The sequence below is a fragment of the Balaenoptera musculus genome, chromosome 12 (assembly GCF_009873245.2).
Source record: "Balaenoptera musculus isolate JJ_BM4_2016_0621 chromosome 12, mBalMus1.pri.v3, whole genome shotgun sequence".
Lineage (NCBI taxonomy): Eukaryota > Metazoa > Chordata > Mammalia > Artiodactyla > Balaenopteridae > Balaenoptera > Balaenoptera musculus.
In genome coordinates this window covers 23,268,730-23,412,908 of record NC_045796.1, presented here as the reverse complement: position 1 = coordinate 23,412,908, position 144,179 = coordinate 23,268,730, and the positions used below count along the sequence as shown (strand labels likewise).

The following is a 144,179-nucleotide window of genomic DNA, read 5'->3' as shown; positions in this document are numbered from 1 at the left end:
TCAAAAATTGATTGGCACAAATGTGTGTCAATTATTTTAACAGTATTTGAAACCAGCTAATTTACATCATACAACTCTAGCCTTTTTTAAATAATAGATTTCAATAATAGATTTTAAGACATTTTCGTTGTTACATGTATTTTAGAATCAGCTTATCAATTTCTACAAAGAAAAAATCTGCTGAGATATTGATTTGGATTGTGTTGAATCTACAGATCAACTTGGATCAAATTTCCCTTTTAAAAATATTGAGTCATCCAACACAGGAACCTGGTAAAAATATCCATGTATTTAAGTCTTCTTTAATTACCCTCAATAGTGTTTTATAGTTTCTGTTGTAAAATTATTAAACATTTTATTTAACATATCTAAAAATTCTTCATTTTTGAGGCTTTTGATGATTTTATTGTTCATTTTTTTAAATTATGTCTATTGCTGATATATACATGCAAATGATTTTTTTCAATCAACTCTGTTCTATGGTCTTATAAAAGTCAGTTGTTAGTTCTAGCAGCTTTTATTAGATTCCTTAGAATTTCTAAATATACAATTATGTCTTCAGCAAATAAAGGCAGTTTAATTCTCTTTTCAAGCTGTAGGCCTAGATTTCTTTTTCTTGATTTATTTCATTAGCAAAATGTTCAGTTCAATATTGAATGGCAATAATAATAATGAAAATCTTTGCCTTTTCCTAATAATAGAAAAGAGAATCCAGTTAGTTCTTTCTCAAATATCCCATTTCTCTCTTTTTTATGTTCGCTTTCATTTAAATATTTGTACAAAAGTATAACAGCTCGTCTAAAATTCTTGCTAATTCCATCACCTTTGACATTTTTGGGTCTATTTCTATTGATTTTTTTTAAAAATGCCTTGTTTTGAGTCACATTTTCCTGCTTCTTGGTGTGTTTAGGATTTTTTATTGGGTGCTGAACTTAGTGAAAACTGCATTATTGAGTGCACTTTTTAAAATGTCTTTCTATAAAGAACATTAAGTGCTGTTTTGGCAGGCAGTTATTGGCAGTTTAGTTTGCTTCTTTTCAGGTATATATATATTTTTTTTTTCTTTTTCTTTTTTTCTCCCAGTGTTATTGTTACAGAATTGACATGCAGCACTGTATTATAAGCATAATGTTTGACTTGCATACGTCATGAAATGATTATCACAATAAATTTAGTGAACATTCATCATCTCATATAGATACAAAATTAAATAAATAGAAAAAATGGTTTTTCTTATGATGAGAATTCTTAGGATTTACTCTCTTAACAACTTCCATATATAATGTACAGCTATGTTAATTATATTTATCATGCTGTAAATTCCATCCTTAGTACTTATTTATCTTGTAACTGTAAGTTTGTACCTTTTGACTGCTTTCATCCAATTCCCCCTCCCCACCATCTGCCGCTGGTAACCACAAACCTGATCTCTTTTTATATGAGTTCGTTTGTTTTTAAAGTATAATTGACCTACAACACTATATTAGTTCCTGTTACACAACATAGTGATTCAATATTTCTATACATTTCAAAATGATCACCAAGATAAGTCTAAAGTTATAGTTGTCCCCATACAAAGATATTACATAGCATACACACTGTACATAGCTACATATATACATATATATATGATTATTTTAAGTTGCTAACCTCTTATGTTCAAACGCATTCAGGTCTAATTTTTAAGGCATTTCTAGGGAGGGTCTGGAGTAGCCTCCACTACAGAGGTATTTTACTCTGCTAAGGTGTGTCCTACTTGGAGTCCCTTCTAAATTCCAGGTCAGCAGTGAGGATTCTCAACTCTGGCTGATTCGAACTCAAACAGCTCCTCAACATTGTGATCTCTGAGAATATTGAACTTGCAACTCCCTGGTGGATTTCTGCTGGCTTTCTACACTATGACTTTCCATATGTAAGAACTCGTATTCAAGAAGGACTCAAGGAGATGACTACTCTGTTTCCTGGAGCTCACTTTCTGCATAACTTTCTTCATTCTGCCCTACAAATGCTGCTGCCTCAACTCCCCCAAACTTCAATCATCACCTCCTCATTTCAGTGAGGACATAGGATTCTGTTTGGTTTCCTTCCTCATGTACCTAAGGTCCAGAAATTGCCTCCAGCAGAAAAGTGGGGGACTCATAGGCTTACCTCATCTGTTTTCCTTCTCTCAGAGATTACAGTCCTATACTGCCTATTTTTGAATGTCTAAAAAAGGTTTTTCATATATGTTTTCCTAATTTTTTTCACTGTTACAATTGATATTTTTTCCTAATTTTTTTCACTGTTGTGATTGAGGTTATGCCTAGTCTTTATTACTCTATCATAGCTGGGAGCAAAATTCAACAGTTTGCCTTTTCAACAAACTTTTTAAAAATATATTTTAGAATAATTTTAGATTCGTAAAAGAGTTTCAAGAATATTACAGAGAACTTGCACATATCCCACATTTAGATTCCCCTACTGTTATCACTATTATAGTACATTTGTCACAACTAATGAACAGATCTTACTACATAATTAAAGGCCATACTTTATTAATATTTCATTAGTTTTTCCTAATGTCCTTTTTCTACCCCAGGACCCTATCTATGATACCACATTACATTTATTCGTCATGTCTCGTTAGGTTCCTAGATTGTAACAGTTTCTCAGCCTTTCCCTGTTTCTGATGACCTCAACAATTTGCTTTTCATTTGTTTCCTGCTTTCCTTAAACTTTGTTAAAAACTTTTGTATATTAATCAAATAAAGAGTGTAATATGTCATTTCACCTACCAAATTAATGAAGTAGTTAAAAATTATAAAATATAATTTTGATAATTCCCATATAATTGCTCTCCTCTTTAGAGTAGCTTATATCTGTATTTATATGCTCCAAACATACCTGAATATCTTTATTGCATTATTTTCATTTTTATATCTTATTTCATTAGTATTTTCTGAGGAAAAACTACAGGTTTTTACTCAGATCTCAAAAAGAGGTGGCAGTCATCATGGATGGAGAAAACAGGCAAAGTGGTGGAATGTGCTGCACTCAGTTAATCACAAGAATGAAGATAATCAAGCTTCAAAGGAATCTGATCAGGTAGAGTTAAAGGTCCTATTGCTGTCACATTGCACAACATCCAGTCCAAACAGCCCAGCAGTAAACTTCATGCCTGACAGCAATGGCACTTTAATAACAAAAATCCCAACTGTGATGGTTAATTTTATCTGTCTACTTGGCTAGGCTATGATGCCCAGTTGTTTGGTCAAATACTAGTCTAGATGTTGCCCTGAAGGTATTTCTTAAGATGTGATTAACATTTAGAATCGGTGGGTGAGACTCATCCAATCAGGTGAAGGCCGTACAAGCGAAGAGTGATGTCTTCCAAGAAAGAAATTCCTTTTTCCAGACTGCCTTCAGACTCAAAACTGCAGCGTTAACTCTTGCTGGAATTCTCAACCAGCTGGTCTGCCCTGAAGATTTTGGATTTTCAAAGCCCCAGAATCATGTGGGCCAATTCCTTAAAATAAATCTCTCTTGTCTCTCTCTCTCTCTCTCTCTTACTCTCTCTCTCTTTCTCTCCATATATATATATATATATATATATATATATATATATATATACAAACCGTTCTCTATATGACCCTTGAACAACACTGGTTTGAACTGCACAGATCCAGTTACAGGTAGATATTTTTCAATAGTAAATACTACAGTACTACACAATCTCTGGTTAGTTGAATCCAAGATATGGAGAAACCATGGATATGGAGGACAAACTATAAATTATATACAAATTTTTGACTGCATGGAAGGTCAGTGCCTCCAACCCTCACATTATTTAAGGATCAATTATATATAAAAAATCTCCAATTGTTTCTGTTCTCTGAAGAACCCTGACTAATACACTAATGAATTAGTGGTGGGGCTACAAATGGGAATGGTGAATGGGGAAGAGTTGGGTCAAGATAGAGAAGAAAAGTCCCAAAGAGGAAGCATATCGCTTACGCAGAAAAGTGTGAGCCTGTGCTGTCCAGGGACTGTCTAGCTTCTGCTGCCCTGTGGCTCCTCTCAGTTATTCCATTCAAGTTAAGTGTATACAATAACATATAAACACACATCCTTGTTTCTTTAGTTCTACTCATCATGAAATCCTGCTGGAATTCTAACAGCAGCCCTGGACCTGGCCTGTGCCCAGGTTCCTGTTGCTTTGGGCCAACCCTAAAGGAGGAGTAAGGAATTACATTGTGTCAACAAAAAACAACACAGAAAGAGAGAGATAAATATTGGAAAAATGCAATCTAAGGTTAAAAAAATAAATCAGTAAATAGGGCAAAGATAATCACTGTCATTGATAAAGCGTACAATCTGCATTAAAGCTAAAACTGTCTTGATTTTTCTCTTAATATTCTTTGAACTTGCACATTGTGGCAGTAGCATTTTAAGCTCTTCACATGTATTAATTAAGTTACTTCCAAGCTAACCCTAAAAGCTAGATGGTATTATAAAATTCATTTTCAAGTTGAAAAAAGGAAGGCAGAAGGAGATTACAAAATTTCTTCAACGTTCCAGAGTTGGTAAGTACCAAAGCTGGGTTTGAATCCAGAGAGTCTATATCCAGAAGCCATATTTTAAAATATGATATAGTACTGCTTCTTCACTTTTCCTTTACCATACCTTCAAATGTATGCAAAAAAAAAAAAAAAAACTATAAAGACAATTTGAGGAAAATGTTACACTTACTTGATACTGTTATAAACTTCTCTCCTTTTTAGAAGAAATAAGAACTGCAAACAACCAAATATACTAGCTGAAGTACACAATCAACAAAACTACATTTTCTAGCTATTCTAATCAACTAAAATTAGAGTATAAATAAATAACTTTAGGAATGAGAACAAGCACATAAAGTACAGAAAAAAATTATCAAACACATTATATAGTCTTATACCAATACATCAAAATCTAGATAAAATAGCTGATTTTTTAAGATAGTATATAACAGCATAATTACATAAAATTTAGTTAATATAAACTGAACAATAATTGTGAAAGAAACTGTTGAAATTTTCAAAAAAAAAATACTTCCAAAAGCTCTCAGGCTCACACTGTCGCAGGTTGTTTCAACTTTGAAGGTATTCATAATTCTTTTGTGAATTAAACTTTTACAGAGCATAGGAAAAGAACAATTTTCATTTTGTAAAAACTAGGATAATAAGATAACCTTGATTAAAGAACCCACAAACTAGAGTATATTGAGAGAAAATAAACCCTAAACATGAAATAGTAAAATTAATACTGAGGTACATTTATAGACTAATACACCATGATTAGTACATAACTACCCCACACATATTAGGCTGTCTCAATGAAATAAATCTATTAATAATCTTTTCAAACTAACAGGACAAAAACAAATAATACATAGAGTGGAAAAACTTGCAAAATTATATGACAGGTGTAAAAAGTAATCAAATCTGAAATTCACACCTGATTTTTAAAAATAAGACCTCTTATTAAGAAAAACACAGAAAAAAATGTTTTAAATGGAAAAATATATCAACTTCAAACAAACATCTCATGTTTTGAAGTAAAAAGCCGAAGTGTTATGATATCTCTACTATTTTGTATCAATGTCCTAAACTTTTTAGCCCAGTTCCCTGTGATAAGAGAAACTAAATAAGAACTATAAGTACTTGTAAGTAGGAAACAAGCTTATAACTACTTATAGATATGATAATAGCTCCTATAAAAGGGCCGCCCATCCCTTCTTCTTTGCACAAGACACCAATGTCCTTTGAAGAACCGGTTTTCCTCCCAGACATAAGGAATGGATTTCGATTTGCCTAAGCCTGTGCCAGTGATGCCATCCCCCTTGCTGGTGATGGATTTAGGCTTGGGCAGGTGATACGGCTTGGGCAGTATTCAGAGCGCCTGCACATTCTCAGAGTGCTGCTAGTCCCTGGAATTCACAGATGAGTTCATTTTAGCTTAAATGCAGACGGCTTCAGCTTTCTTCGGTAGATTCACAGGACCAGAATCCTTGACATGTTTTGAACTGAACGTTACCAGTCATAGGAATCTCACTGAATCACCTCTATAAATATCTCAAAAAGCAAATATTTGAAGGATACATTATCTTCCTCCACATAAAAGAGTTATCCTTCTTTACATCTGATTCTCTCTCTATTTTCTCTCTCTTTCCAATCCAAAGAGTTTCTGTTCTCAGTGCCACTCTGTAATCTTCTGGGACACACAGCAAGTTAGTTGTGATCTTTCTCTCTCCTTTCCTGCCTTCCTTAGAGGCAAAAGGAATTGTGATATAACTTCCTACGCACTCCTTACTTCCCCCACATACAACCTTAAAACCATCAGAAAATAGCGACATTAATTAACACTCATTTTTAAAACTCTGATTGCCCTTCTCCATTACATATTTTTATAAACCATTTAATTACATTATAAGCACTTCTTTCTACATTACTATTACTTACATAAAATGGATAATACAGAAAAGCTATAGTTCCTCGCCCATCCTCTAGAGGCAACTACACTCAGCTAATTTTTTTTTTGTGGGGGAGGGGAATCTTGTATTTGTATCCATATTTCTGAAGAATATACTTATAAAGTTTTTTCTTGATTTTTAAAATTTAAACATTTACTATTTATATCCAACAGTGGAAAGTTAGATTTTAACATTCTCTGAATTGGATCCTCTCCTGTACATTCCCCACCTCCAACCCAAAACATATACATGTTCCACTTGTTTCATTATGATCCATTATATCCCTATTTTGTCATTGTTTCTGTATCCTCTGTGCCCTTCTTGTTCTCTGTTGGTTTAGTCTTCATATTCCATTTTAGATTATTTCTTCAGTTTTTAATGATTCTTCCCTCTCTGTACACAGACACTAAATTGCTGACAGGAACTTGGGTGAACCTTGTTTCTTGGTGGACCTCCATAAAGAATGCTTCCATGGGGAGTTGGCTACTTAATGAGAAAATTTGTAAAACTTTTCTTTTTAGCCAGTTTCTCCACAGAATCCTTCATATTCTCCAACTTATTGCCTAAGACACAAAGCCTGGACTCAGCTGAGCAATGAAGCTGATGCTGTCACCGTTCAGCATCCAGAATTTCACTTAAACCCCATATTTTCAATGAGGAGTCCTACAACATGATGGGGGGTGAAGGTGGGGGTGTGTACAGTGCAAGTTTTCCTTTATATAGAGGATAATCAGAGATGGCCTCTCCATTGTCAATCATTTCACTATTTTTTAACAGAAAAAAATACTTAACATAAGATACAGAAGTTATAAAAGGACTTATTGTAATGATAAAATAATTACAGCAAATGAGAAATATATTTAATGATTAAGTCACTTTATCAATTATCCTTTAGGAAGAATAGTTAAGTAGCCTCCTTGTTAAGTACCAAAGTATATAATTAAGATTCTTAGAACAAACTTCTCTTAAAACAGCTCCCTAAATGATTTATCCACCTTAAATAAGTTTAAAAACTGAGGAAATGCCCACAATCACTGTTAATTTCACAAACTACTAAATTCAGGCAAATACACAGCCTTGCTAAGATTAGAGATTCTGTTACACTGACTAAATGTTAACCTGAAACCTTCATTTCTTGAAGAGCTTAAAGCTTAAATCCTATGTGTATTTACGAAATAATGATTCCTTACAGTGAAATGCATTGTATGTTTTGAAGATTTTTAAAGTTATTTGAGCAGTAGTAACTAAATAAAAATTTAAATTTTTTCAATTCTTGCTTTTTTTTTGATAGGAATAACAAGTTCATTATTTGCCAGTAAATGGAATCATCTGCAAATTAGCAGCACTTGTTATGTGATGAATATTCAATTACCAGAATAGAAAAGAGAAAAGATGCATCATACCTTAGTAAATTAATTCCTTTTTGTAGAGTGAATTTGCATCCACCTGGCAGAAAACATAAACAGTCTCTTAGTGAAAGCCTTGGGAGGTTTGCCAAAATGGAGAAATTAAGGGGTTGTTTAACCCTTTCACTCTTTGTCAGAATAGGATTGTCCCTCACAGATGTCATCTTTATAATTCTATTGAAATTAATCACATCTGTCTAAAACTAATATATTTTGCTAAGAACATAAATTAAGTATATTCCCTGTCATATTCAAAGATTCCTATATCTCATGCAAAGGAAACTGTAAAGAAATTGTAAAAGCTATGTAATTGAACACATGCAAGACTAGGTGATATTTAACATGCAATCATAATGATTTTTTAAAATATTATGAAGCCTATTACTAACCAAGGCATTTAAAATCAGTTGTAAGTTTTCTTTTTTCTTCCAACTACAACTTCTGCTTTCCCTTCTCTTGGTATTTAGTTTTTCCCCACACTGAATGATCTCTCACTCAAGTTTTGGAGTCTGAAAACCGAGATGTCTGTCTCCTGATGATTTACCAAGATATGTGTGGAAAGTATTGATATATTGTTTCAGGGAGTTCCAAACCTTACAGTTGTTAGTAGGAGAAAAGATTAGTGGCACAAATAGAATGAAGACCATATCGAGGTTTTGTAGACATTACCACCTTTCACTGCATTCTTTAGAAAGTGAAGCAATTATGCCTCTACATCAGCCCTTGCTAAAGCCCAACGTCAAAGGAGGGGTGTGCTTGGCTGTGTGGAAAACAGAATGGGTAACTTCTAAGCCAGTTAAATGCATTAATGTGAAAAGTGTTGAATGTGATGCACTGCTAAAAGCACAAGTTGGGAGTCAGGAAATACGATTTTTGCCTCAGCTCAACAGCTAAGTCTTTTATCTACAGTATTTAGGGGCCTACTATTCACTTGCAAAATGTGGTCATTCCATTTAGTGATTCTAAGGATATTTGCAGATCCTATGTTCTAGAATTATGTGTTTCGTGAATAAGGAATACAAGTCTCAATTTACAACCATCACAGATCATAAAATAAACTGGTACCATTTAGATTTATCCTGATTTTCCTGGGTTGTCTGATCTGTGATCATAAAATAATACTGCAGCTACTGAACTGCAGAGACAACAGCTTATAAAACCTTTCCTTTTACAATGAGCTCTCTCCATTGTAGTGAAATTTGAAAACAGGAATCTAACTATATCCAATCCTCACACTGAATTTCATCAGGAAATTTGATCTCATGATACAAGTGAAAATCAGGAGTATTTAATTAGTGCTTATTTTCATTAACTAATGATCCAATTTAGGATTAAGGTAGAGTGCCACTATTAGATAAATTTAATACAACAACATTATTTAGAAATGATTGCTGATTCTTGTTCCACTAAAATGTAATTGATTATGGGTGGCTTTCCAATATGTTTAAATTTATGAATGTGTTTTTATTGCCTATCACTTATTTCCCTAATTACTGGTGTTTTAATGATGGACTTATTGGAGAGGAATCATGGGAGTGCATGTGAGGAAAGATATAGATAGAACGGATTTTAAATTTATGAATGGTGTGTGTGTGTGTGAGTGTGTGTGTATGTGTGAGTGTGAGGGTGTGTGTGTGTGTGTCTGTGTGTGTGTGTGCAAGCATCAAAGAAAGGCCATATGAGGACTTAATGAGAAAACAAGAAGAGGGTGTTCACCAGACACTGAATCTGCCACCACATTGATCTTGGACTTCCTAGCCTCCATAAGTGTGAGAAATTAAAGTCTCTTTTTAAGCTGCCAAGTCTATAGCATTTGATTATAGCAGTCCAAGCTAAGACAGGGGCCCTGCAGATGAAGCTTCTTTACATTCAAGTTTCTCTACCTCTAACAGTAGATATCAGATGATCAGGGCCATGGAGCTGAGAGTAAAACTTGGAAGCAATGATGGGAAATATGGCATTTGGAGTGTTGTATTATGGGAAACAGGGTAGCCTGTTTGTCTCTTGAAAAAGTAATGAATAAAATGGTGGCATGTAAATATTCAAGCTCTGTCTACTGAACCATTTTTCCAAGGGCCAATGTCCCTTGCACCTTTCTATTACTGCATGTTCTACATTGTTTTATATTACCCAATTCTGCATATGTCTTCCCAACTAGACTGCATAATCCTTGGAATCATGGGTACATTTTTATTCATCTTTTTTATGTCCAGGACAATTTACAGCACATAATAAATACTCCATACATATTTGATTAATGCATAATTGAATTAAGGAAACATAAAGGCCCTGGATCACTTGCCTATATCTCTCATGGGAATCTATAGGTTAAAATATCACTTTGATTCATCACTTTTTATAAGTAATCATGCCTTTTGGAATAATTACTGGCTTTGGAAATTAAAGTTCTATAGTTCAGATTGACCATAGAAAAACTTATCTAGAAAACCCAGGTTCTCTTTTTATTCAATAGAATGTACCATATCTTCAATTGCATACATGGCACATGTGGCATTTACAAGGAAATTATATCAGTCAGAGAAATAATGAACTTGTATGCCAATCACTTTATCATATTTTATAAAACAATATATTGTTTAAGTTTGTCTTACTATTGAAAGCCCAGAATCTTCCTCTAGATAGAAGTAGAATGAGCATGTAAATGTTAGTACATAAACTCAAAATTGATTAAAGACTTAAATGTAAGACCGGACACTATAAAACTCTCAGACGAAAACATAGGAAAAACACTCTTTGACATAAATCACAGCAAAGATCTTTTATGACCCACCTCCTAGAGTAATGAAAATAAAAAAAACAAATGGGACCTAATTAAACTTAAAAGCTTTTGCACAGCAAAGGAAACCATAAACAAGACGAAAAGACAACTCACAGAATGGGAGAAAATATTTGCAAATGAAGCAATGGACAAAGGATTAATCTCCAAAATATACAAACAGCTCATGGAGCTCAATATCAAAAAAACAAACAACCCAATCAAAAAATGGGCGGAAGACCTAAATAGACATTTCACAAAAGAAGACACACAGATGGCCAAGAGGCACATGGAAAGATGCTCAACATCACTAATTATTAGAGAAATGCAAATCAAACCTACAGTGAGGTATCCCCTCACACCAGTCAGAATGGCCATCAGCAAAAATACTAACAATAAATGCTGGAGAGGGTGTGGAGAAAAGGGAACCCTCTTGCACTGTTGGTGGGAATATAAATTGATACAGCCACTGTGGAGAACAGTATGGAAGTTCCTTAAAAAACTAAAAATAAAACAAAAAACAAAACAAAACAAAACAAAACAAAAAAAACTAAAAATAGAGCTACCATATGACCCAGCAATCCCACTACTGGGCATATACCCTGAGAAAACCATAATTCAAAAAGACACATGTACCCCAATGTTCATTGCAGCACTATTTACAATAGCCAGGACATGGAAACAACCTAAATGTCCATCGACGGATGAATGGATAAAGAAGATGTGGTACATATATATAATGGAATATTGCTCAGCCATAAAAAGAAATGAAATTAGGTCATTTGTAGACATGTGGATGGACCTAGAGTCATACAGAGTGAAGTAAGTCAGAAAGAGAAAAACAAATATCATATATTAACGCATATATGTGGAATCTCGAAAAATGGTACAGATGAACCTATTTGCAGGGCAGGAATAGAAACACAGACGTAGAGAACGGATGTGTGGACACAGGTGGGGAAAGGTAGGGTGGGATGAATTGGGAGATTAGGTTTGACATAAATACACTACCGTGTGTAAAATAGATAGCTAGTGGGAACCTGCTGTAGAGCACAGGGAGCTCAGCTCGGTGCTCTGTGATGACCTAGATGAGGGGAAGGGAGGTCCAAGGGGGGGGGGGGCAATATATGTATACATATAGCTGATTCACTTCACTGTACAGCGAAAACTGATACAACATTGTTAAACAATTATACTCCAATAAAAAGAAAAAAAGAACTGTGAGATTCTCAGAGAAAGATACTAAGTCAAAATTCTATTCTCAGTTAAACATGCAAAACATTTGAAATACACCATTTTTCAACTTGAGGAAAATAGATAATCTTTAACCCTATAATGACTTTTATCTAATTACTTCCTAATGCTACAGTATCCCAAATAATTAATATTCATCATTTAATTCTCAAAAACCTTTTTCACTTTTTTAATCCTCACATCACACAGCAGAGAATGAAGTGGGATCATCCCCCTCCCAGCTTCATTAGCATTGTAATTTCTTGCCAAGAGAAAGAATCAACCTGGTGCACTTGAATTCAACTTCAAGTTAAAGTGTACAGTAATCCAGTTAAAGCGACTCTACAAATTTTACATAAATTAATGAAGTTTCCAAATGTTTTGTCAAACATATATCAAATGATATAAGAGATCTAGACACATCCCTTTTCTCACAGCACCACTGAGTGTCTTGTCACTAGCCTGGAAGACGGTTTTATAAAATTAAATATAAATACACTACTTCAAATGGTGAATAATTTATAGGCTGTGTTTTATAAAATTACTCTCTGATTACCAGATTGTTAATATTCACTTGATTTTCAATTACCAAGGAATATGACCCTTTTTGTAGCATTAAAAAAGAAACAAAAGGTCAGTGAAGCTTTTATTTGTTTAAATAATATTGAGGAATAAAAAGCATTTATTAAACTGGGAAAAATAATTTTCTAAGAGCCCTATATAAATAAAAGGAATATCAAGAACTGAATACTGTACACATATCATAGCAATTACATGCCATGATAGGTATGATACATTATTTGACAAAAATATTAAATGAACAAAGATGCTCTTACATTAAGGACCTGGCAGGCAGTTATGAATTTAGGTTTAAATTTTTGTAGGAAATGTGAGAGTAGAACAGCACATTTCCGTTCCTAATTGAGGCCTTCATAACACCCTGCATCAGAAATGATCTAGATAAAATCAGAAGTACTTCCTTATAAGCAATCACCTGCAATGAGATGACATTGGTTCATGAAAGGCATGTTAAAAATGCAAACCTATTACTGAAAGGAAAGAATAGATGTAGCTCTCTGACTTGTACACATTTACATTTTTTATCATGGAAACTATTAGGTTTCCATTTGAAGAAATACTCAGAAGGAAATACTCTCCCTCTAACTGCATTAATACCTGGATACTCCTCAAGATATTATTTTATTACTTGCCTAAAGGATATAAAAGCACAGTGAAATGAAACTAAGTTTCATTTCAGGATAAGGAATATTTGAAAAAATTGAAGCCATAGAAAAGAAACATTACATCACAGTTTCTAAAAATCAATACTATCTACTTCAAGGTACCTGGATATCAAATGAAGATCTGTAAAATCCACTTGTATTAAGAAATGGCAAATTATCATGTGGTCCTGAAGGGGAAAAAAGCTGGAAAATTATATATCTTTGCTATTTATATGCAACAACAGAGTGAAATCCTTGTGATAGAGACTATGGCCTGCAAAAACCTGTATTTGCTTCCTAACCCTTTATAGAGGCAAGAGATCTAAACACACATTTCACTATTTTCCTTTGTTGTCCCAGATATTCAAAACACACGTTTACCATTTTTGGTTCCCCTTCTTTCCCTCCTCCCCGCCCCTATCCATGGGCACTCTAAGTGGTCTTTTTCTCTGTTTCCTTGTCACTGTCTGTTATCTGTCTCTCTTTTTATCAATTATTCCTGTCATTTTCACCCTCTTGAATATTGCCCACATTTATTTTTTCTTGTATTCTAACCACCACTTCCAGAACTTCATTTTTTACAGAGTTAACCTTACATCACTGTTCTTTAGCCAAACTTCCAGGTGATTCCAGACTATTCCTGTACCCGTTTCTCTGTATATACTCCTTGCTTTAATCATTCATTCTGTCTCCTTAACCCATCAAAGACTGAATCCCTTGTAGTGGACTGCATACCATCCATAGTCTGCCACACTTAATCATCCCAGGCTTATTTCACAATATTCCAAACTAGCTCCCTCAGTCAGTCTGGTCTCCTATTCCTTCTGTATACACACATACTACATCCTATTCTAACCTTTGGGTGTGGGCTCACATGGTCTCCCTCTCCTTATTTGACTTCACTTTTTTTTCTCATTAGTTACAAACCAACCTCTGATCACTGCCTCCTTGGAATATTTTCAGGATTCTTTTCCATGAGGTCTATAATCTCTGAGCAGACTGGAGGTTTTCAGGTTTGAACGGGACTATATCTGTTTCTTACTGCTGCCATGAAAAGTTCCACAAACTAGCTGGCTTAAAACAAGAGAAATTTATTCCTTTGCTGTTCTGGAAACAAGTCCAAAATCAAGGTGTCAGCAGGACCTTACTCCCTCCAACGGTTCTAGGGAAGAATCTTCCTTGACTCTTCCTACCTTCTGGTAATTACTGGCAATCTTTGGCATTCCTTAGCTTGTAGATGCCTCACTCCAACTTCTGCCTCCGTTTCCCCATGACTGCCTGTGTATCTGTGTGTCTCTAAGTCTCTTTCTCCTCATTAGAACACCAGTCATTGGATTTAAGTCCCACACTGATCAAGTATGACGTCATCTTAAGTTGATTATATCTGCAAAGACCCTGTTTACAAATAAGGTCATATTCATATATTAGGGGAGTTAGGACTTCCACATATCTTTTGGGAGAACACAAATCAACCCACAACAGGGACACTCAAAAGCGTCTCCACTAACCCATTCATTATTACGACATAGAGAAATCCCAAGTAACGCTGCTTACATACTTCTGCTGACATTAGAAACCCACACTTTATGAAATTACCCGTTTTATCAGTGGACAGCTCAGAATTACAGTAAACAAACAAACAAACAAACAAAAAAACTAACTTCATTATAGCCTAAGTACATTAGCTCTGTTTCCCTACTTCTATTATTGAGACCATACAGAATAAACAGTATTGCCTTGTCAATATTATAGGCCATTAAATGATTAAAGACAGTTTATTTTCCCCTAAGACTTCCTCCAGGATACACATTCCTAGTTTACTTGAGTGCCTTTTTTAATATGTCATGAAGAGAGAGAAAACCATGACATGTTTTTCTCAAAAAAACTGATTTAGCCTCAATTGTCTGATTTCAAAAGAATGTATTTTACTGCCTTCTTTCATATAGAGTTCATCCTATCATAATGGCTTTGACGTAAGACAGATGTGGCTATGAATCCCAAACCTGCCACTAAGCAACTGTGTTACCATTAAAATTAAATAATTTCTCTAAGCCTCAATGTCCTTCTTCATAAATTGGAATGTAACCTGTGTCATAAAGAGTTAATTAAAGTAATAATTAGATAATAGATAATTAGCACAGTGCTTGGTAGACTTAATAACTGGTAGCTTGTAATAACATAATTTTTATTGGTCTGTCTATATACAAATCTAATTGAACACATCAGAGCCTATATTATATTGAGCATGGCCTACAGCCCTTATTGTTAATTCATGCCCTGACAGCAACATCACAGCTAATATGGATTTGTACATTGTTTTGCAGACCTAGCTATTCTTATCTTGCTGACTATCAGAGTGTAGGAACAGAATTGTTCTAATCACACCCAGATTTCCAAGAAGTAAGCTTAGAAACGTGTTTTTTCACATTGGTAAATGGGTAAATGGTAATGCAACTCTTCCCCTAACCACTGATTACCACTCTCACCTCTCAAAGAGGAATTCTCTAAAGAACCTGGGAAATTCTCTAGTTTTTCTAAATAAAATAACTTCTCTTACTTGACCCTCAGTCTGTTTGCAGGGCCTTAGTTTTCCATTCTGCAATATCTGCCATCATCCTTGACAAATGATGCAGAGACTTATAGTAGCTAAATGATATCCATTTTCCCATTTTCACTTAAAAACTAAAAATTTTATTTACAAAAGTGACATAACCAACTGAAATACTACATTTTTCAGCTACAACAATCCATTTGTTTAAATTCTGGTAATTGAGATGTAAGTAGAAGTGTTTTTAAGATTTCCAAGAAAGTTGTTTAATGAGACCTGACTATCTGGGAAACAGTCTGAGAATACAGCGATGATTTTTAGAGCTCTAGCAGATCTCTTAGAATATGAAGTGGCCTTGATAATGGATGTCCAGAAGGTTTCATACAATAGTAGGATGAAGCTGGATCCCTAATATTCGTGAAGACTCTGGTCTAAATGTGGTCTTCCTTCCCTTAGGAGAAAACTGTACTGCTAGCTTTTTGAAACCACTGCTATTTCGTGTTTTCAGCTATATGCAAATCAACCTAATTCACTTCCTGCCCTAAATCAAATTGGGAATGGACTTCAAATACACATCTGGATCACTGCAAAAGAGGAATTATTGGCCTCTGTGTCATTTGTTCAATTGTCTTGTGTTATGAGTTGAGTTATAATCCCCCAAAATTCATATTTTGAAGTCCTGGCCTTCAGAACCTCAGTAACCTTATTTGAGGATATAGTCTTTAATTAGGTAATCAATTTAAAATGAGGTATTAGCGTAGACTCTAATCCAATATGACTGGTGTCAAAAAAATGGAAAATTTGGAGCTCTCTCTCATATTCATACAGAGAATATGAAAAAACATGAGGAATGATGAAACAAATTAAAGATGATACAAACAGATGGAGAGATATACCATGTTCTTGGATTGGAAGAATCAACATTGTGAAAATGACTATGCTAACCAAAGCAAACTACAGATTCAATGCAATCCCTATCAAACTACCAATGGCATTTTTCGCAGAACTAGAAAAAAAATTTCACAATTTGTATGGAAACACAAAAGACCCTGAATAGCCAAAGCAATCTTGAGAAAGAAAAACAGAGCTGGAGGAAGCAGGCTCCCTGGCTTCAGACTATACTACAAAATTACAGTAATCAATACAGTATGGTACTGGCACAAAAACAGAAATATAGATTAATGTGACCAGAATAGAAAGCCCAGAGATAAACCCATGCACATATGGTCACCTTATCTTTGATAAAGGAGGCAAGAATATACAATGGAGAAAAGACAGCCTCTTCAATAAGTGGTGCTGGGAAAACTGGACAGGTACATGTAAATGTATGAAATTAGAACACTCCCTAACACCATACACAAAAATAAACTCAAAATGGATTAAAGACCTAAAAGTAAGGCCAGACACTATCAACCTCTTAGAGGAAAACATAGGCAGAACACTCTATGACATAAATCACAGCAAGATTCTTTTTGACCCACCTCCTAGAGAAATGGAAATAAAAACAAAAATACACAAATGGGATCTAATGAAACTTAAAAGCTTTTGCACAGCAAAGGAAACCATAAACAAGACATAAAGAGAACCCTCAGAATAGGAGAAAATATTTGCAAATGAAGCAACTGACAAAGGATTAATCACCAAAATATACAAGCAGCTCATGCAGCTCAATATCAAAAAAACAAACAACCCAATCCAAAAATGGGCAGAAGACCTTAATAGACATTTCTCCAAAGAAGATATACAGATTGCCAACAGACACGAGAGGATGCTCAACATCACTAATCATTAGAGAAATGCAAATCAAAACTACAATGTGTTATCACCTCACACCGGTCAGAAAGGCCATCATCAAAAAATCTACAAACAGTAAATGCTGGAGAGGGTGTGGAGAAAAGGGAACCCTCCTACACTGTTGCTGGGAATGTAAATTGGAGCACAGTATGGAGGTTCCTTAAAAAACTAGAAATAGAACTACCATATGATCCAGCAATCCCACTACTGGGCATATACCCTGAGAAAACCATAACTCAAAAAGAGTCATGTACCACAATGTTCTTTGCAGCACTACTTACAATAGCCAGGACATGGAAGCAACCTAAGTGTCCATAGACAGATGAATGGATAAAGAAGATGTGGCACATATATACAGGGGAATATTACTCAGCCATAAAAAGAAACGAAACTGAGTTATTTGTAGTGAGGTGGATGGACCTAGAGTCTGTCATACAGAGTGAAGTAAGTCAGAAAGAGAAAAACAAATACCGTATGTTAACACATATATATAGAAACCAAAAAAGAAAAAGAAAAAAAATGGTTCTGAAGAACCTAGGGGCAAGACAGGAATAAAGATGCAGACGTAGAGAACGGACTTAAGGACACGGGGAGTGGGAAGGGTAAGTTGGGACAAAGTGAGAGAGTGCCATGGACATATATACACTACCAAATGTAAAATAGATAGCTAGTGGGAAGCAGCTGCATAGCACAGGGAGATCAGCTCGGTGCTTTGTAACCACCTAGGGGGGTGGGATAGGGAAAGTGGGCAGGAGATGCAAGAGGGAGGGGATATGGTGGTATAAGTTTACGTATAGCTGTTGATTCACTTTGTTATACAGCAGAAACCAACACAACAATGTAAAGCAATTATACTCTAATAAAGATGTTTAAAAAAAAACACACACACAAGGAAGAGACCAGTCATCTATAAGCCAATGAAAAAGGCCTGGAACAGATCCTTCCCTCACAACCCTGAGAAGGAACTAACCCTGTTGACACCCTGCTTTCAGACTTCTAGCCTCCAGAACTGTGAAGCAATAAATCCCTATTGCTTATTTCACCCAATTTGTGATATTTTGTTAAGGCAGCCCTAGCATATTAACATCTTGCAATTCCAGAAAGGCTTGTGGTTTACACTTGATCTCATAATTGTCAGCCTCTTCTCTTACGCATTTCAGTTTATTTATTTCTTTTAATACCATTTACCTTACCACATTATGACCATGGCCCAAAACTTTCTTTTCCTAGGTTTAACCCTCTCCTCTGGGCCAAGAATAGTGCTCAGTATGTAGGCCCACTAGATTATTAGACCCAGTATACTATTACCTTGATGAGTAACTGTTTTATATAGCTAAATACTGTGAACACAGTAGCTTTCAACAGATGTTTTTTGATAGGTTGACATTTTAAAAGCATATTTCAGAAATCAATCAAATGGTTTAGAAGTCATGTTATTAGTACAAATATCATGCTTTATTATTTTTAAAGAGCAATAACATTGTTTAATATATGAGGATATCTTTAAAGTGTTGTATACGCTCATATTATAAAGTTTATGTTATTAAATACTAGTATAACTTACAGCATATTACTATACCTAATCATAGATTAGTGATTCTCCTTAAGTTACTGGTCTCAAGATGTTTACCAGCACATACTGAATGCTATAAAAACATCTCCAGAAAAAATAAACAAGAACAATAATTTCCATAAATTTGCGCACACTTTCAACGAGTTTATAGATAACTTGAAGACCATCAATGAATACACTTGCTCATATAACAACATATATTATTTGCCATTTGAATATAGAATATTTGCTTTACAAATTTTTTATCCCATTCACTTTATTCAGGACTTATATTTAACCAGTGAACGCAGATATAGCTGGCATCATTCTGATTTACTGGTACTGATTATGCCTTACTGGTAGTTAAATATTTTTATATCACCCCTTTACTGTCATGCAGATGATTACAGATCCATTTATTGCTTACCAATTATTAACGTTAGTTAAAGTAAATCCTGTGTACTAGTTTTCTAGGGCTGCCATAACAAAGTACCACAGACTGCGTGACTTAAACAATAGAAATTTACAATTCTGGAAGCTAGTAATCTGAGATTAAGCTGTTGGCAGGGTTTATTCCTTCTGAGGCCTCGCTCCTTTGTTTGTAGATGGCCATCTTCTCCCCATATCTTCATATGAGCTTCCTTCTGTGTGTGTCTGTGTCCTAATTTCCTCTTCTTATAAGGACATCAGTCATATCAGATTAAAGCCCACACTAATGACCTCATTTTAACTTAATTACCCCTTGAAAGACCCAGTCTCCAAACATAGTCACGTTCTGAATACTGGGGCTTAGGAACTCAACATATGAACTTTTGGGGGACACAATTCAGTCCAGAAAACCTTGCATTCCTGTTAAATTTATCATTTAATTGTGTTGCTTTTCTAATAGGACTCGTAGATCAATACTCAACCAGCCATGATGTTGTTAGTGGTAACAAACTACCCATTCTATTGTAGATAATTAAATTACTATCCAAAATATATTAAATAACTATTTTCAGCATAGGACTGAGAGAAGGAAAACAAACTTGGTGAGCCCTACAATCACCCTGGCTTTCTGCCTGGAGACACTTTCCAGACTGCAGTACAAGAAGCAATAACTAAAGCAGAGCACAGCAATTATTACTGAGTTGATCATGTTTCAGGAGGGCTGCAATAGCTTTAAATTTGAGGTAGAGTATAAGATACGAGGAAGCTACATAGATGAAGAGTTCCATAAATTTGCACAGTATTCCTTTGAATCTTTTTTGAATACTAAACTGCACATGGATAGAATGAGACTCTATGAAGCTGATCAAAGAGTAACTACTAGATAGAAAACAACTACAAAAGGCACTAGCCATGAACTGAACAGGGCTGGCTGCTAGATATCAAAATTCTAAACAGGCATAGTAGAGAGACATAGTTAAATATCAGGAGCATTCAGTAGAGACCCCAGAAATCCCACACTTTAGCATTAAACCACTTCTTACAGTTAATTCAGATGTGTTCTAACTAATCTCATAATTAAACTACCCTTATTAAAATTAAACTACATTTATAACTAATCTAGATGTGCTCTAACAAAGCTTGACTAACTGGTCACTAACCCAAATACTTACACACATCAAAGAAAGACAACAAAACCCAGACTTTCATCAGTATAACTCTCACGGTACCAGTTAAAAATCACCGTACTTACAGAGGCACGAAAATGTGATTCATGACCAGGAGAAACCTTAGTCAACATAAATAGAAGCAGAAATGACAGATATGATGTAATTAGTAGTCAAAAACTTTAAAAGAGCTGTTGTATGTTCAAGTGTTTAAAGAAAAGCATAAACTCAATGAGGAGAGAGATTAAAACTATGAAAAAGAATCCAGTAAAAATTGTAGAGCTGAAAAAACATTTGAAAAACATACACTAAACTAGGAGTTATCAAACTTTTCCTGTAAAGCGCCAGACTGTAAGTATTTTAGGCTTTATGGGCCATACACTCTTAGTCACAACTATTCAACTCTGCCATTGTAGCACTTAAGCAAAGTCTATAGACAATGTATAAACAAAGAAGTGTGGTTATGTTCCTGTAACACTCTATTTACAAAAGCAGGTAGCTAACTAGATTTACCCTAAGGGCCTTATTTGCCAACCGCTGCTCTAAACCATCCAATTATAATTCCCAGGACACTTTGTGGTTAAGGAATTGGAGGTGTGAAGCATGGACAGCATTCTGTGTCTGTGAGAGAATTTTTCATCGTGCGATGATAGCTGGGCTTCATGTAGTTAAACACCTGGCCCAGTTACAACACTTGAACTGTCCCAGACTTTGAGGATTCTTTAAAGAACATTTGATCTAGACCTCTTTTCCTAGCAAAAATGCAGGAGTTCATGACGTATCACTGTGTCTGCTGCCAAAACCAGAAAAAAAAAATCAGATAAATTAAAAACAAAACCTCATAAATTAATATCATGAACTATTTAGATAATCTAAAATTCCAGGGAGAGACGAACCCTTCTGAGATGAATTATGTGGAAATAAACAAAGGCAAACCAAATGAGAACAGAGGTTATTTATTCAGAGCTTGCTATAGGAAGCGAGTCACAGCTACCATCATAGCCGCTGGCAGAGACTCAAAGGCAGGCAGTGTAGTAGAAAAGGTTTATGGTGGAAAAAAGAGAAGGTTTCGGTTTGCTTTCATCGGAGGCTGTTAGCATGGGGAAGCTGGAGGTAGCTTAACTAGAAGTGGGGCATTTTACATGATTGTTTTGGGGAGCATATTTGGCTTTCTCCAGGTGGCTCTGAGTTGTAAGTGAGGGCAGAAATTAGGAAAGCCCATAGTCACTGTCCAAGTTCTGACTGTTCTGATTGCTGCAGAGACTTTGATTTGACTTTCTGGACTGTTTGCTGCAGAGTGTATGGGTCACATGTCTGCTCTCATATATGGTCTTGCCATTGTCCATTTGTGTGTTCATAACTTAGGTCAAATTATCTCCAAACATTTCACTCCTGGGGGCATTTGCAGATCCTGGATGCTAGCTGAAGACTGGGGTAAGAGTGCTTGGGAAAGAGAAACCAACTATTTTTTAGCAGCTGTGCACAGATGGAGTAACACGTTATAACCTGAAGGTCTGCAACCACCTGACTATGCTTCCCCATGAGATAATTGTTTGATGGGTTATTGGCTATTCTGCTATCTGGCTATTCTGTGGACAGTGTGAGAGCCTGAAGAGTTAATTTGAAAATTTCTAAAAGACAGAAGAAAATCTCCTGTAGAATTGACTGGTTTAGGAAACAAAGATCTGGTGGAGAAAGAGGTAGCCTTAAGCATAGTAGTACTGTCTCTGCCTTAGGCATCTTAGGCCTGTTTATGACGCTGTAAGGGACAGGTTGCTGAAGAGCTGGGCAAGAAATCTCTAAACTCTTGCAAATGTTCAAAGCTGAAGAGACAGAACACTATGAGGCTCACAATCCAATAATTTAGAAAATTTAGAAAGCACACCTGCGAATAAAAGTGAAACAAAAGACGACTAAGTCTTCCCAAAGCTGCAGTCCAGCCCTGACCAAGATAAATTTCTGAATGGATTGAGAGGATAAATAATTCCCTTACCTTAGTTGTCTGACAGTATAAAAAAGAGAAAAATATGTACAGTGAGAGAAAATATGTATATGTGAAATCCTATTTTTTGACAGAATGCCTAGCATACACCACAAATATTTATAAACTTTAAATTTATAAATATACAAAAAGTAATTATATATAATTAATAATCAAGAGAACAAAGAGACAATAGCAGCAAACCCAGAAATGATCCAGATATTCATTTTATATATATATAAATTACATATATTTGAGTTAAGTATCAAATATTTTAAAATGTGTTTTAAGACATTTGGACTTCTAAAGAAATTTGATACATTAAAAATTATACATAAGAATATACAAACAACTAAGTAAACCTAAAGCTGGAAAGTAAAAATACTGATTAACCTATCAAACAGTAAGGCAGAGTGCACACTCATGGAAATAAAAATCGCTGTTTTCCTATAAGAGAAAAATAGGCTATTGGAGTTAGAGATGCTACAGAGGGACTCACATATAGCAGAGATTTAATAAAGGATAAACCTGGCAGCATAAATGAATGGTGAAATGAAATACTGTCCACAGATATTGATGTTAAGTGGCTTACAATATGGGGAAACGTAAAAACTCGTTCTTTAACTAAACCTACAGACAAAGGAGTTCCAAAGAGATTAAAGGAAACATGTCAAAATAAAATTTGAAAAGTTATAGAAGTAAATGAAGAAGCCTGTATTTGTGACAAAGGGAGCAAGGGTAATAGCTAAGAAATATCACACAAAATTTCCAAAGACAAACTATAAAACAAAACAAAAATGGTTAGTGTGATACATCAAAATTAACAACTTCTCTTCAATTAAGGACACCAAAATCAAAATTAACATACATGGAAGACTGGGAAAACATTTTTCTTTGGTCCAAGTCAGAAAGGGAATATTTAGGATATAAAAGGAACTTCTGCAAATCATCAACAAAAATTCTGCAACCCAGATAGAAAAATGAGAAAGGACCTGAATCTGCAGAAAAGGAAGAAAATACTCGAGAAAAATTTTAAATATGAATAAAACAGAAACCAGAAATACAATTAGTAGGATCAACAAACTCAAAAGTTGTTCCTTGGAAAGAAAACTGATAATATTGAGAAAACTCTGAAAAATTAAGAAAATGTAACAGATGGCACAATAACAATATTAGAATTTTAAAAACAATAATTACTAATACTATAGTTATTAAAAATTATTAGAGGCTATGAACACTGTGGCCAAATTATTTAACACTGAGGTTAAATGAATTCTATGAAATAATAGAATTTCTAAAAGTCGAATCTAGAATGAAAAAACCCTGAGTAGCCCTATAACAACATACAAAAATAAGTATGTGTTTTAAAATCTTCTGATACAGATCAACAGCAATCTTAGATGGTTCTATGTGCAAACTTTATTAAACCCTAAAGGAACAAATAATTCCATTATTTTAATTTTTTTCCAGACAATGAAAGAAAGGAAATAGTCATCAGCTAATTTTGTAAGGTCAATATAACATTAGTACTAAAATCTGCTAGGTCAGTATCAGAAAAAAAAATTACTAGCCCCATCTTACTCATAAACAAGGATAAAAAATCCTAAACAAATATTTATTAACCAAACCCAGGAATATATAAAAAATATAATTTACCATCATCAAGGGGAGTTTACCCCAGGAATGCAAGATTGACTAAATATTAGAAACAGTTAAAATAATTCACCTTATTGAAGGAAAATATCATATATTCATTTCAATAGAGGCAGAAAAATCAGTATTCCAAGAAGTACAACATAAGCTCGTGGAAAAAATTCTTAGCTAACTATGAACAGAAGGACATTTTCTTAAAACATTAAAAGATATTCACCAACAAATTACATCAGATATTATACAATGATAAAATGTTATAATGATTTCCTTCAAGATCAAGAACAAAGCAAAGTAGCTCACTATCACCACTATTAAGTTATTTATGGAGCATATAAATGTCAACCTAGAAAACTCTAAAGAAACTACAGCTAACACAAAATTCAGTAAGTTTATTTAGATTGCAGACATCACACTCTATGAAAATCAATTACATTTTTACAAAGAGCAACAACATAAAATATAATTTCACAGTTATGTACCATTAATAGGATTTAAACTATAAAATGATCAGGAATAAATCCAACAAAAGTTGTTACAGAACTTTCAGTAAAATGTTTATAGCATTATACTGAAAGATTTTAAAATAACTAAATAAATGTAGAGATGGATCATAAAGATGTAAATAGGGCTATGGAATAAATGTAATTCTAATGCAAATTTCAAAAGATATTTTATGGAAATTGACAACCTGATTCTAAATTGTACGGGAAAGAGCACAACCTAAAGCAGGGGTCCCCAACCCCCAGGCTGCTGCCCATTGCTCCTCATTGCTCGTGTTACCGCCTGCCCCCGCCCCTGTCCGTGGAAAAACTGTCTTCCACGAAACTGGTCCCTGGTGCCAAACAGTTGGGGACCACTGACCTAAAGAATAGCATAGCCTTATTGACAATGAGAACATAAAGAAGCCCCCAAAATATGTATGCACACACACAAAGCACATGGGCACACATACACACACATTTGAACTGCAAGAAAACAAAGTTAATTTACTTTCTCACCATAAATAAAAAATTAGAGATAGTTTAAAAATGTAAAATGAAAAGCTGTAGAATTTTTAGGGGTCAATATAGGAGAAGGTCTCACTAGGTAGGGAGGAATTTCTTGACAAGCTGATTCTAAATTGTATGGGAAAGAGCATGAACTAAAGCAGAGGTCATCAACCCACACCCCCCCACCCCCTGCTTCGGACTGGTACCAGTCTGCGGCCTGTTAGTAACCGCATTCCTTGTAGGAAATGACTTCTTTCAAGTCATTTGTCTACAACTTTTGGGTCATGATTTCCATAATCTTCTTCCGGATTTTGGGGAGCTGTGGTCCTGAGCTTAAGACGTCTTCTGAATCTAGTTGTTATATGTTTTTTTTTAGTAAAACCGACAGAGACAAGATGAATTAAATAACCATCAGTACTCTTGATCTCAATATAAACTTCAATCATGGTCTGCCATTTTTAGATCATAGAGAACATTTTGTCACTGGTAAGATTCATGTTATAGAAGTTGGTCAGGCAGTTTTTGCCCAGAATATCCTCAGTAATTAGCCTGAATTTTCTAGGTGCAGATTCATCATTCTGAAACTCAGCAAGGTTCACTTCAAAAACACTACCCTTGAGGTCATCAGATGCAATTTTGGTTCCTTGAGTCCTTGAGACTAAAGTTTTTCCAACATTACTCACATTGAACATAGGTAATTAGTGCTTTTACATCATATCAGTATGTTTTAGAAAGTGGATCAACTACTTTCTTCTTGGCTCCTTCTTTGCTGCCTTTTTGTAAGATGCTTGTTCTTGCCAATGACAATGGTGCTGCTCTGAGAGCCAAAGGTCTATACTACTATTTTATTTTGCAATTTATACAGGCAATGAAAAGTTCCTCAAACCCAAACCATAACCTCTGAAAAAGGAAACTACTTAGATATTTTTAGAGCCCTTGTATACAATGGGTAAAGAACCATCATTCCATCATTTCCTTGTAACTTCCAAAAAAAAAAATTTTAAGTGAAAAGCAATTTAGGACAGAAAGGATACTTGTTTTGAGGAAATGATAAAGATTATGGTAACATGTTGCTGTGGCCTGAATGTTTGTGTCCCCCTTGAAATTTGTATGTTGAACTCTTAGTACACGATGTGATGGTAGTAGGAGGTAGGGCCTTTATGAATTGCTGAGGTCATAAAGGAATAGCCCTTGTGAATGGGGTTAGTACTCTTATAAAAAAGACACCACAGAGTTATCTCACCCCTTCTGACCTGGAAGAAGGTCTTCAGCCAACTGTGCTGGGGCCCTAATCTCAGACTTCCAGCCTCTAAAACTGTGAGAAATAATGTATGTGGTATTTTGTTATAGCAGCCTGAAATAAGACACACGGCTTATTGATTTTAAGATTTATCGTCATTTGAAAGGTCCTGAGATGATTTTTCATTATAGATTCATGGGTAAATATTTATTTCCACCCTCCTAATATCAAATAAAAACCAATCTGTTTCTTTAAACTTAAATCATAATTGTTATATTTTTCTAGTTTCATTAGCTTAACATGTACTTTAGAGTCGCTCTTCAATTTTGCCTTCTCCAATTATTAGCATAAGGATTTTTTAAGCATATAAGTATCCCATGAAGTGTAAGAATAATTTAAATAGTGAAATGTTACCACTTATATTAGAGTTATCATTGCCAGTCATTCTAATACAATAATTACGTCTAATAAATTGGTTACAACCTTGGAAACCATCCTGCATGAATCAATATAATCTGCCAGCTTCTTGGTTGTCATAGAAACTGATTATAGCAAGGATGTTTAATGCAACACACACTTTATGCATAAGTGATTAAACTGCTAAAGTTTAAAAGTGAGCCTAATCAAAACCATGTTTACCACAACTTTCATTATCACTCTATATTTTATCTAATTCATCATTTCTTTTTAAACTTGAACCAAAACAGTATATACAGTATTGAAATGAATAGATACAGGATATATTTTAGAGGTAATACTTGAAACAACTAAGCAGAGTTTTCTGTGTAAATATACATGATCCGGTGAAGGAAATATTTTGTCATTCAAAGGTTTCATCCATAAACCATTGGAACAAAATTATATAAGTCATTATTTTACACAGAATGCACTTTATAAATTCCTTCTTTTCATGTGTTTGAATAAATAACACTGAAACATAAAAATATTATAACTCAAAGAAAGAAGCATCCTTATCTCAATACAGAATATTACTAAGCCTACTGTAAGCCTAAGATATTTTACATGAAAGAAAATCATTTATCACTCAGGAGAAAAGCTAAAAGAAGTGTGCGTACATTAAAAATATCCAAGAAAGACATATAATTATATATATAATTGTATATATACAAATATGAATATACATACATATATATGTGTATATATATACACACATACATAGAGAGAGAGAGAGAGAATAGTAGTGTAACCCTGTACCCATCATTCAACTTCAATGAATAAAAATTTATGACCAATTTTATTTTATCTTTATCCCCACTAGTTAACCCCATTTCACATTGTTTAAGGAGCAAAACCAAGAGATTATTTCATTCTTCCTTATATATTTCATACGTACCTCTAAAAATAAGCAATCTTTCAAAAACATGATCATAATATCATCAACTATCATAAAAAGTTCCTTATTATCATCAGCTATCCAATGAGTTTTCTGATTTCTCCAGTTGTCTCGTAAAATTTCTTTTTTAATAGCCAGGGTAACAAATTACTTAAAGAGAAATGGAAAATGATTAACCCAGTTTGAGCAACAAATTTATGACTTAGGTATATAGTTAATTCAATTAGTTGCAACAAATTTTAATACTGTGTTAATTTCTGTTGTCACATTAAAGTATTTTGAAGATAATTACTGTAACTTATAAAGGAATAAGCATGCATCAGATTAGAATATAACCTCTGCTGCTTTTAATCAAGAAGGTTGACTATGTGATTTCTGGGGTCATTAAAATATGTTAACAAAAAAATTACATAGAAATAATAACATATTTGGAATTTTTAAAGATTAAAATTTATAACTTAAAGAGTATAAATAAAAATAAATTTTGAGATTTATAAACCCTTTAAGAGATTAATCTTTAGGAATGCTCTGTGCAAAATAGTGAGAATGTATTAGTTAATAAAATGACAATATAATTATTCTGCCAGGTGATATACACAGCTTACCTGCATACATGTGAATGTAACTATATCAATTTTTTCCTTCAACTGGTAAGATGTATTTCACAATGCACTGTATCTGTCAAATCATTCTCTGAGCACATTTACTAACAAGTGCAGGGAGATGACTATTGAGACATCATGAGGTAATCAACAAAGAACACATGTTTGTATTCCACATTTTATTATTATCTGCTTAAGAAAAACTTGTAGGTGTTATAAGCTATAGTCTATGCAATATACTTCCAAAATAATAAGACATGAAGTCAACTATTACATTTTTTATTCAGAATTGAAGGTTTAAATTCTTAATGTTGTCTTCATGAAGAAATTCTAAAATAAGAGAATCCATGCCTAAATTATCTAACATAAGTAGAAAAAAACCCTTAAATACTGAAAAAATTAAAAATATTTAATGCACAGTGTATCCACAGGTACCACGTTAATTGCTGATTATAAACAGAATAATGATGTATTTTATTTTCTAAAGCAGTATAGTTTGAGAGTCAAAGTGGGCACTAATAATAATTATGCTGAAATAATATGTGTAAAATAAGTCTGTCAAGGTCAACAAGGACTTCCTGGTTACATTGCAATAATCACAACAAATTGGTCCCTACCTTCATGGAACTCATTAAAATATGATAGTTATTTTATACATAAACCATAAAATATAAATTTCCAAATTATTTAAGAGTTGAATAGTCATAATCATAATGGAACTGAGTATGATAAGAACAAAATTGTATTATCAAGCTTGCTACCTATGTCAGCAGTATTACGTGGCAATCATATTTACAATTAAAACCTTTGTCTTATTGCATATCTTTTAACCTTGCTCTGCTATTACAATTTTTTCCACCAGATGGTAGCCAATAAAAGCAGGAAGCAGAGAAATTAACAGAGTTAAAAGAAATAAAAGTAAACTGAAACAAAACTCAAATAAAAAAACTGATTATAGCTAGAGATATACTTATGCATGTAAAAATTCTATATATCAAATAAGTACAAACAACCATTTTTAAACTTCTTTTTTGAAACAAATATTGTTTTGATATTGATTTTATGCAAATTCTTTAGGGTTAACTTGGATTTCTAGGCCACTGTGACCGTTAAATAATAATATACAGGAAAATGCTAAATTTGAGCACCGGGATCAATGTTCATTTTTGCATAGATCATTCACAAACATATGAAAACAGACTTATCTTAAATATTCCTCAAGTTATTGCTTATTTAAAAGAAGCATTGTGATGTTCCAAAATCTAATTTTTAGAATATGCTTTTTGTGACAGTTCTTTTAAAAAAATCCATCCATCCTTCTTATCTCACAAAAATCAGATACATGGAATTATTTCCTCTGTGTGGAGTCCTCTCCTCTAGCCTTGTTAGTCTTCATTTGTACATGAAGTATTCATTATTTGCAAAAACCAGTTATCATCCCTGTCTGGATACATTAAGATTTTTTTCTACTAGTCTTTTCCTCTCTATCACATTTTAAGCAACAGTTTATATGAATTATTCATAGTTCCCATATTGTAGGGAAGTTTTTTTTTTATTAAATTTGATCATAATAATAGTCATTACCCCAGTCATGGCAGTTTTATGAGTCTTCTTCAATGCCATTACCTGGAAAGATTTCAATCAAGAAATATAAAGGATGCAAATCAATTTCCATAATGAAATTAAACTGTACCATCTACTCCTTCATTTCAGCAATAGAGCTGAATGACAGCTTCTTCCTGATAGCTTGAGCAGATAAGATTCAGATACAGAAGGAGAGAATGGCAGATTATTTGCTCTTAAGAATTTCAGTGGCTTTTTCTTCATTGTTGCTATTTGGTGCTTGCTAATCTCACTGAAACATAATATTTAACTCAGAATCTGTATACAAATTTATTTTCAAGCATAGTATTTTTCTTGCCTAAAAGTAGTTGATTTTTCTCTAGTAGTGGTGCTTATAGTGGAATAAACACAGTAGCAAGTGCTATGATACTGTTTTCCTCCTAATGACAGTGCAACCTCATTTTGTATAACAAAAATGCTGTTATTGGGAGGAAAGAATGATGAGTTTTCTTCTGGGTGTCAATTTTTTAATAAAAATATCAGATTTTTACAGTAATAATTTTCTTCTAAGAAATATGTATCAGATTCTGCTCTCAAACAATGAAGGGAGGTGTTCAGTTAAGTCGGACTGTAAGATTGCAGTTAGACTAAGAAATTTTCACAATGAGAGGTTACGATGTCTGTGATCTCTTCAACACATATCCACAGTTAATAACATTGGCTTAATATTTAAAATGTCTTCAGCTTAACGTCTTTACTTTTTTCATAACTTGTAGTTTCACAAATACTTCTGTGTTTGGGGGTAGTATTAAAATATAATTAGAAACAAATTTTTAGTGAAGCAAGACAGAAAATGTAAAGTTCACTTGGCAGCAGTAATAGTCACCAGGTTTCATCATGCTAGCCCTACTTATCTTTCATGCGTTAACTTAAACTTTACTTCTTCTAGCCTTTAATGACTCTCAAATCTGGTATAGGAGCCTCTTCTCTCTGTTTGTCTATATCTTAGTACTTGTCACCATGAACAGCTCCTATTTAATTGTTTATGTCTATATCATACTATAAGTACTTTCTAGCCAGAAATATTGGATATATATCCCATGTCTAGAACAATGACCAGTCAGTGCTTGCTTATTGATTTGAATGAATGGATTGATGGATATACAGTTACAAGGTAAGCAGCTTTCATAACTGATATGTGTATTCCAGAAAGATCTCTTCTAATCAATAAGCAGTTGTTCCTCTCCTGCTGCATAATAGACGATAATGTTCATTTTTGTAACTTATAGTGTGTTCATTTCTATGCTGTTCATTCTCTAGTTGAATTAATATCAGTAAGAGTTAGTATCATTCATGAAGCCATAAAATTAATTTGAATTTAATTACTAAATCATGTTTATAAGATAAAAGTATATTTTAAAAACCAAAGGCTTGTATAACATATGCACAAATTTTAAATATTAAATTATTTTAATATAAAATTTCCATACACTTAGAACTAGCTAAGAGTAATCTTAACAGCAAAATTAAATAACTAAATATCCTGCAAAGTTGTTGAATGAGGGTCACAAAATTGGACTTGATATGCCTAAAGAATAAAGAAAAAAAAGAATCAAAATAATTTATGCCATTTTATTACTCATAAAGTAGAGCCATCAAACAGGTGGCTGAGTTGAGAGATGACTGTCTGAGCTATAAGCAGATTTTTCCCATGAAAAATACCTTAACTGAAAGCCGAAGGAGAGAGAGGGGAGGAGGGAGAGGAGGAGGAGGAGGAGAAAAGAAGAACAGTACATGTTACTACAAAGCTACAGTAATTATGGGAGTGTGGTACTGACATAAGAGTAGACATATAGATCAATGAAAAAGATTTTAAAGTCTATAAAAAAAACCCTTACGTTCATGGTCAATTAAATTTTTTTTTTTTTTTTTTTTTTTTTTTTTATCAGGCATCAATTTTATACACATCAGTGTATACATGTCAATCCCAATCGCCCAATTCAGCACACCACCATCCCAACCTCACCGCAGTTTTCCCCCCTTGGTCAATTAAATTTTGACAAAGGTGCCAAGATAATTCAATGGGGAAAAATAATATTTTCAACAAATGGTGCTCATACAACACAATATCCACATGCAAAGACCTCACGTCTTATACCTCATACCATACACAAAAATTAGCTTAATGAGACCTAAATGTAAGAGCTAAAACTAGAAAATTCTCAGAAGAAAACAAAAGAGTAACTCTCAATGGCCTTGGATTAGGCAATGGCTAATATTATATATGAAACCAAAACCACAAGTGACAAAAGGGAAAAAAGGAGATAAACTGGACTTCATCAAATTTTAAAACTTCTATAAACACAATAAAGTGAAGAAACACCCCAATAGTTGAAAGAAGATATTTTCCAATGATATATATAAGGGACTTGCTTCCAGCATAAAGAACTCTTACAATTCAACAATAATCAGACAAATAAACTAATTTAAAATGAGCAATAGATTTGGATAGAGATTTCTTGAAAGAAGATATACAAACAGCCAATAAGCACAAGATGCTCAGCATCATTAGACATTAGAGAAGTGTAAGTCAAAAACCACAATGAGATACCATTTCACACTCACTAGAATGGTTATAATAAAGTAAAGATGAGCAATAACAAGTGTTGGTGAAGATGTAGAGAAACTGGAGTCCTCATAAATTGCTGCTGAGTATATAAAGTGGTTCAGCTCCTTTGGAAAACAGCTTGGGAGTTCCTCAAAAAGTTAAACATAGAGTTACCATACAACCAGCAATGCTATTCCAAGAGAATAGAAAACATATGCCCGTGTAAAAATACGTAAATATTCAGAGTAGCATTCTGCATAATACCATAAATGTGGAAACAAGCCAAATATCCATCAACTGATGAATAGATAAATAAAATATACCCATAACATTGAATAATATTCAGCAATAATAAGGAATGAAGTACTTATACATGCTACAGTATGGATGAACCTGATATTAGTTGAAAGAAACCAGTCAGAAATGAACATATATTGTATGATTCTACTTATAGGAAAAGTCCAGGAAAAAAAAAAAGAATTGGAGCAAATGGAACAACAACAACAACAACAAAAACCAGCAAGCAATATGATTTTAATCCAACCATATAAATAATCACTTGAAATGTGAATGATACAAAGATATCACTTAAAAGATTAGGACTGTGAGACCAAACTATACGTTCTCTAAAAGAAACTCACTTTAAATACAAAGACATAGATAGTTTAATAGTATTTTTAATTTTAAGAATTTTTAAATTTAAACTAAAATTTTAGAAACATTTATTAAACTATGTTTTTAGAAAATGATGTAATGTCAATGTCTTAATGGAGTCAATAAAATAAAATACACAGCCTGGGTCACATTTCTTCCTTTTTTCAACTTTTTATATTTTAGTCAGACCACAGGGGATAACAGTAAACAGCACTATGGAAAGCCTGAGTTGAGATTCTACATTTTAATAACTCTTCATGTCAGTATGTTGTTATTGGATTTTTTTTCTTTATTTATCTTGCTTTCTTCTTTCCTCAATATCAGAGGAATCCAACTGCTTCAGTTTCTGCAAAGTGCATTCTAAAGCCTCCTTTCCCTTGTAGCAACAGAGTACTCAAAATACATTGTGAGAATTTTTTAAATTAATATCCTGAATGTCATTATAAGCAGTTTATTCTAAAACAAATTGAGTGGCTTCTGTATAAAAAAAATCATTGGGGGCTTCCCTGGTGGCGCAGTGGTTGAGAATCTGCCTGCTAATGCAGGGGACACGGGTTCAAGCCCTGGTCTGGGAAGATCCCACATGCCACGGAGCAACTGGGCCCGTGAGCCACAACTACTGAGCCTGCGCTCCGCAACAAGAGAGGCCGCGATAGTAAGAGGCCCGCGCACGGCGATGAAGAGTGGCCCCCGCTTGCCACAACCAGAGAAAGCCCTCGCACAGAAACGAAGACCCAACACAACCAAAAATAAATTAATTAATTAATTAATAAAATGTCTCTTAAAAAAACAAAATCATTAACAGCCAACACTATTACTACACACAGTAGATAGAAAATTTACTTACCTTGTTTATGTTTGCTATAATATTTGTCAGACAGAGAAAGACAAATATAACATGATATCACTTGTATGTGGAATCTAAAAAAATGGTACAAATGAACTTATTTACGAAACATAAATAGAGTCACAGATGTAGATAACAAACTTACAGTTACCAAGGGGGGAATGGAGGGGAGGGATAAATTGGGAGATTGGGATTGACATATATACACTATTATATATAAAATAGGTAACTAATAAGAACCTACTGTATAGCACAGGGAACACTACTCAATACTCTGTAATGACCTATATGGGAAAAGAATCTTAAAAAGAGTAGATATATGTGTATGTATAACTGATTCACTTTGCTGTACAGCAAAAACTAACACAACATTGTAAATCAACTATACTCAATAAAAATTAATTTAAAAAATAAAATAAAATCTGGCATTGAAGAAATCTGACAGCAAAGTAAAAATAAGTCCCTGAATCTTCCCTTTACCTGACTTCCATGTGAAGATGTTTCTAGATGAAAAATAAAATGGACTACAAATAAGCAGCAGCTATTTTCTCAGCCAATTCAGTTTTGAAATTCTCTGATAGGTGATGTGCCCTTTGTGTTTGTTCATCTTGAAAATTCGTCTTAGTTTATATATTTCACTTTCTCAGATATAAAAAGAACCTCTGATGGTCCATGCAATTTCTGCTACTAGATTGAATGATTAGCCAGCACTGGAGGAACATCTTGTGTCTGGCTGTTTTGCTGAAAATGCTTTTCCTTTTCATATGGAAAAAAATCAGTTAAAACAAGTCAACCTTATCCAAATATATTATTATTCAAGAGTCTTTGCAGTTGACTTTATTTTTAATATTTATAGACTAATGGATGACAATATAACTAACAAATACATTTGTAGTGCAATTTTCTAAAGACTTACTCAACTGAAACACTTGTTTTGAAAGAAAGTAAGGTTTATAAAAAATCCCTAAATCTTTTGTGAATTCTATTAGGCATGAAATAATGTTATCATTTATTCACTGAAGTCCGACTATAGACAGATGAGAATCTGCTAACAAAAGGAAAAGTAAATGTGTAAAAATTTCCCTAGGAAGCTTCTGAAAACGTAAATATTTTCCTAGCAGAATGTCTATAAAGTACTAAGCAGTTTGAGCACAGTCACAACCAAATGAAATCCCTCAGATATCTAGGTTACTTCTGACCTGGATCTATTAATAAAGAAACTATAAATATTCTTCAGATTTGCCAGAATATGTTGGCTGAACAGCTGGTTTTGACAGTTGTGTTTTTTTCCCTATTTTGTTTGCTTGTTTATTCTTCCATATATACTGACATAGCAGTGCAAGTGAAATTCATTTGTACAAAGTAGAATTTTTTTTCTTTTAAAAAACCAAAGAATGACTATGTGCTAATTAATATTAAACGAAAGTATTACTGAATTGTATGCTATTTTGAAGGCAAATGTTATAAAGGTGTGGTGTTTGTGTGTGCAAGTATGTGTATGGGTGTGTACGTGCATGTTAACACCACATCATCAGTCCTGGCAAGTAGCTTAAGCTTGTAGAAATATAAAATTTCTCTCTGTGATCACTAGGAGTACTCACATTAAAAACGGTAGAATGCGCTATTTACTCTCCCTGGTCAATCATAAACTTAATCCATTGTTATTATGAAACTACTGACAAAACCAACCCTGTTTATTATTTCATAGAGTTAAGGGATATAAATAGACAACCATTAGAAAATATAAATTTTAATCTAATTTTAATTTTAAAATGTTAAAACTTTTCTGACAAGTGCTGATATTGTTTAACTAAAATTTACTGAGCTATGTTCTTTAGCAAATACAGGAATGAGAATATATAAATTACTTTGAAAGGACGATGGAAAGTCGGTGGAATTGACAAATGATTCGTGCTGACCGTACATATTACAAAATAAATTAAAATAAATATAAACATAACTTTGTGTTGGAATGGAGAACCTGTATGGAGAAGGTAAACAGTGCCCCTCTAGACTTTCTTTTGAGAGAAAAGCAGTCCACTAATGAGAAGGGGAGTATCTTAGTATTTTGGCATTCATCAAGAAAAGTGATTTCCAATATGGGAATTCTAGAAGAAGTCTCTGACTCATCTAGTCAGGAAAATATTCAGAAATGAAATATTGGATTTTTGACCTTAATTAATATGCAATACCCCAGATGTGAATAACATGTAGTTAATTAGCAGCACTTAGCTTATATTATCATTGTATTTCCATGAATATCCCCAACAGGTATAAGGAAAGTATTTTTACATTATAGTAACACAATATTTTTGTGGAAATTACTCATTTCAATTAGCTCACATATTTATTATGAACTAAGGGTCTTAGAGCCTTAATCAGTACTTGTTCTTAAATACGATTTCAAAATAAGCCACCATAATGCAAAAAATAAATAAATAAATAAATCCCATACTTTTGCACGGTTTGAGGCTATAGGTCTAATATTATGGTTTGTGCAGTTTCTTTATACCATAATTAAACACAGAGAATGGCATTTACTAATTTTTTGGAGTCAGAGCATGGGTAGATATTGTATATTTTGGAGATAAAATTTTTAGAAATGCAATATAGGTAGGGGCTGAAATGGATGGATGTGGGCTTTGTATATGCGGATATGAAGCAATGGCAGGAAGAACTGTGATAGTCTGAGCAGACTGGGATTGTAGTTATGCATGCCCTCTCCTGATAGTAAAACAAAAATACTTTAGTGTCAATCAATGTATCTCCTCATTACATGGGATTTCAAAATGCTAACAGGACAGGTCAATATGTGATAATAACATGATGATGCGCTAAGTTTTACTCTGGCCAAAGCAGACTTAAAAAACTAGATTTAAGAAATTAAATCAAGGTAAAGGGTATAATATTAACATAATACATGAAAAGATGCCGTCTGTTGTCTCTGGTTTGAATCACATAGATAGTATTATCAAGTCTTATGTCTCGAAACAAAATCTGCAAATTCTAATATTCTAAAACAGTGTTTTCTTTCTTTAATCCCAGAAAGAGTATTATAAACAGTACAAAGCTAATTTCAAAAAATGAATTAAACATATGATATTTGTATTTAAAAAACAATATGTATAAATAAAGTAACATTTTGTTATCAATGTATTCATTTGCATATTTTACAATATTTTGTAATATTTAAAATATTTGAATATGAAAAATTATGGTTTGGCATTAAAACTTATGGTTTTATCAGATTTTGGAAATTATATTAAATGAATTTTTGATCAATGTTTCAATATTTGAGATAATTCATTTATAAAAAGTTGAAGCTACTATAGTTCCAGCTCTGTGATTAGTATTACATTTTAGAAAAAAGTTTCGATAGAATGATATCTAGGGAATTCCCTGGCAGTCCAGTAGTTAGGACTCTGTGCTTTCCCTGCTGAGGGCCCGGCTTCAATCCCTGGTTGGAGAACTAACATCCTGCAAGCTGCAAGGTGTGGCCAAAAAAAAAAAAAAAAACTAATGATACCTCATAAGTGGAGTATTAAACAAATCACCAATAAAAATGTGTTGAATATTCCTTTCCACATGAATACAAGTTCCCTGGAGTATTCTAAAATATCAAGAACAATACGTAGCATTGAAGAGATGAAAATACATATCAGGACTGAGCAAATATCTTATTATTCAAGGATAAATAAATATTTTTAAAATAATAAGAACACGGCCTTGGTGATGGTAGGAAAAATGTGGTTTCAGAAAATGTACGACAGACATATTTAGGAAGTATTTGTTCTAATTCACAACAGAATTCAAGAAAGCATGAAATCTATAAAACCAATGGTGAAAGACTAGAACACAATAATAAAGCCATTCAAACAAAGATAAAAAGAGAGCTGATGAGAAGCGGTAGGCAAAAATAGGGATGTTTCAAGACTCAAGCAATGAAAATAAAGAAAACAATGAGATTCTTCAAGTCATATTAGATTCAAAAATATATAATCATCATTTTTAAAAATACCATTATTATGTAAAAGGCCAAAATCAGGAAGGCTTTCAGATTACAAAGACAAGGTCAAAAACGTGAAGAAACTTATTCAAATGTAGGAGAGGTAATATGAATTTGAATTATGAATTATTGGTATTTCTGATGAATAAAATAAATTCATAGAGAATAATAGTAACATAAGTAATCATTTTCTGCATTAACTAAATTCCTAATCTTGCATGTCTATAAGCATCAATTCAGGGAAGATTCATGGTTACACACAAATCTGTTGACCTTAGATTTATTCATAATAATAAATGCCAGGAAAAAAAGAAAAAAAGGTACATATCTCTGAGAGGAAGTTTCAGAGGTTCAAGAATTTATGCTATTTTTTATTTATGACAAGGCAATAAAATATATGATATGCAAGAGTCAGAATCCTTGAAAAGAGATTATTAAAAACAAATGACACAAACAAAAAATTAACTCATTTTAAAAAGTCAGAATTGAGGAAGTTGTACATTGCAGATGATGTAATTTAATAAAATAATACTCTCGGGCAAAAAGTAAAATGCCTCAAAAGTCTGACTATCCTCAAACATCTATCAAGCTCAAAATAAGTATAAAACAGTATACATGAAATGAATAAAACACCTATATTATAGAGTAAACTAGGACATATTAAGCAGTTAACCATATTAATCCAAGAAATACTTTTGAAGATCTGTTAGAAAATGCCCAGACGGCACCAGATTAATAGCAAAACCCAGTATATTCATTTTTTAGGGATGACATAACAAAGTAGCACACACTGGGTGGCTTAAAACAAGAGAAATTTATTGTCTCACAGTTCTGGAGGCTAGAAGTCCAAAATCAAGGTGTTGGCAGGATCATACTCCCCCTAAAACTGTAGTGGAGAGGAACGCTTCCTTGCTTCTTCGTAGCTTCTGCTGGTCTGCCCACTGTCTTTGGCATCCCTTGGCTTGCAACTTGCACAACTCCAATCTCCACATTCATTGTCACATGGCATTCTCCCTATGTATCTCTGGGTCTTCAGATGTTCATCTTCTTATAAGGATACCAGTCATATTGGGTTAGCAGCCCACCCTATACCAGCATGACCTCATCTTAACTTAAGTAATTATATGTTCAACGACCCTATTTCTAGATAAGATTGCATTCTGATGTAGTAGGAGTTAGGGCTTCAACATATCTTTTTGGGAGGTGGACACAATTCTACCCAGAACACTTTAGGTTGGCCAAAAACACATTTCTTCACACAGAAAGAAAGGGAGAGGAGGGAATGCAGTTCGTAGACCCTGTTTTGATTTCCTACTCTTTACCACATTGGTGAGGGAAGTTTTCCCATCCTACAGTTATGGGGATGGCCAAGCACATGACACCCAACCCTAGACAGATGAGATCAACAATATTTTAGTCACATATACTCACAACCAAGGGGTGGAACACACCACACAATGTAGGGCCACATAAGGATTGCACTTGGGAACAGAGTGAACAAGAGAAATTATGGGAAGCAGGCTTTGTAGTAACAAGAGGATGAGGTGACCCCTGGTTACCACAGGAAGACATGTTGGCTTGTTTGAATAATTCCATGGACTGGCAAGGAACTGAAGCCTGCCACTCAGAGATAAGCAGGCACTATGCCCAGTCCCAATAATAAGGAAACATTTAGCTGGAAGATCTTACACATGGGAGCAAAGTACGTAGAGTGACCTGCAGTTAGACCATCTGATTTTATCAGATAACAAGACAGCACTTAATACTGAAACTTAATTTCAGGCCTCATAGCAAACTGACATGTGATGTCTTGACATCAATTTAAATCTTAGTAATAACTGAGACTTTTAGGGAGCAGAATTGCCTTCTTAGGAAGTGAATTAGGCACTTAACCAGGAGGAAGGAGGCAACATGGTGAGACGATCATCAAAAACATGAACTTTAGAGATGTAGTCCTTTATAGACAATAAAGGCAATTGAGGGAACTGTGTGATATTCGGTTAGGGAATGCAAGTCACCAGAGGGCATGAATTATATTAATAAATACCTGTGGCAATAGTGACACCAGCAGGGGGGTCAATTCGCTATTTTGTAACTTAAATAAGAGTTCTTTGAGGAGCCCATTTAATTGCTTCTCAATTAAACCAGCTGCTTGAGACTAGAGACACAAACTTTCCATCGAATGCTTTCTGCAAGATCCCAGCATCTTGTTTTCTGAGAAATGAAATGATTTCCTTGGTTACTATCAGTAACGTCTGGAAATCCTCCAAAGGGTAGGAGAAGTGTCATGGTGAGGCCTTGTATTGTGCCCTTGGTATATGTAGAAACATGTGTTATCTTGATTTATATTTTGGGTATTTTCGAGGAAAAAGATTCACAGAGTTCTTTTGCCCAAATGTGCAAATCTTAGGCAATGACCGATAGTTGGTTAAAATGTGGAGATAAATCCATTTTTTGGCAAAATGATCCACTGTTAAGATTGCTGCCTGAAGTTTGAGCAATTGTGCTGACTCTGGATCTTGTCCTTTATCAGGACATCTAGTTAAGGGATGGAAAGCAGCAACATTCTACTAAGCTCCATCATGTATGATGGCGTCAATGCCATTGGTAAAGTCCACAAACTAAACTCCTTTTGTTACTACTCAGTTCATCTCAAGAGGCTCTCCAAGTAGCCAGGGAACCTAGTGGAGAGTTGACCTCCTCCAGTACTACAATATCTGGCAAGGGACTAAGCACAGAAGAAGTCACCTCCTTCTGCAGGTGAGATATGCCAGAGGATCCAGGTTTGACTCCATCCTATAGCAAGGAAGCCTCAGTAGCTGTGCTGAGCTTGGGGGGTGTTGCTTCTGTGACCTAAAGCATAATTGGCAGCTGAATGCAGAAGGCCACAGACTGAAAACCTGTGAAAGCTTCTATTTCCAGGAGATCCCAGTACATGTTTAACAATTACAGCTCTAATGGCATACAGGGTGGGGCTGAGGAGGGCAGTTTCTTGCATCAGAAACCTAAGAACACTGTATGGCCATCATGGGTGGTCTAGAGATTTCAGAAAGCGTGAGAGGAGATTGGTAAAGCCTCTACAGTGAAGGAGTCTCAGGAGCACTAATGGGAGTGTCTTTTGTAAGGCAATTTAGGAAGATTCTAGAGTCTTGGGTGGAGGATGATCCATTCAAGATGGGCTGACTTGCAAGTAAGAACATTGATGGGCTTAAGTAAAATTTGTAAACACGGAATATGTCATCTCAGAGCCCAAAAAGGCCTAAAAGAAGTTGAGAGCAAGTCAACAGCTGTTTCTTGACAATGTCAGGGATGGAAGGAAATTTTGTTCACCAAATAATATTCAGTAATTTATCCAAGGTGGTCGATTTTGCACTGTTTGTGGAGCAATGGCCCATCCACTTTTTTATAAGGTCTTTTGTAAGTATCCGTATGCCCTTAATAAGTATGTCAAATGAAACTCTTTGGATGAAGATATCAATATAATGTCATATTTGTGCTCCTGGAGAGTGTTGAAAGCAGTTAAGATGTTGCCTGAAAAGATTGTGTATGATGAAAGAAGTGTTGAGTTACTCCAACAAGTAGCCAGGTAAAGGTGTATTGTGCCTCTAAAGGTAAAGACGAACATAGGCTGAGAGCCTGTTGAAACAGGCGTTGAACAGAGAATATTAGGCGAATCTATAATAGAAAATATTTACTGAATGTTAATTGGATGAAGTCAGTAAATTCAAATGCTTTGGATATGGGGGTCATAATGGGTGGGACCACAGCATGAAGGCTGCAGTAATTTACTGGGAAAAAATTTTCATTCTTTCCAGGCTTAAGAGCTGGACATATGGGACTGTTAAGAAAAGCAGTGAAGTAGTGGGGATATTAACCCCTTCAACTAATTAGGTTTTATATAATATCTTTCAATCCTCGAAGGCCCTATTTTAATTTATATTGGACGGTATCAACTATTTTAACAGAGGGCAGCAGGCCAGGGGTGGGGAGGCACTTCAAAGAGTCCCATTTTGTAAGACAATTGGTAAGTGCCAAAAGACTTAATTTTACTTTGTTACTTAATGTGTCAGAGCATCCATGCCCACTTTGAGAATGTCCTAAAATTAAGGCAATGGGTTCTATGACCATGGCAGGGTAATACTTCTGATGGTTAAGGTAAGGCATATATATTTGTCTTCCATTTTATATTCAGTAACCCCCCCAAGATTATTGTGGGTACCTTGTTTAAATTTAGTGAAATCAACAGATGTAACTGTAATTTGCGTTCTACTCTTGATTAAGGCCATGAAGGTTAGACAGTTACTGCATTTCAGTAGATGTTAAAGTTAATTTAGAACCTATACTGTAGCAGTCCAAAAGCCAATCAATACCTTTTTATCTTTGTGTATAAATTATTTTAGCAAATTTTGGCTTTCCAATTGGGTTAAATTGTGGAGGTATTTTCCAATTTAATTGTTTGTTTTCTCTTCTTGAATACAGTTCTCTTTCTTACTTTCATTCTTTTTTCTTCTTCTTTTTGCTCACTGAATATACTTGGGTGAGGAAGGGTTGTATCATTCTAATATTCATAAATTTGTTGCTCCAGACAGCCTCAAATATGTATCCTCAGAGTAAAGGACCTCCCCTATGGCAATGGTTGCTTTATGGTGTTTGAAGACCCCAAACTTAAGTCAGGTTTGAATTAACCCTTTGACTGTGCCATAGTGGTGCCATGATTCTTCATTTGCTTGTTTCCTATAACCCTGAGGATTGGGTTCTTTATTTCAACAGAGGCAAAGACAGGCCCAGTGGAAGAACTCGAGGTCCACAACCCTGAGATTGGCAAATTGTTGATGGAAGAGTTTTGAAGTCTCCAACTATAACAGTGGTTTTGATTCATCAGGTTTTGATTCATGTATTTTGTTAGGTATATAGACATTTAGGATTGCTGTCTCTTGTCAAAAAATCAACCCCAGCATCATTAAGTAATGTCCCTCTTTATCCCTGGTTCTAGTCCTTGTTCTAAACTCTGCTTGGTATGATATGAATATAGCCACATTGGATTTAATTGGTGAGTGTTTGCATACATTTCTTTTTCCATCCTTTTGCTTTTAACATTTCTGTATCTTTATATTTTGAGAGGCTTTTCTGTTGACTGCATACACCTAAGTATGAATTTCATATTACATTTGGCATTCTTTGTCTTTTAATTGGTGTCTTTAGACCATGTACATGTAAAATAGTCTCATATGGCTAGATTAAAATCTACTATCTTGCTAGTTGTTTTCTAATATTTTCCATAATTTTCTTCCTTTTTTCTTGTTTTATTCCTACCTTTGTACTCATTGTGTATTTTTTATTTATTTTTCCATAACTGGACTATTATTCATACCTATTTAAAAAATTGTAGTGACTCTCCTAAGATTTTCAATTTACAGTTTTCATTAATCAATTTATTGTCCAGTAATAGTATCTTACTTTGCACATAGCACAAAAATTAAAACTAAAATTTAGAATTTTCAAAATACAATCATAAAAATATATAGTTAGAAAACTCATGCTATATGATTTCAAGTCATGGATTACAGCTATAGTAATCAAGAGAGTATGACGCTGACAAGAAGGTGTACAATGAAACAGTAGAGTCTAAAGAGTAGAAACACATATGTACGTGATGTCTCCAAATATAACTGTGGATTTGTCTGTATGTCTATTAATAAAAATGGAATACAACAGGAATAATAATGAAACCATTAAACAAATTGAAAGAGAAGTTGAAAATTCATTTATACAAATTTTAGTACTGTAAATTTCATAGGCAGTTGTTGCCAAGTACTCAAAGAAGAGAAAATGAAAACAACTATTTTCAAACTATGGAAATACAGAAATACTTCATAGACATGACTGTATATGGGACAATCAAAGTACCATCCCAGTATAAGAAGTATAAGAATCTCACTTACGAAAATAAATGTAAAATAAACCAGCAACATGTAATGATATGATCATTCAGTATAGATCCCACAGGAATCTGGCCATAGTAGAAACTGAAAAGTAGCCAAAATCTGCCCTTATGTAGCATAAAACATGACTCAAAGGCATTGTACTGACCCACATACGTGTTTCAAAACAAAATTGTTGTTAAAAGACATAAAAATCCAGACATTTTTATTGCAATATCTACTATCTCCAGCATCAAATAAAAATTACTAGTCATACAACCAAGCAGTAAATTCAACCCATAATCAAAGAAAAAAACATATTCAACAGAAAAAGTTGAATAATAGAAATTATGGAACTATTAGACAAGAATGTTAAAATGGGTATTATAACTGCATATACTTATTTAAAAAGAAACATACATATATTGAAGAGAGAAGTAGAAAAAATAAAAATAACTAAATGGAATTTCATGTCAAAAATACAATATCTGAAATTATTAAATCATTGTAGAAGAAGATATCTATAAAACATAAAAGAGAATAATAAAGTCTGAAAGAAGTGGTCTAACATGAATAATTATTGTCCTAGAAAGAAAAGAGGAAGAAAGAAGACGGAAGAAATATTTTTTTAAATAGTGGGCAATTTTTTTTTCAAATTTGAAGAAAATATACATGAAAAGACTCAAGAAACTGAGTAAGTTCCAAACAAGATAAACACCCACACAGGAATAAGACCCACCCCCCTGCGACACACACACACACACACACAGGCATATCATAATTCAATTGCTGAAAACGTGATAAGAAAAATCTCAAAAAAAGCTAAATGAAGAAAAGAATATTACATACAGAGGGACACAGATCAAAATTATTTCACACTTCCCATTAGAAACAGTGCAAGCAAAAAACGCAATGGAATGGCATCTTTAAAGAAAATATCATTCAAAAATGAAGATACAGTAAAAATTTCCTTTCCAGCAAACAAAAACTGTGAAAATTCATTGGCAATATCTTTACACTAAAAGAGCTATTAAATGTTCTTCAGCAGGGACTCCCCTGGTGGCGCAGTGGTTAAGAATTTGCCTGCTAATGCATGGAACATGGGTTCGAGCTCTGGTCCAGGAAGATCCCACATGCCGCAGAGCAACTAAGCCTGTGCACCACAACTACTGAGGCTGTGCTCTAGAGCCTGCAAGTCACAACTAGTGAGCCCACGTGCCACAACTACTGAAGCCCGCGCGCCTAGAGCTTGTGCTCCGCAACAAGAGAAGCCACCACAATGAGAAGCCTGCGTACCGCAACGAAGAGTAGTCCCCACTCCCCGCAACTAGAGAAAACCTGCATGCAGCAACGAAGACCCAACGCGGCCAAAAATAAATAAATAATTTTTTTAAAAAAAAGTTATTCAGCAGAAGGAAAAGATAACAGATGGAAACTTGTATCTACACTAAAGAGTAAAGAGGGTCAAAATCGTGAATATGTGAGTAAATATACACAATTTTGTTTTCTCACTTGTAATTTCTATAGGAGATAATTTATTTTCAAGCAAAAATAACATTATATTTTGATGTTCAAAAGCATGTAGAAGATTAATGTATGACAGCAGTATCATGAAGGATAGTAGGAAGGAAATGAAACTATACTACTGTAGTGATCTCATGTTATAGGAGAAGTGCTACATAGTAATTTGAAGATAAACTTTGATACAGCACATAATATAAACCTGAGATTAACCAATGATAAGTAAAACAAAGAAGTTAATAGTGGAAATAAAAATGGAACAATAACAAACGTTCAATTAATACAAAATATAGCATAACCAATAAGAAAGAATAAGGAACACAGTGGACATCTAGAATATATAAAGCAATATGATGTATTTAAATCCAACCAATTAAAAGATAGAGACTATCAAAATAGATAGATTGTCAGACTGGCCTAAAACACCCAACTATATACTGGTTACAAGAAATGCACCTTAAATACAAACACAGCAATCAGTTAAAATTAAAGTAACTGAAAAAGATATATGAGCACTAAGATTAAGAATTCTGAAGTGTCTATATTAACAACAGACATAATAGACTTCAGAACAAGTAACATCACTAGTGATAAAGAGCAATATTTCCTATGAAAGGGGCCATTCATCAAAAAGTCTTAATGATCCTAACTGTATATGCATTTATCAGAACTTCATATGTATGAAGCAAAAACTAACAGAACAGAAAGGAAGAATGCATAAATCCCAATTACAGTAAAAGATTTTAACACTTTAATGGAAGCAACTGATAGAACAAGTGGGTAGAAAGATCAGTTAAAGAAGACTCTGAAACAACAATTGCATTATTAGACCTAACTGACATTTATAGAATACTCCAGCCAACAACAGCAACAGCTAGATTATTTTCAAGTACCTGTGAACACTAACCAATTTAGCCCATGTTCTGTCTAAAACAATAAATTGCAAAGGATGAAATAATACAAAGTATGAGTTCTGAAAATAATAGAGCTGCTTTCAGAAATCTAAAACAGAATGATATCTGGAATATTCATAAACACATCTCTAAATAACCTTTGGGGCAAGAAATAAATCAGTAGGCAAATTATAAAATATTTTGAGTTGAATAAAAATAAAAACACAACATATCAAAATTGATGAGATGCTGCCAAAGAGTTATTCAAAAGGAATTTGTAGCTTTGAGTGGTATAAATTACATTAGAGATGATCTAAAATTAATGATATAAGCTTCAACACAAAATAAGAAAATCAAAATAGAAAATTAAGACCAAAGTAAAAGGACAGAAAGGAATAATAAAAGAAAAAAAGCATAAATCAACAAAAAAGAAACTAAACAATAGAGAAATCAAAGAAAACAAAGTTTTTCTTTCAAAAAAATCTATAAAATTGATCACACACAAAAGAGAAGATAAATCAACAACATCTGGATTTTAAAAAGAGTTATAACTATAGATCATATAGACAATGAAATATTAACAAGGGAATATTTTGAAAACTTTTATGAAAATATGCTTGACAACTTTGTTGAAATGAATAAAAAATAAATTTATAATTTTATTCAGTTTAATAAAACAGTTTTATTAAATGTATAAATCTACTAAAATAAATAAATTCCCAAAAGATAATGCAGCAATAAATAAATAATCCAAAGGGCCCCATTACTATCAAATAACCTGACTTCATAATTGAAAATCCTCCCATAACAAAGTCTTCCAGGCCTGGATGACTTCATTGGAGAATTTTATCAGACATTTAAGGAAAGAAATAATACCAGTCATGTAAAAGGAATAATCATATTCCATTGTACATTAAAATTATATAACATTAAAATTTCAGTATCTGTCGTTTGACTGAAACTCAGCCACATTTTTTTGTTTATTTATGTGTTATATATATGACTCCTTTCAGAGTACAATGGGAGAGTTGAGTAGTTGCAAAGAGACCATATGTGGTGAGGTCATTGCTTACCACTGCTGCTTGGTACACACCACAAATCAAGAGTGATGCAGTTAAAAAAAAAAAAAAGCGTGATACAGTTATCACACAATGCTTTTCAGAAAAGTTATCTGAGCCCTTTTTTATAAGAAAAATTGAAAATTCACTTCTCTCTCACAAAATGCACAAAAATAAATTCTAATTGAATTGTATATCTAAATTTGAAAATACACACACAAGCACAAACATACAGAAAATATCAATAAGTTTTACTAAATAAAATTTGAGAAATTCTATTCGTCAAAACCCAGCTTGCAATATGTAGAACTTAAAAATTGCATCCAGTACACATATGAAGAACTCTTTAAAATAAATAAGAAAAGATATTTCATCCCAAAGAAATATCTATCATATATGAAATTTGAGTATGCAGTTCATAAAAGATAGTAAGCAAATGGCCAATAAATTATGAAAAAGTACTCAACTTCATTAGAAATCATTAAAGTAAAATTAAAACCGTAATAAACTACCAGTACCTTCCTATTAAAACGTCTAATATTAAATAGACTGACAATGCAAATGGTGGTTAGAATGTACTCTTGTATTTTTCTGGTCATAGTGTGTTTTGGTTAAATCACTTTCAAAAAGAAATTGACATTTTCTACTAAATTTGAGTATTTGAACTAGCATTCCACTCCTGAGTTATATCCAACAGAAATGTGTATACATGTGCATTAAAAGACATGTACATGCACATTCATAGCAACATTTTTCATCATATCTCTACACTGGAAGGAACTCAAGATGTCTAATAGAAAAAATAAATGAACTGTGGTATACTTACACTATGGAACACTATATAACAATGAAAATAAATGAACAATTGTAGTGTGCAACAGCATGGGAGAGTCTCACAAAATAATGATTAAGGAATGAATACATATGGTAGCTCTATTTTTAGTTTTTTAAGGAAACTCCATACTATTATATAGCACAGGGGACTCTACTCAGTGCTCTGCAGTGATCTAAATGGGAAGGAAATATAAAAAAGAGTGGATATATGTATATGTATAACTGATTCACTTTGCTGTACAGCAGAAACTAACACAACAATGTAAAGCAACTATATTCCCATAAAAAAAAGAGAGAGAGAAAAGAAATGAATCCAGGCACAAAAAAATACCCCTGTATGATTCTATTAATATAAAGCTTAACAACAGGCCAATAATATTTTGTTAGAAGTTAGAATAATTGGAGATTGGACATGGAAGATTAGTGATTAGGAGGCAACATGAAATGAGCTTCTCAAGTGTTTATAATATTTTGTGCCCTATGTGGAAGTTGCAAAAGTTCTTTCACATTACAACCCATTAACCCAGATGTATGCATAGTTGTGCACTTTTCTGTATGTGTGCTGTATTTCTAAAATATTTTAATTGTAAAATAGTGTAATGATTTGAAATAATAAGACTCTTAGGGGTATAGTAACTGTGGGTTGTAGTATAATGATATTAATTGAATCAGTATTTATACAATTTTCTTTTTATCTTTATATTTATAAATTAGGTCTACATATATCAAATGGTTTCCTCAAAGCATAATGCATCCAATCATTTTTGAAATACTGATAGGGAATACTCTTATTGAACCATATTGTAATGGAATAATTTACATTCAATAAGACAACTATTTGAGATCAGTAAGCTTTGCAATTTCCTTTCTCTAGAATAAGTAGTTTCCCCCTTCTATCCTCTCAAAAAATAAAATCCACATAGCTCATTCATCTGTAAATTTTTTGCTTGTTATACTGATCATGAGTAGTTCCTTCCATATCAATGTACATCTATGATCCCATGTATGGTGAGCACAGAGCCTGCATAGCTATTATAGACTAGTCATCTGGAAATCTCTTTCAGAATTCAAACACAATCCAAAAACACTGATCTACTTTGTTTCATAGTAGTATACAAACCTACAGATTATAGAAATCTAAACATACAAGAATACTTTAGCTGCACCCTTTCAAAAACCAGAAAATTTATACATGTAAATGCTATTAATACCAACTTCTACTTCTGCTATATAATTATATAATATATATTTATTCTTTCTCAAACTGTACCACATTCAACCTTTCCTCAATAAAGCTTACTTATTGTTTTAAAACAATCACTGCATTAGTTCTCCTTAGTTGAGATATGAAAAGTTTTTATTTTGTAAACAAAATATATAAAATAAATAATTAGCTAAGGTCAAGCTTTTGTTTTGCTGTTTCTACAAAGGAGAAAGAATAGTAATATATATTTGATATGTTATCCAATAAAGAAACATATGCTAAGTATACTGAAGATCATATATGAGCTTCCTTATTAGGAAATGGATCACTGATGAAAGGCAAATAAATTGCTACAAAGTTGTTATTGTAAAGTAATTCTGAAATCACACTTTTCTGATCAATATCTTTACCATTTATTGCCCCTAAATCTAAACACAGTATAATGATAAGCTCTCTAGAATAATTGAAATATTTAATTTAGTCACAGTAAATCTAAATAATATACCTATATAATCAGAGAAAAACAAAATCTCTATACTCAGAGAAAGTCTGTTTCTAGTAATGACTTGATGATGATTATTTTGTACAAATAGAAAACATACAAAAACGGAAAATATCATTAAAAAACTCTGTGATGCACCTCTCTCAGAGATTTGAATGAGATTTCCTCACAGGTAAAGCTGTACCATGAAGACCAAGGAGAACACTTGTGAAGACATGTATTTTGGGGTTTTCAACAGAGTTACTATAAATATTAAATAAACAAACAAACAAAAACTAAGGAACAGCTTCACACTTTGTATAATATGGTACTCTTTGAGATAAAACATTTCTTCTCAGCTAAAACAGTCAAACTGATTTTGAGCAAAGTGGAATTTTTTAAAATACCCTGTTTCTTTGACTTTTATACATGTTAATAGTAAAAATAAAAATGTTTCAAATTCCATTTTTCATAATTTCTCAAAGGGATTGCTCTTGGGTAGTCTTGATCTATCCTGTATTTTCAATTGTCCCTTCCTTACTCAGTCATTCACACCAGTATACTGACATGCTCTGTTTTTGAAAAAAGAAAAAAGAAAAAATTAAAACATATCAGAAAAAATTTCACCCTCTTCATTCCTATACCTCCCTCTAGGTATACTATTAAATCTCTCAAAAATGTGGTCAACGTACGCTTTTTCCACTTCCTCTTTACTTTTCTAGTCCACTTCTGGAAAAGGAATAATAATGTATGTCTTCACTTTTCTTTCTACCTCTCCACACATTTTCACTTCCAAATTTCTTTTATTTATTACTTTATACTTACTATGTGAGATTAATAGCATTTACATTTTGTGATCATTGCAGTTCTTCTGTACTCTATTGATAGATTCAATCTAAAAGTTGAAAATAAATGATATTCACATTATTATTACTACAGAAATATCCTTGATTACAGAGCTAACCCATTTCCTTTGCTAATTTTCAAATGATGCAGCATCTATTCTATTAAAGAAAATGTTCTAACTTCTTATAGTCTGCCAATTGCTCAAAATTTTAAAATTCGTTTTGTATATGCACCTTGGCTTTTTTCAAGTCCCCGCACCAAACTCCAAAGATTCCCTACTATCTTCTGTTTTAATCTTGAGAAAATATTATATACCTCCTTCCCTATATCACCAATAATTTATAGTGCTTGCTTATTTTCTTTGTGGATTGAAATCCATAGCGATCTTCTTAAATACATCTTGGAAATACACTGATTTTGTGTTCCAAGTTGTACCTCTTGTTTTCTATTTCACTTGCATAGAATCATCTTGAAATTTTTTTCCAGAAAACTTTTCTAGATTTTCCACTTTGTTCTTTTCTCATACTTGCTAAAGAAACTTCCTAAAATAGATTAATGTCCAAAATTTTGCATCTCTAGATATCTGAACTAATTGAAAGCCTGACTGCTTACAGAATTTTAGCTTAAAAAAATCACTTTCCCTCGGAATACCTAAGGATGTTTTGCAGAATCCACTGTATTATAGCATTTAATATTGCTGATGAGTAATCGGATTCCAGTTGGACTCTTGTATCTTTTTTAGGTTACCCACATTTTTCCCTGGAAACATTTCATTGTTCTTGCTTTTACTTTTTCTCTGAAAATGCTATTCTTCCTTTAGCCAAATCTGAAGTACATTTATTATTCTGTTATTTAATCTCTCAGAAGTATTTGCCAGAATTTAGCACCCCGTCCTTATTGAAACATTCTGATCTTCTGGCTTTTAAGGTAACATATTCCATTCAGAAAATGAAACTACCAAGTCCACAAACCCTTAGGCATTTATGACTCCTCATTTTAGTGGAGCCTCACGAAACAATCTTGAAAATGACATTTAGTAGTGAAATAGTATTGCTCATTGCCAGGTCTTAGGAAAAAAGCCAGAACTCATTTGCATAAAAATGCCTAAGAGCCTTTCCCAAAGGTTACCAACATCAAATCAAAGCTTGACAGGTACCTAGACTGTACTTTAAAAAAATGTTTACCACCTTGGCTTAGCCAGTGACCTCTGGCAGTAGATGGGTTGCTTGATTCTATTTATTTATTTATTTATTTGAAGTATAGTTAATTTATTGCAATATTATATTAGTTTTAGGTGTACCATGGGTTACTTGATTCTTGGAGAGTATCCTCAATGTTTCTGTTTTGTTTGTTTAAACATTTCAATTTTTAGAGCAGTTTTAGGTTCACAGCAAAATTGAGTAAAAAGTAAGTCTCTCCTCTTTGTAAATCAACTACATGTCAATAAAAACGTCAGCCTCTCCTTTTATCAACATCACCCACTAGAAAGGTAGGATTTGTTAAAATTGATGAACCTACACTGACATATCATAATCACCCAGAATCAACAGTATAAATTATGATTCACTCTTCGGGTTGTACATTGTATGGTTTTGGACAAATGTATGACATATATCCATCATTATATTATCAGACAAAGTAGTTTCACTATCCTAAAAATCCTCTGTGTTCCCCCTTTTTGTCCCTCCCCAACTCCCAACTCCTAGCAACCTCTTATGTTTTTACTGTCTCCATAGTCTTGTCTTTCTCAAAATGTCATTTAGTTGGACTCCTTCTCACAATGGCTTCTTTCACTTAGTAATGTGCATTTAAGGTTCTTCCGTGTCCTTTCATGGCTTGATAGCTCATTTTTTCTTTTTAGTTCTAATATTCCATTGTCTGGATATATCACAGTTTATTTACACATTCACCTACTAAAGATGTGACATCTTGGTTGCTTCCAAGTTTCGGCAACTATGAATAAAGCTACTATAAACATCACTGTGAAGGTTTTTGTGTAGACATAAGTTTTCAGCTCCTTTTGGTAATATCAAGGAGCCTGATTGCTGGATTATATGGTAAGAGTATGTTTAGTTTTATAAGGATGTACCAAACTGTCTTCCATAGTGGTTGTACCATTTTGTGTTCCTACCAGCAATGATGAGAATTACTGTTGCTCCACATTTGGTGTTGTGAGTGTCCTGGATTTTGGCCATTCTAATAGGTGTGTAGTGCTATTTCATTGTTTTAATTTGTATTTCACTGAAAACATGTGACATGAAGCATCTTTTCCTATGCTTATTTGCCATTGATACATCTTCCTTGGTGAGGTACACTTTAAGATCTCTGACCCATTTTTTAATCAGGTTGTTGGTTTTCCTACTATAGAGTTTTAAGAATTCTTTGCATATTTTGGGTAATATTCTTTTACCAAGACTATTTTATTTATATATATATATATATATATATATATACACAAAATCTTTTGCAAATACTCTTTCCCAGTCCGTGGTATGTCATCTTCTTGACATTGTCTTTTGCAGAGCAGATGTTAATTTTAATGAAGTTAATTTTAATTATCCATTATTTCTTACATGGATCATGCTTTGGTGTTGTATCTAAAAAGTCATTGCTATACCCAAGGTCATCTAGGTTTTGCCCTATGTTACCTTCTAGGAGACCATCTTTGCTCCATTATATTGCCCCTGATTTTTTGTCAAATATCAGTTGAGTATATTTATTGGAATCAATTTATGAGCTCTCTGCTCTGTTCCACTGATCTATCTGTTCTTTTGCTAATATAACACTGTCTTGATTACTGTAACTTTATAGTAAGTCTCGAAGTCAGATAGCATCAGACCTCCAATTTTGTTTTTCTCCTTCAGTATTATGTTGGCTATTCTGGGTCTTTTTCCCAGTTTGTCAATATCCACAAAATATATTGCTGGAATTTTGATTGGGATTGCATTGAATCTATAGAGCAAGTTGGGAAAAAGTGACAACTTCACAATGTTGAGCCCTCCTATCCATGAACATGAAATATCTCTCCATTTCTTTAGCTCTTCTTTGATCTCATTCATTAAAGTTTTGTAGTTTTCTTCCTATGGATCTTGTAGATATTTTGTTAATTTATACCTAAGTATTTCATTTTTTAAGTGTTAATGCAAATGGCATTGTGTTTTAAATTTCAAGTTCCACTTAATCATTGATGGTATATAGAACAGCAATCAACTTTTGTATATTAACTTTGTATCCTGCAATCTTGCTATAATCACTGAGTTCAAGGAGGATTTTTTTGGTTAATTCTTTCTCATTTTCTACGTAGACTACCACATCACCTCTGCACAAAGACAGTTTTATTTGTCTCTTCCCAATCTGTATATCTTTTATTTTCTTTACGTGTCTTATTACATTAGCTAGAACTTCCAGTATGATGTTGAAGAGGAATAGTGACAGGAGTCATCCTTGCTTTGTACCTGATGTTAGAAGGCAAGCTTGGATTTCCTCTTCCTTAAGTATGATATTAGCTGTAGGTTTTTTGTAGATGTTTTTTATCAAGCGGAGGAAGCTCCCTTTTACTCTTAGTTTACTGAGAGCTTTTATCATCAATGGGTGTTGAATTCTGTCAAATGCTTTTTTCCGTATCTATTGATATGATCATGTGGTTATTCTTTAACCTGTTACTGTGATTGATTACATTGACTGATTTTCAAAATCTCACTTGGTTGTGGTATATAATCTTTTTATACATTGTTAGATTTGATTTGTTAATATTTTGTTGAAGATTTTTCACCTATGTTCATGAGAGATATTGGTCTGCAATTTTCTTATAGTGTCTTTGTCTGGCTTAGTTTTTAAGGTAATTCTGGCCTCATAGAATGAGGTAAGAGCACTCCTCTGCTTCTAGCCTCTGAAAGGGATTACAGAGAGTTGGTATAATTTCTTCCATAAATGTTTGGTAGAATCCACCAGTAAACCCATCTGGGACTCATGCTTTCTGTTTAGGAAAGTCAATTATTGATTCAATTTCTTTAATAGATATAGACATATTCAAATTGTTTATTTCTTGAGTGAATTTTGGCAAATTGTGTCTTTCAAGGAAATGGTGCATTTCATCTAGGCTATCAAATTTATGGGCATAGAGTTGTTTGTAGCATTCCTTTATCATCCTTTTAATACCCGTAGAATCATTAATGATGTTATTTATCATTTCTGATATTAGTAATTCTAGTCTTATCCCTTTTTTTTCTTGGCTAGCCTGGCTAGAGGTTTATAAATTCTATTGATCTTTTCAAAGAACTAGCTTTTGGTTTCACTGATTTTCTCCTACTGATTTCCTGTTTTAAATTTTGTCAATTTCTGTTCTAATTCTTATTATTTCTTTTATTCTGCTTACTTTATATTTAATGTGCTTTTTTCCCCCTAATTTCCTAAGGTAGAAACTTAGATAACTGACTTTACATCTTTCTTCTTTTCTATAATATGCATTCAAGGCTATGAATTGCCCTCTAAGCACTACTTTCACTGCATCCCACAAATTTTGAAACGTTGTGGTTCCATATTCATTAGGTTTAAAATAGTTTTAAATTTATCTTCAGATTTCTTCTTTGACCCATGTGTTATTTAGAAGAGTGTTGTTTAATCTCTACATACTGTGTGATTTTTCTGGTTATCTTTCCATTATTGATTTCCAGTTTAGTTCCACTGTGGTCTGAGGGCAAACATTGTATGATTTCTATTGTTTCAAATTTTAGGATGTTTTATGACCCAAAATGTGGTCTATTGGTAAATGCTCCATGTGAACCTGAAAAGAATATATATTCTGCTGTTGTTGGATGAAGCTGACTATAAATGTCTATTATATCCAGCTGATTGATGGTGTTATTTACTTCAATTATGTCATTAGTGATTTTCTGCCAGTTAGATCTGTCCATTTCTGACAGAGAGGTGTTGAGGTCTCCAACTATGAGAGTGGCTTCATCTATTTCTCTTTGCAATTCTATTAGTTTTGTCTCACATAGTTTGACACTCTGTTATTAGGCATATACATGTTATGAATTGTTATGTCTTCTTGGAGAACTGACCCCTTTATCATTATGTAATGTCCTTGTTTATCCTGATAGCTTTCCTTGCATTGAATTCTGCTCTGTCTGAAATTAGTATAGCCATTTCTGCTTTTTTTGGATTAGTGTTAGCATCGTATATTTTTCTCCATTCATTTACCTTTAAACAATATGTGTCACTATATGTAAAGTGGGTTTCTATAGATTGTCTCGTTTATTTTAGTAGCCTACACAGATGGGAAACACAGAAAGTTCCATGCTCAGAATTTCTTATAACCTTTAATAGACTGATAGGTCTTAATATTTTCCAATTATAGCTATGATTTTGACTGGAAAAAATAACAGGTTTCTGTCAAAGTTCTGCATCTTACGTTGGGTTTTCCCAGAATCAGACCCTGAGAAAATGATTATTTCAGTCCTGATCCCAAGAAACACTGTCCAGAAAGTGGGAAGTGAGATAGAGAAAGAAGATAATTATTGATAAATGTACTATCAAGCAAGTTACCATTAAGAATAATTGGAACCTAATTAGAACTGGAGAACTCTGAGAGACAATGAAGAATATGGAATTCCACAGTAATTCAAATGCTGCTGTATTTACATACCAACTCCAATCAGTCCTTGGATGGGGCAGCTCTCATGAAGGATTTCTTCCTCAGCACTTTCGGCCTTTTGTGAGTTTGCATCAAGTGGTCTTTGGGTGTTCACATATGCTTTGCCCATAGGCAAAAAGATATAGATGCTAACATTTGGAAATCCAATTATTTTGCACTGAAATGTTAAGGATATGGCAGGGGAACCAGCAACATTTACTACATACTGATAAAGACAGACCCACAGGAGTCATAATAGCTAAATGAAAAGAACAGGGAAGGTCTTGACCCTTTTAACAATCCCTGCTTCTTAAATAAGTCATATTCCTTGACTCTTGTGACAGCAGTTCTGCTTGTCCTGCTTCCTTTTCCTCCACTAAGTTTTTGTGCATTCGATGATGTTTCTTGTATTTATGCTTTAAATGTTGGGGTTTTTTTTCCCTCTCTACCTTGACTCAGATTCTCTTTTATTCTCATTCTATATACTACACTTAGAAAAGATGATCAATTTCTATTGTTTTAGCACTTATTTGGTGTTGCAACAGATGTATCACAAAAAGAATTCTTTCACTCACATCCAGACCTAAATGTTCAAAATACCTACTCTGAATTCTCACTTTCATCTTATTGGCATCTTCAACAACTTTTCCCATATTAAATTCATCATATTAAACCAAATATTCACCCTTTTATACATTTCTAGTTCACAGATATAGGGTTCCCAGGTAAAATATAGAACACTCAGCTAACCTTGAATATCAGAAAAAAAGATGAATAATTTTGTGTAAGTATGCCTTAAATAGTCCATGAGGCCTACTTATACTAAAAAAAGTATTCATTGTTTTACTGAAATTCAAATTTAATTGGATATCCTAGTAATCAGTCATTCCTACCTTGATACCCCCTTTTTTGTCCTTATCTCTCCCTCTCTGGACACACTTGGTCAATCACCAAATATGTTTCATTTACCCCTAAATTATTCCTGTCTGCTCTCTAAATAGTTTAGTTGCCACCACCTTTGTCACAACCATTCTAATCTCTTAGCTTCTTAATTGTCATTTCTGTCTCCTTTCTCTGCAGTGTTGTCAAAATTAACTCAAATTTTATCACGTTACTTCCTTGAATAATATCTTCCTATGATTTCTAATTATACCTATTGCCAAGTAAATCCCTACATTTGGCTTATAAAGCCCTCAATGGTCTCTTCTCACATTTTCTATACAGCTTAATCTCATGTTAAACCCTCCATTACAAGCTGCACTGCTACAAACACATGAGTATCTTTTACTTTGCCAAGAGGGACACACACTAGATCCTGGCTCCATGCCTTCACAGACTCAGTGTCACTTTTCCAGTGAGACTGTCTCTGACTGATCACACAAGATTAAGTTTTCTACTGCAAACTTCTTAGCTGTTTCTTTCATTTTCCATCTATGCCTTATTCGTTATTACTGATATAGAGTCTTTATTTCCCTTTACAGTTTAAAGTCCACAAGTACATTTACCATATCTAGTTTTTCATTGATTGCTCAACATATCTAAATAAATGTATGTGGGATGGATTAATGAATTTTTAAAATATTATTATAGACAGTGCTACCAATAAAGGCAAACTGCCTTTCCTAACTGACATTTTTCTGTATCAAAATAACTTCAATATTTTCTAGAGCCATGTTAGCAAGCTGGTCAGCAGACATCTTGCAAACTCTACGTTGCCATCTGTCAAAAAATCTTCAGTTTTGTTCAGAGTAAGAACTAAAACTGTAAATGGCCTAATTTAGACTACCCTTAGTATAGATAAAGAGTATTCTTAAACTAGGACAAGGAGAAAATTACTATATCATAAATCTGAATTTTAATGAAGACCCAGATGTGAACTAGGAGTTAGAGTAGAGGATATCAAATAGAATATCATAATCAGATGTGAACAGAGCAATTGGGAAACCAAAGTTGGGACTGAAAAATGTAAGTATGCAAGACTGATATTTTGGGATTGTTTTTGCTTGTACTGATAACTATACACCAGGACTCTCTTTTGGCATTTTCACCTTTTTCTAAAGGTCAAGATAGTGAGAGAATATTAAAGGTGCTAGCCCTTACAGGAAGGCATGTTCTAGCCATCTAACAACACAGAAATTCCTCCTAATTTCTGTAATTAATTTTAACAAATTTTCCACTCTGGAATTTTAATATCTTATTTTAATTTTGTTGTTATTTAATGCTTTTAAATCACAACTTAACTTTCCAAATAGACTCTAAGTTCCTTTAAACAAAAATTTTTCTCCCACATAATAAATCTCCAAGTTATAAAAATATGAGAGATTCAAAAGCATATTAAGATGTCTATATTTTAAATATTATACATAATTTAATAATTGAAGAGTGCTTAGTACAAAAGACAAAAATAAGTTATTTCAAACAGAAAAAATTAATTAATCATTACCAGGTATGAGACACTTATAAAAGTATAGGAGGAGTATCAAGGGAAGTAATACCAGGTATTAGGTACTTATAAAGTTATCAGAAGGTCCTCAGGGGCTACCACTTGAACAGTGAGTTGAGGGGACCCCCTTAGAAGCTGAGATGTGGCAGTCAGGAGGGTGCTGTTGCCTCCACCTCCATTGCCCCACAACCTAGTCATGTCCAACCAAGAGGTGAACTGACACTCACATGCAGAGCTCAGCTGCTGTCAATGTATGTAAACACAAATCAGCTCTCACTGCTAACTTCAACCATGACAAAAGTTGTCTCTGACTCATTTTCACCTTCAAATCTCATGTGAGTGCATCTTCCTGATGGACCAATTTTGCACAGTAAATCTTAGCTGAAATGGAATCTAAAAAAAGCCATTTTTAACTTTTCAATATCTTGAACTGAAATAGGATGGAACTGAAATTGAGCAAGTCAGTCCTCAATAATATCCCTTCTCCCCACCCGCCTCTCTCCTCCCTCTCCCAATATTTATAATGTTTTCTCAACCAATAGGATTTATAGTTTCCTTGAAAAAAAAAAATGAGGTCAAGAGAACCAGAAGTCAACCCACAGACTGGGCAAAATATTTACAAAAGGCATATCTGATAAAGAACCGTTATCCAAAATGCACAAAGAACCCTTAAAATTCAATAATAAAAAAAAAGAGTAACTAGATTTTAAAATGGGCAAAAGATCTGACCACCTCACCAAAGATAGTATACAGATGTCAAATAAGCATATTAAAAATATAAAATTACATGTGCTCAAAATCATACATCATTAAGGAGTTGAAGATTAAGACAATAAAATACCACTACACACTTAATAGAATAGCCGAATTCCAGAACACTGACCACACTAAATGCTGGCAAGGATGTGGAGCAACAGAAATGCTCATTCATTGCTGGTGGGAATGCAAAACATTACAGCCTCTTTTGAAGACAGTTTGGTACTTCCTTACAATACTAAATATACTCTTACTATATGATCATGCTCCTTGGTATATATCTAAAGGAGCTGAAAATTTATGTCCACACAAAAACCTGCACACAGATGTTTATAGCATCTTTATTCATAATTGCCAAAACTTGAAAGCAACCAAGATGTCCTTCAGTAGGTGAATGGATAAATAGTATGATCCATCAAGACAATGGAATATTATTCAGCACTAAAAAGAAATGTGCTATAAAGTCATGAAAAGACATGGTGGAAAATTACATACACATTACTAAGTTAAAGAAGCCAATCCGAGAAGGCTATCTACTGTATGATTCCAACTATTTGACATTTTGGAAAAGGCAACACTATGGAGACAGTAAAAAGGTCAATGTTTGTCAGAAGTTGGCAGGTAGGGATAAATGGGAGAACACAGGCTTTTAGGACAGTGAAAATACTCTGTATGATGTTATAATGGTGGATACAAGTCTTATACTTTTATTGATCCCATAGAATGTAAACTGTGGACCCTGGATAATAATGATGTGTCAATGTAGCTTCATTAATTGCAAAGGTGAACATTCTGGTATGATGAGTTGATGGTGGAGTAGGCTGTGGGTGTGTGGGGACAGTAGGTATATAGGAATTCTCTGCACTTTCCTCTCAATTTTGCTGTGAAGCTAAAACATGTCTTTTAAAAAAGTGTATTAATAAAAAATGGGGCAGTAAAAAGAATACCAAATGTGAATCTGAGGATTAAGTAACTAGAGGAATTTACCTTCAGGATGGCAATTAAACATAGTAGAATTCATTAAATTTTCATTAAATGTAATTGAACAAAGAAGATATTAAACTGGCATCTAAACATAGATTGGGAAGAGTATTAAAACCAAACATCATCTCACCTGTATTTTTCTTAGGGATTTTACTGGTGGTCTATTCAAAGTCATGCCAGTACCATCCTAACAAATATGAGTATTTATTTTACCATTGATTGTTTGGTCTAATTAATGATTGTAAGCTTACAAATCAACATCATTTTCTAGGATATAACAATGAGTTGATATAATTACAGTCAAATTATATTTCAATATCACATTCTAGAAAATAGAATAATGTATGATTAAATACAGGTATGCCATTAGGTTTTCATGATTTGTAATTTGGTGACCTTGATATTAACATGAAGAGGTATATAATTGTGTTGAAGAATTACAGAGAACAGCTTTGGTAGGACACAATAATATCTGATTTTTTTTTTTTTTTTTTTGGAACATGGTTTAGTTTCTTATCTGTGATGCTTTTTTTTTTTTTTTGGAACATGGTTTAGTTTCTTATCTGTGATGCTCACTTACCTTTCTGAAATAATCAGGTTTTAAGTGGGAGTTTCTTTTCTTTGCATTTAAAACAACTTGGTTATTGAAAAATATTGTTTATGTGAGCCAACTGACTTTATTAAAAGCCAAAGAAAATTTACAAATGGTTTGTATATAGATTGAAATGATTAAAGTAAAGAAAGAGTAAAAATAAAATTTTTCTATAGAGGAGTTAAAGTGCAATGCTCACATACAGATGGAAGAAACTTGTGCTCCCTCTAATCTGTTAATGTGATCCTCAATTCAGGACCAATATGCTTATTTGTGTTTTACAATATACCTAATACAATATTGATACTATGTGTAGATATCAGTATTGATTTAAGGTCCAACAGCAGACATTCACAACCAAACATCATTTGTAATGAGTAATGTTAACAACGTAAATCTTTCATTTTGGGATAATGTCCATTGAGATCACCTCTTGTACTGTATAAATGTTTGCTTCTTTTTGCAGGAATCTCAGTGTTCCAGCATCATTTGAATTAGCTTGACCAAGTCAATTTCTTTTATCCTATTTGCTCTAACTGGAGGGTTATCTATTCATTCAAAGACTTTAACTAAGATTCTAGAAAGCATCTTCTGATATTGTTTTCTTCCCTGCTTCCAACCCTGTTTTCAGTGTATAGCCTCCTTGTTACAAAAATACATCATGAATTGAAACCAATATAAGGGAATCAATAAAACACCTAAATGGATCACAAAGTTAATGTTTCTTTATTGATTTAAGGATTGTCTCTTGCCATTTTTGTTACCTATTGTTATGATAGACCATGTCATGGGTAGAAGCCTAAAATACCAGACAGTGATTATTTTTCACCAAAAACTTGATGAGAAACTAAGCAATTGTGAATCACTACTTTTTAAAAAGCAGTTCAGCTGAATTCAGAGGAATCTCAAAATTGCCAGTACTAGGTAAAAGATACCATAGGAACATATTTTCGAAAAGATAAGAATATTATGGTCAACGAGGCATAAAGTGCTGCTCTGAAATTTTCAACCAGCCAGGCATCATTCAAGTGGTGAGTTTATAGCTATAAATAAAGTGGTTTTCCCCATAAATTTTTCGAGACTCCTATGTGCACAGTGCCACCAACAGGAAAGACATGAACTATCAAATAATAATGCATTTAAAGTTCAAAGGGAAACCACAGTCTTTCAATAATCTTGATGAGTATAATAAGAATTATCTTCTGCTATGGCATGCCTTTGAGCCATTCTAATCTTGACTCCTAACATTAGAGTTTAATTAACTTTTTTCTGCTTTTTCTCTAATCTGGAGCAACAATCTTCATCAGGTAACTTGTGGTGATATTTAAATGCTTTCAACACGACCCATAATAAGACTATTTTATTATTGTACCCCAGAACACATACATACACACCTACATACAAACTGAAATAAAATTCCAGAAAACGATATTTAAGCTTATTAAATGAAATATAATTTGATATTTCATTTTTCTATTATATTCTATTTCATAGTTTTCTGCATTCTTATGGAATAAACTCCATCACTATTGCATTCTCATATACTAAGCTCCATGAGGGCCTTGATTACCTTTATATATCTGCATCTTAGTCAGTGCCAAACCCACACTTAATTAAATATACTGAAAAAAAATGCATGAATCTTCTCAGCTTCTCAAGAAGAGTATCAAAATTCTGCCCATAGGAATCATTTCTTCGAATTTTGAAATACTTTGAGAAAATAATTTAAAGGTTTAAGCAATGAGTGATAAAAGTAAAGGTACTGGCATTGGTAAGCAAGGCTCTTTGGAAATGGAACCCAGTTAGAGGTCTAGAAAGGAAACTGGGAAAAGAAGTCAAAACCTCTGAAAGACGTAAGATCTACTAGCAAATAATACACTCGGCGATTCGTTCTTTTTTCCTTCTGTGTGGTGGTTCTCTCAGTCTTTATGTTTGCTGTAGATTTCCCTAGGCCATTCTGCAAATTATACTATGAAGATGGCTGTGATGCTTCTGATGTCTGTTATCCTAAAAAGCCATTGATAACTGCTCACAGAATATAACCTTGAGGAAAATGGTTCTCCTACTGTAACTCAATCAAGTCTAGCCCCCAAAACTGCACTTATATTTTAGCCAAACCTTTTATGGCCTTAACATTTTAAGTAGTATTTTTCATTCATAGATATTTAATACTAAACTCTAATTGTTGTATGTACATGTGTATATATATTTACACATATATATGTATATAGATGAGTGTATGTGAATTTCAACAAGAGAAGCATCATATATTCTTTAAAGTGTTAAATATATATTTATACATTTAATAGGTGAAAATACTTCTAAAAGAAAGTTCTATCAACCATTTTTTCCTTTCACATTGTATTACATTTCAAGCAAGTTATTAAATGATATTGCTAAATTGTTTAAATGCAATACAATTCATGCAGTAAATAAATACCGTGTATTCCATGTGAGGCCTTCAAAAAGCTGTCCCAAAGGACAAGTTACAGATACTTACCACAAGGGGGCTCAATAAGGGAGGGAAAAGGAAGGAAACAGTAATATTTTTAAAAGATTTTATGAAAATACCATTTCATAGTTTAAAGAACTCTCTCCCTCTCTCCCTCTCTCCCTCTCTCCCTCTCTCTCTCTCTCTCTGGAACATAAAAATTAAAAAATGAACTTTTCTGAGAAGAACTGCTGCTACGAGCTCTGGTTTATCATGCAGACTACCTACACTGCTGCAGAGAAATCCAAATGACTTTCCTTAGGTTCTCGGGGAGCATTTTTAAAGCCAATGCAAATAATGAATACACTAAGTGATTTTATAGATTCAGACCATTTCTATAAACACAGATAAAGTTAAAGATCTTTCTGAAATGAGATGGGTAAAATCAGTGAGGATAAAGAGGCTTCTTGTACTTCTGCCTTCCTCCTCTTTTTCCTGTTTTTTGTCCTGTTCTTCTTCTTCTCTTTCTTTTTGCTATTTTCTTTCTCCTCCTCCTCTCCCCGCACGTCCTTTTCTTTTCATCTTATGTTTTATACAAAAACAATGTTTTTATGGTGTAATGTGAACTTCAGAGGCCATGGAATCAGGCATATTTCAGTTTGTATTTTAGTTTTTTGTGTGCCTTTGGATGAATTACATAAAGTTTATAAGCACTGGTTTTCTTATCTGCAAATTTTGTAAACATAACCTGCAGGATGGTGAGAGCCTTAGGTAATATTTGTAAACCCCCCACCCCTCAATAACTGGAAAATACTAATTCCTTAATGAATAGTAGATATTTCTATTATTATACTGAGAGTTTTAATGATTTTATGAATATGAAATTATATTAATGAAATCAATTGTTTAACTTTTATTATTGGAGCTTTCTTAATATTCAGAAGCACAATCTCCTTCACACAACTTTTAAACTTATGTATGACTTTATACACTTTTCAGTATAAGACAGAAGAATTACAGGTATATACTGCTGATAGGTAACCATAGTTAAATATGGAGGAGCCCCAGTAGATAGAATTCCTACATATTTGAAAATTTCAGAAAAAAAAAAAAAAAAAGATTTCTTAGTAGAAAGAAACATAAAGAAATTAAGAAAGACTCAATTGATTGTATAAAGTAAGGCACTAAGTACTGAATAAAAATTAAAATACTATATGTAGGACGAGGAAACATTCTGTAGGATACTGCAGTGGTAGAAACATGATATTATGAATTTGTCAAAACACAAACACAAAGAGTGAAGCCTACAGACATAGAGAACAGACTTGTGGCTGCCAAGGGGGTGGAGGGGTGGGGGAGGGATGGAGTGGGAGTTTGGGGTTAGCAGATGTAAACTATTATGTATAGGACGGATAAACAACAAGGTCCTACTATATAGCACAGGGAACTATGTTCGATATCCTGTGATTAACCATAATGGAAAAAAATATGAAAAAGAATGTACATATATATATGTATAACTGAATCACTTTAAATCACCTTGCTGTACAGCAGAAATTAACACAACACTGTAAATCAGCTATACTTCAATGAAAAAATAAAAATAAAACAGAAAGTGAAGCCTAATGTAAACTATTGACTTTAGTTAATAATAACAACCATTGATATTGGTTCATCAATGTAGCACACCAAAGCAAGATGGTAATTACAGGAGAAACTGGGCAGGAACAAGTTGAAGGGAGTATATGCGAATTTTGTGTACTTTCTGCTCAATATTTCTATAAACCTAAAACTACTCTAGAAATAAGCCTATTAATTTTTTAAGAAAAATCAATATCTATGCCTGCTAAAACAGAAGATGTCTAGTATCTTTATTTGTTGAGGACAGGCATTTATTTCTTCATGTAAAACATAAGGTGAAATTTAGACTGTGAGATTTAAATTACAATTATATTTATTTGGTATTTAACATCTACCCATACTTTTGCACTATGGATATACAAGTAAGCTTGAATGAGAATTGAGAAAATTTAAGATTTTTCTGCAGCCTAATGTTTAAATTATGACTTGTAATAAAATAGTAATGCTAGTACTGACCTATTTATTGGGCACTGTCTCTGTTCCAGACATGATGCTAAGTACTTCACAAGCATCATAAAAAGGTTTTTTGTAATTTCTAAGGAAGAAATCATTATTAAGAAAGTCTACTCTGGGCAATATTTATGTACTATTATAACTTGGAGAACTATGAAAACAAGATGCAATTAATTATTTTAACTTCATTAAAAATCAATGATTTAATAATAGTGCTCATCCTGGGCTCTGTGCATGCGTCAATGTGTGTTTACAAGGATAATGATTAAGATATAGCTCTGTTAAATATCCTTGCATTAGACATATTTATAATATCCACTAGGTGCATATTATCACACACTGGTAAATCAGTCTCAACTCAAAAATTCACAAAAGATTACTGGTAGTGTTACTATTCCTGAAACCAAAATAAACATATATAGTGAAAAATACTCAATACATTCTTATTTCATTTTAAATCTCTTTGTTATAGAGCATACTTATCTAACATTATTGTGTGAGTACTAAATTACAAACACCAGGGGACTTATGAAGCTATACCATGGAATATCAGTCTAGAAAATAACAACTTGTTAAAAATTAGTGATACCTATGTGAAAAATACTTTATTTGAAAGAACACAAATATGCCACCTTAAGTTTAGATCTTTAAAACACTTAGAAAAATCAGAAATTTACATATGTCAAGAACAATCAATGGCTTAATTCAAACCTATCAATGGGCATCTAAAGAAAATAACCAGAGAAATCAAGTGGTGTGTCAAAGATTCAGCTGGCCATAAATGATCCACTGTAACATAATCAAATGGCATTGCCCCTCTACGGCAAAAGGAGCAGTATAATTGGCTCTGATTAAAAATAAACTAACAACAATAAAACAAACAAATAAAAAATTCTTCTCTCTTATTTTTGCTTTTTCTCAGACATCTTGTAACTTGTCTTTCAAATTTCCATTTTAGGATTGTAGTCACATCTCAGATAAATAACACCACAGTTGACAGATGCTAGATTCATAATAAATTGCTATTGTATACAGGTATTAAGCTCTATTCTTTGGCCTTCCATGATTATTCAGTTTACTCCAGTATTTAAAAAATCCATATATCAACTCAATTCTTTTTTGGGAGGCCCCAGTCTCTGGTAATAAGTCTTTCTCTCACATGACCTTATGGGATCTTATATAACCATATTTCTTTGACTCAAATGTCTCAGTCAATTAGAAAAGTGAAATACAGAACCTCCCTTTGTAAAGTAATGACTTGTCTAAGAGAAGGAAACTACTGAATAACCCAAAATACCAATTCACCAAAACAAGTAATTTTTTAGTTAAATGTTACTTTGTATCAAAAGCCGCAAACTGAAATAGCATATTAGAAACCTTGATAATATACAGTACTGCTGTTTTTATTCAATAAGAAATATTTATAATAAATTTTCTCATCTTGAAAAGGTCACTACAGATTAAAATATTTTATCATCTTTAGTACCGGTAAAGCTGTATTGCTAAACTTAGCCTAAACTTAGCACAACGCTGGATCACTTCTTATAATGCATGAAATGAAGAGAGAGGGAGAATGAAGGAGACAGAATGTTGACTATAGACTATGTTGTCTGCATCCCATATAACTTAATACGGTTATGCATTCCCTACTTTGTGTGGCTCAAGAAATGTTAGCCTCTGCTTAATTTGGCAATCAGATAAATTATTCCTCTCCCCATGAGAGGGAACAAATGAGGGAATGGAAAACCGGGCTTGACAGAACTACAATGAGGTACCACCTCACACTGGTCAAACGGGACATCCTTAAAATGTCTACAAATAACAAATGCTGGAGAGGGTGTGGATAAAAGGGAACCCTCCTACACTGTTGGTGGGAATGTAAGTTGATGCAGTCACTGTGGAAAATAGTATGGAAGTTTTTCATAAAACTAAAAATAGAATTACCATATGATCCAGCAATCCCACTCTTGGGCATATATCCAGACAAAACTATAATTCAAAAAATACATGCACCCTTATGTTCATAGCAGCACTATTCACAATAGCCAAGACATGAAAACAACCTAAATGTCCATCGACAGATAAATGGATAAAGAAGATGTGGTACATATATACAATGGAATACTACTCAGCCATAAAAAAGAACAAAATAATGCCATTTCCATCAACATGGATGCAACTAGAGATTATCATACTAAGTGAAGGAAGTCAGAAAGAGAAAGACAAATACCATATGATATCACTTATATGTGGAATCTAAAATATGACACAAATGAACCTATCTATGAAACAGAAACAGAATCATGGACATAGAGAACAGTCTGGTGGTTGCCAAGGGGGAGTGGCTTGGGGGGGATGGAGTGATAGATTGGGGTTAGCAGACGTAAGCTTTTCTATATAGAATGGATAAACAACAAGGTCCTACTGTATAGCACAGAGAACTATATTCAATATCCTATGATAAACCATAATGGAAAAGAATATGAAAAAAAGAATGTATATATATATATATATAATATATATATATATAACTGAATCACTTTGTTATACAGCAGTAATTAACACAACATTGTAAATTAACTATACTTCAATAAAAAAAAAAAGAAAACAGAGTTTCACATCAACCATACTCCTAGCTTGATTTAATATATTTTCTTCAACAGTTATTTGCTAACTATTTGCAATAAGCAAAACATAAATTTAATTAAATTGTTCCAGTTAGGTGAAAAAAGTTTTTGAATAGGAACATTCCTTTATTTCTTCCTTTACTGATTCATCATTCTCAAGAAAAACTTGCAGAAGTTGATTAATGGAGAATATTATGTTTGTGACAAATATGATTTTGCGGATATTGTCTAAAAATATGTGATTGACTTCTGATCACTTGACACCACAAAACACATGGCAATTTTACTACATGGCTATTGGATGCATCTCAGAAAGGGGTCTGCAACATATTTCACAATCTTTTTTTGCCTATAATCCATTCTTCACATCACACAGTTTTAAACCAAATAAGGTGGTTTCTATTAAGGGATCACAGAATTGGTCTAATTAGTTTTGCTGACATTTTCTGAAGTTTTGGAATTTGTGTCAGGTAAAAATGCTACTCCAATGAACTTCACAACTTTCAACAGAGTAAATTGGGAAAAAAATTCTATAGTCTGGGATAACAGACAGTTATCAGTTAAAATGCAAAACAAAGAAGCAAACTAGAGTAAAACAAAAAACTGCAAAGATACATTTTTTTTTTTTAATTTCAAAAACTTTTAGAAATAGACCCAAGGCCAAGCAATAAAAGCAGAGATGAAAATAAGCTGAACAAATGAACAAAGTTTATCTTGATGAAGTAAAGAAACTTCGCTTTATGATTTCATTAGAAAATATGCACGGAGTAAGGGGAGAGGAGAGAGTTATGTTGTTAAATCTTCCTTCCAGATTAAATAAATAGTATATAAGTTTTTGTTGTGTTTAGTTCTCTGGATTGAAAAGGTAAACTTCGTCTATTTCCCCAGTGTTCCATGGAACCAAGATGTTATAGGAATATAAAAATAACTGTTACATGTTAGATTATGAAACCTTTGTTCTGTTCAGTCTTATTTGAATTCAAAGCTGTTTTAGAAGGAAACATGACTACATTGAAAGTGTATATATTCATGATTTCAAAAAGCTTAAAATATTTCCAGCTCATATTTTAGAGTTTCACTTCAATAATTATTTTCAATATTGTTTACATACTCAATTTGAACTTTTCTGCTGTCTTTATGGTTAATTATAAGTAATTTAAAACTTCATTAACTTCACCTAATTATTAAAAATTAAAATATACTGTGTATTATAAGGGTAGTAAGATATTCTTGAATTAAAAATAAAATTCCTTTTAGTATAAATACACACAACCAGCAAATAAAAATGTTGATTAATAACTCCAGTTATAAGGAACTAAATGAAATGACCTTTCATTCCCAAATATATATTGTTTATATTTCAAGCAAGTAAAGCTATCTAGAATATCAAGAGAGGACAAAGTATGATTAAGGAGGTAAAAATACAGCTGGAAGTTGAAGGCTGCATATTACATACATTTGCTTGTATGTCCTTGTGTCCAGGTGGATTGAGACAAGAGTAATATTTACAATCCTAATGCTTAACTGTAGGCCTGGTACATAGATAGTGCTCAAAATACTGCCCAATATAAGTTGCTAAATTCATTTTTATTTTTGTTTTCTCAGAAGGACAACTGAATTTGTAAATGTGAATAACAATTTGTCTTATTGATACTAACAGATCTGTTGTACACAGGAAATAAGATTACTTGTTAAACTTTCATAAATTATTTAAGAACATGGACTCTAAGTTTTCTAATTGTATTATATCAACTGAATGAAAATAGTTACAAACATAAAACTCTGAATCTAGAAAAAGCAATGGAAATTTTCCTTTGTGAAATGTAGTTTAAGCATTCATGGGATGAAATTTTCTCAAAAATTAAAAAAAAAAAAAAATGAGCCTCACCAAGATTGTCCATCTCTAGAATTCTGTAATGATTTTAAATAAATTACAAGACAGACTTTTTAACAGTACCATTTGGTATGTACTCCATAAGAAAATAAACTGTGTCACATATGTCAGATTCTAATGAGGTTAATAACTCTTTTATGGGTATGTCACATACATGTACACAAAATCTCTGAGACTTGACTTCTTCAAAAGAAAATCCTCAGCTGGCATCCCAAAATGCAAAGCAATAAAGCTGTGTTCCTTGTGAAATAACAGTAACATAGTTATATTTACTAAAAAGTGTAATTAATATCATTGCTGGTGTTTGAAGGAATTGTTTTTCCCTTAGGTTTTACAGGTACAGGTTTGCAAATAAAAGGATTTAACTAAAGATCCAAGATACAAAAAAATCTGAAACACCAGTTTCCCAGCTGAATATGAGAGAAACTGATACGATATTTTAAAAATAACCTTATTGATGTAAAATTTCCATGCAATAAAAGGGACTCACTGTAAGTAAACAACTCAACTTTTAATACATTAATAGATTTATGCAGACATCACCAACATCAAGTTTTAGAATATTTCCGTCACTCCTCAAAATTTCTCCATGCCCATCTAAGGTGAATCCCTGTGCCCATTTCCAATCCTATGCAACCACTGATCTTCTGTCTGTCTCTATAAATTTGCTTTATTCTGGAAATTTCACACAAGTTGAATCATACATATAAGAATCTTTTGTGTTTGGTTTCTGTAACTTAGCAAAATATGTTTGAGGATCATCTATGCTGTAGCACGGTTCAATACTTTGTTCCTGTTCATTACTGAACAGCATTCTACTATAGGGATAAGTCATATTGTGCTGATGGACACTTGGATTGTTGCCAGGTTCTGGCTATTAAGAATAATGCTTCCATGAATAATGCGTCCATGAAAATCTACAACCAAGTCTTTGTGTAAACATATTTTTCATTTTTCTTGGTTAGATACCTGGGAATGGTTTGCTAGATCATATGATAAGTTTATATTTAATTTTTTAAGAAACTGCCGAAGTATTCTCCAAAGTGGTTATATCATTTTACATAACCAGTATCAACATATGAGGGTTCCAAATTCACCACTTCATCACCAACACTTCTTATTATCGTCTTTCTTTTTGATTACAGCTCTTCTAGTGGGTCTGAAGCCATTCTAGTACCTCGTTTTGGTTTTATTTGTATCCCCCTAACAGCTAACGATGTTGAGAATCTTTTCATATGCTTATTGACCACCTGTACATCTTCTTGAAGAAATGCCTCTTTAAATATGTGTCTATTTTAAACTGACTTGTCTTGTTAACATAGAGGAGTTCTTTATATATTCTAAGTGTAAGCCCTTTATTAGACATATAATTTGCAAGTATCAATATTTTCTGCCAGTCTATGGTTTGTGTGTTTCACGTTCTTATTGATAATCTATTAATTCTTTGTCATACAAACACACATAAATTTTATCAAACTAGCAAGGTAGAAGTAACATGGAGGTCACACTTGCAACATTAAAGTTACTTCATTGCTTCAACTTAAGTCCTTCAAGAAATAAAATGTAAACAATTAAAATATTTGCCATTATAAAATTATTTAAAATTCTTAAATCATGTGAATTTCTTTAATGATTTTTACAGGCTATATATGTCTTGAAAAATAAAATATTATAGCATGGGAATATATTAAGATCTACTTGGGGCACTCATCTATGAATTCTTCATCATGTTAGTTCAACTAATATCTATTAACATTTAATTGAGCTTGATTCCAAGCATAAAAAGGATAAGTAATCTGAAACTGAATATATATGAACTAAAAGTCTTTTGATTAAACCCTTTGTACAAAAAAATATATAGTAGCAAAAGTCTTATTTCTAAAGAATCTTATGTAACTCATAATTTCTCACAGTTGTTAGTCATTAAGAATATGTTGTATTTATAAATTACTACAAGTAGGGATGTCACATGAGAGAAATGTGAAATGAATACATTCTGGTCCCAAATTCTCCTTTACATTCAGGAACACATCACTTTCATCCAGTGAGATATCTCTATTTGGAGTTACTTTTGTTTTAAAGGGTTACTAATCTCTCAGCACTGTCAATGCAGAAAATTTAACTTTGTCTCTTACTCTTCATTAAAATAAGAGCTTCCCAAATTGCATGCTAGGTGGAAATAGCGACTATTAGGTCACACTTCAAACAGATTAATCCAGATGAACAAGTGAGATAGTTAATGTTTGATGTTGCCCTTGTTTTGTATTAATGCAATATTTTAAATGATATGAATTTTCTTATCTATATACTTTATGATATGTAGTGTGGTTTATGCTTGATAAGCAAATGAATAAATAAATGCCCCAAAACCAAGTAGACAGAATTCATGGATTATAGCAGGTCAGATGGAAAGGAACTGGGAAAAGAAAGAAGGTTAATTTTTAAACAGGTTGCCTTTTCTATACCATAAGTTTAATCATATCAGATCAGTAGGCCCCTGTGTAATTCATATATGCACAGATATTTTTCTCAGCTTAATGTTTTAAAGTCAATGAAGGGTATTAGATAATTTGTTAGGCAAATCACACTGTTGTCACATCTATGATCATGTTAAATTGTATACCAAAAGAGATTATTTAGGTGGGTCTAATCTAATCACATTAGCCCTTAAAAGCAAAGAACATTTTCCAGCTAGTAGTCAGGGAAGTAAAATCACAAGAAAGACAAATGTGCAACTGACAGCTTGAAGATGGAAGGGACCATGTGGAAAACGTGAGACAAAGAACTTAGAAGAGGATGGCATACCCCGATTTAACCTGGTGAGCAGAGAATTCAGTCCTGTGCCAAGCTTCAGACCTACCAACACCAGAAGAGAATAGATTTGTGTTGCTTAAAGCTACCGCGTTTGTGGTAACATGCTATATAGCCACAGAAAACCAATGCAATAGCGTTGACTCACTCTTCCCTCTCCTTCAAGGTAAAAACAGGCATGCATCAAATTTGTAAATGAAATTTTTAGGAGTGCTATGAAGAAAAATAGATTTACATTTGGGGGTTTTAACATAGATAGACATGACCTAGGAAATTGCCCCTCCAATATCTTTAAAGATAATTTTCAAGAATAAGACATGGGATAATTAATGCCTGAGCCTTTATAAAGTCTTTATACATTTTATCCTAGTCTGCAATTATTCAAAATCATCAAATCTTATGTAACATTGTTTCAATGGTAACTATCTGAAGTACTGTCTAAAATTAAATTACAAAATTTAATTTACTGACAAAAACACCATAGCCATTTGGGAACCACATATTAATCAATGTCCACATCAATGTATTTTACCTTAACAGTGATCATGAAATGCAAATTAAAAACATAACAACACTTCTTACCCACAGAATTGGCAAAACTTTGAATTTAAAAACACATAGCATTGTTGAAGGTATGGAGGAACAATAATACTCATACCATCTTAAGGCATATGAGACTACAGAAAGAATTTGAGATTTCCTAATAATAATGAGCATGGGCATACTCTGAGACACATAAATTCCACTTCTGGGTTTAAATCACAGAGAAGCTCTTGAATGCATTTATAAGGAGACAAATGTCTCCTTATAAATGTGCGGGGAGTGCCTGTGGCAGCAGAGGCCAACGTGAAGTTGCAAGAGCCCGAGGCGTGCCGAGCTCTTGCAAAAAAATGTTGATTAGAGTCTATAGTCTTATTTGAAATAGCAAAACAAAACAATACAAACAAAACCTAAATTTTCATTGACGGTAGAACTGATAAATTATCTAGTATTTAGTATACTCCAGATGAAGGAATATGAAGTAAAACTACAAAAACTAACATAATTTGAATAAAATGGATGCTCACAGTGAATGTATACAGTGTAATTCTAAGAGTTCAAAAACAGGTGAAAGTAAATATATGAAAAGCAAGGGAGGAGACCTGCAAGATGGCAGAGGAGTAAGACGTGGAGGTCACCTTTCTCCCCACAAATACATAAAGAATACATGTACATGTAGAACACACCTACAGAACAACTACTGAATGCTCGTAGGGGACCTCAGACTTCCAAAAAGGTGAAAAAATCTCCATGTAACTGGGTAGAGCAAAAGAAAAAAGAAAAAAAAAAAAGAGACAAAGGAATCAGGACAGGACCTGCTCTCTGGGAGGGAGCTGTGAAGGACAAAAAGTTTCCACACACTAAGAAGCCCCCTCACTGGTGGGGATGGGGTGGGGGAGCTTCGGAGCCTCAGAGGAGAGGGCGGCAACAGAGGTGCAGAGGGCAGAGCGGAGAGATTCTCGCATGGAGGATAGGTGCCGACCAGCACTCACCAGCATGAGATGCTTGTCAACTCACTCGCCGGGGCTGGTGGGGGCTGGGTGCTGAGGCTTGGGCTTTGGAGCTCAGACCCCAGGGAGAGGACTGAGTTTGGCTGCGTGAGGACAGCCTGGGGGGCGGGGGGGCCTAGTGCACCACAGCTAGCCAGGAGTAAGTCCAGGAAAAAGCCTGGGCCTGCTGGAGAGACAGGAGGCCTTTGTTGCAGGGTGCATGGCGGGGGGGCCCCCACCATAGGGGCTTCCTGCTCCGTGCACTCACAGACAGCAGGGCAACGACTACGCGAGCGCAAATGCGGGCCGCGGCTGTTATCTCGGACCCCAGAGGCTGCCTCCACTGCCACCAAGGGTCCTGTGTGCAAGGCAGGTCACTGCCCACACCTTCCTGGCAGCCTGTGCAGCCCACCACTGCCAAGGGTCCCATGAACCGGGGCCAACTTCCTCAGGAGAATGCATGGTGTGCCTCAGGCTCTTGCAACTTCACGCCCGCCTCTGTTTCTGCAGGAACTCCCCACACATCCCAATTTGACTGTTGTATCCCTCCCTCCCCCCAGGCCTGAGTGAGCAAGTGAGCCCTAATCAGCCGCGGCTTTCACCCCCTCTTGCCTGGGCGAGGAACAGACGCCTGAGGCCTGCCCACATGCAGAGGTAGGGCCAAAACCAAAGCTGAATTCCAGGGGTTATGCAACCAAAGAAGAGAAAGGGAAATATCCCCATGCAGCCGCAGGAGCAGCAGATTAAATCCCCACAATCGGTCAGGTAAACCCTGCATCTGTGGAATACTTGAAGAGACAATGAGTGTTCCCACAATTGAGGCTGCAGACTTTGGGGACAACTATGGACTCTGGGGGCAAGTACACATGGGAGTAAGACCAGATCAGAGTCTGAGCTGGCCCCACAATGCCCACAGCAGATCCAGAGACCTACCGAGAAGTATTGGAGGACTTCCTGCGTAGGCAGGGATTGTCTGTGGCTCACTGAGGGGGCAGGAACACTTGACAGCTAAGGCCACAGGAAAATATCACTACTTTTTTTTTGGGGGGGGGGTTCTGCCATTCTTTTTTGATTATTCTTTTAATTTTATGTTTTTATTTACCTTTTCTTTTTAATATATTTTTATTTATTTATTTTTTCCTATTTCTACTGTACTTTTTTATTATATTGTGCTTGTGTCTGCTTTTTCCTTTGCTTTGTTCTGTTTTCATTTTATTTTTAACTATATTTTCTATTTTTCTATTTTTACTTTACTACTTTGTTGTTTTGTATTTTTTAATTTTGTTTTCATCTTTCTTTTGTCTTTACATTTTGTTTTTGATCATTTTTGTGTGTTTGTTTTATGCTTTCATTGCCTTTTTTAAGTTGATTTCTGCATTTGATTTATTTCTGGTTTTATGTTGTTAGTTTACTTTTTAGTATTTGTTTTTGTTTTGGGGTTTGTTTATTGGTTTGGTTGATCTCTTCTTCTTTGTTTTCTCTCTTTTTTTCTTTTTTTTTCTTTTCTGTTTGTGAGTGCATGTGTGTATGTTTAGTTTTGCTTTTACCATTTGTCTTGGGGTTTTGTCTGTTGATTTGCCTGTTCAAAACACTTGGGGTGTTTTGTTGCGTTTTGGTTTTTGTTTTTTGGTGTTTTTTTTTCTTCTTCTTCCTTTTCCTGCATGCCTTGTGGCTTGCAGGGTCTTGGTGTTCTGGCTGGGGTCGGGCCTGAGCCTCCAAGGTGGGAGAGCCAAGTCCAGGACATCGGACCACCAGAGAACTCCCAGCCCCATGGAATATTAATCAGTGAGACCTCTCCCAGAGGTCTCCATATCAACATTAGAACCTGTCTCCACCCAACAGCCAGCAAGCTCCTGTGCTGGAAGCCTTACCTCAAACAATTAGCAAGACAGGAACACAACTGCACATATTAGCAGACAGACTGCCTGAAGTCATATGAAGCTCACAGACCCCCCAAAACACACCACCAGACACGGCCCTGCCCATCAGAGGGACAAGATCCAGGTCCACCTACCAGAACACAGGCAGGAGTCCCCTCCACCAGGAAGCCTACACAAGTCACTGGACCAACCTCACCCACTGGGGACAGACAACAGAAGTAAGAGGAACTATGACCCTGCAGCCTGCAGAAAGGAGACCCCAAACACAGTAAGTTAAACAAAATGAGAAGACAAAGAAATATGCAGGAGATGAAGGAGCAAGGTAAAAACCCACAAGACCAAACAAATGAAGATGAGATAGGCAGTCTACCAGAAAAAGAATCCAGAGTAATGATAGTAAAAATGATCCAAATTCTCAGAAATACAGTGGAGAAAATACAAGAAACATTTAACAAGGACCTAGAAGAACTAAAGAACAAACCAACAGTGATGAACCACACAATAACTGAAATTAAAAATACTCTGGAAGGAATCAATAGCAGAATAACTGAGGCAGAAGAATGGATAAGTGACCTGGAAGATACAATTGTGGAAATAACTGCCATGGATCAGAATAAAGAAAAAAGAATGAAAAGGATTGAGGACAGTCTCAAAGACCTCTGGGACAACATTAAATGCACCAACATACAAATTATAGGGGTCCCAAAAGAAGAAGAGAAAAAAGAAACGGTCTGAGAAAATATGTGAACAGATTATAGTCAAAAACGTTCCTAACATGGGAAAAGAAATAGCCAATCAAGTCCAGGAAGTGCAGAGAGTCCCATACTGGATGAACCCAAGGAGAAACATGCCGAGACACATATTAATCAAACTATCAAAAATTAAATACAAAGAAAAAATATTAAAAGCAGCAAGGGAAAAGCAACAAATAATATAAAAGGGAATCCCCATAAGGTTATCAGCTGATTTTTCAGCAGAAACTCTGCAGACCAGAAGGGAGTGCAGCGATATATTTAAAATGATGAAAGGGAAAAACCTACAACCAAGATTACTCTACCCAGCAAGGATCTCATTCAGATTCGACAGAGAAATAAAAAGCTTTACAGACAAGCAAAAGCTAAGAGAATTCAGCACCACCAAACCATCTCTACAACAAATGCTAAAAGAACCTCTCTAAGCAGGAAACACAAGAGAAGAAAAGGACCTAAGAAAACAAACCAAAACAATTAAGAAAATGGTAATAGGAACATATATGTCGATAATAACTTTAAATGTGAATGGATTAAATGCTTCAACCAATAGACGCAGACTGGCTGAACAGATACAAAAACAAGACCCATATATATGCTGTCTACAAGAGACCCATTTCAGACCTAGGTAGACATACAAACTGAAAGTGATGGGATGGAAAAAGATACTCCATGAAAATGGAAATCAAAAGAAAGCTGGAGTAGCAATACTCATATCAGACAAAATAGACTTTAAAATAAAGACTGTCACAAGAGACAAGGAAGGAGACTACGTAATGATCAAGGGATCAATCCAAGAATAAGATATAACAATTGTAATATTTATGCACCCAATATAGGAGCACCTTAATACATAAGGCAAATGCTAACAGCCATAAAAGGGGAAAATGACACGAACACAATACTACTAAGGGACTTTAACACCCCACTTACACAAATGGACATATCATCCAAGCAGAAACTAAATAAGGAAACACAAGCTTTAAATGACACATTAGACCAGATGGACTTAATTGATATTTATAGGACATTCCATCCAAAAACAACAGAATACACTTTCTTCTCAAATGCACATGGAACATTCTCCAGGATAGAACACATCTTAGGTCACAAATTAAGCCTAGGTAAATTTAAGAAAATTGAAATCGTACCAGGCATCTTTTCAAACAACAACGCTAAGAGACTAGATATCAATAAAAGGAAAAAACTGTAAAAAATACAAACGCATGGAGGCTAAACAACATGCTACTAAATAACCAAGAGATCACTGAAGAAATCAAAGAGGAAAACAAAAAATACTTAGAAACAAATGACAATGAAAACACAATGACCCAAAACCTATGGGATGCAGCAAGAGCAGTTCTAAGAAGGAAGTCTAGAGCAATAAAATCCTCCCTCAAGAAACAAGAAAAATCTCATATAAACAACCTAAACTTACACCTAAAGCAATTAGAGAAAGAAAAACAAAAAAAAACCAAGGTTAGCAGTAGGAAAGAAATCAGAAAGATCAGATCAGAAATAAATTAATAAGAAATGAAAGAAACAATAGCAAAGATCAATAAAACTAAAAGCTAGTTCTTTGAGAAGATAAACAAAATTGATAAACCATTAGCCAGACTCATAAAGAGAGAAATGGAAAAGACTCAAATCAACAGAATTAGAAACGAAAAAGGAGAAGTAACAACTGACACCATAAAAATACAAAGGAACAAGAGAGACTGCTACAAGCAACTATATGCCAAGAAAATGGACAACCTGGAGGAAATGCACAAATTCTTAGAAAGCACACCCTTCCAAGACTGAACTACGAAGAAATAGAAAATATGAACAGACCAATCACAAGCACTGAAATTGAAACTGTGATTAAAAATCTTCCAACAAACAAAAGCCCAGGGCCAGATGGTTTCATAGGCAAATTCTATCAAACATTTAGAAAAGAGCTAACACCTATCCTTCTCAAACGCTTCCAAAATATAGCACAGGGAGGAACACTCACAAACTCATTCTTTGAAGTCACCATCACCCTGATACCAAAACCAGACAAAGATGTCACACAAAAAAAGAAAATTACAGACCACTATCACTGATGAACATAGATGCAAAAATCCTCAACAAAATAACTAGCAAACAGAATCCAACAGCACATTAAAAGGATCATACAACATGATAAAGGGAGATTTTATCCCAGGAATGCAAGGATTCTTCAATATACGCAAATCAATCAATGTGATACACCATATTAACAAATTGAAGGATAAAAAACATATGATAATCTCAATAGATGGAGAAAAAGCTTTTGCCAAAACTCAACAGGCATTGACGATAAAAACTCTTCAGAAAGTGGGCATAGAGGGAACCTACCTCAACATAATAAAGGCCATATATGACAAACCCACAGCCAACATCATTCTCAATGTTGAAAAACTGAAAGCATTTCCTCTAAGATCAGGAACAAAACAAGGTTGCCCACTATCACCACTATTATTCAACAGTTTTGGAAGTTTTAGCCATGGTAATCAGAGAATAAAAAGAAATAAAAAGAATCCAAATCGGAAAAGAAGAAGTAAAACTATCACTGTTTGCAGATGACATGATTCTATAAACAGAGAATCCTAAAGATGCTACAGAAAACTACTAGAGCTAATCAATGAATTTGGTAAAGTTGCAGGATACAAAATTATGCTCAGAAATCTCTTGAATTCCTATACACTAACAATGAAAAATCAGAAAGGGAAATTAAGGAAACACTTTCATTTACCAAGGCAACAAAAAGAATAAAATACCTAGGAATAAACCTACCTAAGGAGGCAAAAGACCTGTATGCAAAAAACTATAAGACACTGATGAAAGAAATCAAAGACAATATTAACAGATGGAGAGATATACCATATTCTTGGATTGGAAGAATCAATGTTGTGAAAATGACTATACTACCCAAAGCAACCTACAGATTCAATGCAATCTGTATCAAATTACCAAAGGCATTTTTCACAGAAATAGAACAAAAAATTTTACATTTGTATGGAATCACAAAAGACCCCTAATAGCAAAAGCAATCTTGAGAAAGTAAAAGGAAGCTGGAGGAATCAGGCTCCCTGACTTCAGACTATACTATAAAGCTACAGTAATCAAGACAGTATGGTACTTGCATAAAAACAGAAATATAGATGAATGGAACAGAATAGAAAGCCCAGAAATAAACTCATGCACATATGGTCACCTTATCTTTGACAAAGGAGGCAAGAACATACAATGGAGAAAAGATAGCCTTTTCAGGAAGTGGTGCTGGGAAAACTGGACAGCTACATGTAAAAGAATGAAATTAGAACACTCCCTAACACCATACACAAAAATAAACTCAAAATGGATTAAAGACCTAAATGTAAGGCCAGACACTATCAAACTCTTAGAGGAAAACATAGGCAGAACACTCTACGACATAAATCACAGCAAGATCCTTTTTGACCCACCTCCTAGAGTAATGGAAATAAAAACAAAACTAAACAAATGGGACCTAATGAAACTTAAAAGCTTTTGCACAGCAAAGGAAACCATAAACAAGACAAAATGGCAACTTTCAGAATGGGAGAAAATATTTGCAAATGAGGCAACGGACAAAGGATTAATCTCCAAAACATACAAGCAGCTCATGCAGCTCAACACCAAAAAAAAACAAACAACCCAATCCAAAAATGGGTGGAAGACCTAAACAGACATTTCACCAAAGAAGACATACAGATGGCCAACGAACACATGAAAATATGCTCAACATCACTAATCATTAGAGAAATGCAAATCAAAACCACAATGAGGTATCACCTCTCATTGGTCAGAATGGCCATCATCAAATAATCTACAAACAATAAATGCTGGAGAGTGTGTGGAGAAAAGGGAACCCTCCCGCACTGTTGGTGGGAATGTAAATTGATATATCCACTACGGAGAACAGTATAGAGATTCCTTAAAAACTAAAAATAGAACTACCATATGACCTAGCAGTCCCACTACTGGGCATATACCCTGAGAAAACCATAATTCAAAATGACACATGTACCCCAATGTTCATTGCAGCACTATTTACAATAGCCAGGACATGGAAACAACCTAAATGTCCATCAACAGATGAATGGATAAAGAAGATGTTCCACATATATACAATGGAATATTACTCAGCCATAAAAAGAAATGAAATTGAGTTATCTGTAGTGAGGTGGATGGACCTAGAGTCTGCCATACAGAGTGAAGTAAGTCAGAAAGAGGAAAACAAATACTATATGTTAACACATATATATGGAATCTAGAAAAATGTTACTGATGAACCTAGTGGTAGGGCAGGAATAAAGATGCAGATGTTGACAATGGATTTGAGGACACGGGGAGGAAGAGGAGGCTGGGATGTAGTGAGAGAGTAGCACTGACATACGTACACTAGCAAATGTAAAATAGATAGCTAGTTGGAAGCTGCTGCATGGCACAGGGAGATCAGATCAGTGCTTTTTGACGGCCTAGAGTGGTGGGATACGGAGTGTGGGAGGGAGGCTCAAGAGGGAGGGGATATGGGGATATATGTATGCATATAGCTGATTCACTTTGTTGTACAGCAGAAACTAACACAACATTGTAAAGCAATTATACTCCAATAAAGATGTATTAAAGAAATAAAGCAAGGGAACGATAAGAAAACTCAGGATTGTAGATATCTTAAGTTGTGGGAATGTCACACCTCTTTATTGCATAATTCTTATAATTCCAGTTTTAAATTTGCTGTAGGTTTATGAACTATATCTATTTTATTCTTAGTGCTGGGTTTACAACAAGCATTTTTAATTATCATACTCTGATTTGAAAAATTATAATGCCACTACATGTGTATATCTACAGATCTCTCTCTCTCTCTCTTTTCTCTCTATCTATCCAAGTTTCCATCTGGAATCATTTTTCTTCTTCCAGAAGAAATTCTTTTAATATTTAATATAGTTGCAGGTTTTCTGGTAAAAATTTTCCTCATTTATTACTTCTCTTAACATTTCATGATTTCATCTTCATTTTTTTTTCTTTCTTTTTTAGTTGAGGCATGATTGATATATAACATTAGTTTCAGGTGTACGACATAGTGATTTGATAGTTGTATACATTGCCAATTGATCACCACGATAAGTCTGGTTAACATCCATCCCCTTGAATAGTAAAGGGAGTCAAAAGGTACAAACTTCCAATTACATAAAATAAAGTCAGGGGATGCAATTTACAGCGTGGAGACTGTAGTTAGCAACACTGTACTGCATATTTGAAAACTGGTGGCAGAGTAAATATTAAAAGTTCTTATCACAAGAGAAAAATTTTCTAACTATTTAACATCAGACAAACCCAGTTTGATAGATATTCTAGAAAATACTTGGCCAGTACAGTATTCAAAACTCTCAACATATGAAAAACAAGTCAAGACTGAGAAAGTGTCACAGACCTGAAGAAACAAAGGAGGCATCCAATATGGTACCCTGGATTGGATCCTAGAATAGAACTAGGACAGTAATGGAAAAACTGGTGAAATCCAAACAAAGCTTGAAGTATAGTTAATAATAATGTGTCAATGTTGGTTTCTTAGCTTTGACAAATATACTAGGGTAATATGAAATGATAACTAGGAGAAACTGAGAACTATCTTTACAACTTTCCTGTAAGCTGATTTTTTTCCAAAATAAAAAGTTTACTAAAAAAAATAAGAAAATATTAGTAGAGTTAAAGTGAAGCCGGAGGGGAAGATATTTTCAATAGATACATGTAACAAAGGATATGTATCTTGAGTATACAAAAATTCTCAAAAATCAAAAAGAAAAGGGCAGATACCTAGTAGAAATCAAGGAAAGAATGAACATGCACTCCACTAAAAAAAAAATATATTGAATCTAAAATAAATGTATGAAATAAATACATGAAAAATATTGAAATCAATGAGTATCAGGTAACTGCAAATTAAAATCACCATTGGACCTTTTTATACACTTCAGAATGACTACAGATACTCTCCAACATGGCTACAGGAATTTAAATTGGTACAACCATTTTAGAAAATTCAGTATCTACAAAAGCTAAATAATAAATACATAATCTACTACTCAGGAATTTCCCTCCAATATATAAAACCAACAGAAATGAGTACATTTCGCACCAAAATACATGTACTAGCAGCACTATTTGTAGTAGGCAAAACCTGGAACAACCAAGTATTTCACACAACACCAAAAAGAATATAAAAATTGTGTTATATGCATACAGTGTATTACAATGAGGAATTTTAAATGAATGAACTATAATTACATGCAACAACTTAGATAAATCTCAAAAATATTAAGCAAAAGAAACCAGACACAAATGAATGTATATTATTATTTCATTTATATAATGCTCATAATTAGGCAAGAGTAACTTTTGGTGTTAGAATGCAGGATGGTGTTTATCATTGGGGGAAAGAACATAGTAATGTTCTGTTATTATTTTGTGTGTTGGTTTTATGAATGTGTTCACTTATTGAAAATTTATCAAGCTAAACATTATAATTTTATGATTTCCTTTATGTATGCTATATTCAATGAAATGTTTAAGAAAAAATGTATCTTTCTAATAATTAATCTTTTTCTTTCCTTACCTAAAAAACAAATCAATGAACTATTACTGGGCATATTTAAAAGCCACATAGAAATACTGCTTACAGAATATTATGAAATACTTTCCATAGCTGAATGTATTTAAAGAGAACATTCACTGGCACTCTGTCTATAAGATTCTCACAGTTTTAATATGTTTTCTCCCTCTTCAAATTTCTTCTGCCCTAAGCTTACTAACAATGATGGAGAAAAAAATTAATAAACACAAAACTAGAAACTCTAGGTCATTTTTAACTTACAGTTTTGTTCTTTTTACTCTTATACTTACTTTGTTTTATAAAATCTGCCACCTTTTTCCTTCCAAAACTTTTAAATCTACTCATGTCCTTCACTAAGCTACTGTCTTTGTCCAGATCCCAAGCATATTTTTAAAACTTTTCATAGCAATATCTTTTCACTTTACCCTTTGATATTAATAACAAAATACCACAGTATCAGTCACTAGGATTAATTAATTCAATTACACTTCTGACAACAATTATGCCTTACATTTGTGAAGGCATCAAGAACTCTCATAAAGTTCAGAATAAGTATACTTGTAAGTATTGTATTCCGCATAACTATAGTCTTAAACATATAGACCCAAATAAATATGCAGCTTTTCTGATGATCATATCAGAAGCTACAGAAATAGTACACAAGGTTAGTATTTTAAACTGCTCCTAAGTTTGCTCACAGTAGACAGTAACAAATAATTCAATATTTAAATTATTTTAAAATATCTGGTAAGTTTCCATTTGTGCCTGACAACAGCTCTTGTACAATAATAATGCTAGTACATAGGTCATAATATTTTTTTGGATTAAAACTGTTAAGAAATGGTGGTAGGCTGGAAACAGTTATAATTTTTATATTCATTTAAATTATAGTATCACAGAGCTCTGAAAAACATTATATCTAATCTTCCATAAAACAAGAGTTGATAACAATGCTGAACAAATGCTGGTGGCATAAGGCCCTGACAGGGTAGCTTTGATTAATGCTGTAGCTCTCATAAGGTACTGCTGAAGAAGAAACAGTTCAATAAATTAGAAGCACAAGGAACTACGGCGAATGCCTGCCAGCAATGGAATCTTTACATGATTTACTTGCCACAGAAAAGCTTACCAGAGGGATTACAAGAAAAACTAACCATGAAATAACACTCTCTGATACTTTGTCCCCCCTAGAATTCAGGAACAAAACTCAGCTGCATTGAAATTAACCAAATATTGCCCATTCTTTTGAAGACAAAGCATGCCTACTACAAAGGAAAATGTGAGGAAATGGACTACCATAGCTATTGTTTTGAATATTCTTTCAGCAGTCTGAATCCTTATTCAGAAATGGTAGACGGAAGATAGAAAGGTATACAGGTAAGGAGGTAAGTACGTAGGTATATAGGTAGATATACAGATGTAAATATGACTATAACCTTTCCAACTTTTTTTTTCCAATTTTTTAAAAATGTATTTATTTATATATTTTTGGCTGCGCTGGGTCTTTGCTGCTGCGCTGGCTTTCTTTAGTTGCGGTAAGCAGAGGCTACTCATCGTTGAGGTCCGTGGGCTTCTCATTGTGGTGGCTTCTCTTGTTGTGGAGCATGGGCTCTAGGGCACACAGGCTTCAGTAGTTGTGGCACACAGGCTCAGTAGTTGTGGCTCGCGAGCTCTAGAGTGCAGGCTCAGTAGTTGTGGCGTACGGGCTTAGTTGCTCCGCGGCATATGGGATCTTCCCAGACCAGGGATCGAACCCGCGTCCCCTGCATTGGCAGGCGGATTCTTAACCACTGCGCCACCAGGGAAGCCCCTGCAACTTCTTAAATAGAAGCTTTGATCATTATTTTCAGACATTTCTTTTATTTTTCAAATACGTATTTAATGCTATAAATGTCTAACACCAATTTTTAATTCATCTCACATATTTTGTTATGCTTTGCGTTCACTTTCATTAATTTCTCATGATTCTTGTGATTTTTAAAATTTGACCTAAGGTTAATTATGAAAGCTATTGATTAACTTAATTTTGTTGATTAATTTAGAAATATTTGGACATTTTCCAGATATTTCTGTTACTTCTTAATTAATCGTGTTTGGATCAAAATAACACATTTTTAAATTTTACTTAAAGAGAAGGAGAGTTTTATTTGAGATAGACAATCAGATAAGACAATGGATCAGCATCTTTCCCACATTATATTAGTTGTCTATTGCTGTTTAACAATATTACCACAAATTTAGCAGCTTGAAACAACACACATTTATATTCTCAGTTTCTGCATGTCAGGAATCTTGGTAAAGCTTAGGTGCCTCCTATGCAAAGTTGCAGTTTAAGGTGTCAGACTCAGCTTGCGGGGTCTCATCGAAATGCTTGACTAGGGAAGGATCCACTGCCAAGCTCATCCAAGTTATTGGAAGAATTCACTCCACCATGGCTTTCAGACTAAAGGATTTATTTTTCTATTGGCTGTCAGTTGAAGGCCACCTTAATATCCTAAAAGCTGCTTGTAGTTCCCGGCCACGTGGGGTTCTTTAGCATGGCTGACTGTTTCCTCAAAGCCAGCAAGGAAATGAGGGATTCCAGAAAGAAAGGCAATACAATCTCATGTAATGTAATCACATAATCACACACATATAATCATATACATCCCATCACCTTTGCCATAACCGACTGGTTAGAAGCAAGTCATACGTCCTGCTCACACTTATGGGATAAGATCACACAAAGGTATGAACAGCAGGAAGTGGGGATCATGGTAGCTACATTGAGTCTTTCACACACACACACACACATGCTAGATACTTTCCAAGTGATCTCTTGTCATTTTTTCTTAGGATTTTGCTCTTTGTGTGTCAGTTTAGAGAGATTCTATTACTATATAATCAAGTTTAATGATCCTTTCATCTGCTGTGCCTGAACTTCTGAGATGGAGAGAGAGAAAAAGGTTCATAGTACTCAGCCAAAGACTTAAGGGGTCATACTAACCTTTGTGGGGTCTAGAGGAGCTAGGGCCTAGCTGTTGCCCCTGGCCAACAAGGAGACAGAAGATACATGAAAATGCACGTACGATGCAATAGCACCTGATGTCTTGCACAAAATTACTGAGTAAAAAAGAAATACGATACCTGCTTTACTTTTGCCTTCCAAGTCTCACGAAATATCAATTGTAGCCCATGCTAATTCAGAACTGTGCAGAAAAGAGAATTCTGGAAATGTGTTTCTAGTTTAGCTAAATCAACACAATATACAGGCGTTACATTTACTTTTTATTAGAAGCACTATGGTCAGTTTTTTACATGCAAAACATTGATACATCTCAAATTAATTTTTGTGTATGGTGTGAATCATGAGTTATGATGCTAGGCTAAGATTCACTTTCTTTGCCTGGACAACCATTTCCAGTTCCATTTCATCACTGGGATTACACTGGTGTTTTTTTCTAGGATCACTTGACCATATATGTGTATCTATTTCTAGATGTTTTATTCTGTTTCATTAATCAGTATGTGTATCCTTAGGCCAATGACATATTGTCATGATTTACTTTTTAGCATTGTGATAAGTCCTGAACTCAAAGTAAGATCTCTAACTTGCGTTTCCTATTGCAAACCGTTATAGCTGTTCTAGGTCTTCTATTTTCCATATAAATTTTAGAATAAGTGTGTCAACTTTTATTTTTAAAATGCTGCTTTAATTTTAATATAGATGGCATTAGATCTAAAGACCAACTTGGGAAGAATTTCCACCATGATATTTAATCATTAAAACCATGAATAAAATGTATCTTTCCACTCATTTAGTCTTAAATTTCTCTCAAGAATGAGTTGTCAGTATAGAATTCTTACATGTATTATATATTTATCACAGTTTGTTTATCTATTTATTTATTTATTTATTTATTTATTTATTTATATTTGGCTGTGTTGGGTTTTCATTGCTGCACACGGGCTTTCTCTAGTTGCAGCAAGCAGGGGCTACTCTTCCTTGTGGTGCGCAGGCTTCTCATCGCAGTGGCTTCTCTTGTTGCGGAGCACGGGCTCTAGGCGTGCGGGCTTCAGTAGCTGTGGCACACGGGCTTAGTTGCTCTGTGGCATGTGGATCTTCCTGGACCAGGGCTCGAACCCGTGTCCCCTGCATTGGCAGGCAGATTCTTAACCACTGCACCACCAGGGAAGTCCCCACAGTTATTTTTATGGTCCTTATTTCCCAACTTCAATAACTGATTTGTCTGTGTGTTTGCTATAACTGTTTTTTTTTTCACCCTTATCAATGTCAGTTTTCTGCCTTTTTACGTCTAGCAAATTTATACTGTGACCTAGATATTGTGTATGAAAGAAATGAGTGGCTAACTTCCACCAGTGAGTGTCCCCTTTTCCATATGTTAGGAAGATCTCATACCTAAATAAAATCATGTTTTGAGCAGGGGAAGAACTTGCTCTCCACTAGTTTGTCTTATTCCTCAAGCATGACTTTCCTTGGATTTTTTATTGAGAGCTTAGACAGTCTATATCCTCAGCACTAAAAATTCTATCACATGGATATTTTGAGATTGGCTCTTCAGCCTCTCTCTCTCTCACATAGGTTAAATTTCCCTCTGTTTTTTACAGGTCTTCTCCCTCTAGCAGGACTTTGTCCACTAAGTACCTAGTGATGGAGGAGATCCTCTCTGCCTTACCAACTCTGTATCACTCACTGCCCATTAAAACCCAGAATTCACCAAATAGCCTATGGGGAAAACTGACCTTATATTTGGTATTCCTATGGTTTATTCAGTTGTATCAGCCAAACATGGCCGTCAACACCTGTTTCATTTTACTTAGAAGTGGAAGCCTACCTGTTTACAGTTAATATAAATTATTCCAGATTAAATCTGCCATATTATTATTTATTTTCTATCTGTCCAATATTTCTATATACTTTTCCCTTAGCTGTGCTGTTTTTCTTAGTTCAAAGGTACTTAAATGGGGGTGATTTTGACCCCCAGGGAACATATGGCAATATCTAGAGACTTTTTATCTTACCTTGTGGGGGAAGATGGTACTGGCAACTATTAGGTAGAGGTCAGGGATGCTATTAAACATCTTACAATGCACAGAACAGTTAAGAATTATCTGGCTCAAAATGTCAATACAGTGAAGACTGAAGAACTCTGTTTTATTTTAATTACTTCTACTATTTTGTTTTCCCTTGTAAATTCCCTTGAATTTTTAGTATTCTTTTATAGATAATTCTAAGCATAACTATATGCATTATTCACTGATCAAATTCTCATAAACATTTACACCTTTATCTCATTCTAGACAATAAAAGGACTTTGAAATAATTTAGGTTCATTTACACCTTACCACATTGGTGTAATTATTGTGTTTAATCTTAATCCTCACTATTAAACTCCATGAGGTATTAATATTTTTCATTTATATTGTAAGTATTGTCTTTTTTACAATGTATTTACCCTTTCTATTGTTCTTCATCACCCTCTACACCTCTGTCTTTCTATCTGGATCATTTCTCTTCTGTGTGAAGAATCCCTTTTAGTATTTCCTTTATCACATATGCTTTGCTGAAGACTTCTTAAAGTTTTTTCTTTGAAAACTTCTTAACCTGCCTTAATTACTGAACATTTTTTTTGGCAAAAAAATATATATATCTTAGCATTTTATTTCTTTAATTAATTTAAAGATATAATTCCATACTTTTCTAGCTTCCATTTTTCTTTTGACAGTTCCATTGCATCGTATCAGTATTAGAGCTGCTCATTTAAAGAAATATTTTTTCCTATCTCTGGTTTTACATAGTTTTACTATGTTGTTCTTAGGCATGGTTTTCATTTTATTTAACCTTATGGGCTTTCTTAGAGTATCTTCAATCTGTGGTTTTCCCTCTTTGATCAATTTTGGAAAATTGTCACTTGTTATCTCTTCAAATATATATTTCAGTCACTCTCTTCTCTCTTTCTGAAACTAGTTAAAAATACATTGAAACTCTGTGTACTGTATGTCTCTTACACCTTTTCTATCTTTTTATACTTTTATATTTGTTCTTCAACATGGACATTATTATACTATTACCTCATTTCTAGTTCTCTGATACTCTCATCACCTGTAGAATCTTCTGCAGAACCCAGCTATTGATTCCAGTTTCAGCTACTGTATTTTTATGTGTTCAGTGATAAAATTGTCATTTAACTGTTCTTTTCAAAAAAATTACATATCATTTAATATCTTGAACATCTTAATCACAGTTATTTAAAAAGCCATGTTTAAAAACTCCTGCATCAGCTTCATCCACCAGAACACAGGCACTAGTCCCCTCCACCAGGAAGCCTACACAACCCAATGAAACAACCTTAGCCACTGCGGACAGACACCAAAAACAACAGGAACTACAAACCTGCAGCCTGCGAAAAGGAGACCCCAAACACAGTAAATTAAGCAAAATGAGAAGACAGAGAAACACACAGCAGATGAAGGAGCAAGGCAAAAACCCACCAGACCTAACAAATGAAGAGGAAATAGGCAGTCTACCTGAAAAAGAATTCAGAATAATGATAGTAAAGATGATCCAAAATCTTGGAAATAGAATGGAGAAAATACAAGAAACGTTTAACAAGGACCTAGAAGAACTAAAGAGCAAACAAACAGTGATGAACAACATAATAAATGAAATTACAAATTCTCTAGAAGGGATCAATAGCAAAATAACTGAGGCAGAAGAACGGATACGTGACCTGGAAGATAAAATAGTGGAAATAACAGCTGCAGAGCAGAAAAAAGAAAAAGAATGAAAAGAATTGAGGACAGTCTCAGTGACCACTGGGACAACATTAAATGCACCAACATTCGAATTATACGGGTCCCAGATGAAGAAGAGAAAAAGAAAGGGACCAAGAAAATATTTGAAGAGATTATAATTGAAAACTTTCCTAATATGGAAAAGGAAATAGTTAATCAAGTCCAAGAAGCACAGAGAGTCCCACACAGGATAAATCCAAGGAAAAACATGCTAAGGCACATATTAATCAAATTATTAAAATTAAATACAAAGAAAAAATATTGACAGCAGCAAGGGAAAAACAACAAATAACACACAAGGGAATCCCCATAAGGTTAACAGCTGATCTTTCAGCAGAAACTCTGCAAGCCAGATGGGAGTGGCAGGAAATATTTAAAGTGATGAAGGAGAAAAACCTACAACCAAGATTACTCTACCCAGCAAGTATCTCATTCAGATTTGATGGAGAAATTAAAACCTTTAGAGACAAGCAAAAGCTAAGAGATTTCAGCACCACCAAACCAGCTGTACAACAAATACTAAAGGAACTTCTCTAGGCAGGAAACACAAGAGAAGGAAAAACCTACAATAACAAACCCAAAACATTTAAGATAATGGGAATAGGAACATACATATCGATAATTACCTTAAATGTAAATGGATTAAATGCTCCAACCAAAAGACATAGACTAGCTGAATGAATACAAAAACAAGACCCATATATATGCTGTCTACAAGAGACCCACTTCAGACCTAGGGACACACACAGACTGAAAGTGAAGGGATGGAAAACGAAATTCCATGGAAATGGAAATCTAAAGAAAGCTGGAGTACAAACTGTCATATCAGACAAAATAGACTGTAAAACAAACACTATTACAAGAGACAAAGAAGGACACTACATAATGATCAAGGGATCAATCCAAGAAGAAGATATAACAATTGTAAATATTTATGCACCCAACATAGGAGCACCTCAATACATAAGGCAAATACTAACAGCCATAAAAGGGGAAATCGATAGTAACACAATCATAGTAGGGGATGTTAACACCCCACTTTCACCAATGGACAGATCATTCAAAATGAAAATAAATAAGGAAACACAATCTTTAAATGATACATTAAAGAAGATGGACTTAATTGATATTTATAGGACATTCCATCCAAAAACAACAGAATACACATTCTTCTCAAGTGCTCATGGAACATTCTCCAGGATAGATCATACCTTGGGTCACAAATCAAGCCTTGGTAAATTTAAGAAAACTGATATCGTATCAAGTATCTTTTCCAACCACAACACTATGAGACTAGATATCAACTGCAGGAAAAAATCTGTAAAAAATACAAACACATAGAAGATAAACAATACACTACTTACTAACCAAGAGATCACTGAAAAAATCAAAGCGGAAATCAAAAAATACCTAGAAACAAATGACAATGGAGACACGACGACCCAAAACCTATGGGATGCAGCAAAAGCAGTTCTAAGAGGGACGTTTATAGCAATACAATCCTACTTTAAGAAACAAGAAACATCTCCAATAAACAACCTAACCTTACACCTAAAGCAATTAGAGAAAGAAGAACAAAAAAAAACAAAAGTTAGCAGAAGGAAAGAAATCATAAAGATCACATCAGAAATAAATGAAAAAGTAATGAAGGAGACGATAGCAAAGATCAATAAAACTAAAATCTGGTTCTTTGAGAAGATAAACAAAATTGATAAACCGTTAGCCAGACTCATCAAGAAAAAAAGGGAGAAGACTCAAATCAATAGAAATAGAAATGAAAAAGGAGAAGTAACAACTCACACTGCAGAAACAAAGGATCATGAGAGATTACTACAAGCAACTCTATGCCAATAAAATGAACAACCTGGAAGAACTGGACAAATTCTTAGAAATGCACAACTTCCGAGACGGAACCAGGAAGAAATAGAAAATATGAACAGACCAATCCCAAGCACTGAAATTGAAACTGTGATTAAAAACCTTCCAACAAACCAAAGCCCAGGACCAGATGGCTTCACAGGCGAGTTCTATCAAACATTTAGAGAAGAGCTAACACCTATCCTTCTCAAACTCTTCCAAAATATAACAGAGGGAGGAACACTCGCAAACTCATTCTACGAGGCCACCATCACCCTGATACCAAAACCAGACAAAGATGTCACAAAGAAAGAAAACTACAGGCCAATATCACTGATGAACATAGATGCAAAAATCCTCAACAAAATACTAGCAAACAGAAACCAACAGCACATTAAAAGGATCATATACCATGATCAAGTGGGGTTTACCCTAGGAATGCAAGGATTCTTCAATATACACAAATCAATCAATGTGATACACCATATTAACAAATTGAAGGAGAAAAACCATATGATCATCTCAATAGATGCAGAGAAAGCTTTCGACAAAATTCAACACCCATTTACGATAAAAACCCTCCAGAAAGTAGGCACAGAGGGAACTCTCCTCAACATAATAAAGGCCATATATAACAAACCCACAGCCAACATCGTCCCCAATGGAGAAAAACTGAAACCATTTCCACTAAGATCAGGAACAAGAAAAGGTTGCCCATTCTCACTACTATTATTCAACATAGTTTTGGAAGTGTTAGCCACAGCAGTCAGAGAAGAAAAAGAAATAAAAGGAATCCAAATCAGAAAAGAAGATGTAAAGCTGTTACTGTTTGCAGATGACATGATACTATACATAGAGAACCCTAAAAATGCTACCAGAAAACTACTAGAGCTAATCAATGAATTTGGTAAAGTAGCAGGATACAAAATTAATGCACAGAAATCTCTTGCATTTCTATACACTAATGATGAAAAATCTGAAAGTCAAATTAAGAAAACACTCCCATTTACCATTGCAACAAAAAGAATAAAATATCTAGGAATAAACCTCCCTAAGGAGACAAAAGACCTGTATGCAGAACATTATAAGACACTGATGAAAGAAATTAAAGATGATAACAAATAGATGGAGAAATATACCATGTTCTTGGATTGGAAGAATCAACATTGTGAAAATGACTATACTACCCAAAGCAATCTACAGATTCAATGCAATCCCTATCAAAGTACCAGTGGCATTTTTTACAGAACTAGAACAAAAAATTTCACAATTTGTATGGAAACACAAAAGACCCCGAATAGCCAAAGCGATCTTGAGAACGAAAAATGGAGCTGGAGGAATCAGGCTCCCTGACTTCAGACTGTATTACAAAGCTACAGTAATCAAGACAGTTTGGTACTGGCACAAAAACAGAAATATAGATCAATGGAACAAGATAGAAAGCCCAGAGATAAACCCACGCACATATGGTCACCTTATCTTTGATAAAGGAGGCAAGCATATACAGTGGAGAAAAGACAGCCTCTTCAATAAGTGGTGCTGGGTAAACTGGACAGCTACATGTAAAAGAATGAAATTAGAACACTCCCTAACACCGTACACACACACAAAAAAACTCAAAATGGATTAAAGACCTAAATGTAAGGCCAGACACTATCAAACTCTTAGAGGAAAACATAGGCAGAACACTCTATGACATAAATCACAGCAAGACCCTTTTTGGCCCACCTCCTAGAGAAATGGAAATAAAAACAAAAATCAACAAATGGGACCTAATGAAACTTAAAAGCTTTTGCACAGCAAAGGAAACCATAAACAAGACCAAAAGACAACCCTCAGAATAGGAGAAAATATTTCCAGATGAAGCAACTGACAAAGGATTAATCTCCAAAATTCACAAGCAGCTCATGCAGCTCAATATCAAAAAAAAAAAAAAAACAACCCAATCCAAAAATGGGCAGAAGACCTAAACAGACATTTCTCCAAAGAAGATATACAGATTGCCAACAAACACATGAAAGAACGCTCAACATCATTAATCATTAGAGAAATGCAAATCAAAACTACAATGAGGTATCATCTCACACCAGTCAGAATGGCCATCATCAAAAAATCTACAAACAATAAATGCTGGAGAGGGTGTGGAGAAAAGGGAACCCTCTTGCACTGTTGGTGGGAATGTAAATTGATACAGCCACTATGGAGAACAGTATGGAGGTGCCTTAAAAAACTAAAAGTAGAACTACCATATGACCCAGCAATCCCACTACTGGGCATATACCCTGAGAAAACCATAATTCAAAAAGAGTCATGTACCAAAATGTTCATTGCAGCTCTATTTACAATAGCCAGGACATGGAAGCAACTGAAGTGTCCATCGACAGATGAATGCTTAAAGAAGATATATATATATACACACACACATATATACAATGGAATATTACTCAGCCATAAAAAGAAACGAAATGGAGGTATCTGTAGTGAGGTGGATGGAGTTAGAGTCTGTCATACAGAGTGAAGTAAGTCAGAAAGAGAAAAACAAATACCGTATGCTAACACATATATATGGACTCTTAAAAAAAAAAAAAGAAGGTCATGAAGAACGTAGGGGCAAGATGGGAATAAAGACACAGAGCTACTATCCTCATGGGCATGAGGATATGGGGAGGGGGAAGGGTAAGCTGGGACAAAGTGAGAGAGTGTCATGGACATATATACACTACCAAACGTAAAATAGATAGCTAGTGGGAAGCAGCCGCATAGCACAGGGAGATCAGCTCGGAGCTTTGTGACCACCTAGAGGGGTGGGATAGGGAGGGTGGGAGGGAGGGAGATGCAAGATGGAAGAGATATGGGGACATATGTATATGTATAACTGATTCACTTTGTTATAAAGCAGAAACTAACACACCATTGTAAAGCAATTATACTCCAATAAAAGATGTTAAAAAAAAAAACAAACTACTGCATCACATCCGTGTTTCACGTGAGTCAGTTTCTAACATCATTTTCCTTGTGTTTGTCAATGTTATTTGTCTCTTTGCATGTCCAATAATTTTTTAATGATTATAAACAGCTCTATAGAAAAACTCTGTAGATATAATTTAAGGTTCTTATTGATTTTACTCTCTTCTAGAGACTTATTTTTTTCAATTTCAGCAGAAACTAAGGTAGGAAAAGATAACCCTAATCTAATAGGAATTAAACTGATTTGAAACTGGCCTTCAGGCTCTGTGGAAGATGGCTTAATTTGAATCAACATTGTTCCTTGCATTTATCCCTATGAGTGTTCCAACTGAAACCTTGGGATGTATGTATAGGAACCTCTTACTTGGTAGGCCACACACTCCATTTAATCTCTGAATCCCATGAGATAGTCAGAAGCTCAGTCTCACAGACTCAGTTTTAAATTAAGTAAATGCTTTAAGTGATAAGTCAAAAGAAAATGCTTGGGTCATAACCTTGGATTCCTCTTTTTTTGCAGGATCATGGACCTCAATTCATCATTGTCTTGTTATTTGAAAAGAGATTTCCAAAAAACAAACAAACAAACAAAAACTGTCTTAAGCTTACATTGCTGGAACCATAAATATCTAATTTTAACATTTTCAAATCTAGACATACAGCATTGCTACTCTCCTAGTTTTTGATAATTCTCTCATTCAATTCTCATTTTTTCTGCCAGCTTAAAATCAGCTTTTTCTTTCTTACTCTCTTTTTCTCTCATCACAGATTATTGTCTACCTCATTTTGCACTTCTTTCACAAACAAAATTTTCTCATTTTTTTCTGAAAATATAAAATAGGTAACTTCAAATGTACTTATCTTTACCATTGCAACACTTATTTCAGAATATGCATCTTGCATGCTGTTATCTGTACTCTATTTTAAGTATGCTTTTATAGGTCCTAGTTTTTTTTTCTTCTTCAGCCCTTTTATCCTTTCAGAATGAACTTTATTATAAGGGTATTTTATTTAAAGCACTGTGTGAAATCTCTGAATTTTCACTAGATCCCCTTTTCATCTTAATTCATCTATTCACATTGTTAATATCTGGATAAAATGCTTCAATATTTTTGAATAGGTAACACCATTTCCTCTTTTATGCACTAAATAAAACTTTTATACACTAAATAAAAGCCCAAATTGTACGACTGTTCAGTTTAATCAAGGCCTGACATAAAAGAGGAGTTCATAATCTGTGTTCAATGAAAAATAATCTCATACAGAGGAATGTATGAGATTTCCAAGGATAAAAGCAGGAGTAATCCCAGAAAATCCTATTTGATGTTTGGCCTGATTCTTTCATGAAGATCTTTTGTTGATTTTTATAAGTTAATTTTCATTGCGTGTGGCTCAACACATTCATTCTGGGCACCATCTTGAAAAGACATTTTAGAAATCTACACCCTGTTGTAGGAAAATGAGCTGACAGCAATATTTTGCTTTTTCTCCTGGACACCTCTATTTCTTATATCTTTTCTTACAAACATCTCACATTATATGTGTTTTCAGATTTGGTTGGTAGAGGTTATAAATTAAACATCCTTATGATGGTTAACTTTATGTGTTAACTTGGCTAGGCCACAGTGCCCAGCTGTTTGATGAAACCCCTGTGTAGATGATGCTATGAAGGTATTTTTCTTATGTGATCAACATTTAAATCAGCACACTTCAAGTAAAGCAGATTACCCTCTATAGTGTAGGTAGAGTTCATCCAATCAGTTGAATAGCTTAAGAGTAAAGACAGGTTTTCTGAAGAAGGAATTATCCTCAAAACTGTAACACAGATATCTTACCTGAGTTTCCAGCTTATTTTCATGTGGAATTCAGAGTCAAGACTGAAATGTCAACTTTTATAGAATTTCCAGTTTGCTAGCCTGGTCTACAAATACCCCAACTCTCACAATCTCATGAGCCGAGCCAATTCCTTAAAAAGAAATATTTATCTCTATCTCTAGCTCTATCTATAATTGGTTCTGTTTCTCTGAAGAACCCTGACTAATACAGTCCTAGAATAAAACAAGAAGAAGTAAATATAGTTTAGTTCCTTTTTCAGAAAAGAGAAATAGTTATATCTCTAAGGTTTAGTGCAGATTACATAGTGAAAAGAAAACAGGCTTCTTAGACGAAGGAAAGACTGCCCTCCTGGTTCCAATTCGAGGAAAACAACCAGGTCGTGCCTTAGAGAAAAGAAGTTATATAGACCTTAACAGGTAAAGTCTGGCTGAAGACAGCAAGGGCATTCTAGACCTTAGCCAATGGATTCCTTGTAAAGAAATATTTGTTCTAAGAACTCAAATATATCAGAATTAATTGAAACAGCCAAATTTTATTGACAGTTCATAGTCTGAGAGGTTGTCAGAAGACTCTGAGACATACTCAAGGATTCCCCAGATTCCTTGGTAAGAAGGCCAGGCTAAAGTGGAGCTGGATTGAGCCAAGACAAACAAAAACTGCTTTTCTGCTATTCAGAGAATTCAAGTATTTTAGACCAAGGTAGCCTAAAACATCCCAGTAAGGTGTTGTCAAACATAATTGTTACTACTCATGGCTAAAGCTTTAAAATTGACGTGCATTTAAAAGAACATTCACACATGGTGGCAGAGTGAAATATTTATTTCTGTGCCTAAGCTAAGACTATTAGAAATACTAAATAAAATAAAACAAAATAGAAGGGATACAAACACTTCCTTAAGTTGAGGGCACTGAAATATCGACATTATATATGTATATGTTTTAAAGTGGTACTCTCACAACATGTCCAGTAAAAGATACTTGTTTGAAAATCACCAAAATCTTCCTCCAACATGACTCTCTGCTCTTCAAGTTTTAAAATACTATTAATCAGTAGCATTCCTTAAAAGAAAAAAAAAAAAACTGCAGTCTGCAGATTAAGGAGGTACTGCAGTTAAAATCTCTAAGACATAGAAAAAAGCTGTCTTCACAGTAGTAAACTCAAGCTGAATGTTAAATATATATATGAAGGACTCCCTAGGGCAGATGAGCTTTTTAATCACAGTGTTTGACTTTCCATATCTGATTTGTTGCCCCTTCTGTGGCAGGAGGATGGACTTGGTAGCACATTTTTCTCTAATTTCTTGATAAGCACTACTATCGACCTGACAGCATGGACTGATTAAATATCCCTATTCACATGCAGACATAACCACTGCCTTTAAGAACCTCTGAGGCTAAAATTAAATGTAAATTAACAAGGGCCCCAAACCCTTCTTCAGCTTTTTTCCTCTCAGGCAATTATTACATACTATTTTGCGGGAAAAGAATGTACTTACAAATCGCACTTATTTGTTTTTATCTTATCAGTCCAGTAGAGGTCGGATGAGATCCAGCCAAGGGAAAAGTAGTAAAATAGCATAGTTAAAGCAAGATAAAATCAAATTTAGAAAAAGGAATGTATTAAATAGAGAATCCAATAGATATGTAAGTTTAAACAGGAAGTTCAGAGTTTAAGGAAATATGAAAAAAGCAAGCATGTCTCCTATGACTAGTTTAGCAAATACTAAATGATTACAGAAGGTGGAATACAAAACAGAAAATCCAGGTTACAGCCCTGGGCACAAAAATATCAAGCAGCTATTATGGACAATGTGGGGCTAAATAAAGATAAACAGTTGACACAATAAAAATATGCGTTACTTTGATGGGGAGTTTTGATCATCAAAGGAGAAAATGGAGCTTTACAGGTTTGTGAGCAATTTGAAGCTTCTGTGAGCTACGGCTCTCAGGAACCATCAGTTTAGAGTCAAAGTTATTCTGAGGCCCCAGGAGACCTGAATTCAGAGGGAGAGAAAAACTGGTACAGCTGTGTCAATTTGGTTATTCAGAAAGAAGAATGGAGTGTAGAATCAGGCCATTGACAAGATCTTTTCCTACAGTCTTTCTTCTGCTATTATGTTACTGATATAATCTTGAGTTTTCACGCATGTAGATGACACTGACTATGATTCCATATTAACACTGTCTGACAATCTTAGTACATTTTGGTAATCAATTTGCTGTCCCAAGCACTGAAAAGTATACTTTTTCCATTCTTCTCAAACTTCCAGACTCATCTCCTCACTTTTCCACATCCAATTTTCAGAGTAATAGAAATTATCCCACCTACATCTTCCCAACAAAAAATTACAAACTTCTCTTTTCTTTCCCTCCCATAAAAGGTGGTTTGTTTCACCATTCTCTGGAGTCATTCACGGTATTGAAAGCAGGAAAGGTCACACGGCCTTAAACCAACTCCACAAGGAAGTCCAGAGTTTAAATTATATTTCAGAGTTGGTCCCACTTTGGTTATGTACTTTCACTCTGGACAGCCATCGGCTATGATATGCCTAGATCTCTCCACCAGGAAGTGGAACAGTCCTCTAAAAAGTCTCAGAGGTGAGCCCATAGAAGCCAAACATGCATAAGCCCAGGACTGGGCACACAAAACGGTAAATGAAACTGAGGTATCTAGGCATAGCAAAAGAGGTGTCTGCTCTAACGTGAGGAATATCTAATTAGAAAACTGAAGGCAGGTATAAGTGGCATTCACAATAGCCTACCAGTTATAAATTATCAGTAGATAACCTAACGGAAATGCAAAATACCTTTTTAGAAACTCAATCAAAATAAGCAAAGAAAACCTTGGAGAGGTAAATGATGTTAATGGATTAGAAATGCTAGCAATGTTACACTGGAAACATGTCATTTTCCCAAAACTGACCTATAAATTCAATAAAATTCTGATTAAAATTACAGTAGGATTGGGGGCATAAAAATTCACAAAATTAGTCTAAAATTTACACAAAAGAATATAATAATATAAGCAAATAAGACAATTCTGGGCTTCCCTAGTGGCACAGTGGTTAAGAATCCACCTGCCAATGCAGGGGACACGGGTTTGAGCCCTGGTCCGGGAAGATCCCACATGCTGCGGAGCAACTAAGCCCGTGCACCACAACTACTGAGCCTGCACTTTAGAGCCCATGAGCCACAACTACTGAGCCTGCGTGCTGCAACTACTGAAGCCTGCGTGCCTAGAGCCTGTGCTCCACAACAAGAGAAGACACCGCAATGAGAAGCCCGCACACCGCAACGAAGAGTAGCCCCCACTTGCCCCAACTATAGAAAGCCCGTGCACAGCAACAAAGACCCAGTGCAGCCAAAAATAAATAAATAAAAATAAATAAATAAATAAATTTTAAAAAATAAATAAATAAGATAATTCTGAGAAGGAAGACCAAAAAGGAAGAGTTTCCTACCAAATTCAAACACATTTTACACAATAATAATTAAATCAGTGTGATATTGGTCTAGAAAGACAAAAGGATCAAATCTTGACCAGAGATTGTCTTTAGCATGATTTATCTATGGAGTGTGTGAGATATTAGAGAAAGTCCTGGAAGTATAATATTGAGGACAAGAATCAGAAAAAGGGTGGAATGAAAAGGTATAAAATAAACTAGATAGAGCAATAATGTTACCAGTTATTCATAAAATGGGATCTTATTTGCCCATAAAAAGAAATGAAGTATTGATTCAATCTACAACATGAGTGAACTTTGAAAACATTGTGCTGAATGAAAGAATCCAGATACAAAAGGCCTCATATTGTACGATCCCATTTAATATAAAATGTCCATAGTAGGCAAATCTATAGAGGCAGAAAGTAGATTAATAGTTGCTAGGGCTGGGAGGAGGAAGAAATGGGGAGTGACTGCAAATAAGTATAGGGCTTTTGGGGGTGGATGATGAAATGTTCTGAAATTAGATTGTGGTGACTGATGCATAACCTTGTGAATCTACTAAAAACCACTGAATTGTATACTGTAAAAGGGTGAACTTTATGGTATATGAATTATATCTCGATAAAACTGTCAGTACAAATATTTATATTTTGAACTCTTCCTGTAATATCTCCTAGAGTAAAAAAATAAATTTTTAAATAATAGGGAATCAGAGGAATTTATCATGGATTTCAAAGGCACACAACATATTTCCTATGGAGAAAAGAAAGGGTAAAAATTAAGAACTGTGGATTATGATATAGAGAGTACTTTCCCTCACTTTTCTTCATTTTCCAAACACACTTCAATACTGTAGTACCAATAAAAAGTATATATATTTTTCTAACACTGATGAATCTTAACTGAAATAAACAGACTTTGATTTTTTTCTTAAATTGTTGGACATCAATTTCATCTATTGATGTATTTCTATTATGAAATACAGATTCTTATACCAATTGTCTTTCAAGTTTTTTTATTGTTTATAATGTATAATTCATTCTCATTTTATATATCCTGGAGGAGGAAATGGGAGCATGTTATTTTCAGAGAGTGATTACAAATTGATCCTTAGAACACTCTTCAATTTAACTAGTTTGATTTAAACAGTTATCTGAAAATCCCCCAAAGCAGCCTTTTCTCAGGTACCTTTTTTGTGGCTCTAAACTCAGGCCATTGATCTGACTCCCAGTTGCTGTTTTTCATAACATAGTTAGAGTGAATTCACCAGATGCTTTTGGGTATAATTTGAAGACTATGATTGACATTTTAATAACTATTGTACTTACATCAATAAATGTTATTTAGCACATTTTCTAGGGCAATATTAAAGTTAAAAATGCATTTAGTTGGCTTGGTTATTAAATCTGAAAATGCCTTCAAAATGAGAGAAGCCAGAATATTTATCTTAACATATTCAATGTCCTATAATTTTTAAAATGCCGAGTAATGAAATTTAGAGTCTAGGAAATTATACTCATAGTGAAAATCATATACATACAAGCATAACTTACATTTTACACAGGTACATGCACATACATTCCATCTTTTACACTATTACCTATAACAAGCAATTCTTCATTTCATTGGATTTCAAAAAGAGAACATAAATAGCTGCTCCCAGAAAATATATCATAAAATAACCCACTTTTATATATGATTTTATTATTTGGAATAACTTATAAAAGGGAAATACAGCAATTGTGTCTATGTAATTTGGGTCAAGTGTCTTAGTTGCTCACAGCTGGTACATAGTTATAGTCTTCATCTCTAAAACTCTTTAATCTATAGTAGTCAGAAGTTTTGAAATTACATGTATGGAAACAAGAAGGGATATGGATGCTTCTCAGGCAAGTGGTGGCATAGTAAGGACATCTGTTGGAGTTTGCCAAGAATCTCTTCACCCTTTGTTCACACATATGTTGGCGCAAGAGAGAGTAACCTGCTCTAGCCATTTTAATCAGAAAGGAATTTAGATGCTTACAAGTTACTGAATTTACTAAAGTGGATCCTAGGTTGGGCCTCCCAGAGTGACTCACAGAAAAATACAGAATCAAGAACTAAACCAGATACTCTCTCCGAGGCCACCACTGGATCTATGTTAGAAGAAAGATGGCAGGACAACTGCTTCTGAGGAAGCTGCAGAGTGGATATTGGAAAGATGCTTCAGAGGAAAAAAAAAGTCTCACACATTTTCATGACATTGAGAGCAGAAACATCCCTAAATTGCAGAAAGTTGGCTTCCTTCTCATTTAATCCTTACTTTGGTGAATCTCATGTGAGAATCTAATTTATACCCAATACCCTCACTGTAGTGGACTCTTGGAGATGTAATTTTAGTTTTTAACTTCGACAAATAGGAAGCTAGAGTGAAGGTTGAGGGAACCAATCCAGAGTATCCGTTTTACTCTCATTTGGGAACAAGAACCTCTCTTCCTGAGCCGTCTAGTCCACTACATTTTAGTGTGTTTAGCTCTCCACCATCACCCTGGTAGGTATATACCAAGCATGTCCAATCAATGGATCTAGTCACGCTGTCATGCTTGTCACAGCTGCAGACAGTTTTTTAACAAAGTAATGGAGGGGAGGCTATCAATCCACTCTAATTCCTAAATTGCTGGCATATAAATAATGGGCTGCTAATGGTCATTATGTGTCCATATATGGACTTAATCTCTCACAGAAATAGAGAAATGGAGACCAGATTACCTCATGTGCGTCTCTTAATTCATCTCTAGTGTGCTCCAATGACATATGGCTAGTTCTCTTCATATCATACAATTTTTTTTATAATATATTTCAATACCTGAAATGACAAGGGCTCCATCACTATTTTCCCTTTGTATGAATTATTTGGTAAGTCTTAGACTTTTATGTTTCCATGTGAAAACTGATTCCAAATCAAAAAGTGCTGGAATTTTAATTAGAATTACAGAAAATGAATATATTATTTCTTGGAAAATTGATTTTTTATCCAGAATTCCTCTTCAAGAATATTACAAGCCTTTCCATTGTTCAGCAATTGCTTTAAGTCTTGCAACGAAATTTTACTATTTTCTTCATTATGTCTTAAATATTATTGTTAAACTTATTCTTAAGAATGATAAATTTATATCTAATCTGAATGGAACATTAATAATTAATTTTTGCAGAGTTGGTCTGCAAATATTTTAGTCTTTTGAAAACTAACTTTTCTGTTACTGTTGACCATCTCTACTGTTAATTTGTTTTCTAGATCTTTTAGTTTTAATTTTCTTTTTATTACTTCCTTCCTCATATTTTATTTTAGTTTACTCTGTGCTTACTTAGTTTTTTGACTATCTAGCTCATTAATTTTACATTCTTTTAAAACTATATTTAAGATATACATGTCTCAAAAGTGATGATACAAATCATCACTTTAGTCATTTTCCAAAAATTTTTATGTTTTGATTTTCCATGTATAAATTCCAATTATTTTAAAATTTCCATTATTGTTTCCTCTTAATCATGAATTTAGAACTGCATTTATACAATTCTAAATGATTAATTCATCTACTATATTGTAATTGATTTCTGATTTTATGAACTAATGGGGAAGAGTATGTGACCTGTAACATAGAAATTCTTTAGAATTTGTTGAGACTTCCTTTTTTGGCCTGGGACGTGTTCAGCTACAAATGAATACACCTCTGTTTTGAATATAGGATTTTATACGTGTCAATTATATCATATTCTGTTGTTTAAATATTCCATTTCATACCATTTCTTGATTTATCTGTTTCTGACAGAGATCTAATAAAATACAAAGCATATGACTTTTTCTAATCTCTTTATCTGTCACTTCCTTTGCTCTATACATGCTGACGCTCTATCGTTAGGTGAATACAGTTTCATGAATACAGACTCATGATTTGCATGCCTTCTTGGTTGATTTTATGTTTTTTCTTTACAAACTTACAAATAATACCTATTATTTTCATTTCTCTCTTCTCTATAGATATCCAGTGTAATGTAGTTAATATTTTTAATTGGACATGTATACATCATTTAAAAATATATAATGATTTGTATGGGTGTATGTGTGAGTGTGTGAACTTCAGTGTGTATATTTAATTACATAATTGCAATGTCCTATATAACTCATTTTGTATTCTCTTATCATTCAGTGCAGTGTTTGAAAATCAATCCATTTGTGTGCATGTATCTCTAGTTTATCACTCTAAAAAGGCACAGTAATACATGGTATGCTTCCATCACATTTATCCATTCCCTAATGATGGACATTTAAATTGATTCTATCTCCCTGTTACCATAAATAATAGAGGGATAAGCATTCTCATAGATTTTGCCATTCATTCTCAGTGTTTCACAGATTCCGCTTGCTCTAGCCATATTTAAAATTCTGATTATTATCAGAAGGCATTCATTCTTCTAGTTAATCTACTATTCTCACTTTGAAGACTATCACCAGTCATTCTAATATCCTCCAATAGTTTTCACTAGTAGTAGTAGTTCCAATGTGCTAAGAGATGACAAATACTCTGTGCCCAAAAGACATATCCCCAGAGCCTCACTTAGATATGCCCACACTGTCCAAAGCTGAACTTCTGATTTGCCTCCTAAAAAGTAATTCCCTATTTTTTATTTTTCCTATGTTGTTAGTGGCAGCAGGATCTGTTACCCAAGCCAGAATCTAGGAAATATTCCTTTACTCCTCTCCCTTCCTCATCTCCAACATCCAATAAAAAGTTGAATCCAATAGATTCCACTCCTGAACACCTGTACAGCTGCCTTCATTTCCACTGCAGCTACTCTGGTTTAAAACACTATCACCTCTCATCTGGATCACTGTACTATTGGGTAGCTTTCCATATTGCCTACTTATCTTCTCTCTTGCTTGCTTTTAATCCATTCTTTGCACTGCATTCAGATATCCAAAATGTAAATCCAATCAGTCAGTTAACTGTTTAAGACTCTGCTTCCCACTGTCTTAAAAGAAAATCCAAACATCTTAACATGAACCACAAGGTCCTTTCCAACAGAATTCCTGGCTGCCTTCATAGACTCCCTTCCGCAGCTTTTCCCTTCTACCTAGAGTTTCCAGTTATATTGGAATTTCAGTCCATCGACTCTGATACAGTCTCACTGGTTAGACTTAACAATCTAGTTACCCGATCTCTAGTAAACTCATTCTTCCCAATTTATCTTGATAAGTTCTACCCAGTCCTTCAGGTCTTGAGTAGGCCTCAAGGATTTTTTTTTAATCAGATGTTTTTAGCTAGTGCAGTCAAAATTATGTATGTCTCATGTTAAACCCTGTCAGAGTACTTTGTGTTTTCCTACACAGTTTTTGTCAGCTTTGAAACCTAGACACTTATTTCTGAGATGATTCATTGAATATCTATTTCATCTCCTCTCCTGACCTGAGAAAAACTGTAACTTTTTGCTGATCTACTACATTATCTGGTACATGATAGGAGATCAAATATTAACTGAGTACCTATTGGGTTCCAGACACCACTCTTGGCACCATAGATATAATAGTGAACTAAACAGACAAGCATGTATGCTCTCCAGGGAGAGAGAAACAGTAAGTACAATAAATTTTAAAAGGAGCATAAGGCTTTTAGAGCATGGCCTCTGGAGGCACACTGCATAGATTCAAATCATAGTTCAATCACTACCTAGCTCTGTGATTTCTGATTTAGTTAACTCTCTGTACTTATTTTCTTATTTATAAAACAGTAACAATAATACCTACTTTGATGTGTTTGATATGAAACTTAAATGAGCTAATATTTGTAAGGAACTGAAAACAGTACCCAGCATGTAGTAAAGCATAATAAGTGTTAAATATGTACTTTACATGTTATGCTGAAAAGAAGTATATTTTATGATTAAAAAATCAGGGTAAAGGGGACTTGGAATAGAAAATGAGGAAGGCAAGTAGCAATTTCCAAATGGTGGTCAGATACGCCTAGTGAAAAGGCAACATTTGAGCAATAAATTAAATAAGGTTCAAAATACATATTTTTAAATAAATTAAAGAGTGATTTATAGCATTTTAAGAGTATCCCAAGGTTTGGGTAGGATGATGAAAACAGTGAGCTAGTAGCAAAAATTAATAAATGTATGGGATTTGGTAGCTGGTAAATGAAAACAACAGGTAGTCTTAATGGAAAAAGAGTAAGATTCTGCATAAATATAAAGTATAATCCTTCCTTCCTCCCCATTCTGCCAACTGACCCAAGGGGACACAGTGCATGAGAAGAAGAAAAACACCCCAGGATGAGGGGGTTGTAATCCGTCCAGTACTCTCACAAAGGGAGAGACTAGCTTTAGTTAAGATATTCCGAGAGAAAAGGTGACCTGGTCAGGAGAGCTGCTAAAACAAAATTCCCTTTTTTCCTAATGCTACATGTTTTTTTATTATTATTATTTGTGGAAAATAAGAGCATTTGCCTTCCTTGATATTTCTGCTATAAAATTGCTATTTAAGTTTATATTTTATTTAGATTACATAAATTAATTATTAATCACTATTTTACATTTTTCCTATGTGGGTTGGTACCTTAAAAGAAGTATAATGATGATGATGATTATGGTAATGATGGAAATGATAAAAGGGAAAATACGAAGGAACATATAGACTTTAAAGAGAAGAAGAAAGAGGAGGAGAGGGAGGAGAAATCAGCTTGAGAATCCCAGGTGCCACTGAATTCCTTGCCAATATGCTGCTGTTTTTCTTTGTCAAATGTTACACTAGTGAATCCTCAGAAACTGTCTCTGTAAATCACTGTATACTATACAACTCGATGTGGAAGAATAGGCAATTTCTGTTCTCCAGTGGTTGTTTGAAAGATGCTACAGGCATTAAAACTTATATTACCTTTCATCTCATTGGGCAAAAACCATGTCTTTTCTATTGTCTATTCAGTACTGAGTGATAAATAATAGTCTTACAATATGTGAAGAATAGATTCTTCTCAGTTCAAATCCTTTGCTCATTAAACAAGCCTCTCTGGCACAATTCTTTTCAATAAACATTTAATAAAATATATCTAGTTTTATAAAAATTATTGACACCCTTTTATTGTCTATAAAAATTATTAGACAATAGAATCAAAGTCTTTCTCAAACATTTTATTTACTACATGTAGAAGACTTACAGGTAGAAAGTAATGGACTAGATAATTTATTTTTATAATCCATGCGAAACAATAAATAAATTCAGAAAGCAAAAATTAAAATTTGAAATCTCACCAGTCATTGCAAAAATAACAAACCACCTCCATTTAATAACCCCCTGTACTTTTTTGAAATCATATTTTAAATGCAACTCAACAGTCCAGGCTGAAAGGAAAAGTGATTTTTAAATGCTATTTTTAACTCCTCAGAGATGACTTTTCAGGAAGAATATTAATGTTTTGTCAAGAATAAGTGAAAGAAGTATTTCATTCCCTTGGAATGGCATTATTTTGAAAATCTGCAAAAATAAAGTCTAATTCCATAAAGAAAAAAGCATGCAGGTTTGTTGAGACAACAAATAATGAGAAATCTTCTGAGGCCTATGAAGATAATGTACTAAGGATAGAGAGGAAATACTTCTCTTTCTCCTTTTTCTCCAGCAGTTTTTCCAACTACTTCAAATGGCATCTTGAGGTTCAGAGATATAAATTTTGTAAAACATGTCTTTTCATATAATTAATTTTTAATATAGTAAACATTATTTTTACTTTTCTCTTGCTTTGGATAAGCTAAAAGATACATGAGGGAATTCCCTGGCGGTCCAGTGGTTAGGACTTGGCGCTTTTACTGCCATGGGCCTGGGTTCAATCCGTGGTCGGGGAACTAAGATCCCACAAGCCGTGCAGTGTGGCCAAAAAAAAAAAAAGAAAAAAAGATACATGAACTTAACTTCCTATATGGCATACACTTCAAAAAGAACTCCTTTTTTACCTGGAAATATCTTGATATTATAATTATTGGGGGGAAAAATCCTATTACAGGAATTATGTAGGAAACAAATAATTTTCCCCATTTAATGCAAGACTTGGATATCTGATGACTATATTGTCAAGATGTTAAAGTCTATCAAAACTAATTAGTTTGAAACTTAGGAGATGGTTAGGACCATGATTCATCCTCAAATGATAAGACTATTTGTACAGAAGTCACTACCAGCAAATTTGTCCTTCAGACATGCTCCTTAGTACCATATTTCTCTGAAGTCTCCCACATTTACTAAGTGGACTGGCCACACGGACCCCTAAGGACAGGATTTGGCCCTTTTAGCTTTAGGCCTGAATTAGAGTCAAGCCAATCAATCTTTGTGAAATGGGAAAATAACACTTGTCAAAGTATATGAACTTATTAATTAAAGAATTTCATAGATGAAGGAAATGTTGAGTTTATAGCTGTTAGAATAGAGATATTAACAAAAACAATATGGTGATCTCCATATTTTCAAATGCTTTCCTTCTGAAAAAAGACACAAGATCTACAAAATTTATGACTTTTCATACATTGTTGAGCCCACATAAAAAGTAGGAGAATCCCATGAAGGCCAAAGCACAAACAGCTATCTGAATATAAGGGGCAAGTGAACATGAAGCCATAGTTGTTCTGGGAATAAATGCCAATAATAGGACCCTAGGGCTTAGCTGGTTAACAATCAAAAATAGGGGAATAAGAGAATAAGGTGAGAGCCATGCAAAATGGAAAGCTAAATATGTGACTCTATCATAAAGCCAGAAATCTCTGTGTGAAGACTGCATTGTTATTGAGAAGGTAGGCTGGGAAAAGTCAATCAGTTAGAAAAGGAACTCATAAAGGAAGCGGATGTTTTTCGGTCAGCTGAAGGTGGAAAAAAGATAATGATAGTAGGAATATTTTCCACAGAGAATGTGTAGCCAGAGAACTACTCTCATGAGAGTCTGGGCTTGAAGTTACATGGAAAATTACCTTGAGAAACCATGAAAAAATTATACAAAATTACCATAGAATTAAAATAGAACAAAAAAATTTCCAGACAAATGAGAGACAGGGTTGACAACATTTCATGAAAACATAAGAAATGGGAAAGTTTTTTTAAATTATCTAAAAATTGGAACAAATGAAATATACAAAATAAGATGGGAGGGGAAAGTCCTAACATATCAGTAATCATAATAGATAAAGAGGAATAAACTTATCAGCTAAAAGGTCAAAATTATTGTCAGATCTGAGATTTGATTTTATCCCACTTATAAGCTGTTAAGTTAGCCTGTTGCTCTTTTGTGGGTGCTGGCAGAAGACCTGGCACTACTGAGTCAGAAACAGAGGACTTATCAAACACTGCACATCCAAAAGTATGTATCACTATGTTTGTGTCAATTTCCCTTGCTCCCAAAGGAGCAACATGATATGATCCAGATGAATGCTGTGCAAGACTACTCTTTGTACCAAGAGAGATATTACCTCATTTTTCAAGGTTGCTTCCCACCAACCCTGAGAAATGGCCCAGATACAAAGCAATCAGGGCTTTGCATTCTTGGCACCTGGGCAAGAATATGCAGGGATGCTCAGGGTCCCTGGTGGGTTGCATCTCTCAACAGTCCATCCCTTGTTCCTAAACGTTCTTGACTGTACTCAAATTTCCACATGAGTATGACACTCAGCCACTCTGATTAATCTTACTGGCAAAGGACAGGACCAAATTGATTCAATTTTTATCAAATATTAATTTAAGGCTGCCAGAATCCAGGGGTCAGGAGGAGGCCAATCCACCTAGTGACTTAAAGTAGACCTCCTATAGTCACACACTCAACCAACTGTGAATAAGCCCTAGAAGGGACCAGTAGGTCTTATCCCAAACAGCTAAGATGTAGCCTAAGTCCAGCCCTTTATCTATTTCACTTCACAGTGAAAAGGAACATTCTGATCTCTGGTGTTATTGCCAATAATTATAGGGAACCATATATGGGCCAAAAAGCAACCCCACCTCTAATGAAAAGATATTTCCATAGCTCAATTCCTTCTACCTACAAACATATCCTGAAGGAGCACAGGTCATTCCAGTTCAGGGTTTATTGTTAAACTTGACTTGGGTCACAATTACATTGATTTGGTTAAGCTACATGGGCCATGGCACTGAATGGCTGCAGCCTTTCTTGCCATCATGGCACAACCCAAAGCCACTCAGGTATCAGAAAAAGCATGTATTTGTATCCACTGAACTGAAAGAAAATTATGCCAGCTGTGTGTTTGCACATGTACAGTGTGGCAGGGGTGGTGAGGACTCCATATTCAGAAACTACCACTGATAGCATCTGATACATCGGAATATTCCAGGAGTGGTCATGTCTACATGACTTTTTTCTGTTTTTATAGCACATGAATGGAGATGACAAACCCAGCAGCAGGTCAGTTACAACTGCTGTTAAATGATTGCTTTATCACGCTGTGTTTTGGGATCTAGAAGACAAAGAAAATTAATTGTTTCCCACTTCCTGAACCTCAGTATCTAAGGTGTTTCCTTCTCAGGCACTGGGATTGTTCCTCTCACTTCATGGCTGTGAAATAATAAGTGCCTCATCCTAGTAGCTTTATCTCCAAATTTTCTCAAATCATCTCCTACTGACACCTAGACCTCTCATCTGGAGGGAGGCAGGTGTTCAAGTACAAGAGGCACAAGAGCATTTTTATAAAATTTACAGAGACGCATTATGTAACCTACCTTGGCCCACTTGAGTCATTATGTGGCACTGGGTTAGCAGTGTACTGAACCAAGTTGTAATTATCTTTATAATCTAGAATTATGTCAATCCAACAAGAGAATACAGGTGGCTAAACGAGAATTAGGTTTGTATCCATTAGCCTCCATTTTAACTGGGCTGCCACCAAGAGGGTATACAAACCAAGTTGACCTGGAATTGCTGTCAGGAGAGAGATGCACCATGCCTAGGAATGGTCAAGGTGCCAGGCAAAATTTTCCAAATAAGTCTACATAATTCCCCACCCCTTTCACCTTGATCATTAACCAGGAGGTGATGAATAATAAAAGATGAACCTTGTCTAGGGATGGCTGCATTCAGTGATCAAACTGCCTTATTAAGGCTATGGACCATAAAGAGGGAGGGAGGGAGAGTCAGAAATCCTTGTGATTTGAATTCTAGGGCTCAAAAATGCCACATGTCTGCAGCTGATAGAGAATATGAATGTCCCTCAAATACACTGACTATCAGCCCATTGTAGAGTGGCCTTTTCAACAAAAGGGATAGAAATATCAGACTATACGTGGTCCAGAAAGCTGAAAACATGGCACATTTTAGTTTGATGAGCCATAATGGTGTGACCAGAGAAGGCTCATAAGATACAAATAACTACATCATAACCTACCAATGTGTCAACAGCAGTGAGGCACCATTGGTAGTCTCAGCAAGGGTCAAAGGTCCAATGCAGTCAATTTTCCAGGATTAGGCAGAGTCAATGTCTCATGCAATTCGGCCCTCTTCACTGCAAGACAAAGGGGCCAACTTCTAGCAGATGTTACAACTCTAATATGTGGTGTAGCTTCTTAATCAGAAGTACATAGTCCTTTACTGTATGGCCAGTCTATGATGATAGATGTGTTGCCATGCCTGCTGCAATAATAAATCCAAGTGGCAATGGTGATTCTGGACAGTGTAGGTGTGATTTCCAGCTTATTCCAGTAAGACTTAGAGAACAGGCTCTTGCTATGGGCATTGACATGAGTAACTCAGACTGTTTGACTGCAGTTAGAATGTGTTTCTACAGTTCACAAGTTCCAAAGGGGATCTTCAGTCTGGTAGTCTGTAATCTCTCAAGGCAGTGGCAGACCAGATGACTGGGTCATTGAGCACAAATTAACCCACTTCAAAAAATGGAGATGTCAGCCCAGAGAGTCACAAAGCCTCCATGGATTAGGCTTTCAGTTTAAAAACGCACTTAGTAGCAAATTATTAGCTGCATTAAAAGAAAAAGAGGTATAACTGGTGGCTCTGTTAGAAGGTATTTCTATTGTCTTTCCTCTCACAGCCAATGCAGCACTTCCCTGGCTTGATTATGTTGAGACTTAAACTTCATTATTGGCCTCAGGGCCATGAGAATTGGTGGGGATAGATCCTGAGGAAGTCAGTGTTGCCTTGCCAGGAGTCCTCAGCAAGAACAAAGGAGAGAGAAATGCTTTCCTTATCAGGGAGAAGTGAGCTAGCTACAGTTATAGAAGGGAGGGTCTGTCTAATGTACCTACAACAAACATTCAGAGAAACCTTGCTTCTACCAGTAATCCTCCCAGCTGGTTTTACTCCACTCCCTATATGTTACTCAATTTTATTAGTCTTTGGTTTATCATTCCAGTGTTTTGTTTTTTTTTAATTAGGCAAGCATGTGCATAGTCTTATTAGATATTTTTGTTTTCTCTACTGTTCTCCACTTAAAACAATATTCTGGAGAGCTTTCTCATTTTTTAAACCTCTATAATCATAGTTACTTTTTCACAATGCGTGAGACTTCATTATTATTCACACATATCCCCTTCAGGTGACAGTATTTTTCAAATTTTTAGCTGTTACAAATAATGCATGGTGAATATTCTTGCACATATGTTGTTTTGCATTTATAGAGGTGTATCTTCAGGGTAGGTTCCTGAGGTTGGGGTGCTGGCTAAAAATTAAATGTATAGGTAGCTTTATTGCTAATTCCATCCATAGGGATGGTAATATTGTACACTCCCACTAGTATTGTGTGAAATTCTTACTTCTCCATAGCTTTCACCCATATAGCCCGTTGTCCAACTTCTGTATTATTGCCAATCTGATACTTGAGTTTTAGTTTTAATTTGTATTTTGTTATTATAAGTTAGAGCAAATTTTCATGTTTCAGGGCTACTTGTATTTTGTTTCTGTGAACTGTCTGTTTATATTGGCCAATATTTATTGAGCTTTGTATCTTTTTCCACTCATTTTTAAGTTATCTTTATATATAAGAAAGTTTATTTTTTTGTAATAAATATGCCAATACATATGCAAATATATATGCATATATACCTAATTCTTACTTTGTTTTTGCCTTTGTTTATGGTAAATTTGTAATGCAAATATATTTTATTTTATATTTTCAAATCTATCAATATTTTCCTTTACTACTTCTAGATTCTGAATCACAATAAGAAAGGTTTTTATCCATCCCAAGGTTATACAGAAATTCACCCATTTTTTTCTAGTATTTATATGCTTTCTTTTTTCAGAGTTATACATCAGATTTATTTGATGCTTATCCTGCTATATGTTGAGGAATACAGCTTCGATGTTATGATTTTGAAATGGCTATCAAGGATTCCCAACATGAGATATGACAATGTCCATCACTTCCCCACTGATTTAAGATGATTTCTTTATTATACAGTATAGTTTTATACCTACTTTGTCTTTGGGGGGATTTTTACTCTATTTTATTGGTTTGTCCATTCACATGCTAATACTATCCTCTTTTAATTATAGATGCTGATTTAATTAATTATAATAGCTGATTTGATTAACCCCTCTTCCAACACTGCTCTCTAAAGAAATTTCATTACTAGTGATTATTCATTTTTCCATATGAACTTTAGAATCAACTTACCTCTATACCAAAAAAAAGCTGATATTTTTATTGAGATTGCATTAAATCTTACTGACCTGAGGCAAACTAACATCTCTGTGATGTTATATCATCTTATCCTTTCTTTTTGTTTAAGTCTACTTCTGTGTCCTTCAGGAGTGTTTTATAGTTTTCCTCATTCAGGTTTTGTGCCTTTCTTGATAAGTATATTCATAGCACTGATAGGGACAGAGTAAAGGGACAAAGTAGGTGATTAAATAGTTAATCCCACTAGAGGATTTTAAGTAAAGAAAAAGTATGGGAGACCCCTGCAAATTAATGATCACTCAGGAAAGTAGGTTTGCTTAACCACAAAACCAAGCAGGCTTGCTTAGCAACAAAACCATGCAACAGAAGCATGAGACATGCCCCCAAACAATAAAACAATGGTGTCATGAGACCCACATCCTGCCCAGTGAGCTCAGTAAGTTAATGATTCCTAGGAAATGCTCCTCTGCACACACTAAACACAAAAATATAAGGAAAAGATGACAATTAAACTAAAACCTGAGATGATTTACTGTATTTTAGTATACGTTACTGCCTTTCTACTCATTTCCATTGTGCCATGACAGTCCCAGTTTGACCATGTAGGGACAGGAAAACTCACGCACCGGACAGAGGAGGAACTGATAGTGAAAGTTTGATGTCTACTCAAGAATGAGGAAGAAGGTGGTCTTCTTTCCCTCCCCACCTTTCCTTTGATTATAAAATTGTAGCCCACTAATTCTTGCAGTGCAGCACTCCCTTGCCTGCCCACTTGTAAACCTCACAAGTGTCCTATTCTAATAAGTCACTTCTTATCTATCACTTTGCCTCTCGCTGAATTCTTTCTATGCTGAGACATAAAGAACTGGAGCTCCTCGGAGCCCCCCCAAGACACATTTCTGCAGTTTCACTATTACCTAGGGATATTACCTTTTGATTGTAATGAGTCCTTCCATAAATTATACCTTCTAATTGGGTATTATTTTTATATATGAGGACTATGTTAGTCAGGGTTCTCCAGAGAAAGAGAACGAACAGGGTATGTGTACAGAGAGAGAGATTTTAAGGAATTGACATCCATGATTATGGAAGCTGACAAATCCAAAATATGCCAGCTATACTGGAAGACTGAAGACACCAGGAAGAGTTAATGTTGCAGCTTGAATGAGAAGGCAGTCTGCTGGCAGAATTCCCTCCTCCTCAGGGGAGGTCAGACTTTTTTCTATTGAGCCTTCAAATGATTGGGTGAGGCCCATCTACATTACCTTACTCAAAATCTACTGATTTGAATATTATCCTCATCTAAAAAATACCTTCACAAAAACATCTAGAATGATGTTAGACCAAATATCTGGGTAGCATGGCCTATCCAAGTTAACACATACAATTAACCACCACAAGGACCTTTGATTTTAAAATATTAATTTTATATTGGTACTCACTCAATTTCATCTCTCTCTCTCTCTCTCTCTACCACTCTCCTTTACTTTGATTCTCTGTAGTTTTCCAGATAAACTATCACATCATCTAAAAATAGAGATAGTTTTACCTTTTTTTTTCTAACTCTTATGCCTCTAATTGTTTCCTTTTATCGGATTTTATTTTTTAATATCTTCAACACAATAATAAAAACTGCAGCAATAATGAGCCTCATTTCCCTTTTCTCTGAATTTAACAGAAACTAGTCCAACATTTCTCATTATTTAAGTTACGGATTATTCACATTTGGAGAGCACTGAACCAATTACTCTTCTTTGAGTGCTTTTATTAGAAAAAGGTATTTAATTTTGTGTAGAAATTTTCACAGAAGTGATATAATTTTTTTCTCCTTATATTTACTTAAAACATTAATTATAGTAATGGATTTTATAATTTTGTTCCATCATTGGATTACTAAAATTAATCTTAGTCATTATTTATTAACTTTAATGTATTTTTTCTCTAATAGCTAATATTATTTCAAGTATCTGCATTAGTATTTGCATAAATAAGGATGGTCTGTAGCTATCCTTTATATGAAAGTATATTGGTATTTAAGTATTAATGTTTTACCAGTACATCTGTTATCATCTATTTGAAATCAGAAACCATTTTATATATTTCAAACAGAAGGAATTTGATGCATAATTAGATATACGATTTGGAAGGATTAGTGGAGCAAAGTTAACATTTTTAAACATTAGTCACTGCTGCAAACCAGTAAATAATAGTAAGCCCAGGACCTTTGTGTCACAATCCTAACAGCTTTGTTGAAGTCAAATTGCCTGATACGGAATCCATAAGCATGCATGTCTAGGCCACTGCTGCTTTTGCAGGGAACCATACAGCCTGAGCAGGAAATAAAGAGCCAGCATTTCCAGGCTCCTGTTACTGTTTGCAGCTGTATAAGCCACTCAAACCATCATGAACACTGTTGTTGTTGCTACTGTTCTTGAAGCCAGAAACACCATGAAAAAAAAAGAGGGATGATAGAATCACTTCTCCACTTCCCACTCCAATAAAATTTCCACTGGTGCACCCCATTTGTAGAACATAATTGGAGATCATTTGGCTTGGGCGTTTGGGAACTGTGGTTTGTGAGGCCCCATACCTTGCACTACAGAATAGATCAGGAAGAGCAGAAACAGTGCTGAAAACCTGCAGAGAAAGAGCTGGGAAAGCTGACTGCATGAAAGGAACTTGGAAGATTTCCTCTCCCCCACCCCACCCCCTCATTCACTAGGGAGGTTTAAGTAACACTGTTATCTGATCTTTGAAGCATCATGTAGGTCAAGTGCTTATTTGGGGGTGGCTCTTTGATAATATTCTATATTTCTTGTATAAAAACTGAGTTGTTTAAAACTCCTTCCTGGAGGTTAGTTTTGGAAAATTATAGTTTTCCTAGAAAATTATACATTTCAAAATTTTTGGTATGAAATTTGGAAAGTGGCCTCATGATTTTTTTTAAAATTTCACTGTTTTGAGAGTTATTTTCTTCTTGCCATGTCTTACTTTAGGTATTTATTTTTTCACAGTTTTTCTTTCCCTTCATTTGTTAGTTATTAGATTGTCTATTTTGTTCATTTTTTAAAAACAACTTTGGATTTATTTGCTTTACTATTTTTTTCTGTTTCTAGTTCATTGATTTTCAGTTTTTGTTTTTTTTTTTACTATTTCCTTCATTTTACTGTCTTTTGGTTTCTTTGTTGATCTTTTCTTAATTTTATGAGTTGCATATTTAGTGCATTTACTTTCTTTCTTCTAGATCTTTCATAAAGATGCTAATGTAAAGAGTTTCTATAAAAGTTTTATTTTAGAAATTCTGTAATTTTGGTTTGTTATTTTTCTGTTGACTCAAGAATTATTTTAAAAATGATTCTTATTTCCAATCAGGTATTTTTTTGTCATTTGTTTCTAGTTGTACTGCATTTTCATATTGGCAAATGTTATTTGCAAAATTTCTAATTTGTGGAATTTAATAATGATTTTCAGAGCAATCAGAAGAATGCCACTTTACATCCCCTTACCCTGGCTTTGGGAAGATACATAAGCAGAAACTGCTCATTTGCAAATCCTAAAGCCATATGTATTAGTTTGCTAGGACTGTCATAACAAAATATCACAGACTACTTGCTTAAACAACAAATTAATTTTCTCACAATTCTGGTGGATGAAAGTCTGAGATCAAGGTGTCAGCAGGGACACCTGGTTTCTTCTGAGGCCTGTCTCCTTGGTTTGTAGATGGTACTTCATCTCTGTGTCACATTGTCTTCCCACCGTACATGTCTATGTCCAAATGTCCTTTTCTCATGTTGGACAACACTCATATTGGATTGGGGCTCAAAGTAATTGCTTTATTTTAACTTAACTCTTTAAAGACTGTATATCTAAATACAGTCACTTTCCAAGGTACTAGGAGTTAGGAGTTAGGAATTTGTCATATGAATTTGGAGAGGACACAAGTTAGCCCATAGCACGCATTCTTTACATCATGGTGCTGCACAGCATTCGTGTATCATTCTTACTTCTAGGAGATGTTGATCAGGAAAAACAAATTTAGAAATGTGAATTATCCAAATCAATTCCTTATTACTAATATAGATGAGCAATGAGGTCATCAGAAAAAGATAAGAAAAATTACCATATGAAAGAAGCTAAAATAAAGGAACATGAAACCTGACTGCAGGATATAAAAGAATGATTCAACAAACTAGTGAGGATTAAAAAACACATAATTAGCAGATTTGGTGTGACTTATATTTATATTGCAACCAGAAAGCAAACAGCATTCCATTGGCTACTTAATCTGAATGATAAATTCATAGAAATTATCAATATGCTCTTTAAAAAGTCACAAAAGAAAATGTGAGAAACAACAAAAACAAAAATACATAAAATAAAGAAGTCTAATATCCACAAAGTGTATATTTTTAAATGGAAAAAAAGGAAACCATTAGAAATGTTCAAGAAATATAATTCTTCATATTGAAAAATGTTCTCTGAGTATTGAGCAGAATATATATACACACATATATGCATATATATATATAATTAAAAGAGACAGCCACATCATGAATTTTAAACAGCAAATAAAAATGAATAAATAGAAGTCCTGATCCTTAAAAATAAGAACCAGATAATCATCAGATTTCTTGTAAGTAATCATGGATGTTAAAAGCAAATAGAGCAAATTCTTCATATTTTCAAGAAAAATGACTTTGAATTTAGAATTCTATATAAAACCAAACTACCAATCTAGTGTGAGGCAAAAATTTATATAGTTTTCAACAAGGAGAGATTCAGAAAATGTATTTGCCAAGCACTAAGTTAAAATATTGGTAACTTAATTTAAAACACACAAGCATAGGCAGTGGGATATATATATTATATTCTATAAAAGATATACAATTTAGGAAGCCAGTTTTTACTTATCAAGAGTTTATACCTAACCAAGATGTCCTTAACATTCCCTCAACTTGACTAAACTTTAGGCAGGTCTCTTCCTCACTAGAGGTCCCTGATGTCCCTTTTCTTAGAGTACTTGTTTTACAAAACTTACAATTATAAATTCTTTTTCTGCCCGTTTGAGATGTAAATCTCTGCCCAGCCTCTTGTCAGTTTTACAACCCAGGAATTCTTTCTCAAGGATCTGGGAGCCATCCCTTTGAAATGTAAACATCAGGCAAGATAGTGCCCCAAAGTCCAAGTTTTGGGGGAGGATAGGAGCCTGACTTCAGTAAAGCTCCCATTAGCAAACACAGATGGCTTAATCACATTGACCAACCTCCCCACTAACTCCTCTAGCACTTTTCCACTGGATAGGTCACAACAGGCATTAAAAACTCTCCCACCTTTTGTTGCAATGGAGTTGAGTTCAATTTCTCTCTTCTATGGCAATAGTCCTGACCTCTACTGCAATAGTCTTAAATAAAATCTTCCTTGACTGTTTAACTCTGTCCAGTACAATTTTTCTTTGACAACCCCAGGCTTGGTTGTGTGGCATTTAATGAGAAATGTCACAACCAAGTCTGATTACTTCCAGTATTTTAGTTCTCCATATCTCAGTCAATATTAGAGGATTCTCTAATTATTATAGTAAAAGTCAGAAACAGATTTTCTGGTGTGAAGTTAGTTGTATTTCATTTATATAAAATATGTTAAGGAATTTTCACAAGAGAACTAAACTAGAAATCAATAACAGAAAGAACTGGGAAATCCTTAAATACTTAGAGATTTAAAAAACACACTTTTAAATAACACATGAATCAAAGAAGAAATCTCAAGATAAATTTTTAAACATTTTAAATTGAATTAAAATAATAATACAATTTATCAACATTTATGGGATACAGCAAAATCAGTGTTTAGATGTAAATTTATACCTTTAAATGCATCTATTAAAAATAAAGATCTAAAAACAATATTCTAAGCTTCCACCTTAGAAAACTAGAAAAAAAAGAACAAATTAAATCCAAAGCAAGCAGAAGAAAAGAAATAATAAAAATTAGAGCAGAAATTGATAATATTGAAAACAGAAAATAGAGAAAAGCAATAAAACCAAAAACCAGTGCTTTGAAGAGACCATAAAATGATAAGCCTCTAGCCAGGCTAACTGAAGAAACAAAAAAGAGAGAGGAAACAAATTACCAATATCAGAAATGAAAGAGGGTACATCACTACAGGTCCCAAGGATATAAAAATGATAAAGAATACTATGAACAACTCTATGCCTACAAATTTGATAACCCAGATGAAATGGACAAATTCTCTGAAAGATACAATGTGCCAAAACTCATATAAGAAGAAACAATCTGAGTAAGTCTGTATCTGTTAAAGAAATTGAATCAACAATTTTCTAATACAGAAAGCACCAGGTCCAGATGGGTTCACTGAATTCTACCAAACATTTAAGGAAGAAATTACATCAATTCTCTACACTCTCTTACAGAAGATTAAAGCAGAGGGAATACTTCCTAACTCAGTCTCTGAGGCCAATATTATGCTAATACCAAAACCAGACAAAGACATTACAAGAAAAGTACAGACCTGTATCTTCAATGAATATAGAAACAAAACCATCAACAAAAAATTAGCAAATCAAATCCAACAACATATAAAAAGAATCATACACCATGACCAACTGGTATTTATCCCACTTTGGATAAGTGAAACAAGGCTGTTGATCAAGGCTAGCTCAACATTCAATAATCAGTTAATATAACCATTCATATCAACAGACTAAAGAAGAAAAATCACATGATCATATCAATGATGCAGAAAAAGCATTTGACGAAATCCAACACTCATTCATGATAACAATTCTCAGTAATTTAGGAATAGAGGGAAATGTCCTCAACTTGATAAAGGGTATCTAAGAAAAACCTACAGCTAACATTTTACTTAAGGCTGAGAAACTTGAAGCTTTTCCACTAAGATCAGATACAAAGCAAGGATGTCCCTGTTCACCACTCCTTTTCAACATTGTATTGGAAGTTCTAGCTAATGCAGTAAGACCAGAAAAGAAAGAAAGAAAAGGTATATGTATGGAGAAGTAAAAAATAAACCTTTTGTGTTTGAAGATGACATGATAATCTTTGTAGAAATTCCAAATAGTAGCCAAAAAATTCCTGAACTTATAAGTGATTATAATAGCAAGGTTGCAGGGTACAAAGTTAATATATAAAAGTCAGTCACTTTCCTATATACCAGCAATGAGCAGGCAAAATTTCAAATTAAAAACACAATACTATTCACATTAACACCCTCAAATATGAAGTACTTAGATATAAATCTAGAAAAAATGTATAAGAACAATATAAAAAACCTACAAATACTCTGATGAAAGAAATCAACAAAATAAATGAAGAGATAGTCATTATAATAATGTTTATGCATTAAAGAGTAAATATTGTCAATCTGTCAGTTCTTCCTTAATCTATAGAGTCAATGTAATCCCAAACAAAATCCTAGAAAGTCATTTTTTTTGGATGTTGACAAACCGATTTTAAAGTTTATATGTAGAAGCAAAGTACCCAGACTAGCCAACAAAACTGAAGGAGAAGGACAAAATCAGACTACAAACACGACCTGACTTCAAGACTGACTATAAAACTACAGTAATCAAGACAGTGTGGCATTGGCAAAAGACAAGATATATCAATGGAAATGAATAGACAGCCCAGAAATAGACCAAAATAAATACAATTGATTTTTGGCAAATGAGAAAAAGTCTTTTCAACAAATGATGTTGAAGCAACTGGACATTCCCATGCAAAAAAATGAACCTGGACACAAGCCTTACAACACTTCACAAAATTAACTCAAAATGGATCATAGAGATAACCTGTTATCCAACATAAACAAAGAACTTTTAAAATTCAACAATAAGAAACAAGCAACCCAAATAATAAATGAGCAAAGGTTTTAACAGACACCTCACCAAAGAAGATATTCAGATGGCAAACAAGCTTATGAAAAGATGCTTCACATCATACATCATCAGGGAATTGCAAACTGGAACTGAAATATCACTACACACCTGTTATGCTGGCCAAAATCCAGAACACTAATAATACTAAATGCTGATGAAGATGTAGAGCAACAAGAATTCTCATTTATTGCTGGTGGGAATGCAAACTGATACAACCACTTTGGAAGACAGTTTGGAGATTTCTTACAAACCTAAATATTCTCTAACCATACAATACAGGAATTGTACTCCTTGGTAGTTACCCCAAGGAATTGAAAACACATGTCTACACAAAAAACAGATGTTTACAGAAGCTTTATTCATAATTGCCAAAACTTGGGAGCAACCAAGATGACCTTCACTAGGTGAATGGATAAACTGTGGTATGTCCAGACAATGGAATATTATTCAGCACTGAAAAGAAATGTGCTACCAAGCCATGAAAAGACACGAAGGAACCTTAAATGCACATTACGAAGTGAAAGAAGCCATTGTGATAAGGCTAGCTGCTGTATGACTCCAACTATAGGACATTTTGGAAAAGACAAAACTATGGAGACAGTAAAAATATCAGTGGTTGCCAGGGATTAGGAGACAGGGAAGGATAAACAGGCAGAGTGTGGAAGATATTTCTGGCAGTGAAATTATTATTTATGATACTATAAATGTGGATACGTGTCATATTACACTTGTCAAAACCTACAGAAAGGACAACACCAGAATTTAATCCTAATATAAACTATGAACTTTAGGTGATGATGATGTGTCAATGTAGGTTAATCTATTTAAACAAATGTACTACCCTACGCAGGATGTTATAATGGGAGAGGCTGTGCTTTTGTGGTGACAAGGGGTATGTGGAATGTCTCTGCACTTTTTGTTTAACTTTGCTGTGAATCTAAAACTGCTCTAAAAATTGAAATTGTATTTAAAAATGGGTCCTCATTGATGAAAGTAATATATTCACGATATGTGCCTTGGGTAGTTGCATCAGAGACTGTGCCACCTGTAGTCTCTAATCTTAAAAATAGTGACCCAAGTTTGATTCCTGAATAAATCTCATTCTGAAGGATTTCTGGTTACCTAATGTCAATTATAAGGATAGGAGCATATTGCCTCTGGAGTGTTGTCAGATATCCCTTGAGTTCAAGTTAGTGGGCATTGCACTTAAAAGAACAGAGAACAGAGACTTATACCAAACTTACCAAAGAGGTTTTACAAACTGTTCTGTGCCATCTTGTTAGTAAGTACTTCTTTAATAAATGATTTTATTTTCAATATAATCTGATATAATATTGTGAGAGAATCACTAAAGAGCAATTGGCTTAAGTTAGTTTCCAACACAACTATTTAGGGAAATATGTTTAAGTATGTTAATGATAACATACTTAAAACGGGGATGGTATTAATAAAGAGGAACATTTAAATTTCCCAGAAATCCCATTACAAAAATGGGCAACTGGTCTAAAATTCAACAGGTTTGAATAAAAACAGAAAGTCACTGACAGTTTCAAGATGAATGCCTTCAAGGGGAATGATACACATTTTATTCAGTAGATAAAATGAAGAAGCTGCAATATATGAGTGGTAATGTTTCTTCTTTCTGCAAAAATAATGAGATCAATTCATCACCACAGAAAAAACAAACAAACCAAACACTGTTAATGACAATGCTTCAAATAGAAAGCAAACTCAACTGTGTCTTGCAAATGGTAGAATATAAAAAGTAAAGTGAGAAATTGCTAAATTCTGAATTAATAAACACATTACTTTGAGAGGTGTAGAGATCAAGACACTGAATCCATAAATGAAGAAATATTATCTCAGCATATTTGGAGTTGACACAAGTTGGTAAGGGGATAGGGAAAGCAGAGGGAAAGGGAAATCTCAATACTATTAAAAAATTAAAAATCAAGAGAAATAGTCAAAGTCGATAAAATAATAACAAGGGGAAAATAGCCCTCCCTATATTTAAATACAATACATAATATAATGTTATAATTATTTAAGCAGTGTATGTAGACAGAGAAATGAGACAGAATAGAGAACTGGGAATAATCTCAAATATACTGGAATGTAATTCATTATAAAGACCATATCAAATTTCAATAATAAAAACAGATTATTCAATTAACAGTGTTCAATGAAGTGGAAAGACATATGGAAAAAAATTGGATAGATCCCAGAGTCTTTTTTTTTTTTGGCCTCACTTGCTTGGAATTTATTTATTTATTTATTTATTTTTAACATCTTTATTGGAGTATAATTGCTTTATAATGGTGTGTTAGTTTCTCCTTTATAACAAAGTAAATCAGCTATACATATACATATAGACTGTATCTCCTCCTTCTTGCACCTCCCTCCTACCCTCCCTATCCCTCCCCTCTAGATGGTCACAAAGCACCGAGCTGATCTCCCTGTGTTATGTGGCTGCTTCCCACTAGCTATCTATTTTACATTTGGTAGTGTATATATGTCCATGACACTCTCTCACTTCGTCCCAGCTTACCCTTCCCCCTCCCTGTGTCCTCACGTCCATTCTCTGCATCTGTGTCTTTATTCATGTCCTACCCCTAGGTTCTTCAGAACCATTTTTTTTTAGATTCCATATATATGTGTTAGCATACGGTATTTGTTTTTCTCTTTCTAACTTACGTCACTCTGTATGACAGACTCTAGGTCCATCCACCTCATTACAAATAACTCAATTTTGTTTCTTTTTATGGCTGAGTAATATTCCATTGTATGTATGTGCCACATCTTCTTCATCCATTATCTGTCGATGGACACTTAGGTTGCTTCCATGTCCTGGCTATTGTAAATAGAGCTGCAATGAACATTTTGGTACATGACTCTTTTTGAATGATGGTTTTCTCAGGGTATATGTTCAGTAGTGGGATTGCTGGATCATATGGTAGTTCCATTTTTAGTTTTTTAAGGAACCTCCATACTGTTCTCTATAGTGGCTGTATCAATTTACATTCCCACCAACAGTGCAAGAGGGTTCCCTTTTCTCCACACCCTCTCCAGCATTTATTGTTTCTAGATTTTTTGATGATGGCCATTCTGACTGGTGTGAGGTGATACCTCATTGTAGTTTTGATTTGCATTTCTCTTATGATTAGTGATGTTAAGCATCCTTTCATGTGTTTGTTGGCAATCTGTATATCTTCTTTGGAGAAATGTCTATTTAGGTCTTCTGACCATTTTTGGATTGGGTTGCTTGTTTTTTTGATATTGAGCTGCATGAGCTGCTTGTAAAATTTGGAGATTAATCCTTTGTCAGTTGCTTCATTTGTGATCCCACATTCTTTAATCAAAAAATAAATTCCAAGAGGATCAACAATTTAAATTTTTTTAATTGTATATAAACGTTAGACAAATATGAGAACTTTTAACATATAAATTCAGAATGTGAAATATGACATGAAACTCTGAAATATAAAAGATTCACAAATTTTGTTATATTAAAATATTATACATTTCAAAACATCCATAAACAAAGATAAACACAAAATAAATGGTACCAGTTTATAATTAATATCACAAAGGAATAATTCCCTAAATTTATAAAAAGCTAAGACAAAGCGCCATTAAAAGACCAATAAAGAGCCAAATAAAAAATGGGCAAGACAAAAACATACAATTTATAAAAAAGAGACAAATTAAATTCAAGTGGCTCCTAAAAATACAGAAAAGATACTAAATAATACCCAAAATGAGAGAAATGGAAAGAGGTATCACTGTATCTATCAAAATTTTAAAGTTTGATAATGTTTGCCAAGCATACTCAGATGTCAGTGAAAAATTAAATTTGTATAACCTCTACAAAGTGCAAATCATCAGTAATCCACCAAAATTTAAAATAGCATATAATTGTGATCTGACAATTCCATTTCTACTCCACTTTGACCCTAAAGATACATCTGAAATAACAGATGTCATTGTTTATTATCACTAAATCTTGGAAACTACCTAAATTACTATAAAAGGGAAATGGTTAAAAAGTTAACACAAACTTGGGCTCATCCTTCAGAGTGCTATTAAACCAAATTGCCTAAGCACACTTGGAGTTAACCTAGATGTTCCTACATCATGTTCTTGCATGCAAAAGTTACTGAAGCAATTTATTCTACCCACTGCCCTCAGATATCCGGAGAAGCAGTGGGATGATATCTGGGGGATATATGGATTTTCCCTATTTAAGTTTTCAAATAAATAATAACTTCATACACAGAAAAACAAAAATGAAGCCAATTTCATTTTGAGGGAAAGAACGAGTAGCAAAGAAAAGCAACAATTAACAATGATTTTGTGGTGATTAGCTAGTAATTTGGTCATGGGAGGAGTAGGAGGGAGAAAAATCTAGTTAAAACTGCACCTTGTACTTCAGCCAAATAAATTTTAGATGAATATAAAGGTAATATGTAAAAAGAGAGAGAAAGAGCAAGAGAATGTATATGTATTTTGTCCCACTGAGCAAAACATATGCAAATATCTTCAACACATTTAATTAAAGAGAATTAAATGACTCTATATTTTAAAATATGCAGGTTTTCCTTTCACAATGTAAGAGGGGAAAAGCATCTTTGAAGACAGAAATAAGAGGGGTTGTTTGCTGCAAAGTGTTCTGAAAGCTGGTTAAGTAGGGGAAAAGAGAAATAGTACCATGTTATAAGGAGAATTAAATACTTTTGCACAAAGAGAATTGAGAACTGCAGGACTTTATCTACTGGGTCTTATTTTGTGTTTTTGGAAAGCATACCCTGTCAAAGATGTCTGTGATATTGATATGCTGTCCTTGTGATGGAAACTTCTATGCTTCCAGGCTTGATTAAAAAGTTTAAATTACATAAGGAGGTGAGGGAACTTAGAAATTATTCTCTTGCAATTATTTAAGATTTATTTGTTTACTGAGTAAACAAATTGTTGAATTTTTTTTACTCAGTAAACAAAAATATTGCAAACTTTACAATAGTAATTTTGAAACATAACCATAGAAATTTTCCATACAACTTACTCTAGTAATCTAATTTTTAGAATGTATTCTAAGAGAATAATTCAAATGGTAAAATAATGCATGCATCGTAATTGGCTTAGAGTAGATAGCTTGCAAAAAGGCATAAAAAAAGAAAAATTAAATAGAAGCACTCAAGAAGGGATATACTTGGTTAGTTATATAAGTACCACATATTTTAGTACTTTTGTTGGTAAAATAATATTTAAAAGAATATAAAATTTCAAAGATAAATAAAATCAATGAAGTATAAATGAAGTATAGCTGACAAATATGAATTTTAAATGTATATGTCTTATTCAGTTAAGGTTATTTGCTTTTAGGCCAGCTGGCATTTAGATTAACTTAACTGCTTCCTATTTATTCAAAAATTCCCATTTTATAATAAGATATATTATTCTGTGATGAATATGCTGATTTTTTTTCCAGAAAACATTTTACATTAGGTGGTATTCCATTGTCAGATCCTTCTTTTCTCTACCAGTTTCCAGAATAAAACCTGGAATGAGACGTCACTTCTCTCGAGGCAGGTTTTTCTTTGTCAGACTCCAATTGTTGATCTTTGCACAATGTCCGGTTTTTTCCCTTTACTAAATTATAAAAGTGTAAAATGGAACAAAAAAAGTAGACCAGAAGAAAAATAAGAGTTATAAGGGACAAAAGGGTCTAGAAAGGGCATCAGGCGGCCAACCACAAGTTTTACCAACTTTTTAGTTTTGACATGGATGGTCCTAATTCTTCTGAAAAACTGTTAAATATCAAGTATTTTATCCATGTCAGAGGCACTGTTATCCCATGAATTTGCAACTGGAAGCATCAGAGATGAGAAAAGATTTTAAAATAGATATTGCCTATTTAAATGTACTTTTAATTCAAATGAAGCTTTCTACACTCATCACAATGTGAGAATGTGATACTTTTTCTTTAGATACATACCATGATTCACCTTGAAAAAGCTGTGCTGTCAAGCCTGGCAGAGGAAAGACACACTTGTAGAGAATATGACAGCCACAGATGGGACTGGTGATGCAGAGAAAGGGAATAAATGATTTTACTCATTATTTTTATTCTATGATTCTTTTCTTAGAATATTGGGTCTATTTTCATAAAAAGAAATTAAATGTGTGAAGAGTTTATAGCTCAGTTCAACCTATTTTACCATTATGGTTCAGTTACAATCTCTTCAACATTTTTCCTCTAAATTTAAATTTCAAGAATCCAGATTCTATTGCTTCATTAAACACCTTTTTTTCCACTGGCAATTTCAAAAATACTACCCAGATAAACATTCATGGGAGTGTTTCAGTAAATATAAGCTGGACAGATGTTCACAGAACATATAAAAGTATTCCCCAGCTGTGTAAGATTTTAGTCAGCTTAGGTATTATAAAGTGAAGCACTGAAATATTGGGTTGACCAAAAAGTTCATTTGGGTTTTTCCATAAGATCTTACAGTAAAACCCAAATGAACTTTTTGGCCAACCTAATAGTATATAAAGGGACTAATAACAGAGGAACCTAAAAATATTCTTAGATTTCTAATGCTACAGTATTTTTCTAGAGAATAATTTGTATGTGGAGAGATTAAAACTAAATGCAAATAAAATACCAGTGACTTGATGCTTTGTATATTAATTTGTATGTATTCAATAAAGTTTATCATAAGGAATCATACTGTTTTTATTTTCCACAAGTGGTTTTTATGAAAACCTGAGATTTAAAAACTCATTTGTGTGTGTTCCACTAGTGGTTTTTGATCTCCAATGTATGGCAGGCACTGTTAGTGGTGTTGGAAATGCATCAGGAATGAATCACTTCCTCCTTGTTGGGTAACGAAAATACAAGAATGCTAGTGTTTCTATCAACAAAATCACTGCTATCAACACAGCTCTGCTCTTGTTTTGCATAGTGGAATTTTGCAGAATGTTTTATGTGGAAAAGAGATTCCACCTTTTCACAGTTTGAAAAACATCCAACTAAGACTTCCAAGGGGAACCTCAAAAAAGTTTTCAAAGTAGAAACAGTTGGTAGTGTGAAAACAAACATTTAAACATCTGTACCTACCACAGTTACTGCCAAATTTTAAGCGTGGGGGCTCATGGAGGGAAGTTGAAATCATGTTTTATTGGGGAATCAAACTTTATATCAATCTCATCACCTCGCAAATATTCATGGGGTATGTGAAAAGGTGGGACATGGAGAAGCAAGCCGATGGTTTGGCAAACCTAATAGCAAGGTTGGAAGGGAGGTTGCAGGTGAGTTTGGGGTTAGTCACTAGAATTGCACTGCATAATTAACAGAGGGAATGTTTTTGCAATTGCTAGCAAGTAGCAGGAGCAAGTCAAAGTGCCAAGCAACAAATCAACAGACGGAAGCTCTGCTACATAAGAGATGAAAAGATTTTTTGAAGGACAGAAGTCTTAACAATCTGTATAAAAGTGTGTGTGTGTGTGTGTGTGTGTATGTCGATCAAGAAAAGAGACCTGAGTTCCAAATATGGGTCAGTGTTGGGCTGAAAGAAAGAAACAGACCCCTGCAATGAGAGGCAAGAGAATATAAATCTCTTAGAATATGCAATAATCTGCAGGAGAAGGCAGTTCAGTGGAAGAAATGACACATGCAAAGCAAATACCAAAGAGTGCATAGATTATTCAGTGAAGTATAACATTTTATCAGAATAGTGAAAAAGAAACTGGACACTCACTGTCTCTTGCTATTGGTATACTCATATACTGCCCGACTTCGATACTCCACTTACCAAGTAAATGAGTAGATTTAATTACCCAATCAAATGTTATTTAGTTTACAGGAACCTGGACATATGCATTAATTTCAGTTTCACAAATTTTTCATTTGGGAACTGTATAAATAATTCACTGTTGTAGAGTGCACTGAAAATTATTTTACCATACTTTAAGTAATGCAGGTTTTAGAAGAGTACAACCTCTCAGCAGTCGACCGAAGATTTTTTGTTGTTTGCTTGCTTTTTCTTGCTCTTTAATCCAATCTGTGCCATTTTTAAGTGAAAATCCTCGAATCTGCCCAGTGAAGATTTTCTAGGGCATTCTAGTATTCATTTCTCAATTATGCTGTTGTTGCACAAGTTCTTTAACTTCCTGATGATAATTAAACCACAGATGTATAATTAAATGTATTCAAGATGGCACAGATTAAGTCAAATAAAATCCTACTGTTCTTCTCATTTGAAAAAATATAAATAAACAGGCTTATATAGAAATTTGAATCCTTGCTTGGTAAAGAATTATATTTTATCATGCAGTTATGCTTTCAAATAGACAAAAGTAATAATTTATTATTTGTCACAGAGTCCATCCTATCAATGCTTTCATTTTAAAACGTTCTCAATGTTCAGTTAAAACAGTAGGGGATAAGTGTGCATAAAAACACTATGACCAGAAAGACCTCTTAGAACGTGACAATGAGCTGTCATATGCCCCATATGAATAAGTAAGCTAAAATGAAAAAATATTAAGAAAGAAAATAAATTATCAAAAAAATATACCAATAGATAATTCAATTAAACATACATTTGTTGAGAGTAGGATTCACTCACTGGGGACATGTATCAACAAGATATAATCCTCATCAAGTTTATAATATAATGAGGGAAAGAGAAGTTGAGAATTTACATCAAAATGCTAATCATATTAATAAAGGTATGCACAAGATATACTGGGAGCATCAAAGAAAAGCCTCTAGCCTCTTTGTAGGAAAGAAAAGATTTCACATGAATAGGGAAGAGCCTGGTAAAGTAATGGGGGAAGGAAATTTTAGGGCGTCAGGACACTGTTTCAGAAAACATTCATAAGGCATTTTACCAATTGATACTAAAGATAAGGTACATCTCTTGTTTGTCCAAATATGATAAAACCCTGTTTTTGTGTAGTTGATATTTTTATTATTATTTATCTCAAGGTACAAGTGTTGTTTGTTTTTTTTTTTACTTTTGACAGGGGGATGTTATAGCCATGCTTAGTAATTGTGGTGACAAGGCATGGTGTCAATTTGCTGTATACCTCCTTGAAAGTTAAGTTCTGCCTCTAAAACATGATTTGACCACCTAACTGTATTTAGCAATTTTCTGTTTCAATGTCATTCATTTTATGCTTTGTGTTTCTGGCTCTTTTTTTTTCCAAGGATGCCATGAGATACAATGATTAATACATAAAAACCCTGTGTCTTGGTTAACAAAAGTAGAAGAGCATGACACTTGACAATACTAGGGCTTGACAGTTAACATCTGTCTGGGGATACCCTAAAGCTATGTTGATTGAATCACATCTCAATCACATTTATATGCCAGAAATCATTTTTATAGTCTTCATAAACTTGTATTAACTACTTCAAGGCTAGAGACAGAATGAGATGATTTATTTATACTGAGTTTGCCTACAGGAACTAACCATCTATGATAGGATATCCTTTTATTTACTTACTTTTTAAATCAACGTTTTTGAGTGTACTTGACCTGTGAGGAGGAAATATTCATTATGACCTGCAAGTATAGGTTTTCATTAGCTATAGAACATATACTATGCTAGTTTTCTGAAAGGACCTTTAGGCACCAAATACACAAATAAAGTACAGCTCTTGTCTGAAACATGGATTCTTAATGAATTTAGTAAATAACCACATGGCCATGAATAATAAGGGTACCAGTAAAAGTACTTTGTTTCACTTTTAACTATAGATCCCAGTAATTTTGTAGGTAAGGCAAATTTAACTATATATTTCCACTCTTCAGAGTCACTATTCTTAAGTTTTCCTATTGATTCATTAATTCAGACTTAAGTATTTCTATATGTTGTATTTTCTGAATTGTACAGGGTCAATTTGAACAAGAAACTATTTAGACAGTATGTCATTACAGTTTATACAAATATAGTCTGTGAAATTGATGTTTAGATATAGCTAAAGAAGAAAAGAAAGGGGTGTTAGTTGTCAGCTACTAGACTGAGTCTTGGAAATCCTGACTTGGTTCCATAGAATGAAAAGGATCCCTTTATAGAGACAATATCAGCTCAAACTTGAGAAACCTGCCCTTGCATCTATTCCCTGAAATATGACTAGTCAAAAATAGCTGGTAATGCTCTTTACTGAGACTATTATTCTTTTGAAACTTCTCCCAAAATAATTATTCAGGGCCCTGTAGACAAGTGTAAGAGAAAAGCAGAAATCAACTGTCAATAATGAGACTGAAAGTTTCTGGTTAATTTATTATAATAGATGGAAATTTCAGAAAGGAGAAGACTGGAATCTTCTATAGAGGTAACAATCCATTTTTAATAATGAAGTCAATGATAATCCTGAGAGTAAGAAAGTATTGTGAACAATGAGACATTGACAAATCTCTAGGGACTTCTAATTCATCTCATAAAGTGTTTGTTGAGCTTGTCATGAATTGACAAGATTACAAAGTAAATTTATAAATCAATTTGATGACAATTACTGACAGTCTTTATACATAAACATGATTGTGCCTTTATCCATCCTGAAAGGGGCATAACTGCTGAAATATTTTTGAAGTACCACTGGTATCTACTTATCCTAGGGACCCTGTTTGAGTTCCTCCTTTTGATTCACCAATAGTCTACAGAGTGAAGGCTTCATAAGTAGCACAGCTCTCTGTATATTTTAAACGAATTAAAAATACAGAGACCACCAAGCATACATAAATTTTTTATCTCTTCTTTTATAAAGAGAAAAAAATATTTGGTGTCAATCAGCTGTCTGGAAAATCTCAAAGGCAGTATGAGTGTGAAAAAATCTAACAGTTTTATTATTCTGAATTTGAGTTCTTAAATTTGCACTTAAGAAAGCCAGTATCAAAAAGACTTATTAGAGGATATAAGACAGGGTCATACTCTTAAGTATCTAGAAGAAGATATGGTTTCAGTTTTGAATTAAATTGACAATATTTTAAGTGAAGAGAACAGATAATAATTATTAGGAATTCTAGCTTTTACAAAAGGGAAGAAATTTTGTTAGTGATTGACAAGAATGAAAAAAAGGCACATATAGTAATAGGCTTTCCAGTGAGAACATTTTGGTGGTATAAGGAACTTCATCTATCTGACTATGGTATATCTTTTTTATCTGCATTTTCATGTAATGAACAAGATATATTATTAAAGACATCTGTCATTTTAACAGAAAGAAAACAATTCTTATTTCACTCTGCATATAACCCATGTAGCAGTTTGCATTAAAGGAGTAACAAACCTTTTTCCATAGTATAGATTAACCTGTAAAACGTGACCCAACCACCTAACTTGGTCAACACCTAATACATTTCTTTTTTTAAAATATATTCCAAACTTGTTACTAGCAAACAAATTTCCTTCAAGCTTTCACAACAAACTGTATACCCTCTCATATTTTTTAAATGATTATACCTAATATCTTTAACCAAAGTAACCAACTTTTGTTCCCGTAAAGACACTGAAAAACTAAAACTGCAGAAGTAAACAGAGAAGTATCATCCACTAGCACCCTAGCAAAGCAGCGTATCTCCAGTAAGGCAATCCTTCCCTAGCCATATATGTTCTTTTTTTTAAGATTTTAAAAAATAGACTTTAATTTTATAACACTTTTAGGTGTAGAGAGAAATTGAGAAGAGAGTACATAGGGTTCCCAAACATGCCACATTCAATTTCCCCTATTATTAACATGTTACATTGGTATGGTGCCTGTGTTGCAATTAATGAAGCAATAGTGATACATTATTAACTAAACTCAGTAATTTATTCAGATTTCCTTAGTTTTTACCTAATGTCCTTTTTTCAGTTCCAAGATCTCATCAAGGATGCGTTATATTTACTTATTCTGTCTCTTCAGGCTCCTCTTTGCTGTGGCAGTTTCTCTGACTTTCCTTGCTTTTGATTGACTTTGATATTTTCAGGAGCACTGGTCAATTATTTTGCAGGCTGCCTCACTATTGGGATGTGTCTGACTTTTTCTTATAAGAAAACTACTTCCTCTCTTACAGCAAAGAGGAAGACCACCATTTTAATCACATCATATCAAGGGTACATCCTATCAACATGACAATGTCTATTGATGATGACCTTAATGACCTAAGGCAGAGTTTGTCAGGTTTCTCTAATCTAAAGTTACTCTTTTTTCCCCTTTCCCATGCTGTTGTTTGGAAGAAAGTTAACTGTATGTAGACTACCTAAAGAGTACGGAGCTATGCCCACCCTCCTTGATGACAGAGCATTGATATAAATTATAAAGAATGCATGAGAGACTTGTCTCTTTTCCCCCATTTATGTATTTATTTATTCTATCATTTATTATTATTATTTTTTAATTTATTTATTTATTTATTTTTTGGCCGTGTTGGGTCTTTGTTTCTGTGCGAGGGCTTTCTCTAGTTGCAGCAAGCAGGGGCCACTCTTCATCGCGGTGCGCGGGCCTCTCACTATGGCGGCCTCTCTTGCTGCGGAGCACAGGCTCCAGACGCGCAGGCTCAGTAGTTGTGGCTCACGGGCCCAGTTGTTCCACGGCATGTGGGATCTTCCCAGACCAAGGCTCGAACCCGTGCCCCCTGCATTGGCAGGCAGATTCTCAACCACTGCGCCACCAGGGAAGCCCCTCTGTCATTTATTTATATCAGTATGTGATCATGGATATGTATTTTTTTCTTTTTTTTTTTTCTTTTTGGCTGCATTGGGTCTTCGTTGCTGCGTTCAGGCTTTCTCTAGTTGCGGTGAGCAGAGGCTGCTCTTCGTTGTGGTGCACAGGCTTCTCTTTGCCGTGGCTTCTCTTGTTGTGGAGCACGGGCTCTAGGTGCATGGGCTTCAGTAGTTGTGGCACACAGGCTCAGTAGTTGTGGTGCACGGGCTTAGTTGCTCCGGGGCATGTGGGACCTTCCCGGACCAGGGCTCAAACCCATGTCCCCTGCATTGGCAGGCGGATTCTCAACCACTGCACCACCAGGGAAGTTCCCATGGATACGTATTTTATACTTTGGATTATAATTTAATACTACTTGATTTTTTTTTGCACAGATTGTTCTAGCTTTGGCCATTGGGAGCTCTTCAGTTGACTCCTGTATCACTAGACTCAATAATCTTTAGAATCTGCCATTTCTCCAAGGAGGCTTGGTTCATTTTCTTTGGGAAATAGTATTAGAAAACAAGATCTGGGCTCTTGGTGTGCCCATTACTATCAGGATGTTGTCTCTTTTAGGCCCTCTCAGCTGACAGAGCACAAATAAACATGTGTTTTTACAAACCTGTGTTTATGCACATGCCTATAAATACTTCTATATATAATCACCTGTATCTATATATTGGGCTGGCCAAAAAGTTCACTCGGGTTTCCCATAAGCGCCTACAGAAAAACCCGAATGAACTTTTTGGCCAGTCCCATATAAAGTTAAACATGAGTTCATAATGATGGATCCAGCTCTAACCCATTACCACATGGATCACTCCAGCCTCCACCCTTTGAATATCTGTATATTCCCACTCCAACAGTGAGAAACCTGGCTCCCACCATCTGCCATCCATTAGCTTAATTGTTCAAGTCCAATATACATGTATAGCAATATCAGAACCCTTAACCTGTAGCCCCATGGAAAAGAACTTTATCAACTAAACTACAGTGTTTTGTGCAATTGCTTTTCCCTTTAGTCTTACAGATCCCACTCATTTCCAGTGTTACTTAAGTCGTCATCTTTCTCCCCACCCACTTCAGTGAGATGGTTTTATACATTTGTAATAGAATTAGGCTTTCTTGTCACAGTCTGCAGGCCTTCCTGGGATCCCCTGACTTTCTAAGTGATGTAAAAAAATACATACATTAAGGTTCACTCTGTGCTATAAAGCTCTGTGAGGTTTCACAAATGTGTAATGCCATATATCCACCATTACAGCATCATAAAAAATAGTTTTACTGCCTAAAAAATCCTCTGTTCTCTACCTATCTATCCTTCCCAACTCTCCCCAACACCCTGGTAACCACCATTTTATTGTCTCAATAGTTTTGCCTTTTCATAATTTCATATAATTGTAAGCATAGAGGATGTAGTCTTTTCAGACTGGTGCCTTCAACTCAGCAATATGCATTTAAGACGCCTCCATGTCTTTCTGTGGCTTGGCAACTCATTTATTTCTATCACTGAATAAAATTCAACTGTATAGGTGTACCACGATCCCTATTAAAGGACACATGATGGTTTCCAGTTTTTGGTGATTATGAATAAGACTGCTATAAACATTCACATGCAGGATTTTGTGTGGACTTTTCAATTAGAAAAATTGAAACTCAATTACCTTATAAATGGCTCTACCACTTGTATTCCCATCAGCAGTGAATGAGAGGTCCTGTCCCTCCACATTCTTGCTAGCATTTCATATTGTCATTTGGGATGGTGGGGGGGGGGGGAAGAGTAGCCATTCTAAAAGGTTTGTAATAAGTAGTATCTCATTTTTTTCATCTGCAATTCCCTAATGACAAATGGTGAACATCTTTCATATGCTTATGTGCCATCTGTGTATCTTTAGTGGGGTGTATGTTCTCATCTTTGCCCATTCTCAACTTTTTAATTTAATTGTTGCATTTTAAGAGTTATTTTTATGTTTTGGAAACAAGTCCTTTATCTGATATGATTTGCAAATATTTTCTTCCAGCCTTTTGCCTCTTAGAAGTATCTTTAGCGGAGCACAAATTTTAATTTTAATAAAGTCTATTTAAACATATTTTATCATTTTTCTCTTTCTGGATCATGCTTTCAGTGTCTTGTTTAAAAACACATTGCCAAACTCAAGACCACCTAGATTTTCTCCTAAGTAGTTTTCTAGAAATTTAACCTAATTTAATCTGGTTCCTATCACCAAAAAAACCATAAGTTACTAATGTTATGAGTTTGTCAGAAATAATCTGATTAGGTATTTTAAGTGGAAAAACTAACTTTACATAATGTTCAGCAATACCTGAAGCCCATAAAAGCATACTGTTTTAGAATACATCAGTTAATGTCATTTAATTGCACACATACTTTTTACATTTCCCTGCCTTTAAACCACATGTGAACACATACACTACCATCAACAAAACTTGACTAAAAAGTCAACTTGGGAAATTTAGAAAATTTATGTTAACTAGATTTTCCATAAGAAAATAAATGACTCTTTTGTAAATTATACCATTATGCTAACAATATTTTTCACACTTTTACCCGATCAGAACACACATAACTGATTTTAAAAGAAAATAATTAAATGCATTAAATTTTTTCAAGGAATCACATATATAAGATCTATATATAAACATATATATAGAGAGAGAGAGAGAGAGAGAGATGTATATACACATACACACATGTAGTTTACCAAGTCTTAAATAACTGTCATTATTGCATTGGATTGACAATCATCATTTGCATTTTCACCTACCATTTATTAGCCTAATATTACTTCACATTCTCTTTATGTTATAGCTTAACGACCAAGGTCATTAAGCTAATTCACAGCTAAATTGGTTTTTGTTATTTGAGTTACTACTTCAGCAAGTGTCTGAAGCTTTCATAAAAGTCCAGACTACGTAAAGCAAAAGGTTTTTTTTCTTTCCTCGAAATTATTGAATTCTTATTTTAAATTTATACGTGCACTTTATTTTCTATAAGCTAATGGAAACATTTTTGTTTTACACTGAAAGACTTCGTTATCTAATTATTAGGTTTTTTCGTAAAAGGATAGATTAAAATGGTCAAGAATCCTGTTACTCAATTTTCTCTTACCTTGAAACTGGCCAAAAGGTTTCGATGACAGCACTGATGCATGAAATCTGAGAAAAAGTCACGGAATGTTCTTCAGCTTCCATCTGAACCTCTTAAATATCCATCCCTTCCTTGTGCCACTTCTCGTAGTTAGGTTTCGGGGTTTTTGGGTGGGGAGGGTGAAGCGGTGTTGGTGCTTTTGTTTTTAACCTCGACAACTTTATTGAGATGATTCATGGGGCCAGTGGGCACTGAGGTTCGCAGACCAACCAACCAACACTGGAGCCAAGCAGCCAGGTGGCATGCAGCGAGCCCCCCTTGATTCCCGTGCAAAGCCCTTCAGAAAGAACGTAACTCCAAGTCCCCGTGTCCACCAGCCACCGCTCAGAGCTGAAGGCCTCATCCTTTCGGACACCAGGCAGGTCAAACGCCGGCGGCGGAAAAGGCCTTCTCTGGCTAATCTCTGAGGCACCGCCTGGTGGCTCAGCGGCTGGGAGTCCGCCTGCCAATGCAGGGCACACCGGTTCCAGCTGCTCCTCCGAGCCCCGCATTGTTAGGTGAAGCAAAGGAAGAAATTCAGAAATCCAATCGGCAATAAAACACCCAAGCGGCTCTCGCATAGAGTTTCACCTTCCCGCATACCTGATGGGAGGGCCACGAAGCTCTCAAACGCCCGTGGCAGCTGCGGGTTTGGAGCGTTGCCTCCTCGGCGTCCTGAGGCCTGTACTGCGCGGGCAGCTCCTTCGTCGGGGGTGCCGGCCTGACAGTTTGTTCCTGAGGAAGGGGAGCCTCGTGGAGCCGCGCCACCTCCCCAGGGCCTGTGAGAAAGCCCCGGGGCCCGGCTCGGCCTGAAGCACCGGGCTTCCAGGAAGAGGACGAGGTGCCCAGCCATCCTGACGAAGGCCTTTATCTGGTCCCCTTCAGCATGTACGCCGCGCCACTTCCATCGCTTTGGCCTTAAGGAGTGAGATGTTTTCCTCCAATATCTGCAGAGAATCCCTCCTGATCATGTCAGTCAGGATGAAAAACCCTTCTAGCCTAGGGGGCAATCCATCCACGCTCTCTTCCACCTCCTTCACCTCACCTCAGGACTCGAGGTCAGGAAGAAGATTTTGCGCGCTCGGCGTCTGAACGGCATTACGTGCACAGTGGGCCCAGCGCCTGAGGCTGCGGGAGCCAATCATCAAAGCCCCAGCCTCGAAGCCCCGCCCCCGGCCAGCTGCGTGCCTCGCGGCCTGGTAATAAATGAGACTACCCTTAGCCAACAAGGTTGTGAGAAGTGTAAGTTTTACAGGGCAAAGATCAAACATAAGGTGCTACCAGTAAAATGTGGTTTAGTATGAATTCCTGACCCGACCCGAGGTGCGGCTGTTAACACCTTTTCTTAAGACCTAAAAAAGGTTTACGGCAGAGCCTCTTACACTATGGAAATAAGGTGGAAAGGTTTCTAAGCATCTTAATTGTGTGCCCCCAGCTCCTCTTATCCACAGGAAAGGTTTCCTAAAGATATTAACTGTGTGCCTCCTTAACTTTTTGCGTAGACAGAGTTTCTCTAAAACACTTAAGGATATTTTTCTATAGCACCCTAGCTCCCGAGACAGAAATATGTCTGAGATTTAGGGCAAGGGCTTTTAACTAGGAGAATGAATCCCAGTAATATCCCTGGGAAACTCAAAACCATTTTAAGAGTCTTGTATTGGCAGAGCACTATCTGGCAGCTTAAACTAAAAAGATCAGAGATAGCTCAAAATGAATAGAAGCTTCTGGTCCCTCAACTTTCTATAAACAGGAAGCATGCTGAAAAGCTACTCAACTACAAAAACAAGACATTTCTCATTAAAAGAAAGGATGACTCGGGGATAATCTGGCTCAGGGATCTACACCTGAGGAACTCCACTTGCACAGTGCATCTACCTCAGTGTTTGAGACGATGAGCTCCTCCAGAAGTTCAAGCCTGCTCCTGATGCTGAAATGCATGGAGTGTTTAAGGGCCTTGAGGGGAGATGAGTATCTGCTCCATGTGTGAGGAATATAAATAGTTTGGGCAGTGTGGTTGATTAAATATGACCACAGTTGATTGCAACACCCCCATTGGGAGGTGGAGTCTTTTTCACCTCATCCTGAATCTGGGCTGGGCCTGTGAATTGCTCTGACCAGCAGAATATTGTGGGAGAGACCCTGTGTAACTTCCAAGTCTGGGGCATAACAAGTCTGGGTCTCTTGGAACGCTTGCTCTTGGGACGTTCCCTCGCAGAACTCAACTGACAAATCATGAAGAACCCAAGCCACGTGGATAAGCCAAGTGTGTTTGATCCTGCCAACACCCCAGCTGAACTTCCAGATGACGGGAAGCATCAGCTGCCAGCCATGAGAATGAACAATCCAGTGGAGCCTTCAGTCGTCTACAAATCCAGCCACTAACTGAGGTAGGTGCCTCAAATGTGAACGACCCACCAAGTCTAGTGGACACAGATCCAACAGAAATAATAAATTGATGTTTTCAGCCATAAAGTTATGGAGTGGTTTGCTAAGTAGCAGTAGGTAAGCAAAATAACAGGCAAAGTTATAGTAATCCATTCAGAAAATATATTCCTACATGGGAAGAATCTTAAAATCAAGAGAAACCTGTGGAAATCTGGAGATTATGACTGAGTTTCTATATTATATATTGTTCTCTTTAGTAACTGTAAGGTTGTAGGTTAAGATAAATGTTCAGATTTAAAGTTTATTAACATCTTGTTTTCAGCACATACAGCATTTTCTCACATATTGACTTGGCTTATTTATGTATTTCTATAGGGATTTTCAATTTTCTTTTGAGATGATAGGGAGGAAATATTGTGCATTATGAGCCCTTCAGATGTCTCAAGAGGAGATGAAGCTCTCCTCAGGCCAGAAGCAATCAATCCTGTATCATTTATATTCCCATTTCAGAACACCCTCAGGCTGAGCCATAAAAATTGTTATTTTAACCAGGCAAAGTTCTTAGCAAGAGTCAAAGCTCTGCATTTTCTAAGCTGCCTTTTTTATGTGTATCTTTTCAAGTAACAATAGATATGTCTTTGAATTAGACATGCTTGAAGGTAGACAACATATTAAAAATTTTGACCAAGTAAGAAATATAAGTTTTAAAAAAAGGGAAGAGGTAAAAAGGAGTTAAAGGAATAAGCAAGCTACAAGACACAGAAAGAGCTATAAACAGATCATTGAAAGAGGCAAATTACCTTCCTTTTTTGAGAAGAACAAAATCTTTATTTCTTTTTCCCATTTAAGCAAACACACACACACACACACACAGATTGGTAGTCTCAGTGTTACAATTTCAGACATGGGTCAAATAAATTTGAAATACAAATTGTTGTATCTCCATAAAATTGACTGGTTGGTTGCATCAGTTCCAGAACAGAAGGTCAGAGTGACACAGACAGTCTCAAAGGCATACTTATCCTGATGTTTCCTGATCTAGTGGCTGCTTTTTATTCTAGTGAACATAAATTGCTTTTTCTTTTTTTTCGTGTTCTGACATATTTGAGCTTACAGTGGAACATAAGAAAATGAATAACACAGGATTTTATCGACAATTGGCAGCCAACTAGGCAGCACTTTAGGCAGTGACAGAAACTTTACTTTCATCATTACTAAACCATCATTTTGGGACATGATGAAACAGCAGCAGGTGTCTCAGAGGCCAGGAGAAATCAGAATTCTCAAAACAAGTAGAAAAAACAAACAAAATAACCCTCAAACAGTAAAAGGGTAAAGATGGTTGGACCAGGTAATCAGAACCACTGAAACCAAAAGTAGGAGTAAAAGTGGTAGCCAAATAAAAGTCAAACCAGATTTGGAACCAGATACAGTCTTGGGAAAGAACTGATGCTAATCCAGAAAGAGAGTAAATGAGTGGCACAGCACCTGATTCAGAAAATGGAATTGAATCAGGAATAGAGTGAAAGCCCTCTAGAAGAATAATGAAATCCACCCTGTGAGCTAAAGAATGTGCACCTGGCTGCAAGAGGCCCAGGGGTGGTGCCTTCAACAGAAGCTCAATATCATCAGGGCTGGTGACTAGATCCACTGAGGCATCTCAGTGAAAATGGTATTTGTGAAATAAACACTAGAAAAAATGATTAAGGAACAAAATACTTTTAAATGTTTTTGCAAGAAGTGCAGACTTTAGAAGAATCTTTTTAATCACATTTTTTTTTTAGAAAAAGCATGTACTTTAAATAAATGAGTTTACTAAGGTTACAAATAGTCTGTCCATAGTGGGTAAGTAGTCATCTTCTAAAATTATATCTGGCAATGATTGTCACAGTTTTACAAAAATCAAGAATAAAGTTGTTTCCTTTAGTGAACATACAGAAAATGACTCAACATTCCATCTGTTTGGTTATCATGATTTGGATATCTCAGGATGAAATGAAAATAGCTTTTTTTTTTTTAACTCTCTGATTGTAGTACCTATAAACAAATCAAGTGGTATCAGGGCATGTGTCAGTTTGCTTTCTCAACATTCTTGACCCTTGTTTCCAAATCATGTCACTCTGTCAGAGTCGCTAGAGTTCCAGCTTTAACATAAGGTGTGCCCAGGTCAGCAAGTTCAAGCCAATCCTTGTTTTTGTGTTGAGGTCAGTATACCTGTTCATACCTTTCTTCCATATGATTGTGTTCTTGTTGGGATCATTGATGTTCATTTTCCCCCTTTTACTCCAATTAACCTTATCCAGGGCCACCTTTAACTTTCCACCATGAGGCACTGAGTGTCTGGTTTTGATCATTTCTTTCACAGTAAGTCCCTTGTCTTCTTATGCAACATGTTCTATCCTCTTCCTCCCTTGGGGTATGACAGCAGAAAGTTGTCACTGAACATCAGAACAGGTCCTAATATAACACTTCTGCAAGGCAAGAATGTTGTATTTGCCTTGCATTTGCATGACGAGGTTCATTAAAGCTGTTCCCTTCTCTGTCAAGAAGATCTGTTCTGATATAACTTTATTCCATGGAATTTGGAGAATTGAATAAATAGTGACAAATGAAGTTACAAAGTTAGGCAGAAGCAGTGTCATAAAAATTATGCAGTGCTAACACCAACAACAATAACAATTATAAGAATAGGCAATCAAATAATTATAATAAATCTATATTAATGGTTACTAACGTTAGCTACATACAATGTGCCAAAATTTTACATGCATAATCACATTTTTCCTTACCATGATCCCATTAATTAGAAATTATTTTTATGGTTTTAAGTTATCATTTATTGCTAATATAAAAGCCTCCAATATTTGATTCAACAAGTGACCAAGTTACTGAAGATCCAATTATCTAATGATCAATTTGCAGATTCTCAATTTTCCAAATTTGCCAAATTAAAATATTTATCAGTATACCAAAAATGGTTTCAATAGAAGTAACAGGAGATATAATAGCATTAGCAAGAATGTGAAATATGATTACAATTGAGGTATTTTTGAATACTGAAATATTAAATTTAAGAATATTATTTATAATAAATATCACATTTCATCATTTCAAAATAAATAATTATTTCTTATAGGAATTTTTAGTCAATAGTGATTTTTAATCCTCTGTATCATTTAGTCTTGCCAAAATTTTTCATCTTATCATTTTTAGGAATTTAATTCATTTTTAAATTCTTTATTTTTTCCTTATAATTAAATTATATCAAAATTTAAGTATGAAACATACAGATCATTACATTCATATTATCATTCCTTCCTTTTCCTACATTCAGCAGTTTCTATTTTACCTGCAAACTGCTTCTAGTTGTCATATCCAAACTGCTCTTAGAGGCATGAAATTTTATTATCTGATTTAGCCCAGATATTTTAAAATTCAAATTTAATTGTAATGTATGTTTTATTTCTGATAAAAATTGAGAATGATACTAAATGCTTTAAATTTGAAAATTATAAAGTGACATTCAATCCCTTAAAATTAATGAGAAATAGATAA

The 144,179-nt window shown here is 34.4% G+C and overlaps 1 pseudogene; it reads right to left on the bottom strand.

Moving 5' to 3' along the window:
* Positions 1–25,460: 25,460 nt before the first annotated feature.
* LOC118905464 lies at positions 25,461–138,304 on the bottom strand (annotated as a pseudogene).
* Between the last annotated feature and the right edge of the window lie 5,875 nt (positions 138,305–144,179).